Source organism: Chelmon rostratus, chromosome 15 (genome assembly GCF_017976325.1).
Source record: "Chelmon rostratus isolate fCheRos1 chromosome 15, fCheRos1.pri, whole genome shotgun sequence".
NCBI classification, from domain to species: domain Eukaryota; kingdom Metazoa; phylum Chordata; class Actinopteri; order Chaetodontiformes; family Chaetodontidae; genus Chelmon; species Chelmon rostratus.
Window position 1 is genome coordinate 22,538,760 of NC_055672.1, and position 144,179 is coordinate 22,682,938.

Sequence of the window (144,179 nt, forward strand, 5' to 3'; positions counted from 1 at the left end):
TCCGCCTGCTTTAATCCACCTGCAGCTCCTTTGTCTTGCCAGTGTTAAGATGCAGGAGTCCACTCCGCCCTCGTGCTGAGCCTCCTTCCCCCCGCTGATGTTTCACCTGTTATTGCTTCAGGAATCTGTATTTTTTGGCCATTTGGGGGCAGACCTTCACAACAAGCCAACAACCACGCGCGTTTTACGTGTTGTGGCCCTGAGAAGTTGTTACGGCTTGGTACATGAATGGCAACTGGTGGACACAGTATGGTTCTCTGTACTCCCACATATCTCGTGCGTACACAAGAACAACCACAGAACAAAGAAAGGGAATATCACTTTGATGGCTGCTGAGTTGCGAGGCAGAACACGCCCCAGCAGATGTTCAGGCTACATTAGAACTCATGTGGCTACAGATAAAACCATCACACACCGCAGCATTTAAAGTTTTCATCAGTCCATATTCTCCTTCAAACGCCTCCACGTTGTTTAACAGACAGGGTTTGTGAACAGTTCAAAAGCCAAAGTTCCACTCTGTTTCCAGACCTCAACCTGCAGGCTCAGTTCGATTTACTCCCCGTTTTGTCCACAAATCACTTGTACTTTTCTTAAAAAAAAAAAAAATATGTATAAATCCCTGAAAATGACCCTGTTCAAATCTAAAAGAAAAAGCTGAAACTGAGGGAATACAAACAAGACATTATAGTAGAAGTACAGTCAGGGAACAGCTTCAGAGAAACATGGTGCAAAACCTCATGAGCTTAGAGCCCAACCTGGGTTGCCATAGTTAAATGTATGTATCCGCCCGCCCACTGTACACACCACCTTTACGCACTTACTGTTCTCTGTGCCACGCGATACTTCGATGTGCTTAAATAGCGCATATGCAGCTGAAGGCACCACGCTCGACCAGAGGTGGAAGGAAACATCTGTGTGTCAAGTCCTGAACAGGCACTGGCCTGCTGCCCTGCACTGACCACTTCACCCCACTGCCTCCATGAGGATATCATGGATATCATCCCAAGTCAAAAGGCTGAAGTCCAGGTGAAGTCTTGAATCTGTGGTGCTAAAGTTCAATCTCAAGTCTAAAATCACCAGATTTGCCAGTCAAGACTGAGTCAAAGTCATGAACCTCTCCAGTCTCTCCTGTTCTTTAGCATACTTCAAGCATTTAGACACACAACAGCCATCACACAGAGAACATATCTTCCATTAACATGATATCAGCACACGGATGCAACTTTGCACAACTCTCCAGTGCTGGCTTCGTCATCCGTGACTACTCCTCCCTACATCTGAACTTGTTGACCCTGAAACCCGCCTTAGCTGCGCCTCGCATTTCAGTTTGAACACTTTGGATCCCCTCCCGGCCCACTCCGCCAAAATACTGACAATTGTTACAAACACAGGAAAGCCACCGGCCGGGGAAACTGTTATCGAGTTATTGGCGTGTGGGCCGGGGAGGGCTGTCATCCGTATCGTGAGAGCGGTGGTTAGGCTACTGCTGCGAGGCTTTCACGCTCTGCCGGCTCGCCGATCGGAGGCCAACCACAGCAAACGCAGGGGCAACAACTGCCTGCCAGGCCGGCCAGTGGATAACACATCCATGCTAAATGAAAAGGGCTGGCCGGGGTGAAAATGTGCACCTCTCTCTGCAAGACGACAAGATGGTAGTGTTGTGTTTAAGTGCTGTCCCTTTTCACCCTCCATCTCTCCACGCGCCCACCCCCACATCCATTTGCTATCATTATGTACTACTGCCCCCTATTGCGGAACCGTGGCTGTGGCGCCCCCGTGGTCATTTTTTTGGGGGGGGAGAGGGGTGGTGGAGACAGGCAGGGGGCTCTTCACTCCTGAAGAGGCTGGAACAATCGATGGCAAGCCACCAGCAGCACAGGGGCCCCCGGGGGCCCGCACAGCAATGATATTAGAGGAGATGTCTTCCTCAATGGGGAGGAGGGGAGGGGAGCCTGTTGGGAGTTAATGAGGAGGGTGGGGGGAGGGGGGGGTCCATAAACTTGAGGACAGGAGTGGATGAAGGGAAAATGGACAGCTTGTCAGCAGCTTCTCATGTGTGAAATGTTCTCCTGTCCACTCGTTGTCATAGAAATATAACTGATGATTTGACATAAGTTTCACAACTATTTCAAACATATAACTTTTCAGCAGCGGGTGGACAGAAGGACAAAGACTGCACCTGCAAGTGAAGCTCAAGCTCACACCTGAACGTGTCTATTCAGAAAATGTGATGTGTGTCACTGCGGGCACTGAGCTCGGCCCTGTCGCCTCTATCCCTCAAAGTTTTGAGGAAGGGAAACGTGACGTTTACATTCATATTGCTTGAGCGGTGAAAGTTGTTGCGTCTTCAAAAATCCTTCCTTTTGAACACGTGGCTAAGATGAATGTATCACAAGCAGGCTTGGTGCTGATCGGATTTCCTCAATTAAGAAAATGACTAAAATCCTGTCAAATTCACTTGTCTACTCTTAACAGGGCTACTTCATTCAATCAGAACAGCCATTCTAGGACAATCTGGACATGCTGTCCTCCTCTTCAGCTTCCTGCACGGTGAATGATGAAGATGCACCTCCCAGTCACTGGTTGAGCCTCTGATCAGCTGTCTCCATCCACAGGTCAACAGCTGGCTTTGGGTCAGATGTCTCTGTGGTCGTCTTTGACAGGTGAATGAGGAGTGTGTGATGATGTTGAGATGTGAGAATCCCTCTCACGTGCTGCACTGCTCAAACGCAGCACCAGAGACCTTTTAACCACCTTGTTGATGTTGAAGTAACAATCTGGACTGCTTGTATTTATTTGGACCAAATCATTCACAGGGGAAGCTGCCAAATGCTTCCCTGCTGCTTTAAGAGCTTCCATCCTCTCACAGTGGAGTCTCTCTCGGGTTGAAAGGTGGCCTCGCATTTTATAAAAAATGCTGCACATCATTGTGTTGCGAAAATGGTGAAGGCCGTGCATTTCCAGAAGTAGTGAAGGATCCCAAACCTAAAAAATGTCCCCCGTGATTTGAGGATTCCTGTCAGGTTTTAAGCTCTTTAATTAAAACCCTGAATCAATGTGTCTTGTCCCTGTCAGCACCTGTATTACAGACAGTGTGTGTCATCATCACCAAGGAAAAGTGTGAACTGTCCAATGGCCACCATGAGTTCAACTTTCCGTTTACAAATGGTCGACTTTTCCTTCTGAAAACTTTTGATGTGGTCTTCAAAATGTTGCTAACGTCAAGCTTGTTGGTCAGGAAACAGAGGAGGCTCTGTGCAGATGTGCTGCAGGTCAAGGTAACTTGGTCTGTATCACGGAAGAGCTTCAGGACTCTATCAGCTATTAGTCAGCACCCGATTCAATCGATCTTCATCGGTCTGAGGGAAACTCTCTGTTGTTGGACAGATATAACGCAAACCAACAATCTCCTGCTTCTTTTTTGCTCCTACCTGGTATGCAAGGTGTGTTTTAGAAACTGATGTTATGCACTTTTGAGTTTTTAGTTAAGTGCACCCCTGTTTATTAGCTATTCATTGGAACATTTGGATTGCAGGTTTTTATCTCTTACCTTTAAACAGAACACTTGCCTTTTCAGCTCTTTAATTCATCAGAGAGATGCTCAAATGAACCCGATTCTCTGGAAAAACCCTGTCGAGAATCTGGATTAAAATCCATTCATTACCAACATATTAACACTGACTGACAAATCAAAATGTGACCTAAAGGTTCTTGGTAATGTTAAAAAACAGATACAGCTGATCTACGAAGTGTCAGTAAATGACAATAAAGCCATTAGTTACAACTTGTGAACCCTTTATAGGCGATGCCTTATCACAAACTTGTCGTCCGCAATACAATTTAACAGCTTGACAAACAACCTCTATCAAAATGATCAGAAAGTTGAATCAACAGCTCTATAAAACAATTTCAAAACAAACTCAACGTTAGAACCTTCCTGAAGGTCTGCAGAGCTGTTACTGACTGCATCAGCTAAGTACAGCTAAAAAACTGTACAGTGAGTGTGTATTTAAAGGTGACGTGCGATAATGTGAGTGTTGTATTTGCATTATTTCTCTACAGGGATGGAAAGCAAGAGACCGCGTTTGCTGATTCTTGATGTTACGCGAAGTCAGATTTGCTTAAATGGACCAAACCCGACATATGTACTGTATGTTTACTGGACATGTCTGGTAACATTCCTAACCGTCTAATTCTACTGGAAAAACCATTCGCAGATGATTGGTCCTCTCTTCACTTGAGTATACAAACACATGGCTACATCTCTGATCAAACTACTCCAACTCACACTTCAGCCTTGGCTGTGGATGAGAACTTCGGCACCTCACTCCTTTGACTCAGTTTGGGAAGCCTTTCCAGTTGCTGCCAGCATGAGTGTTTGTGGCCCAGTGGATCCACGGACTCACTTGATTTCAGTTTCAGCTTTCAGTTTTAAGGAGGCTGCTTCTGTTAGGCACACACAGAGCTTTACTCGTATGAACGACGTTCAGTTAATAAAGATCGTGGTCTCATTGAGAGAAAACTCAATCAGCTGGGGACTCACTCGCCTGACACTTCCCACACCGAGCTAGGAGTGAGTGCTGCTCCTTATTGAGGAAAGGCCGTGTTTAGCTCTCAGTCCTGCAATAACTGCATTCTTTCTATGACCCCTGACCATGAAACCTTTAATTAAAACACAAAGACGGATAACTTAATTTCCTCTTTATTACAATGGATCCGGCTTCAATCACACCAAATACAATCAAATATAAACACTGATCAGTGCGTAACAGATGGAAAATCCTGTTGTATAAAACTTAAAAAAGCTCTTTTTTTAGGAAGCAGAGGAAAGACAGAAGGGTTGAGGGAGGAGTGGATGCTCAGGTGCTGGTTTTCTTGGTTCTGCCTCTGGATTTCAGAGCAAGTCCAGGTGAAGTCTGGGTGCTCATCTCCACCAGCCTGGTCTTGGGCTGACCCTTTTTTCCACTGCTGGGTACCTTCCTTGTTCTAGGAATCTTTTGGGGACTTTTCCTCACTCCATTCACTTCTGCCAGGGAAAATTCATCATGTTACATCTTAGCATACAACTACTTAACACCGCCTGACTCTTTGACGTCAGTCTAAACTGATTATCTATCTGGGCATGCGCTGCTTCCAGCTACTACAGAACACAAACTTATGCATTCGTGGTCTCATGCTTCGTCTGGTGAGAGCCGCCACAGCTGCTCTGCGAGTCCTCATTGTAGATTTCTACCTTCACTCCAGTGAATGTGGAGTACAGTGAAGGTTTTTTCTTTATGTCCACTGTATTCCACATTCACTGGAGCTCACTGCAGTGAGGGGAGAAATCTTTTTGTTTAGCAAAAAACAGAGGTCATCAAACTCTGACTCTCACTCTGTCTCAGTGTGGACATCAGGGAGGCTGCTGCAGTCCCACTGGAGTCAAACCATACTCCTACTTTACATTTTCATTCATAAATAAATTGAACATGAACAACATGAACTGACCTCTTTTCTTTGCGACTTTCGTTTTCTTGATGGTGCTTCCATCATTGTCACTCTCATCTGATTCAGCTGCTGCTTTCTTTCTCTTGGTGGTCTTCTGGAAGGAGAAAATGAAGAGGATTGTTGAAGACAACTGGACGGCGTGTGAACATGCAGAAGTCATTTTAAGTTTGTTACCCAGCTGAGAGCTCGTGCTTGTTCCTGCTGTTTAGAATACATAAATTCCCTTTTGTCTAATTTCTAAGAGACTGACACAATGTCCTGATATTTTGTTTTCAATTTCTAGTACTGTAGCCGAGCAGGGGATCCTCGATGGACATTAAAATGGCTGCAAGTTAACCATCAAAAAATAGACTAAACTGCCAAAAAGGGGCCCAACTGCAAGCACAACGAGTCCATTTAATGTTGAAAAGTCTTTAAATGAAGACATTTTTGTTTTTAACTAAAATCAAGAAGCGGAGAGTTTGTCAAAGCTCTCAAGGCCTGCAGCGTCGTCTGATGGTGAGTTTGATGAAGAGACGATCACTGAGGCGAAGCCTCGACTTGGCGTCGAGGCGACCCGACATTTCCGAGCCTCCAGCCTTTTGTGTGAGAAGTCTGAGCAAATGCAATTATGCTCTGCCATCTCACCAGCCACCTCACACACATTAATCCATTAAAACATCTGATTATGGGCGCTGCTGCTTTGACCTCAGAGTCCCAAACAGAAACATTCCAGCTTTCCTTTCTTCTGCTGCTGAAGCGTTTAAACAGTGAGGTCAGAAGAAGACGAAGGTTTCTCAGAATCACTGCTAATACAGCAAACACTATTCCATAAACTCTGACTTTATTATCTCTTTCCTCTCGACTGAAATCAAAGAGACTGTGAGCTCTGCTGAGGAAAGAGAATGAAAAGGTGGCCTCTGAGACAGTCGAGCACTTAATGAAGGCAATCAACTGCTCCGTCCGTCCTCTTCCTTCCCGGGCCCCTATAATGAAGCTCCACCCTCAGCCTGAACCATCACTCACCCCCCTGTCCCTCTTCCCATTTTTGCCTCCATTTTGACAATTGCTACCTCATGATCACCATGCGGCGCCCGCTGAGGTGAACAGATTGGCGGGATAATTACATACAATAACTAGCGCCGGGGCCCGGTAACCCTTTGGCTGGCAACGCCACGTCCCCGGTGGCATCTTCCATATGCACAGAGAGCGAGAGACAGAGACAGAGAGAGACTGGAGAATAAGAGATTAAGACACAAATAGGAAAATGGAAAGCAGGAAACAAATATATCAACAGAAGTAAATGTTAGAATGTAGACCTGTTAGAGGACTGAAGACTTGAGCAACTGTACAACAGACGGTATTTCTCACTAATCAAACAGATTTCAGGGACCAATTTGTAGCATCAGTCTTTTAGCATTATATCATGCATATGTAGCAATGAATGCATATTTAAGACCCTTTGGCAGGGTCCTCATTTTATAATTAGTCAGATGGAGACAATTGTGTGTGAGAGTTCACACAACAATTTCCAATTCAAAGACCACATCTAACAGCCCAGATGACAGGGAGTGTCCTTCCCCGCCTGTTTTATCAGGGATACTTACTTTCAGACAAAAGAAATCAGGTCTCATCTTGCTGCCTAACCTATTAAAAAAATGTAATGTGCTTTATGATGCTGACCTGAGTTTCAAAGTGATTCAAAAGTCTTTAGCTCACTTCAAAATATATCGCAGGAATATTGCACAGTGATCCCTCGCTATAACGCGGTTTACTTTTCACAGTTTCGCTACTTCACGGATTTGCATCGTGCATTGTGTTCTGCATTCTGATTGGCTAAAAAGTCACTCCGCTTCTTCTCTACCTGTGCGTCAATAACGTTGCAGTTTAATATGTACCCGTATGTAAAACAGCTTGCCAAATTTACATTACGTACGTGCAAATTCTCTTGCAATTTCGAGTTTCTCTAAAACCCATAATGTCGACAAAACGCTCTGGACCGACAAAAGCGCCTGCGGCAGGGCCCAAAAGGCAGCGGAAGATGCGGAAGAAAAAAGAGCAACAACAACTGCCTATCACTATGTTCTTCTCCCGAACAAACACACCCGCACCGCGGGCTTCAAAAGAAGAAAACACTGCAGAGCGGAGTCAGGATGCAGCGGCTCAGTCTGAAGAGCAGTGAAATACACCTGAGTCACTATTTGTCCGACCGTACTTTGTATTTTTTCATAATCATTTTTAATTTTCTCCCGTTTAATCCAATTACTCGGGTCGCGGTGGGCGGTGCTAATCTCCGCAATTTGAAGCCTTCTGTTCACATTGATGATTAAAATTATTATTTGACAGTACAGTACAGAGGTTATTTGTTAAAAAAAAAACGTTTCTAAAGTACTTTTATTTGTGAAACAAATGCTTGAGGCTGTAAAATGGTTTGTTCTTTCTTTTCAATGTATAATAGAGTATTTAATTGTACAATAATTGTAAAAAAAAAAAAAAAAAAAAATTTCTACTTCACAGATTTTGCCTATCACGAGTTCTTTTTGGAACGTAACCCCCACGAAAAACAAGGGTATACTGTACTGTAAAGGCCTTCCCTCTGGCCTGCCACACAATCCGGCTTCCGAGATGGTTGTCCGGTGATGTCCGGGGGTGATTTACTGCTGCCAAAGCACTTTGATAGATAATTCCATTTAGAAGATAAATGTTGGTGTCAGAAATGAAGTACTGTATTTGTATTTTTGATAGCTGGTGATGTTGTGGTGGGGCACTGTGCTGTCTTATGTCTGTCCTTTGTTGCTATATTTGTCTGACAATTGTCACACAAACAAACAGAATATCCAAAAGGATTCTAAATAAAATTAACTAAAGTTAAGGTTCATGCTTTTTTAATCAAAATCAATAAATATAAATGAATGAAACAGAACAGCGGCAGTGTGTTTGACATTAAATGTAGTTTTTATTATTATTATTTAATAAGTGTATTGACTGTAGCTCATTGTCAGTGAGGTTACAGTTGTGTTGAACTGTAATGCCCAGATCCGAACTGAGCTGGTGGTGTAGCAAGAACACCTCAATAACAAACTGACTGTACTGCATCCTCCCGTTTTTAGAGCTTGGACTCCTGAGTATGCGAGTTAGCATTGGCTAGCTCGATACCTATCACTGACAAACAGCGTGCGACAGTCGACTTTTAAGCCAGCAAAATTGATGGTCAGTGGTTCAAAATGAGAAGCTGCATTTGTCTGCCTCTGGCTGACATGAAAGACCAGGTCTCTGAAATATCATTACAAGATTCAAGTTGTCAATCAGCTCTCATCACAAGGTTTCACATGAATCCATTTATTTGTGGTGGTCCGCCACAATATCAACATTGCCCGACATAGATTTATTTTCTACCTCGATCAAACACATCATGTGTTTCCCCGCATGTACTTTACCTCGGGCCGCAGAGGTATATCAACCACCCCCACAGCATGTTTGGTGACTCATTTTAGCATTTTTTGTTTACATTTTTTTTCTGAGAGAACTACGCCATCCACGATCGATTAACTAGAGAACAATTTCCCCTCACTCTATCCCTCCCATCCAGTGACAATTCCCAGAGCAACACGCCCAGATGACACAGAGGAACATTATCATTCATCTGAAGTCGTGTTTGTGTCCTCTTACAAATATCCAGCTAGTCTCAAACTGTGTCTGTCTGCTGCTCTCTGCTAAAACAGAAGGGAGCTGCAGATTCAGCTGATAACTCTCTGTAGGTTTATCAACACTAGAAATCCCTTTCACGTTGTCACTTCATCCATTATTATTAGAAACTTATGATTATGATTAAAGCTGCTTTAAGTAAGTTTTGCTGATAATACTTCTGTACTGTACTTTTACTGTGACATTTTGAATGCAGGACTTTTACTTGTATCAGTAGCTCCACACTGTGGCTTTGCTACTTTTACATAATTAAAAAATTGGAGTACTTCCACCACCACTGGCCATGTTCAATCACTTCCTATCAGCAGGTGTAGGCACTGGCAGATACTGCTCTCTATATACAGCAGTGATTAATATGGTCAGCACTGTTGCAGTAGCCTAGCTTCAGAGCGTCATAGCTTAATACTAGCCTTAAAGCTACAGCACACGGTCCGCCCACTGTATAATAATTCCACAATGAAATTAAACTGGGAAGATTCAGAGAATTCCTACAGAGAATTTTATTACTTAAGTTACTCAAATTGTTGTTTCAGTGTGTGTGTGTGTGTATGTGTGTGTGTGTGTTTACCTTAGCAGGAGGTGATACAGCTCCACTGACCGGAGTGAACTCTAGCTTGCCGTCATCTTTAGCCTGCATAGCCTTCAGTCCAGCCTGCAGGATGGAGCGCAGCTTCTCGTACGGTGGTTTGTCCTGGTACCCCAGAGATTTAACCTCCTCCATGAACCTCTGGATCTCATCTGCAACGCAACAATGCAACACACCACAAACTGAAACCCTGCAACTCACTGCTTGCCTCTTTGCCCGTATCAGTGTCACAACCTGGCTCTAAGTCGTGACAAAAGAGAGAAAGACGCAGGCGAATAACAGGTCATTTATTTAACTATAGTACATAATAGTAAACAAAGCTAGAATACCACGAGGTGTGACTATCAGTGAAGTAAGTGGTGAGGGTACATGTTTGCATAAGTGCAATGTGTAGCGTGAGGAAAAGATGAGGAAAAAATATTGGATGGCTGAAAACAAAACAACAGTGCGCGGGTGGAGAGAGAGACTCTCCAACAGAAAGGAGGGGTCTTATAGTGTGAGAGCATCAGGCCCAGGTGCTTCTGGGTAAGATGATCAGGAATCTGCCCTCCAGGTCTCTGCTACATGAAGAAGAACATAGAATAAGCAAACAAACCAGACAATGGCCACACAATGGTACTGGAAAGAGCGATCTTCTTATATATATCTTCTGTATATCAGTGTATACATACTTGTATTAATATATCAGTACATATATTTTCCCCTATCCTTTATGTGTATGTACACTGCATATCACTATTTTGTTTTGTGACATTGATTTATTTTAGCTAGCTCTGGGAGGGCTTGTCCTCATGAAGTGCCTTGATCAGGTTTTGTGATGGGTGACTGGAGTATATCAATAACCCAGACTAAACATTTCTGTCCACGTTACACACTATCTTTTTTCCAACACGCTGCCGTCACAATAATGTTGCACTCTGGTCGCAGCGTCCTGGCGAATCCTGTTCGGAGCGACTTTCCTCAGACTAGAGACACAGCCGCAAACACGCACAAAGGTGGAGCTGTAAACATCCGGTTGGTGGTGCTCAGCGGAGCAGAAGGAAGGAGGTGTGAAGTTTAGAGTTCGTCTCCTCTGCTTGAACGGACACGCTGCATGTCAACATTTACATGTCAACTCTTTACGTCGACGAGACAACAAAATGTGAAGGTTGCCATTTACAGTCGCCACTAACAATGTTTGCTGCAGGGTGTTATCGGACTTCCATCCAAATGAGGACCGAGCAAAACTAGGATTAAAGTAGAGGGATTAAAAAGTAGTCAGGGAAAGGATTATAATCAGATGTGGCTGGTGCAAGAAACTATTGTGACAGCAGTATATACTGTGATATGGAAGAAATTCAATACAAAAACAGTTAATAGTTAAATTAACCAGATGGGGGTGTCTGTCGAAGGCAACATAAAGCAGTTCTGCTCACTGATTTGCAACATTGGTAACGATGGTTGTATTAAACACAAAACATCATTGACAAAAACTAGCTAAATAAATAAAAACAATTAACCACAGGAAACTGTTTGAGGTATCTTTTACTTGTAAGTTACGGGCCTTACGATTTTCAATACTGTTAAGGTCAGGTTCAGTAACAACCATTCAACATATTGACAATCTGTAACAGAGCCCACCACTCAAGTGACAGTTTAATTTATCTGATTAATAGTGGCCTCCTTGTTGACTGATCGCTCTCTAAAGTTGTATCAGAGATGTGTGCTAAGTTACAGCCACTGCAAAAGCCAAACATGTCCTGCTTCACACTGAAGGTATGTTACTAGCAAGGTTAGTGAGATAAGCTTTTTGCCTGTGGCTTGGGGTTAGGCATTTAAGTTGCAATGATTAAGGTTAGGGTAAGGAGCAGGGTAAAGCATAATGTCAGTAAAGGTCCTCAAAAGTAGAGAAGTACACCTGTGTTGCTGACACAGGCTACTCTCGAGGACACATTTCACGCTGTGCAGTGAAACCAGTGTGGTAAACGAGCGACAATAATGACATGCTGTATTTGTAGATTATGTGATAGCCTACATCCAAGTAGACTGCATGCCTATACAAATTAGCTGTCTATCACATGGTAGCATGATTCAGCTAGCCAGCTAGCGAAAGCCTGTCATACCACTGCAAAACCTTCAACGGCTGAAGTGATAACGCCGGGCTACACTCTCCTGCCAGTGCCAGCGTCTGTCATTGCACTGATCATATACATGACTTAAACTTAAAAACTTAAATGACGGAAATCCATCACAGCGGCAGTGAACTTTCAACTCTGTGACCCTTTGCAATTAATGCTCATGCTGCTGAGTGGCTGGTTTAATCCTGTTGTCTGAGGAGTTATCAGCTAGATGGAAACCACAAAGGGCCATGCTGGACCATTAAACAGTTGGAAAAACTCAAGGGACAAGAGTAATGCTTGTTGATTTTTACTGGTTTACAGCCCCTACTGGCCATGAGCTCTTCACTCACTCCTGTCTGCCGCCTGTGTGAGAGTGTTTGCGTGTGTGTGTGTGTGTGTGTGTGTGTGTGTGCTTACCTGGCTTATCTTGAGGGGCGAAACACCTGGTCATAAATTCAGAGATGTTTTCTTGACTTCTGTAAGAGCGAAACAAGTAGCATGAGTTTCCACACAAGTCTGAAAATTCTCTGTTTATTATACCTCACTCTACTGGAAAAATAAAACTGCAAAAATGTTTTGTATAATTCCGAGTTTTCCAAATTCCACACTTTTTCTTGGCTGGATGCAGCAGACAACCTCACGCTTTCGTGAAAGCTCTGTCCGAGTTCTGTGATGAATGCAGGTGTGCTTCTCCCACCTGATTTTGGAGTCTCTGACATAGATGGGGTCCTGCAGCTTGTCCTCCCAGGGCAGCCGTCCACATAGCCACTGAACCATGCAGTAGCTCAGGATCTCCAGGTCGCTCCGCCTACATGCAGCTGAACCCCAACAACAACATGAGCCACAGCAAACACTGTCAGCAGCTTCTTTTAAGTACAGGGATTAATAGCAATACCAGCATTTAAGGAGGATGTGTACTGCCTGCCAGTTGTGAATACAACATAGTGTACCTGTACGATCAGATTTATCTTACAACAAATCCATTTAACGACTAGTTCCACAGCCTACAAAATACACTAATTTGCCTTCGTTCCCAGCGTGAGATAAGAAGATTAATATAAATTCCCTTTCTATTCCCTTCCTGTGTTGCATGATGCTGGAGTCTGGACATGGTTAGCCGAGCTTAGCATAAAGACTGGGAAAAGATGCAAACAGCTAGCCAGGTAGTTCAAAAATACCCCTATCATGATGCATGTTGTTAGTTTGATCCATATACAAACAACCTATTATCCAGGCTCCAGCTCTGGACTACATCTAAAGAAAGTGAAAAAAAGCATTTCCCAAAATGTTGTACAATAACTATTATGATAATAATAACACAATTAAAAAGCAAAGAACACAATAAATCATTCTGTTAAAAAGACTTTTAATTCTTCCAATTAATTAGCTGGAAGTCAGTTTCAAGTACTTGTCAATCTTTACCCCTATTTCATTACTACTGATACAATGCATGAATTCATGCTGAAGCTAATCAGCTACCTCAAGTTACAGCTGGTTCTCAGGGTGTTAGGCTGGGTAGGCTGACTTTTTTCACTGAACATAGCAAGCACTGCCAAGACAGTGGCAGCGGCACTGCCGGCACACTAAAACTACGGTGGGGCTAATCCATACAACGGTGGGGCTCAAATCAGTATTTAAATGTGAATACAGATACAACAGAATAGCACCCACTCCCAAGGCAAGGCCAAGGCAAAAATGACATACAGAAGACCCCAAAAACACAGCACGTTACATTCAAATCAGCTGACGCCTTGTTAAAAGCTGTGGATCTGAACTGCTGCGTGTAGAACTGCAGGGGCCCTCTGGCTCAGCAGGACAATGTTTCTACCAGATTGAGCCACCCGCACAAATGCGACCACGTAAGATTTTAACTAGCACACTCTGAAATAATTTTAAAATAATTTTGGTTGCAGTCTAGAGCCCTGAGTAGCTAATACTGTTAATCCGTGGCCTTTGGTTAGTGCCTCAAAAAAATGTCAAATAGACCTTTTCAAAAGTGAACGACAGCAGAGATGTTGTTTTTGTCTCTAGGCTTGTGATGTCCCTGTCACTTTTCCTATTTGTGTTACACTGTGTAATTAGTGTGACCAGAGTCAAAACAATACATTTTTTGGGAACAGATGTTTTCACTACATCACAGAATTAAAGACCTGGCAGCCTGGGTTAAAAAGCTGTATTGAGGCTCGAGCACTTGTAGCAGTATTTGGACCTACTTGCTCCTTTGTGCGCGTCGATGCTGGTGAACTCTATGGTGCCGTCGTGACATCTCTTGGGGTCTTCCTTGTACTCTTTCAGGACACTGTCAGGTGCATACCTGTATGCCAGCCCATAATCTACTAAGTAAACCTACAATTCACAAACACACCAGTTGATACATGCACACAGCCATGCACAGACCAAGAACAAGGTCACATTTAACAATTTATATACGTATACAAACACATTTGCAATGCTTCCCAAAATATAACTATATTTTTAAAATGCAAACTTCATGCAATATAGACAGAGATAGGCGAGGGACATGTTTAGCCTACCTTTGCACAAAGACTGAAAGCATGGGGAGCAGATGATGCCACCCTTTTAGACTTTAAATTGCTATTCCACCTACATAAGCTTCATCATTATTAATTAGTCTGCTTCATGCTTACATACTACAGTTGGTTATTGGCCTTAATAAAGAAACATACAAAAACAATAGAAAACCTACATCTCAGTAACGCCAGAGGAAAATAGCATAGCTTAAAAAACAAAAAAAAAAAAAAAACACCTTACCTAATATTAAAATCCTCAGGGGGCAATTTTATCATTTATAAATAGCTATTTAATAACACCACCAATGATACATTATTAATCTTCAAATTAAATATTTGCTCCTGCCTTGTTTGCTAGAAAAGCTCTTAGCTGCTACCATCTAATCTCCCCCTCTTTGGAAAACACACACACACACACACACACACACACACACACACACACACACACACACACACACACACACACACACACACACACACACACACACACACACACACACCTCCCTCTTTTCCAGACTTAATTGAATCTAATGAAGCAGCACAAGTGTATTATGATCAAAAAATACAATCATCTCCCTGCTTTCAAGAAGCAGTGCTGGGGTCAGAGTACCACTTTAGTTTCCCAACATTAAAGAGGCCATATTATGCTCAATTTCACGCTCATACTTACTGTATATTTTTGAACAGGTTTACATGCTTTAATATAAAAAAAAAAATAAATAAATAAAAACAGTTAGTTTTCTTATTTTGTCCACTGCTGCAACACCACTGTTCTCTGAAACACACTGTTTTAGATCCAGTCCTCCTGAAGGTCCCACTCCCAATTAGCCCAGTCTGCTCTGATTGGTCAGTTCATACAGGGCTGAGCAGGCACCATTCAACTTGTTTCCCAGTAGCTCTGACAGTGTTTTAGCTTCCAGCTAGCTGCACTTCTACCATGATTATCACACAATAAAATAAAATAAAAACTTTACCACCGCAAATGTTCATTCACCGAGCATGAATCTTATCCATTTTCGCCTCGGCCCCACGGCCCAGTGTGCCCCAAACACAGCTTTGCAAAGGTCTTTGTATGGTCTGAGCAAGCTAGCTTGCTAGCTAGTGTCAGCTTCATAACACCAAATTAACCACTCAATAGGGTTATAAAAATGCTAACATTACATTCAAATCAGCTGACGCCTTGCTAAAAGCTGTGGATCTGAACTGCTGCCGGTAGAAATGCAGGGGCGCTGTGGGTCAGCAGGACGGTGTTTCTACCAGACTGTGCCACTCGCACAAATGCGACCACGTAAGATTTTCACTAGCAAACTCTGAAATAACAAAATCTTCACTGCCACATATCTTTGAGTAAGAATTGCCTCTGCCTCACGGCCCAGTGTGCCACACACAGCTTTGTCTTTGTATGGTCTGAGCAAGCCAGCTGCTGGGTACTAACCAAATTAGTGTAAGCATCTCTTTTTCACTTTTTACCCTCAGTGCAAGTAAATTTACATGCAGCAGTAACACACGCACACATACTACTGTAGCAGAGCAGGCTTCATATAACAACAAAGCTAAACCTAGCCAAGCTAGCGCTGCAGTAAAAACACACAAAAAACAACATGAAAAAAAGAACGTAACCGGCATCAAACCAAGTATGTTAATAACTCTGTTATTTAGCTGGCTTCGATTGAGGCTTAACATTCACACAGTTTCTCTTGACTGTCACTCAGTACAACAGGATTGGTCCGACATCGGAGTAGCCAAGGAAGCAGCGCAAAATGCTAGCACCAAGTTAAACAGGCTAACCAACAAAATAAACAGCCAACAACATAAAACGTGGCAAAACTTAAAGCTTCAAAGTCTGATTTCAGGACACAGGCAGCCATTATGGATCCATCCTTGAGCTTGTACAGTTACTGGCCCCTCAAAGTAGATTCCAGTGGTAACGCACACAGTTTTCCAGTTGCTATGCAGACATTTCCACAACATTTCCATCAAAAATAATGTTAACCTACTAGGTCTTGACATCCTCAGATGGTGGGAGTAGATGAAGACCTTTGTGTTGATCTTGCAGCCAGCAACAGAGCACTTCCCGTGCTTGGCTCTTAGATTCATACAAGCCCTAAAAGCAGTCCGAAGTAAAATGTTTAGCACACAAAAGAGTTTTCCAGTCCTCATGGGGACCTTTCCCTCACATTTCCATCAAAAACAAAAGTTAATCCACAGCGTCTATCCTCAAACAGTGGGAGTAGATGAGGATTTTTGTTAGGTCTTGCAGCAACAAGCAGCTGTGTTACATAGTGACGTAGACAAGTAGCGGAAAAAATGGTTGGACTACTGACAAGGCATTTCAAGCAGTTCAGTAGTGTCTTCTGTGGGAGAGAATAACTCCCTTTGGTGTGGATTTTGTAATTTTGAGAAATTTTACGTGGACAAAAATGAAAGGGAAAACCCTTTTAAAAAAAAAAAGCATAATATGGCCTTTTTAAGAAATGCAGTAATAAAACATTGAAGGTTTTGAAGCACATTTCCATTTCTTTTCCCCAAAATAGAATGCGATCTGATCCTGTGATGCCTCTACTGACCTGGTTGGGATCACTGTGGCTCAGCATGAGGTTGGATGCCTTAATGTCAGCATGCACATACTCATGATCATGGATGTACTCCAGGATATCAAGCTAAACAAAGAAAAAACAGGGATCTCCCTTAATATTTGTGCAAAAAAACAAGAAAAACACATTAGACCCAGATTCCACCCAGAATGCATTGGCCTACATTCTCAGATCTCAGCTAAGTGTGAAAGAGGTCTGTACAGTTTGGACACATTCTTATGAAAAATCCCGTCCAACAATTGAAAGGTCACCTGACTCCACCTCTTCCTGCACCCATACAGCAGCATCACTTGAACACTGATCCCTTCCCAGCCCTGCTGACCTAATTTGCATAGTGAGACTTGATGACATTTTAGGAAGAATTGGAGATAATAGAAAATGTATTAATACACGGTGTCAGAGCAATGGCCCAATGATTAGATGTCAATACCCAGACACACTCTAATTGTAGCATGATTCCATGTATGGGAAAGGTTTTGAGGTAGAAAAACAGGACATTGATAGTTCTTCTCCATGCTCTCTGTCGGCAACATAGTCCCTCAAAATGACATGACTTTCCTACAGCGTTTCCCCTAGGTTGCTTGCTTTCTCTACTTTCTGAAATAAAGCACAAAGAAACAAATGCATGCATTTCTGTGGGATGTTACTGACAGCCAGAGTGAACTAAAAGCATTTAAGAACTGTAAAATGGGATCAGCATACTCTCTGCATGACTGTGTGTATAGTTCTGTTGCAGTAACCACTGTTGTTATAATATTGCACTGAAACCACATTAACTGTATATTGACATTAACAAGGCAATCTAGCTACGCTAGCCAGTTAGCCTGACACTACGCAAGGCTAATTTCTGAACAGGCTAACTGAAAAAGGTCTTTACCAACATTACGGTGGTAGAATAAATACACTTAACATTGACTAGACAGTGCAACATCATTTTCATAGAAAGAATTTAGTTATTGTTTTACATGAACCATATGGCATGAATATGCATATATATTTACACTGTGACAAGTGACTTCTGCACCTGTAACTACTGTAAAGGATGGGCAGAATTTCAAAATACAAATTCAAAGTAAAGGCCTCTGAGCATAGATGTCTAGAAGTGAAGAATTCACCACATAACATAAATAAAATATTTTGTTTCTTTCGGGGGGCGCGGGGTCCCATAGGGGGCTCGCTGCCCTCCTAGGCAACAGCAGGGGAAAAACTACTAAAATTCCCTCAACCTGTTGTTTACCACTTGATGGCAATTCAGCGGAAAATATGCAAGTGAACTGAAAACGTTTGATCATGAAATAACCAACCAGTCGAAGACCGAGCTGCAAGACCAGTTTTCTGGGGAACCTCCTTCCACATTCTTCAAACTTCTTCTGCAGGTCTGTACCAAGCCTGTCAATAACCATGAACCTGTACCTGGAAGGCATAGAGAATATTTATTTAGTGCTTCTGCAGTGTCTGAAGTATTACTATTTGTTGTAAAAGCAATAGACACATGACATTGCAAAACAGCAGAACTTTCTGATCGACTGATCTAGCTTTGTGGACATAGCTTCCGGATCTGAAAAATGAAGCCAATAGTGCCTTAATCCTGCATATTTGATAACACCGAACTTGAGGCTTCAAAACAGTGGCTCCATCCACTATGTATTATACAGTCTTTCTTAGGCGAGAGAGAAAAATATTAACTTGTCAATTGCCCAAACCTTAAGAGTCCTTGTAAGATGTTAATGAGAACCTCTGCATGTTCAGGATCAGTTTCAGATTTCTGACAATGATGATTTAAATGACAAGTTGTTATTTTATAGAGAAACCAACTACAATGTGATAGGTACTGTCAGAGTACCTGTAAGTAGTACCTGTAAGTTAGTAGTACTGTATGATACTGTTACATTGATCTAGTTGGCCTTCGTAGGTTCAGAAGATAATCAGATGAAACCTGAGGGCAACCTTTAACTAGCAAAGTGATGCCTCCGGCCACGGGTCTCACCAGCATGGAGGCAGGAAAATTAACAAATTTGTCACAAAAAAACTGAGAGTGAGTGGGGCTGGGTATTGAGTGTGGACCCTTTTACTGGTCCTGGTCAAAGTCTTACCTCTTCCCTCCTCTTTCATGCAGACCTGAGCCCCAGTACATGGGAACTCCCAGACTTTTCAATTTGCGAGACTTCATCCAGCTCTGAACTGCAAGACAAGAGGAAACTTATCAGAAATGTTGCAGTAAGTGCACACCATCGAAATCAGTGCAGTTTGACTAGAACTTCCTGTGAACACACTGCTAACTGGAACGGGTGTGGGTGATGGCTGCGATGCTCTAAGTAATAACAGTATGATTCCGTGGGGGGGAGCTGGGCAGCGGGGCCGCAAGCTAATCTGCTGCTGGGACAAATATTTACCAACAACGTGAGATTCCAGCATGAATAAAATATGAGCCTTTGGTTCCTTAGTAATATAACAGCTAATTGTCAGGGGAGATTGACATTTGGATTGTTATTATATAAAATGCAAAGCTGTGGCCTGGGGGCCAATGGCGCTGCCACCAAAAGCTTCCCTTCCTCTGCAGGGCCCCGCCGTGCCTCAGCTACAAGATTGTCTTTTTAATTAAGAAAGTTGGATTTCTTTTATTTGTTTGCCCTGGTGGTGAGAGACTATGCTGTGCTGTGATCACAAGGCTAACTCTGGCTTAGTGACATACTTCTAGTTGTTTGTGTGTGTGTGTGTGTTTATAAGGAATGATCATGTGGCTTACTCAGATCAGGCTTGGCAGCTCTCATGTAAAACTTGAGCTCAGAGAACAGTGGTCCATTGTCACTGGGCTCCTGTGGACAAAATAAGGGATACATGTATGTTTAGACGAAAACTAGCACTACAAAAACAAAGGACTGTGTCGGTGTGGCCGTGTTGTTACAGCTGCAGGTAAAACAATGAAATGCAAAACTGTGGAAACATATCACTGACCCAACAGCTTGGAAGTAAGCAGTAGAAATACAGCATTCAGGTGTTCCTCCAGGACTGTGCTCTTGCACAAATGTGACTGTCCAGTGAAGCACCTTGCTCCTTCATGATGCTTTATATTAGGGAAAACTTGAGCTAAATTGACATGTTTTTGCCGGATTAAATAAAAAAGGAAGAATTATCTTTTGATGCACTGTTTCTGTTGGTCTGAACACAGCCTGAGGGCTTCACACACCAAGTCCACTTCAAGCAACTACACAAAGATTGACGGGTGTGCTGTCAGACACATTCTGTCAAAAGCTGCACATGAAAACAGGATAGAGGGTGTCATCGTCTGAAGGGGTGATTCAATCATTGATCACAACATATGTGATTATAGATGGTGATATACACCATCATGTAATACAATTCCTTGACAGTTTATTGAGAAACGATTATAAATAAAATAATGAGATTGGAATGTCTTTTTGGCTTACAGTATGTAAGTGCATTACACAGTAAGTCCGATGATGCCATAAGGCAGCGCAAGGACATTTTATTAATTTCGCACATTTCCTCACAAAGAAATTCTATACATCAAAGTGTGTAGTTGAAACGATTAGGCATCTACCTGATTAGTCAGTCAACAAAATATTGATCACTGCCTAAAGCCTGACATCCTGAAACATCCCAAACAGGAAAAGAAATAAACACAGGGAGAGGTCAAGGTCTCTGTAGATGCACACATCACCACACACTTCTAGTGAGTCACAAGTGAGGAATATTTTGAAATCACGAGTCTATACATCCTACTATCCTGCCTTGAAATTTCCGATATGATCTGAGTGAAAGTTTAACAGAGAGAACGTGACTGCCAAACAGACGTGGTGCGATCAGCGTCATTAACTCTTTCGCTCACAAATGCGGTGAAATGCTGCACTGTCAACTCCGTGAATTAACTGATTCGACAGCTTCATTAGAACAAAACAGAAGCAACAGAAAACACATGTAACTGAAAATGAATTTGTACTCAATGGAGTGGGCTGTGCATGTATCTAGGGCATAATACATCACTTTTAAGTGAAGTGCACACGAAATGTATGTTTAAAAAAAAAAAACTGCCCAAGAAAAAGATGTTTTTGGTTTGTTTTGTCTTACCACTTTGATGACATAGCGAGCATCTGCACCCACAGGTCTTGCAGAATTCTCATCAGCTGGCATACAAGAAAGGAAATTTTTTCTCTAATTAGTAGTTATATCTTATGCAGTACAAAGTTGCATTTAAATACATGAAATAGCTAAGCATCAGGCACTAGGCATTAAGTTTTGTTCTGAGAAAAAGAAAGTCTGATGAATGACACACATGCAGTCAAATAACCTATAGATGCCTTTTAGCAGCGCATGTTTGACGTGTGACATGGGTCATCAGCCTTCCATCTGTTCTTACCCAGATATATGAGGCCAAAGCCCCCCTGGCCGACTGGACGCCCCAGCTTCCAGGCCTTCTTCCCGGTGTCTGTCAGGACCTCTCCGGGTGGGAACTCCTCTGCCAGCTTCCTTTTAGCTGGAGCTCTGCTGTTCCCCGCCGCCTTGCCCTTTGGAGGCATCTGAAACGCACAGTCATCTGTGGTTTAACTCCATGCTTTACAATCGAAAGCATTTTGGATGTTGGTTTTCAAAGCGCAGTGAAATAGAAGTAAACTTACCGTACTTACTTAGACTTACCATATGATATCAGTTCAACCTACAAAGTGAGGTTTCACCTTATCTGCTACATACCATGTTGTATTTACAAGCGAAGTAAGGCTACTGCATCCTGAGTTCGCCAATTCACGTTGCCTGTTAGTAACGTCAAGTATCTGCAGCTTTTACGTACAATAACGTAGCTTTAGCTGACAATATAATTACCCCTATCTGTTGTGCAAATACAACAGCTTACTGGTTTAAAACACAAAACGTTTACGGGCAGACTAGGTAAACAAAATGTCACGTTATGTGGTGAACATTACTACTGTTACGCACTTGTAATGATGGTTAACGTTAGCCCTTAGCCAAACAGCGCTGTCTCGTTAGCATCGATAACTCACGTTAGCTGCTAGCTTGTATGACGGCGTTTAATAACAAACGCTCTGGGACATCTGTAACGTTGTCAGTAAAATCGACACTTACATATTTTAGCAAACTGTAGGATGAATACACACCTCGATTCTGTTGTTTATCGTTGACTGTAGGTTATGCTGTATGAGGACCAAACTTCCCGCAAAACTACCGGTCAGGAAGTGGCGTCACGACACTTTGCTATTCTATTGGTCGATTACGCTGCGTAAGTTACGACTGAGATTCTTCGAAAGCGTAAGTGCTAAAACGCTTGAAATACCTGGTGGGAATTTGTGATGTTTCGGTTTACTGAGCAGGTAAGGAAGAAGGCTTTCCTCTAATTTATGGATTCATAAAATTAATTTCCATGTTTGCATCAACACACTGTAAAGGAACAGTAAGTGATAGGCTAAAAAAATCATATGTCAGAGGCGTTTGTGTAGCATTGTTGTTGTTGTTTTTTTTACTAAACCATTTAGTAATGTCTCTTGTGCTCATATCTTTTTTTGCAAGTGACATTTAGTTGCTTCCCAGCTGCTGGTGCATTAGCAATTATTAACAACACACCAAAACTCATCAGGGTTGGTTGTGCACTGACACACAAAGGGGGCAAAAATGAGCTGTGGGCTTGTTTATGTAAGGTGTTGTTTTGTAAAGTGTAAAATATAAGTTTAATACTGAAATAATAATGGCTCTAAAACTAGATTTTAACCCAGGGCCCCTTTACAGGATGTGGTCTCAAAAAATAGACTATGATGTGTGTGCTCTAGTGGTGCATACAATATTGACCTAGAACTCCAGTCAAAGGGCTGATAATCTAGCCTGACCTGCTATAATGTTCATTTGGGGGAGCTGTCATGTATTTTGCTTCCACCAGATAGGGATGTTATTGAATTTGTTTCCCCAACATAACTTCTGCTGTGTTGTCAGTATGGTACAACGCTGATTTCTAAATGAAAGCTATACAGTGAAAACAGCAGTGAGGTAGCAGTTAAACCTGATTTTACCAACACATTCCTTCTATGGGCATGTCTCTAGATGGCAATATCTAGTTTGTCCACCACTTTCATTCAGGAGAAAATATCTCAGTAACTGCTGAATGGATTGCTATGAACTTCTGAACAAACATCCATGTGCCTTCAGGAAGCATTCGGTGAAGTTGATGTTGTCAGTGCTAAACATTTAGTTAAAGCACTGCGATGCCTACATACAACCTCACAGAGCTGCCTGCATGGCTGTAGATTTTAGTTTTGTTTGGTACTTAACTTTTGGTTCAGCAATGACAAACTGTAAATCCTACTTTCTTGTGGCTATAGAGAGATTCAGTCACAGCCAGCAGGATGCACTGAGTAAAGCCCATGATTTATTATAAAAGAAAAAGCTCCTGAAAAGTTTACATGCAGAATCCAAAAATGTAATTCTCAAATGTTTGCTGCCTCTGTGATACCCATCTGTGTTCATTCTCTTTCTTTCATGTCAATAATTTCCACTTTGTGTCGGTTTTGCATGGCTTACATCTCTTGTTTGCCCTTTATGCTTAAATAAATAAATAAAAGATAAATGTGATTGTAGCCACAGGTGTTTTTCTTTGGTGTGTCAACACCTGATAAAAAGTAGGAAAATGGTGGAATTGATCATATAACACTCAGGATGCAGCATTAATTTCATCTGGGACCTCAGCACTTACTCTGTAATTTTGATATATAACTTTCCCAAATCAAAACTCAGGAGAACATTCAACATTATTTATTTATTTATCTATTTTTTCACCAGTATCAGACATCAGGTTGCACCCTGGTTTCATCTGTGATCTCCAAAATATGTACAGTCAGACTGAAATGATAAAATGACCAATTTAAATCAGTGTTTTACCAGTAAGGGTCTCCACACTCTCCACAAATAAACAATGCATATGGTTGAAATACTGATCAACAGGCAAAGGTTATTTGTAGGATTTGGACATATTTGTTAAAGTGGAGACAGGAGAAATTTCCAGTGAAAGCGAGGACTATAGGGTACAAATTTAAATGCTGATGGGGTCATTATGATACAGCCATTACATGGTGCAATCAACATTTACTTCATAATAAGTTAAAGCAAATACTTGTCTATTGCCTGTTTAAATAAAATAAAGGATACTGTTCATTACACATTTCTTTTTATGAATAGCAATGTGTAAAATCCTATAAATAAAACACTTTACATGTAACATGAACATAAAACATTTCTGAGATTTTGTGGGCCAGAGCAATCAAAACAATGAGCCAAAAAAAAAGGCTAAAAAGCTCATTATCGCTGACAGAAGAGATTTTTTGAAGAGGTTCAGATGCATCTTGATCTCAGCGCGAGCTGTCCCAAAATGGGACTCCTTTAAGATGTTTTACTGCATATGAATGAGCATGGTTTTTGCAGGACTCGTCAGTGGCAGAACACGTAGCAGTGCACAGTCCGTGACTGACTGAGTGCACGGTGTATTTCTGCCCTACCACCTACTGATATCTGATTTATTTTTGGAATAGTCAGCAGACTGCCATTTTTAAATTTGTAGAGCCCTGTTGGGTACATAAGGAGTGACTAGAGATGAAAAGTAGGATGGCACAAGGCTGTGTAATATTTTATAAATTAAAAGTAGAACCTTAGTAGAAGTAGAAGTAGATCCAGAAAGTGCAGAGGTAATATGGTAAAAGTTTCGATTGGCTGATATTCTAGCAATAATATTTTGAACAAGTTGTTGATTGGTAACCCAAAGAAAAAGTGTATCACAGTAGTTAAGACTGCATGAGACAGAGAGGCAAATAGTGCAAAGTGTAACAGTGTAAATAGTGAAAGGAATAGGACAGAGCACATATCCCTGTGGCACACCATAACTGACCTTGTAATCTGATGCACAGTTGTTGGGTAAAATGAAGTATGACCTGTCTGATAAACATGATTTATATCATGAGAGAGCAGTGTCACCAGTATAACTTTGTAGGTCATGTAAGAGAATGTGGTGATCAGTCGTATCAAAAGCTGCTCTGAGGTCTAGGAGCACCAACACTGAAACTGAGCCAGAGTCCGAAGCAAGTACTTATTATTTTTACCACTTTTGTCAAAGCGGTTTCTGCGCTGTGGAATTTGCTGAAGCCAGATTAATAAGTTTTTAGTTCAACTAAATGACAATATATTTTAGCAGTATTTAGCTGTACAGATTTTCCAGTATAACATTATCATCTGTGTATTTACCAGCAGTCTGATAAAAGTCATAAAATCTGCAGGAAAGTTTTGTCATGTTTGCAGCTATGCCAGCAGTACAAGGAGCGAAAATCTCTGAGTATATCTTCTTAAATTACTGAGAAAAAGATTAGATTAATAAACAACTTTTTAGGTCATGGTTTTGCTAGTTTATTTAAAAAATTGAAATCTTGATTATATTCTAGCCAAAAACAAGAGTGGAGTTTGTCGTCCAGAAAACCAAAACAATGAGCTAACAGGGAAAAAAAAAACCCTCAGTAGTACAGCAACTGCAGAATTATCTGTGAGATTGTCACCATGAGTGACACATTTGACATTACACAGTCATCTCAACTACTGTCAATATGAAAATGTTGATAAGTGTGATGCTGAAGATGAATTAAGGTCCTCTGAAGATAACAATAAGTCAGGTTAAGTACAGCATGTTTTTTTATACAAGACGTCACATCTCAAAATTCCTGTATGCCATTCTGAGCCCTCGCGTTTCTGCCTCTGACCTGCCTCATTTTGAACCAGTAGAAACCCTGGTCAGATGTACACTTTCCTGCGCCGTACCTGCCCGTCTCATTGGGTACATTTCCCTGAATGCTGCTGTGTAAATGCTGAATTTGAATATGTGTGTAAATGTGCAGAGCCTTACCTGTTTTGAACATGTCATTTGATACAAGCATATTGGGTTTCACTTGCGACCCGGCGCACAACTCATGAATAAGATATTGTTTCTTTCGTGTCTTGTCTTTCCAGGTGATCACAGAGTGGAGGGAGCTGCACTTCACATCTGACAAGGCCAGTGGTCCAACTGTTTGCACATCAGCTGTTGCACACATTTATTCTTCCTCTTCAAACTAGTATATCTTCAGCACCTGTTGCCATGGCTTCTGGAGGCGACAGGCTACAGCAGTTTTGGACACGCTGAGTGTTGACTGATTTAATTGAAGTGAACCTTCTCTCCACGGTGGGGTCCTGAACAGAGGGATGACCCACTGCAGTGACAATGATGAGCGGAGTGATGATGGAGCAGAAAAACCCAACAAGAACCAGAAGAAGAGAAGCAAAGGAGAAAAGCATGTGTCTTTCCCTCCTGACGAACAGATCGTATCTGGATTTGCTGAGCACAGGAACACCGACAGAGAGGGTAAGATGCTGCTTAGCAATGTGTTGAATACAAGTCTGGTTTGAACAAAAAATGACAAATAATTAGTGTATTAAGTGTATATAAATATATAAATACATAAGTGAAGCATTTTTCCATACTTACAGTGGTCAACTACTGCTGAACAAAGTCAAACATTCTGGAAAATCCTTGATTAATCAGGATGCATTTAGCTTACAGACTGTGAGCAGGGGGTGACAGCTAGCCTGGCCGTGCCGAAGGTTCAAAAATACACCTGCACCACTGAATCTTATAATAACACATAACTCATTTGTTTAATCCGTACACGAACAGAAATGTAAAAAACGTCACTCCCTGAAAACCACAAACTGTCATTTTTACATTCTGTTTGTGTCCATGAGATGCTATGTGTTAATTAGTGATATTTTATTATTTTTTAACTTTGAAACCAGCCAGCTAGCTGATTTCCTGCTTCCAGTCTTTATAAGAAGATAAGCTAGTACCCTCCTAAAATGATCCCAGCTCTCGTCAAGATGATTAACAACAGAAAATGAAAAGTAATGTGAAAGTAAAAATCCAAATTCAGTTGCAATCCAATTACACATTGAAGAGTTATGGCCTGTCATGTATATCAGATCACACCTTCAAAGGTTTGGTACCCAACAGACAAATGGTCAGTGATTCCCCAAAACACACTCATATGTTTTATTTTGACTCATCTTCTTATGGTGTGCAGCACATTTGGTGAAGATTAGATGAACAATGTGCCGGAGGAACCCAAAAATGTGTTTACCAAACGATCAAAAATGGCAGAAGAATTATTGGAGCAAATGGGCGTGGCCTATTGCTTTGCTCCACTGCAAGGTTCATGAATTATTTGCCAAAATGCAAAACATGTCATAACTGGCCATGTGGTGGTGCTAGTCGTACCATGTTGGAATATGTTAAGCATTTCCAGATCGGGCACCTGTCCATAAAGAATGATTATTTAACCACTTGTAGTTGTTGAGATTCAATTTTCAAACGTGATCCCCATTGACTTCCATTCTGAATTTAATATTTAAAAAATAAAGAATCGATGAAACATGCCAGCTCTCACACTAATAATAATGATAATGATTAAGACTAAAGGGAAGAGAAGACAATAGTGTAACTAGTTTCAAGTTTTATGAATAGCTGGTCTTTATTTATGTTTTATCGTCTCATTATCATCAATGCTTTAAACTACAAATGTCTGAAATGCAGTCCAGCTTTTAAAGGATACACACACATCAAAATGTTTAACTGCTTCAGTCGTAACATCTTCTGTCCTCTCTCACATCTGGAATTTCCCATCCCATAAGGCTGTGGTTGATGAATCGAAGTGCTTGATTGGTTGATTTATTGTTCAGACATTCATGTCCTTCCAGCTTCTCACTGACTGCCATCTTGCCTGTAGTAGACACACACACACACACACACACACACACTGCGCACAGCACAGTTTACGGTACGGCGTTTCTGAGCTCCTGAAGCACTTTTGAATGGCGGCTGATGGCTCACTGGGACGCAGAGGCATTAAAGCAGTGAATGAGTATATTCTTCTATTTTAGCTGACAGCTGCCTCACCTTGACAGAGGTAATGGTGGCCTACCAGCAGAGCTGCAGCAGACACCAGGTCCAACCCAGAGAGCACATCCTGCAGCAGCTCCAGGTACGCTGCTTCACACATAAGTGTTAGTCTTTGTACGTGTCAATCAAACAGCATGAGGCAAGTCTCTTTGTTGGATTCACTGTTGAAGTTTGAGTTTCTGTGACTGATGCCGTCATCAGTGGCTATCACCGCTCATTCTGCTGCGCACTAACTTACTGTATTTCCCAACACTGTGTCAAAATGTGAATCCAAGAAGAAGTACAGTAACTGCAGGGATGATTCAAATGAAGCAAACTAAAACTAAAAGCAGTCAGATCAAAACTTTCAAATATAAAATCAGAACTTCTGTATTTAAGACATTTTGTTTTATGATTATGAAGATATGGGGGCACACAACTTACAGAGCTGATCTCAGAACTGTCTGTGTGCGTGTCCAGTGCCTCCCTCCTTCCCACCCCAGTTTCCTGTCGCGCTCTTATTGGGTACAGCCCATCTCGTCTCAGGGTCCTCCAGCTGCAGCACTGAGTTCATGGCTACAGTAAAACATGTTCAACTTTGAAGCAAGGCTCTGAAACAAGTCTCAAAAAGTGACTCTACCTATAATGTGCAGATTCTGTGCCGGTATTGAGGATTTTTGCCTAAGATCTTACATTTATGTCTGTATCAGGCAAACTGTAAGACCTTTAGTCTTGAATTCTTACTGGACACTGGTAGTTTGAAATGATACAGTACAAAACAAACACAATCTCTGTTCCATACAAAGCATTTATTAATAGGCTAAGTTTAATAACCAACAAGTTTAGTTCAGTGATTCCCAACACTAAGCGGTCAGGGCCCAACAGGGGGGTACAGTATGATTTCCCAAGTGGGAAACAAGTAAAATATATGACTGAAAACCATGAAAACAGACAGTTAACAAAAAACGATCCCACCCAGGGGTCAGTTCAGTAGCTTTGATCATAATCAGAAGATCAGTGGGTGGTTTGTCGTTTTTTTCTTTTCTTTACAACTTCTCCTATCTTTGTTTCTTGCTTTTAAAATACTGTAGTTTTACCCCTTAGAGAGGGGGCAATCAGGCCCATAACCAGTTGTGCTTGGCCTATGTACTGTTATATAAATCTTTTAAAAAAGTGTCCTAAGAGTTGCCTAGACACCAATAAAAACACTAGAATAGAGATAACTTGCCAAACTTAGTACAAAGCAGCGATCTGGAAAGTTCCTAAGATCCCAATAGATACTGAGGCCAGAGGGATCTCAGTGGAAAATCCCTAAAGGCTACAGTGGAAAATTACCAGCAGAAATTAGGTAAGAGATTATTCATTATGCATTAAAGGGGAAGACCCCCCTCTATGAAAACACCAATAAAATCAGTGTAAAGATGTAACTTGATAAAAAGGATGTGGCCAAACTGTGTGGCCAAGCCCCCTGACAAATGTATAAAAGGTGATGCGCAGAACAGAATTTGGGCATTTTGGGCAGGACTTGCCCGGGCTTTTTGATCTGTAAAGAGAATAAAGCTCCCTGGACTCAACTCTTCTGGACTCCGACTCTTTTTCCAGACTCTGTGCATTTTTTGAAGAAAAGATTGATTAGATTTCTCCTAAAACTTAGAATTTTTTAAGATTATAAGTGATATTATTAAGAGTTAAGAATTAGGCAAAGAATTATAATTTGACCCTGATCCAGTCACTATCTGGTCCTTGGCGAGGCAGTAGGAGATCCCCGTCAGTGGTGACAACAGATCCTCATGCTAGACGTCTAAACTCCAACCTGATGAAGCTTATGAATGCAGTGATATATTGCTTTAAATGAAGTGTGTGTAACCCTGTTCTCATATGCAACATCAGCAACTCTGCTCATAAAATAACTGTACCATGCAGTGATATTACAGCACTCCAGAAAGGATCTTAATATCAACAGTATAACCTGGTGCAAGCCTCACACACTCAAGGTTTTATTAAAACAAAGGCACCTTCATGTAACATTACAAGCTTACAGACAGATTTACTGATTTTGAAGCAACAACACATGCTGTATGTGTAGTACAGTGAGTGTGTACATACACACATTTGAGAACTCCTTGGTTAATTTAAATCATTTGGTTCCATCGGCCCCAATCAGCTTATTGCTGCAGAACGCTAACAGCATCTTCACTGCAAACAAGAGGCTAAGAGCAGGTTAACTGCAAGGCTCAAGCTAGTGCGAATGCAGATAATTCACAGCTGTAGGCTACGCACACACACATGTATATTTATTGCAGCACTGATTTATCTGATGAGGATCTATTTTCTTTCTATAATTCACACTTTTACAGTGTGTGTTTATGATGTATAAAAGAGAAAAGTGTTTTAATAGAAAAGACTTGCAAGAATTTTGTCAGAGTTCTTGTTCTAAATCAAGACATTACGTCGTTATTTTCAGGATTAAAGTGCAGTTTTCCTGTAAGTACACAAAGTTTCTGTTTACGTTCAGCGCTTCTCACCACAATGCATTGTGCATATGTGTCTTTGAGGTCAAACAAATATGGTGAATGCATGTCCTTCCTCATAAAACACTTTTTCTCCAACATTTTAAACACTGTTGTTTTAGCCAGCGGACTCCCCCCTCCCTGCCTTTGTTGGTGCATCGCTGTGGGGGTTTTTTTTGGCACGTTACCTATAGATCAGTGGAATAGTGTGAAGGGGCCGTGTCTTCAGTCCAACAAAATTACTGCGTGAACCAATGCAGTCCCCTCAGTCATTAAGGTCATTAAAGCGTGTGGTGCAGCGGTACCTGAACAAGTACTTTAGTTACAGACGTTCAGTTCACTGACTTTCACTCGTTTGGTACATCATATGAACACATTTACTGTGCTGTTGTATTAGATTGATACAGTCTAATTTTTAGTCTTTATTCTTTTCAATAATATAAGTAAGACATGTGCTTTTATGAGATTATGTCATTCAGTGTTGGTTAACGTTACTTTTAAAAGTTACTTGTTATGTAGCTGAGAAAAGTTACTCGCTACAGTACTTTGGCGTTACCAAAAGTTCCTCATGTTGGTTGTATTGTTGAGAGGGTGCGTAGCTCTGCGTCTGCCTTTGAATCATATAACTGTCTCTTTTTTACCACAAATTCAAAATAACGTGAACCCTTCCTCGATGGAAAGGCTCTTATCGCGCTACACGCGCAGTGACACAGCTGCAGGATTGGACACCTTCCACTTGTACTCAGCTACACCCAAGAAGTAGGAAAGAAACGAGCCGTGGCAACAAAAGGACCAGGGAAATATGGTGAGATGTAAACAGTAATGAATTGCTTAATTTAAAACATAAATAACTGATTACTTGAATTGCAAAACTAATGTTACATTTAACACTGGTGCCAGCAGAGAGACGATTTTCTCTGCAGCACAATGCGACCTCATCGGATTGTGGCCAATCAAATACATGCAAGTGCACATTACTGAATTACTTTGCAATGTGAATGCCATATTTCTACTGCTGTCCTGATAGCAAAATGGGAGATAAAATGATTGGCCCTGTGATAGAGCTGAAACCATTAGTCAATTAATTTATTAGTCAATTAATCGATCAGTCAATTAATAGATGAGTCAATCAGACAGGAAATTTGGAGCAGCTATTTTGATAATCAAATGATCGTTTCAGTCATTTTTTAAGTAACAGTTGTCATACATTGCTGGTACCAGCTTCTCAAATAGACGCCACCTTTGACTGGGGGATATTTTTTATATGAAAAGAATTGTTTGTCGCAGTGCCTCTAATCACCAGGTGCGACAACCTGGTAACAACCAATCATAATAAATTTTATTCCCTCGCGAAACAGAAAATGTATTATTTTTTTAAGCTTATTTTTTCTAGCATTTCTTCTATATTATGTGATAGCGACAGTAAAGGCCGGGACAGAGGGGACAACATGCAGCTCTACCACTGAGGCGCCCCAGAAACAGCTTTCATAATGTTTCCTACTCCACTCAACACGCATAAAAGACCTTAAAACACAAAGGAACAGTTTATTGTGTTAAACAGCTTCCCAGTTCTTACAGTACGACTTCAGCAATCTACTTCGGCTTACATAACATAACATCACATAACATAACTCAGCAGAGCAGAGTATTTAAATGAAGGGCTCAGTGAAAACACACCCACAAGCTCCAGGCTGCTGAGAGACAAGAGACAGCCTGCCACTTTGAGCCTGCATGAGTTCTTTAAAGGTACGTTCAGACAGAAAGCAAAGCAAATTTTCACCTCATCTCACGTCATTTGCGCAAATGTCACTGCTGACAGTGCATCGCGTGTTTATTCGCCACGAGCAGCCAGCGCACTAAATAAGCTTTAAAGTAGCGAGAGAAATGTCCTGTTCCAGTTCTGCTATTTTCCTCTTCTTCCAGTCTCTGTCCTTTTTCTTTTCTTTGTTGTCTCGGCGGGTTTCATAAAGTGTCCTCGCATCAGTTTGGATCATCCCAGGAGAATTTGCATCTAATCGTGCCCACACGTCTTTCCATTGACTGCATGTAACTGTGGCGCCTCTAAAATTTGCCTTGTATTCTGTCTCACCTTCAGAAAAAACGCCTTCTGATTGTCTTTTTTCCCTTTTGAAATAAAATAAATGATATGCAAAGAAAAATCTATCTCATAGTTGCAGAGGTGTTGCTCTCAGAATGTATGATTCTACTTGGGTCATACTAATATGAGAAATCCCTCATTACTCTGTAGTTTAAAGCAACAATATATCACAATCAAGTGCAAGCATGAAAAAAATCTCTCTCTCAGTTTTCTCTGCCTCTCCAATAAAATAAACCCATTTATTTTCTCTTAGCCGCACTTGAAACACACAAGCTGCCATTTATAATTCAGTTTATGTACATACTTACTTTACTTGGACCAGCAGCACCCTCCCACCCCCCACGGCATAAATTTTCCTTGAGATCAAGGGGAATTATTTGTGGAAAATTAGAGACTTAGTGCTTACATTAACCATAGAGCCGCCGTATTATCTCCGAGGTGCTAATGAACCCAGTTGCATTGGAAACGAATGTAGGTGGTCCTGCTCGAAGAGTAAAATATGTATGGTTAAGCATTAGCTAAGAGGGGCAATATTTAGACCAAAAGGGCTGCCTGCGAATGAATCCATAATAAGACGATGCAAAACGAAAAGACAAATGCCTAAAGAGCAAATTTATTAAATTAGGTCTTTTCAGGCGAGGGGTGATTCCCCGAGGACCAGCGTTGAAGACTATTTTAAAGCTTTTTTATTGCACCCTTGGGCCCCTTTGCACTCCTTTGAAATGTTGTAAGTGGATAAAACAGCATCGCTGTTCGTGACATCTTCATAGGTGTGGTAAACAATAATCGGTTGGAGCCATCCAGGGCTCTGAGGCCACCGTGCTGAAACTGTCAGGTTTCACCGTGCAGTCTGCAGCTCCCCTCTCTGTTTCTGTTTGGCTCACTCTGTGATTAGAAAGATAATTGAGACGATCAAGCTCCGTCTCTACATGACTGTTTTGGCACGAGCGACGAGCTTAACTCCAGTGATTTATATTCAAATTGAGGAATAACTGTGGAACACATTAGGAGCTAATGCAGGCGCTGTAAGGTTGGTGTCTCCCCCAGGGAGAGAGGGGCATTTTTTTAATTGATTGATCGATCTTCGTTTTAGTATTCAAGCTCAAACTGAATAAAAACAGAAATACAACAGCTCCAAAATGATGACTCAGATTATAACAATTACACCAACATTAAAAAACAACTTCCAGATTAAATTTTGTATTAAATATACTTAACTTTGTCTGAAAATGACCATTTGGAAAGTCAGTGCTTGAATGAGTATAAGTTAATGATTTTATATGTTTTGCAGGACATAAGGGCACAAACTCAGATTCAGAATTTTTGAGGAAAGTGCTTTTTTCCAACATTGAATCATATTTTGTCACATGAAGGGAGTCGGTGTCTTTGACTCTGCCTCAGCTCAGTGTGGTGAGGAGCGTCAGTGGCTGTAATTTTGTGAGTCTTTTTTTACGGTTATTTTACACTACATTTCACAATTTTACATCATGGCAAATTATTTTTTCGGTGCAGAAATGTCAGGAAGTTCAGTCCACAGGAAAGGCGAGCTAGCTGGCTTTGGTGCCTGGTGCGTGTTGCAGATGAAGAGTTGGGACTTCACAGCCCTCCTGCCTTTAGACACTGTAATTCAACCACGATGGCAGCTGAGAGGCTGCTGTGATGGTGAGGTGTGTTATTTTAACATCTTGTCCTTTAAGCATGTGTGCATCAACCGTCATGGAGTCTCTGACAGAGGATACTGCAGGTCACCAAAAGCTCTACTCTTGTCCACCTGTACACCTGCCCCCCTTTCCTGATCCACCAAGGATGAGGCAGTTGGCCTGTATCTAACACAAGACATTAGAGTCAACCCAGCACAGATGTTTTACTTTCAGGTTGAGATTATTAGAAATCAAGGCAAAGTTACATCAGTCTTACAAGTCATATTAAGTCATTTCACATTATCCTTTGCCAAAGTCATACATTTGTTTTTTGTGAGACATCTCAAAAACCCGTTAAGACGGATACAAATAGGCCACAGGCCAAGGATGGAGTGATTAGGTTTTTAAAAGTTTTCTCAACACTGCATGAGAGCATTTGGAGCATCGTCTCTGTTTATTTCTGCTTATGGTACTCTGTTGAAAAAATGTGTGTATTGTGATGTTGAGCCAGATGCTAATTAAAACAGTTTCTATTAATAAAATATTGAGGATTGTACAGCGTTAGTTGGGAGTACTGTTTGCTCTCTGAGTGCTTTCTACTTTTAAATGGGTCAGTTGGTATTTTTTGACCAGATACTGCACATGTGGTACATCCACAGACACATCTCATGTTCCAATTTTGTGTTCTGCTGCTGGGGTTAACTCAGAGTTTACGTTTGCAACTGCAATTCATAAATATACGATGACATTAAGAGTATGTATTTATATAGGATATGTGTGAGGTATGCAGCTGCAACATGTATATCTCATCTGTTCAACATATAATCTTAACTGCACAAAATGTTATACAGCAGAGGTGGGACCAAGTCATTGTTTTGCAAGTCTTAAGTCTTTACAATCAAGTCCCAAAATTGGAGTTTGGAGTCCTGAACTAGTCATAATGCACTCTTCACCAAATGCAATGCCGTTTTGACTACAAGGCCTCGAACAGAGCTCAGTAATGTAACGTTAGTTCTTCATTGTTCTGTCCTGCAACTGGATTGGATGCAGTTGGATGGCTTCAAACAAAGTGGGTATGGGGAATTAGGTGTGGACTTGCCGGGAGTGATTTGTGTTAACATTAGCTGATTAAGAAAATCAACTGATTCCTGACACACTTTGTCCATAACATACTTTTAATGTTTGGGCTGGGGGGAAGGTGCCAACTATTCTCAAGTCAAACAGCTCAAGTGTAAATGAACTCACAAATCATTGGTGTTAAACTCTAAGTGGAGTTGAAGCCATCAGATTTGTGACTTGAGCCTGACTTGAGTCCCAGTCATGTGACCCCTGTTATGCAGTATGACGCTGTGATTGTGATTAGTTTTATTGACTGTCACCCCAATGAGGCCGTATGTGGACAACCTGCCTGTAAGCTGATTAGTGGCACTGCCTGGAGATAGGGCCTCAAGTTAAAACTGTTAATCTTATCATTAACAGCATCAAACTGTGCGATACAAGTAGTGATCATTTAAATATGGACACAGTGTAACACAGAAATAAAACTACTCTGATTCAGTTTTAATATTCAAAAAAGTCAACTTTACATGTGGGACAGTTTCTGTCTCACTGTCTGTCTGTCTGTCTGTCTGTCTGTCAGTCCTGTGGTAATGTTAGAGCACCATAAAATGCAGTTATGCCATGCAGCATGAGGTACAACACATACAAGCTGATACTTTAGTTTGTGTTGTGGGGAAGGATCATTACTTCTGCCAGTGTTAAATGAGCATTAGACTGATACATGATAGCAAACTTTCCAATGTGGTGATGTGAACACAGCGATAGATGTTATTAGCCAATGCTCATAGATGCTGTATGTACACGCCGGTCACTCATCGAGACACCCGGTTCTCCACTGAGTCTCATCACACCACAACACAAGTATTGTTTTGCTCAGAAGTGCTTAGTTTGTGGTCCATCACGTACATATGAATATACAGTTATGACCTATTCAGTGTCTGAACTAAGATTGAGATCAATTCATTTCTTATTGTTAAACTGGGCTGGTTTCCCTTAAGTTGCATCACTTTCAGTTTGTCTTTTTTGTGGCTGCAGAGGAAAAATTCTCTCACAAAAATGACACCAGAGGACGCTGCATTTATAGTTTCTACACGTTGATTCACTGGAGTCTCCAACCTGCTGGTTGCTCTTCAAAGCTTCTGTCCCGACAATGAATACAAACACACATGATACATGCATATAACCACATACTGTATATACAGCACAGATTCACAAACATGCACACATACACGTGTATGTGTGACAGACAATAAAGATTTCATGTCACTAATTCAGGCCATGCAAAATGTCCCAAGTCTTTTCCAAAGCCAAACGTTCCACATTTGTTTGTGAAGCTTGGAGGTTCTAACAAAACAAAATACATCGTCTAAAATGGATTTACCATGTAAACAGAGCATGATGGGATATCAAACCATCAGTCATTTGACAGAAGTTTTTTTAGAAGTAAATGTGTATTTGTTCTTGCAGTCAGGTCACAAAACTCTGACTCTCTGATGAAATAATAGAGCCAAAACACTGAATATTTTAAAGAGAAATCTCTTTTTTTTTTCTTTTTCCTGAAATCACAACTAAAGTCAGTTATACTATCACAGCGTTTTCCCCTCCATTCCAAATTCAAGGAAATAAACTATCCTCCCAGAATTCAGATTTAAAAAGATTGATTGGCTCAGTTTTCTTTCTAACATATTGTGCCAATGGTGATTTATTGATTGATTTTATTTACTGAGAAAAACAAAACAGAACTATAGTTTCTGGGTTTTAAGTGAAGTATTTCTCAACCCTCCAAACACAAAAGGACTCTAAATCAAGCAAGCTCACACTATGAGTTTGTATTCTTTCCATGATGTTTGGAGAATAAGCCCGGAATTAGCTGCATGTTGGCAAATCTTCTAATGAATAGCTTAGTGGTTGTTTCTCTTGCAGATTATTCAGTTGAGTGGACTGAAGAGAAATCAATTACCGCAACTTAACACAACTTATGCCTCTCCTTAAATTCATGGGGTCAGATTCAGTATCCACAAATGTTGTTTTCCTAAGATAAATCCATAAATCCCTCTGAGGAGGGGGAGGGGAGGGGGGGGGGGGGGGGGGGGGGGGGGGGGCATCCAGGACTGAAAAGACAAGAGAAAATCTGTTTTTACAGACCGCTGCTGCTTTCTCAGCTCTTTTGATTAGCATTAATGTTGCACTGCGGAAGTCTGCCGGCACAACTGTTATGGCTCCTTCCACACACACACACACACACACACACACACACACACACACAGAGAGAGAGAGAGAGAGAGGGAGGGAGAAAGCTATATCTTTCCCTGCCTGCCTAATTCTAAAGGGAACATTTTTTTCTTTTAAATTAAATGCATGCTGATTGTTATTGCACCCCCCCGTGTGGAATAGTCTGCAGCGAGGTAAATGTCACTAAGTAAGTGCCACACTTTTTTCCTCTGCGGTTGTTAGCACGTTTTGCATACAAAATAAAAGCACAGCGAGGAGAAGGAGGAGGTGGAGGAGTGCTCCTGCATGAGTCTGAATGTGAGCGCTTATCAGGAAACAGCAGGGGGACCGGACATATGTCGCTCCTCTCATTACAGGCCGAGACGGCGATAACGGGGCGGTTAGTGGCGCATTTGAAATGCCATACAGTGGCAGCCGCCGCGATCACACGGAAAAAAAAACAAAAAAAGAGAAGCGGGGAGTATGGGTCGGGATGAGGATCACCACGGGACCCGCCGCTAACACACTTCAGTCTGTCATTCAGACACACAGACACACACTGTCAGACACAACATGCTTTATTTAAAACACACTGACTCTACAGCCTTTGTATTGTACTTTTACACAATTTTGCTCTAATGCCGTTTGGGAAACAGCATGAATAACTTAAAAAGGATAAAACCTCGTCTACGTGTAAAAGAGTCTATTTTACATTCTCTGCCTCTAATTGAATTCGGAGCAGTTGCAGTTAAACTGAATGGCATGTGTGACGCACTATTGGTGGTGCACTATTAGGCTGAATTGAATTTGCACGGTTGGGTGGTCGCACAAGTAATATGAGTGCTTTTGTAAGTAGTGTAATATTACAGGGCTGGACTCGTTGAGGGTTCGCACAGGGGGAGATGCTCCGTCACCAAAATGACCAAACGTTTCCCAAAAAGCCAGCACATAAAGAGTCTGCACCTCTGCTCAGCTGGTGCATATAAACAACCATGTCATTCTCCTCACATTTCATCTCTTCACTTTCCAGCTCCCCTAAATGACTGCATGTGTGGCTCTGACGCTACAGGATCCAGTTCATGCACACTGCAAAATGAGTAGTAGAATTTATTCTAGTGGAGTCTATCCATACACATAGTTTTGGTTTTATTTGCTCAGGTTTTCGGATGTGTATTTCTGCCTCCATCCCATTAAACTGGAGAATGCTCACAGTCTCTGTAGTGTTTCTTTGGGATCGAGGAGGAGTTAACATCCTACAACAATAAGCACATGTGAAAAAAGTTCGTTTTGACTCGGGAAGAGTTTGTGTGACCAAATAAGACCACCTACGTGGTGAGTAAGTAGGTCACATGATAACATGTGTCGTCTTTTCATGAGTTTTGTTAGAAGCAGGAAAAATATATAATGTCATTTGACTTCTACCTTTAAGATGTGTTTGTCCCAAATGAGCAGCATTTGAGGATCATCAGAAACACGAGACAGAGAAGGACAAAAAGTGAAGATTCAAGAACAGCATTTCCACTGAGACCTACGTTAAGGTCCACATTCATGAAGAATGTGTTGCGAGAGCTGCCTCTAGTTTTCCTCCTTTTTAGATGCTTCGGCTCAGAGTGCAGAATCCTGCTAACAAAGCTGCTACTTTCATTTTAAGATCGAGCCACCTCTTCCTGTCCTGAAGAGAAAGGCAGGATCTTCCAGCAGAACCACAAACCCATCAGAACTGTTTGCCTTGCAAACAAAAACAGGTCTGTTAAGTTTCCTGATATTTTCTTCACATGTGAAATTACATGCAAATCTGATCCTCTCACATCTTACATTTCACATGTGAAATGTGTTAAATTCACATGTTTTCTGCGTAATATAGGCTGCTATATTTGGTCTAAAAACACAAGAATCAGCCTGTAAACAACACGCCAAGTTTTTGCGTGTACAATGTACCTTCCCCCATATGGTTAAACCCCCCAAATTCCCAGAATAGCACCAAAGACATGACCTCAGTGTGCTGAGTTGTCTTGTATACACACACATGTCTGCATATGTCTGCATATGTCTGCATATACAGAACTTTTTTTCTTGTCTGGATTGTGGAGCTTATATGTTCTGATTCATGCATTCTTAGCAGGGCAGTTATTAGATCATCATTTGGTAGCCGTGTACGCGCTCGGATTTTTGTTTTCCATCTCATTCTAATTTATTTTAGCTTTAAGTCTGAAATAAAGATCGATCGAATCAAATCAAATGTTTGTGCCAATGAGCAGATGCTGCTGATGAAGGACTCCCAGGATCCCTCAGCACAGGCTCCCTCCGTCAGCACACAGTGCAGTTAGACAGGGCGAGACGATGGCCTATTTCACAACACGTTATCCACATTCAGAAATGTTACAAAAGCGTGCATTTATTATAGGCGCCAGCTTCTTATTCTACACCCTCCGTACACTGGTAGAAGCACAAAACTTGCAGAGCTAAATCTGAAATTCAGCAGAGAGTTAAACGTGCAACAAACCCAAACACACGGATCAGAGCGCTGAGGCTGTGCGACGCGCCGCTCACACACTCTGAAACACATTCACACACCAGGCAGTCGCCACTCAGCCTTGAATGTGTACATTATTTTTGACATCAAGCATTTAAGGGGACAGTATATTTTACACAAAGTGGCATTAATTAAGTCGCTAAACGCGTGCTATCATATGTTTCAGAAGCAGTGCGGGTGAACAAAGGCAGTGACAGTGGGATATACTGTGAAAGTCAATTAGAATTTTATGTACGTTTTTAGATCTCTCTTTTTTTTAAATGATAAATGAAGTTACTAATTTTGTCTGTGCTCTTTCTAGACACTGCAGCTTTAATTGCTAATTGTTAACAGCGAATGAATACATTTGCATATTAATTAGCTCCCAATTTACATTTTTAATTTGCTGCCTTCAAAGGGTGTGAGATAAAAGGTCGTGTTATTTTAAATAATTCATCCTTTATTGCAGAAAAGATGCTGAAAGGAAAATGTGTGTGTGTGTATGTGGGGGGGTTCAACCCCTAACAGCTCTGAAAACGCATGTTAAAAATACATCCAAATATATATTTATTTATATTTTTGTCAGTTAATTAAATGGGTTAAGAGAAAAATAGTGCAGTCAAACAGTTTTTAATACAAAGCCAGGCGGAGAGGTAGAGCAGCTCTGGATGGTGACTGAAGCACAGCGAATGCGCCAGAGATGACTTCTGTGGAAGTCAAGTTTGGAAACCAGATCCCCCCCCCTCCCGTTCTCTGTCTTTTCCCGCTGCCTGTGTGTGTGAGGGAGGGAACACTTTTTCTTTTTATCACTCCATTTTGTCCTCTCTCCCTCCTGACACATCAATTGATTTGGCAGCCGACGCCTTCGGTTTCCGTCTTTCACCATGAGGCAGCGGCGAGCGGAGAGGGAATGAACAAGTTCAGAAATTCATTAAGATGAAAAACAGCCGCCGCTGTATTTCTTGTGAGGAGGAGGAAGTGCTGCGTGTGTGTTTCCCTCTCTTTCTCCACGTGTGTGTCGGCGTGTGTGTGTGTGTGTGTGTGTTTGGGAGTGTGATAGGGGTAGCCAGCCAGTTGCTTGCAAATTCTTACCGAGCGTCGTCCGTTGGCTCGGCGCCACAAACAAACCGGTTTCACAAGCAGTGGCCAGCCGGGCGCCAGCGCGCAGGGACACTTTCTGTTGTTGTTGTTGCCGTTGTTGCCGCTGCTGCTGCTGCTGCTGTGACAGAACAAACAGAAATTCAGAGGTGACAGAAATGCACACAAAGTCAGTAAAAGAGATGAATGGAGCAGGATGGACATAACCACCCCAAACAACTTTTCTTTGTGCTCTAAGCCAAAAAGCTTGAGGCGGTTCTGAAAACGCTCCGCCCAGCCCGGTTTCACTAAAGGAAAAAAAAGAAAAAAGACCAACAAAACAAGACTCCTCAAAAAGAGAGTGGTGTTGTTGCAGCCATTTGGATCCCATTTTGAAGTATTTTCAGTTTTACACGTTGATGACATGTTTGTGATGAATCAAATAAGGAGCTGAAGTGGGTGTGAGGTTGCTTTTTGGGACGGGAAGCAGAGCTGTGTGAGGTACAGAGCCAGAGAAGGCCAAGATAAATCTGACTAAAGTTTAAATCAGGATAACTTGCAACTGCATGAATCTGTAAGAAAGAAGCACAAGTGATGGTTTAAAGACGTTTGATTTTCATGCTGTATATATTCCTAAACTGAGTTCTAGTTGCTGATGGTAATACAGTTTAATGTGATGCAAAATGATGACTCTGGTCAGCGTTTCTGCTCACAGGTATAGGAATGAGAACAGGAACATTTTATGGTCTAAAGGGGTTAAAGGAACCTGGTGGAATGATTCACAGAACAGATCTACCAATCAGGCTTAAGAGGCAGAGCTGTAGCTTTCAGTCGTCAGCAGCCGCCACAGAACAGAACTCAGTGTTTCAGAATATTTGCCGTGTGTGTACATATAACGTGAAAGTAGGAGAGAATAATGTGGAGCTACAAATACATTGTGGTTCAGGAATAGAGAGCAGGAAAAAAAAACATGCCTGTGTCTGTTTCACATCCAAAGGCAGCAGCTTCCTAAGGTTCTGCATACGATGAAAAAGACTGACATTCATAAAGTGTGTTTTAAAGATTATTAAACATTTTATTGAATTGTCACAAGGGACAACGTGCATGTTCATTGCAGCGTTTCTAATGCAGAGGTTGCCTGTTGTCACCTAATAATTGTGAATGAATCAGATTTTGTTTCTTGGTGTTTGGAACATTTAAAAAAAACAACTCACAGTGGCAGAAAACCTGCGTTATTTATATACTGTATACAGCCCTGCGTGTTAAAGCACATACACATGCAGTGTATACACACACTGTACATACACACACACATTCCCGAACATGTTTAAGTGTGTTAATGTGCATGTAGACACATTTGTGCTTGCGCGTGTGCGCGTGTGTCTCAGTTAAGATGATTACGGGGGAAATTCAACCACCTCTACCAATTACACACCAGCCTCTTGTATACATAAACAGTGCAATTTATGTCCCATTGATCTGTCTAATTCTTTCAACAGGAGCACATTATGGCCGCCGTCTTTTTGTCTCCCGCCTTGCTCTCCTCTCTGTAGCACGAGAGCCGAGCGAGGAAAGCCTTCCAAGTCCTTTTGTACTCCCCGCGTCCCTTTGAACAATGAATCATATTTAGCAACGAGAGACGAAACAAGGCGCTGCTCGCAAATAAGGCGGCAATTCAGTGAGCCAGCCAAGATGAGTCGGTGCTGGGAAGGCAGTCAGAAAGCCAGGCTTTGACTGACACGGAGGGCTGGCAGGGCTGGGACCAGGTTTTTTTGGGGCCCTGAGCAGAATTGGGCACCTCGCACGCAATTTCGTTTTTGTTAATAAAAAGCAACAAGAAGAGGCTGTAAATTGGTGTCTAATTTCATCTTGTGACATGATACTGAAGGCTGTCAGCCCTTCAAATGTTCCTAAAAAACCTGTTTTTTCTTCATGACATTAAATGTTCATGTCTGAATAAGCATCAAGCAAAGGTCAAGAGTGTAAGAAGCATTTCACCATTATAACTTATTAAAATGTATGTTTATTATTATGGCACAAACTCTGATCTTCTTCATCCTGTGGGCATGGTTTGATCGCAATTGATTGACAGTGGCCCAGCCCGCCTACTTCAAACCAGCAAGAACAAAATCACAACTGCGGAAATTTCTCAGAACCAGAGCTGGAGTGTTCACATAAGAGCCCACCACTCGCAGTGAGAAGCTGGTTGAGAGGACAGTTTTCAGCAAACATATTTTTTCTTACAAAATTGTTTAACATCTTTAGAATTATCATTGTAATGTATAGATGTCTAAAACTACTCCAATTAAAACCATTCAGCTACAAAAAATCTTCTTCTTCTTGAGAAAAATACAAATGAATGGCGAGAACCACAGAGACTATTTTTAATTTGCTCACTTTTGGGGCCCCCTGGTGGTCCCTAATTCACCAATCCACTAACTGACATTTTCAATTAATACTCAGCTTTCATGCTAAACATCCTAACGTCTCCCACTGAGAGCTGTGTTCTTATGGAATAATTCTTTGAACCAGCATTTGATCGTCAGGCAGCAGTCCTCAGCCTGTGCTGATCAATGAAGAGGCACAGTTCAGACACGGTGCTGCCTTTAAATATCCACAAAAAGACCTTTTTGGTCAGTGTCAGAGAGGAGCCTCTGTCCTGTCAGAGGTGAAACATGCTTATATTTAAAAAGAAAAAGCCTTAATGATCCCGTGTCACAGAATCTCATTTTACCATCATATATTAATGGAAGCTTTAAAAAAAAAATCCCTGTTTTGCTCGTCAGTAGAAAACAAAATCTGTGTTTTCCACCAGCCGCACAAATCTGCCACCTCTGGTGATTGATGCAGTCAAATTAGATGTATGTGGAACACTGGCTCTGGCAAATGAACACATCAACTGATGACCAGCTGTTTCTAATTATTATACACTGGTTAATTAGGACGCCGTGTCACCATCAACGGCGGCGGTAAACTGTGTGAAATTCATAATTCATGCTCTGGCGTCCAATAAGCCTCCCTGATGAAACCGGTACAGTGTGGCATGGATGGAGAGGCCGTGCGGAAAGAGACTGGGGAGGGTGGATGGTGCACTGCTGTTGCCAAATATCTGCGTGTGTGTGTGCGTGTGTGTGTTCGCGCCTCTCGCTCACACCTCTTGCTTCTACCCCTCTCTCTGTCTCTCTCTCAGCAGGGTGTGTGTGTAGGTGGCGGTGTGAAATGTCTGGATCTCAAAGGTAAGCTGAACGCTTCACTCCCTCATTATTAAATATGATTGAGGACTTTATGTGACATTCATGATGCACTGAATGATTTTGCAATGTTTTACATGTTCCATCAAAGTGTAAATACGGATAATATGTAATAACGGACTGAAGGAATCTTAAAAAAAGAATTCACGTCATAAACGGTGTCACCATTTTATCCCAAAGGCGAAAAAACTCCTTTATGATCAAACTGACATGACAAACAACTGTGTGTGATATTTTTGATCTCAGCGTCCTTCACGCTCACACTCTCACAATGTCTTCGATTTATTCTTAAAGACAGCTACCGCACCACGTGTGCTGATTTCTTGAAATCACGTTGTTAAATAAAAATGAGTGCATGTTCGCTGCAGTTTATTACACATTTTCACGTGCTTATCAAAACCACGACGGAGAGCCGCCACTGGAAATCCGCCATGAAAACCCTGAATGGAGACAACTGCTGAGCTGGCTCACAAAATGACACCGTCACGCTATGGGATGGTGTCATCCTACTCCTTCCTGATGTAGTTTCAAAATGCTCAAGAACTTTCTAGAAATGTGTCAACGTGTGAAGAATAAAGCAGATCACTAATAAGAAAAGAACACCAACAAAATCCAAAAACAATTCAATTGCATCTAAAAATGAAATGTGACCTTATCACGAATGTAAATCTAACGCTTATTCTAGTGTTGATCCTATTTTAATCTCAGCTATCACTAACTTTCATTATTCATAATCATAACCCAAGCTAAAATCTGATACCAGTTCAAATATGAACCATGAACCCAAATCCTAAACTAAATTTAGTTGCAGCTTTTACATTCAGCTACATCCAATCCCATTTCAAATCTGAGCCCTGAAACTAAATACAAGATTTTAACGTAGCCCTTCCAATAATCTACACCTGATCCTCATTCAAACTTGAACTCAAAGCAGTGAACGCTGGCCAGAATGTCCTCACTTCGAAGGTCTCAAAACTCTTCCAGCTCTCCCAGGTCGAGAAGTGCAGCAGCAGACGCATCTGCACACAGCAGCGGTGTAAAGTTGTGTGCGATGCCATGATGGGCGTCACTGTCGTCACGCGCTGATGACATCTGACTGCGGGTGTCGCTGCCTTATTATCTTCCCGACGCAGGGCGGATTAGAAAAATGGGATTTCAGATGGCTCTCCCTTCCACCCCACACGCCCTCTGCCACCGCTCAGTTAAGTGATTATTGTTAAAACACAGGGAAAAAAAAATCATTTTGGAAATAATTATGATAGTAATTATAATTTCCCCTTCTTGGCTGGGGAGATAAGAATTAACCCAGGAGAGAGAGAGAGAGAGATTGAGTCTTAAAAGTCACATGGATTTGTTTGATCAGTCACAGTTTGATCTGGAGTGTGACTGCTGATCAGGGTTGGGGAGCAACAGTAATCAGATTACCAAATCTCTGCTGTGTATCCTTAGATACATTAACGAGCACGCATCAAATGTGAGATTGCTTTAAAAAAAATCTGGGAATATGAAAGAGAGACACATCACAGTAATCAGATTACAAAGTGGTTCCAGTGATCCCTGATAATCACTCCTAAAATGACAATAATCACTTAGAAATGACAGGATTAGTAGTTGGATTACTAAACTAAAATCAAAAATGTGGCACAGAATAAGGAGAAACAAAAAGCTTTTAAGAAGTAAAGGATGACTTCACATGTACATGTAAAATTAAAATGCAGTTCAGAATTCAATACATACACGAGATGCTAAATCCAAGCTTTGGTTGGTACCTCAGATTTGGTTTCATGAAAGAAAACGTAATATTTTTGTTATTTATTTTAAACAATGTTGGCGTTGGCATGTGGTCAATAAGAAGAAAAAAAAATGTAGTTGGTTCAGTTCAATTCAAGTTCCAGGTATTGCGCAACCTCACCGAAGCCACGGAGGTCCAGCTGCCCGGGTAGTGAATAATTTCTGGAATACAGCAGCTTGTGCAAGTTTATACAGAGACGATAATGACTGAAAGTTCATCACAGCTGGTTCACTATATGTGAGTGTTTGTTTCAAGAAAACATACCCGACTTTAAATCAAGACATCGTTCAGTATTAGTCCGATCCACCTCTCGCTGTTCAGTGCCAGGGCGAGGAACGAAAATGTGGAGTGCACCAATTTTTCCTGATTAAAAGCAACAAGTCAACTTTTCAACAAGTTAAAGTTGTATCAAAAGGAAATATTCAAGTAACTTACAAGTCAGGAAAAACTGCTCTTAAGTAAATGTACTTACATTTCTCCACTCAGCTCTGGGAAATAAGAATAAATTGTCCGTTTATACATATTAAAATATGCTGTGTGTGTGTGTCAAACTAGTTGGGACAGGAGCAACTAAAGACTGGGAAAGTTGTGGAACGCTCCAAAAACACCTGTTTGGATCATTCCACAGGTAAACAGGTTGATTGGTAACAGGTGATAGCATCATGATTGGGTATGAAAGGAGCATCCTGGAAAGGCTCAGTGGTTCACAGCGAGGATGGAGCGAGGTTCACCGCTTTGGGAACACGTGATTGGATAAAGGAGATGACTGCATGGGCTCAGGGACACATTGTGAAACCACCGACAGTAAACACAGTTTGTTTGCAAATGATTGCGTTCTGTTGATTCCCAAAAAAGTTGGGACATTCACATCTTGGAAGTCCAATCATGAAAAAGCGCATCGTGTTTCTTCTAACCGGAGCTGTCATCATTATTTCTTTCTGATTGTCTCCGTCTCAGAACACATGCACTTGGATAAATGTTGCCTATAAAGGAAGTTGTTTTGTCGTGATTCTTTCTGAAATGTTAATTTCAGAAGAAGGATAATGCACGTTCAGAGCCATGCAATCTTGCCTGTTAGCAAACAGCCTCCCAATTATCTTCTGTTTGATTGCTTGCCTGTATCAAGGTGAGCGATTAGACCACCGCTCCTGTGAAGCTCTGGAAGTCGTCCTGAAATCGCTGCACTTTGATTTCATCAATCTGCAGGCAGCCCAACTGGAAGAAAATGTGAGTTTTATGAGCAAAACTTATTTTCCTCATCTTCCGTCTTCCAATTCCAATACAGTTTCATATTCAGGCCTTCCCCTGTATCAGATTAGAGGCTATTTTTTTCCTTCCAAAAGAACTTCATAACATTCCTGTCAAATTTGGGGCCTTGCTTTCTTCATTTTTGCTCCTTCACAATTTTTTTTTTCTCTTCCAGGGAGCGTCGTCCTTGCTGGATATGATTTTGTACTATGAATCCACAACCCATCTTGACATTTCTGACAACAGTGGTATGGGAACATCGTGTTGGAGGGCCCTCGCTCATTTGATAAAGCAGGTTGGCTGACGCAGGGGAAGAGTAATCTTTTCTTGTAGGCTTTCTCCGGGGGATAATGTACATCCTAAAAAGTGAGTTTGCTGCACATTACGTGGATTGAAGACGCAGGGCAGAGCAAACTGGGTGAGAAGTTCTCCCACTGCGAACACACACAGCAGAGACGCCGCATTACGGCAGCGTCGCAGATAGCGTTAGCAGGCATAACTGAGTAGCTGTGAGGTGAGGCTACCGAACCTGGACAGTTAAAACACAGATAGATAAATAAGACAACCAGTAACAGTCAGAGCAGAAGTCGTTTGAGTTGATCGATCGTAGCATAAAAACTGCAACTGCTACAAGCACAGACAACTTTATTTACAATGTTTATCTGGAACGAAGCAAATGTTTACATAGCTCAATATGCTTTGTCAGGTTTTTGGAGGCGGTGATGCAGGTTGTGAACAGCAAACAGAGCAAACATTTTCAACAATATGAATCTTTCTTCGTTTCAAAAACCTCAAACGTGGACTTCAGATACAGCCATGGGTGCTCTGGAAAACAACATGAGGGGGCATACTGCTTGTGTATAAGTGCAGTATATTTATTTCTGTCTTGGAGCGAGATCACATGAATCATTTGTAATCGATATGTTGTTTGATAGCCTATGTTTTCTACAGGTTAGGTGATATTCATACTGGTGGCATCTCCTGACCGAAATCTGAAGTATTTCCAAATGGAGCTTTTCAGAAATGTTCGCCATGCAAATGACTCTGTCTGCACTGGGTCGTGGACTCTCTGTCATTGTTGCCACGAGGTCGTTGTTGTGCTAGTCGCTCGTTTCAGCTTGACCTACATCTCATTTTCAGCCAATGAAGGTAACGTTTTGTGCAGAGTTTCCAACTGGTGCTGGTCCACACGTCCTGGAAGATTTCAGCGTCCCAGACAAATATTATTTGTCTTTGTGGACCTTATTTTCCAACGTTTAGTTTCAAGTGACTGGAGACAACAATTTCTGAAACTGGTCCAGTTCTGAGCGAGAGCGCTGCAGCCAGCAGCTGCTGTTTAATCACTGCATAACGTCAAACTACGTCCACTAAAAGTGTTTGGTTTTGCCACTGGCAGGCTCAGATTGTTACTCTAAGTGTCTGATAACATTATGGAGAGGATCCCTCCAGAGATAGACCTTTTTGTTAGAGATTTAGATAAAGGTAGTTAGACAGTAGAAATAGTTAAAGATCATTTTTGTTTAACCAGAAACAGCCACTGTATCACTCTCACCAAACCCACCAGACTCCATTTACAGAAACAGCATTTTTATCACCGTAAATCACACTTCATTCAAACTTGACAGAAATTCAGGAATTAAATTGTCATACTTCAACTGTCAACTTCAACACTAAGACTTTTTTTTTCAATTTGATAATAAAATTGAATTTGGAATATTCATTGACAGCCCCACTGTGATTGCTTTTACATCCGTTATGAACACAGCGTATGATGTGTTGCATTTGAGGAAAAACCTGAAATTTCATCTGCTGACTTCAAACCTCTGCTTCAAAGTAACAGGTGACAGAAATGTAATGGAGTCATAAGTACAATATTTGTCTTTCAAATGTAATGGAGTAAAAGGCAAGACTTTCCCAAAAAAATAAAGTAAAATACACATACTCAAAAGATGTACTTAAGTATAGGACTCAAGTAAATATACTATACTATTATTATCCACTGTTTTGGCATCTTCACTCTTGTAGCATCGTAATCTGATGCATTTGAAGACATTTGTTTTGTTAAATTGACAAAATTGACACAAGTGTTCTTCTAACAAATCATCTGTAGAGACGATCACTCTCAGGTCTCACAGTCTCATGAAAAACGGTCAACATATGTTTGCCTGTGAAGCCCTGCTTAGACCAGACAGTGGCACAATGAAAGCTCACCCACAGAAGAGGTGCTACTGGAATGGTGGCTTAGAGACTACTTCCCGGGCGATTTGGCGGACTGCTGTAGTTGGCAATGCCAGTCACAATAGCCCTCCAAGCTAGCTGTTCCCCAAAGTTGAGATAATTGTGAAAGGTTAACATGGATTTATTTAGCTTTCTGAACAGAAAAACTGCCTGTTTTTAATTGAGCTGTGACTGGGTCGCTCTCTAGCAGGTATCATCTCTCTTTCACCAAAATCCTACCAGCAGTTTTAGCCTACGCTCCGTAATAAAAAATACATACAAAAACAACTCATTGGTAGAAGCAGAAGCATCTTTTCGTTTGTTAAAGATTAGACTGAACATCTGTAATCTGCAGTAGGCCTATTCATGCTTTTTTCTTTCCTTCTTTCTTTTTTTTTTGGTCATTTAACTTAAATCACTTGCATAATGTCAGGGAAAGATTGTGGCCTTGGCTACAAATCGTTTTTTTAGTCAAAAATCAATGGAATGACCACATGCAAAAGACAAACTCACGTATAATTATTACCCACACTGCAGTTCCCCTCACCTCTGCAGTCTGCTTTAGCCTCTGTCAGTTTGTTGTTTCGGGTACCAGCCCACAAAGTCCTCCAGCAGCAGCAGCAGCAGGAAGCTGTTTCCAGTGGAAAAGCTCTTATAAATCCAGCAGACTCACAGGTGAACATCACCAAGCAGCATAAGTCCTGTTTTTCTCGGGCAATAACTAAACGGAGAGTGAACACTCAGGTAGACATGAAGCAGGCAGCATTTCCTCCAAAATCTGTTTGGCAAAGCAACTTAGTACAACATCAGTGCTTTTTTTGAGTAGTTCTTCATTTATTTGATGTATAGTTAATTTATTCTAATATCTCAACCCCACCAAACCTCCTGCTTATCTCTTGGTGCACCCCCCAGATCTCTACTCGGCTACTTCCTTTATCACTCCACACCTATAAAAATCTCGTACATCTGCCCCAGCACTATCCCAACCCTACCCCTCCACATCATCCTGCAGTACCGGCCTGGCTGTCCCGTGGCTCAGGCTTCTGTTGTTCTTTCCCCATACATCCTTCCCTTCTTTTGTTCTTTCTCTACTTTTGGCCAGATTAGACATTGTGATGCATTTTGATCTGTTTCTTAGTGCGTTTGTCTGTATTCACTGTATTTCTGCACGTCTGTGTGTGTTTCAGAGTGTCCGTCTGTCCAGACTGGATGTGCGCAACGTGCCCGTGGTTGACTACCCGGCCCAGTCTCTATCTAAAGCTCTTCTGACCAGCCAGCTCACAGTGCTGCACCTCCACAATGCTCAGCTCAGCGGCATGCCACTATACACACTGGGTATGACATACACACACACACACAAGCAGATTTTCCTCACTCCTGAGCTTCACCTTCTGAATACTGTCACGATGCACTGAGATCTGTTTCTTTGTTAAATCATTTTCGTGTGCAGGGACGTTGAAAGTAGCAGCATCATGGGCTGCTCTGTGTCCTGTTCTTCAGCTCTATCAGCGTGACACATCTGTGTTTTCTCTAACTCAATCCGTATTGAACGTGCTTGACGACCGGCTTCACAATGTCAGCTCTGGGCACAAACCACACACACACACACACAGTCATTGCTGTAGAGAGCGCATACACTACAAGCTGTCATGTGCTTAGGCTCTCTTGTAACTTATTTGTTATAAGAGCGTAATGATCGTCCCTACGGCTCCTCCATCATAAGTTCACTGTGTGTGTGAGTATGTGTGTACGTACGCCTGCTGTGCACGCCCCCGCATCATGCGACATCCTCCTCTATTCGCACCTTTATGTTTCAGTGAGTTATTCCGCCCTGCCGTTCCTGATCTGCTCACGTTTTGGGACTTTTGCAGTGCGTAATTATCGTCCCCGTCCTCTCGCAGCAGCAGGTATGTCACGCGAGTGGAGGGTAATGCATTCACCCTGACCATTCACACAGGGCTCGGGAGCAGGGGAGAGCCATGGTGCAGCTTATCGTCCCTCCTCTCTACTATCCTCCTTCCCGTTATAAATATTAAATTTAAAAAACGTTTGGTGCAGTATAGGAAGCTGGGGGTGGGGGCTGTCACACCCCCGGCACCCCTAATTCTATGTGTGCAACTGTGGACTGTGAGTGTGAATTCATGTGTGTCTACATGTATTTGTAAATGGGTTTTTGTGTGTGGGTGTGTGTTTGTGTGTGTGTCCTGTGGCCAGCAGGACCAGATTTTGACCTGTGACCCTCTCTGTAGGTCTGGACCCGGATTAGAGGCCTAATCTCTTACCTGTCACTTTACACACTGCTGCACACATCTATAAAGGCTCTGGCAGCCAGGACACACAAAGACACACACACACACACCCACACACACACACACACACACACACACACAGACACACTAATATTTACATTACACTTTGAAGGCACAGTCTATTGAATGAAACTGAATGAAATTGGTATACACACATACAGAATACTGTATGTATACTCACCACATGCACACACACACACACACACACACACAGTTACACACAGCAGGGTAGTTAATAATAGGCTTGAGGTGCAGAGACAGATAGTGGTGTGAGTAGTAATCATTAGTAGGATTATTTTCATAACGTCATTTTCGCAGTTTATATTCATTTTCATTATTGAATAATCAAATACAAATCACACTTAAAATGTGTTCTTTATTCTAGTGCGTGATCAGATGTCGTGGTAAAACAATCACTGTGTCTGACTTTTTGTTGGGACAAAAAAATCAAAACCATGAACACAGCCTCTCATCTCCTCCCAGCAGGGAACAGAGAAAGAACCAAATGGACACAGTATGCTGCCCACTCTTCCTGACAGCAACTTGTTCCTCCAACATTTTCAGCCATTTCCTGGATCTCTTTGATATTTTAGGGTCTCCACAACCTCTCTCATCCCGCCCCATTCTCTCTGCCTTTACCGAGCCCACCGCCACCCTCCCTTCTTCCCTCCCAGCGGGGGGTCCCAGCTGAGGATCATTGTCTTCGATCGGAGGGGCCTCTGATTGCGGGATTGGGCGCTCGCGGTGGAGTCGACCGGATCAATCCCACCGATTCCAACATTTGGTTCCCACTGTGCCTGATGACAATGTTGGCATTCCACATGCAGCCCAACAGGCTTGATCAAATCTGCAGCATCGATCTGAATGCAAGGGCAGGAGGGCTCAGGCAACAGGGACACATGTGTACCACAGTACAGTACACATTACACAAATGCATAGGGAATGCTGTCAACACGGTATACCCCAAAACACCATTAAAGATGTGATGAAGCACCATAATGAAAAGATTGTAGAAGAAGAAGGGGCCTTGAAATTTGACAGGTGTTTTATGAGGGCTGCTGTGCTGAGGAGTCACAACTGTGGCTTCAACAATGGCTCCTTCATGTTGGAATGATGAAGGAGTGCTACTTGATCTTTACCACAGTGACTGCAGGAGGTGGCAGTTCCTGCTGTGCGCTTGTTTTCATGCTCAAGTTCACTCGCCATCAATCAGTCTATCGCAATTACAACCCGGAGACCCCATGTTAGGCGCTCAGAGGACATGCTTGTATGATGGATAATGTCTAATATTAATTGAAAACAATCTATACGTCTTAACTGGCATTGGTGGGGAGGTGGTTCCATCCAAAGTTAAAGGAGCAAATTTCTGTCCACTCATCTGATCATTTCACCTTCCAGCAAGGAGCGTCACCAGTTGTGTGTAACATGCAGGGAGCTTCACATTATCCCTGTGATAGTGACCTGGTCCCCTGCTGGCTTCCTACCGATGACCACGGCACTGGATAACATTCAGAAATCACTGTGCTATTTGATAAGGAAAAGCTTGGTATTTTTGGTAATACTTGAGATTACAGCGCACGATGCACAGCTGACTTACTCTGCAGTCACGGTGTAGCCTCTCGTAAGGTGAGGTGAAAATGTTGTAACTATTACAGAGTGCAGTATGACAATGATGAACAAAAACCTGGATGTTTCAGGGGAGATGGATTGATGACCCCTGCATCACTTAATAAATGTGATTTCATTCAGAATGACCTTAATACCAAGAAACAGCCAAAGTACGTTGTTCCTTTCTAATTTTGTGCTCCTTCCTCAGAACCAAACTTCATTTCTGAATGCTCGTTTTGGCCTTGTGGCCTCACCGGTGGATAGACTTCACTAGGGCTGAACTCACTAAAAGATTTAAGTGATTAAAACCTATGCAAAAACAGTTTGCAAAAAATTTGATCATCAGTGATCTTATCTTATGATGACGTGCTGTGGCAATGTCCCCTAAGGTGGGGGCAGTAAGCCAGCCAATGGTGCACCTAGTGTGGCCCACCTGAAGAGTTATAGGAAATGATGCTTTGCCTCTGGGGTAGGAATTTGAACCTTACACTTACAGCTAACGCTTGATAAAGCTTGATCCGTCACAAAAGATGAAGCAGACGGAAGGTATTTCTGTCTGTTGTGTTTTTAAATCAAGTCTGCCAGAATGGATACAGATCTGCTGGAACTAGCGGATTTAGCTAGCACCAATTAGCTGAGTTTTTGGATTATTTTGTGCTATTATTCAGAGACTGTCTAAAGTGAATCCTCTATTTCTTCACAATATAAAATCAAGCGATATCCGAGCAAATATATATTATATTCCCCTTTTATTCTCAGTACATTGCTGCATCCTCAATATCCATTTATTGAACTTTTTTTTGTCAATTGTAGTAGCCTTGTCTGTACAGTCTTGTATAGCAAGACAAGGAATACAATGGATTAATCAAAGTAATTATCAACAGATTAATCAGTTATCAAGATAGTCATCATTTGCAGCCCTAGAATTCACCCACCTTAGATGTCACTCCAGTATGTTTCAGTGTCACCACATGATGACAATTTTGAAGTTGTCTGCTGAGTCAGCTTCAGTAGAATACAAAGGTATTCACCGAAAAATGACTTGAGTGCCAAGTAACTGAAGTGAAAAGAACAGTGGCACACTACTGTCTTTGTCACCACGTCTTTTATTGAATGTCTATATATACACCATGATAATATTATAATATATATTTTATTATGTTATGTACACCATTAAGTAAAAAGTAAAAAAATGTATAATTAATTCAAAAAAATAATTTTGTGATTTGCATGTTGTCACCTATATTCTATTATGATTTGGCAAATAAATCAGCAAACTGTGTGCATGTGCATAATAGACCATGTCTGTGTCAGCATGTGACAGTGTCTGTCTAAACTTTGATAATTTAACAATAGATGTCCCAAGTCCTAGTTTCCATACAAGCCACAGATCAGGTGTGAGGCCACCACATTCGGTTAGGGGTTGGGGTTTGCTTAGTCTGTTTCCTGTTTTATTCTGGAAGTTTCATCAGCAAGTGCAAAGACAATGATAGTGAAAATCTGGAGGAACTTTAGGCCATATTTCGAGGTAACACAACATATTTCACCCATTAGCTACGGTGATACAACAGTGATGTTAGCATTCAGCCACTTGCTACCTAACATCACTGACTGATAACGATTTGTCAGATTCCCTTCGACTTGCAACGTGGAATGCAGCAGTACCACATTATCCTTTTGACTCTAACATTTGAGCCTCCCAGCCTGAGCGCGATGTCAGAGGGAAACTGTGTGAATGTGGCCCATTCTGGACCTTGTTCCTGATCTTTTGCGCATTTCTTCCCTTTGTTACTGGTTGTAGTTGGTGCACTGAAGTCGAACAAGGCTTTGCAAGAGCTCCACCTCACCAACAACCTGCTGAACAGCTACCAGGACACCCTGCAGCTAGGAGACCTGCTGCGCTATAACACCACTTTACTGACACTGGACCTGAGTAACAATTCCGTAGCAGATGCTGGTAAGATGGCCGTCTTTGTTACAGAACAAAAAATATATATTCACTCACAGATGCTCAGTGCAAAATTGATATGTAGAAAGTCATCATTGAATTTATGAATTTAATGGGGTGGGGTTAATGTGTGAAACGGGTAATCTCATAGTAACCGTCATAGTTACTGGAGCTCAAGTCACATCTGTCAGCATCATTTAGCTTACAAATGCCAACATGGACAAGCAGTTAAATTGAACATGTTCTGCTAATGACCATTATTTCACTTTTTTGTTTTTGTTTTGTTTTTTTGTTTTTTTCACTATTCAGGCTTTGAGGAGCTGTGTGATGGTCTGAGGCGTCAGACGGCAGGTCTGAAGGTCTTACTGCTAAGGAACAACCAGATCACTGCAAGTGGCATGGTCTATTTGGCCAAGGTTCTGGTGAGGAACTTTAAAACCAGCTTTGAGTTTGCAACAAAACCAATGAATGGCCACATTCAAGAACAGACTTATCCTCTAAGCAGAGTTGCTTTTAACCTGTAGGTGCAGAGCATCTGTTGTGTCCAATCATTCTCTACAAGAGACAAACATAGGCATATGTGTAAGACATACTGTATAATACATATAAAATTTCTTACTTTGGTGCCACCTGGTGGTAAACAGCATTGCCCACTATAAGGCTTCTTACAGTCTCACAGAGGAATTACAGTGCAGTCCCCAGTTGGTATCTCCGTAGCTCCGATCTGGAGTTAAAGCTGAGGAGGTGCACGTCAGACACAGTTTATCCTGTCTTGTGAATTCAGGTGATGCACATATCTAATGCTACTCATCAGTGGAAGAGGCGCAGTCTGTCAAAAGAGTGATCATAGATTAACTCGCCAACTCCCGACAATGAGCCAGAAAGTTCATATTTTATAGTTCACCCATTCAGCGGAATCAGATTATTCTCCAACTCCATCCTCTCTACTCCGTGGACCCACCATCAAACTGCCCAGCTCCCCGGCTCGCCATTCCCTCTCCGGACTACGGAGGGTAACTCCCGAGTTGGCAGAGAATAACTAGCTTGTTTGTTAGATGTAAGAGGCGTCACTTGAGTTTGTGTTCTGTGACCTGCTCTTGTATTGAGGCTCGAGCTGAGTATCTGTCATGTTAACATGACTGAAATTTGTGGTCAGTGATTGAAATTCATGATATCCACATCTTTTTCTGACCTTGAAGTGATTGGAGCAGCCCTATCAGCTTTGCGCTAACAGAGCTAAACTGCCTGACTGATACCTGCTTTCCTCTCTCCAGTATTGAGGAAGTGAAGAGTGTTGGGCCTCATCCAGAGAAATCCCCTACCGAAAACGTCCCGCCTGCACACATTTCCTCGTACACTCCTAATAACATGCATTCCTTCCGCCTGATTGGCAGCATAAACTGCACCTTCCTGTCATGTGAGTGGCGATTGTGGAAGTCAAAAGGCTAGAAATTAAAGGCCTGCCTCGTACACTCACACACACACTTCCCCTGTCTCCTCCAGTGCTACCAAAAGAAGGAACAGTTTGATTAAATAATAGATGTGTGTTAAGGAGGGGTGCTCATGCGGCCTGCCAGTCATGGGGATAAGTAGATGTCCTTGCAGGCCATAATGATGATAATTAGACCCGTAGCCAGTTGTGTCGAATATGATGACAAGGAGAGCTGTTATTAACCTTTCTGGTTGGTGTATGTGCTTTTCCTCTCTGTCCTCATGGCTTGTTGTCTTGTCTTTTGAAGGACTAAGACAAGAGGAGCAGATGTGGGAATCCACTTGACTTCCATATCTCCAGTTTCTGCTAATGACATCTAAATTTCCTTTTTGCTCCAAACTAAAATCTAAAAATGATTATTCTGAGGTGAATGCGTGATGCGGGGTTCTCGTCGTTTTCTTCTTTGTGTGCACCCCCTTTTTTTCTTTCTTATTTTTTGTTTAAAGCCAGCATGTCATGTGTGAAAGCATACTGTGTTTTTGGTGCTTTCACACTCCTACCCCCCTCAAACTTCTCACTCCAACCCTCCCGTGGTTTACGTTTGACAGGCTTCAACCACGCTTGACTCTCACACACTCAACCACGCAGTCGCCTCTTTAATTGTCTACTATTATCCCTTGTGCATATCCATTCGAGATGCTCTTCCTCCCTCCCCTCCTCCCCTCTTCACCATGCGTTGGATGTGGTGTTGCCTCTGTGTGCCGCGACTCAGTGAGGAAAAAGGGGGGGGGGGGCCCTCTCAAGTGTGTTTGTTGTCACCGCGGTGCAAATTAACTCAGAAGAAGACGCTCCTCGGGTCTGTCGGTTGCCTTCCTGGCTTCCTTTCCGCCCCCACGCTCCCTCTCTCTTCAGAGCAGTGACCAGAGGAATTTAACAAGGGTGGCGAGGCGATGGGACAACCGAGGAGTGGGTGGCGCGTTCCTCTTCAAGCTGTTGGGCAACACGGGCCTCTTGTGCCCCAGACACCCCCAGCTTATGCGCCAGCTTATCAACCTTCAGCGCTAATGTTGCTCTGCAGAGTGGAAACAGAAGTTCTGAGCATTTAACATGAGAGGAAACATTTTGAAAAGGAATAATAATCATCGCATAATAATAATGATAATTAAAACTTCTCAGGCTCTCCACACACACTTGAAACACTGACACTGAAAGTGGCACACCACACAAAGTCTAAGGCAAAGCTTATTGTCGGGTAAAGTATTTTAAACTTTCAGACATACTTATTTAAAAACAGTCATTAAAATTCTTCAGTTTTTCTTGGTACCAAAAGTTCCTGTTCCAGTTTGAACAGGATTTAGTTGATGGTAAGAGTTGCTAATCAACGTGACCTCAGGATCCCTGTTTTGCAGCCCGCGCTGAAGGTCCTGCAGGTCCTGGATTTGGGTGAGAACCACCTGGGGAACAAGGGGATCCATGTCATCAGAGAGCCTCTGATGGTCAACTGCTCAGTGCTGCAGCTCGGCCTTGCCCAAGCCAGCATCACCTGTGAAGGTACAACAAGACATTTACAGTATGTGCAGCACAATTTTTCTCATTGTGTTTGAATTGAAAGGAGACACAAACTCATTTCATCAAGCTGAGGCCCATTAAATCATTAAATCAACAATGTTATTGTTTTAAATAAAACTCCAACATAATATGTCATTACATTTTATGTTTTTATGATAATTATGTTGTAATGCATTCCTATTTCAGGTCTGTGTTCAAATGAATGTGCATATCAGTGACGCATCTTTGGTTTAATATCAACCATTTGCACATCTCTTTAGTTTTGGATAGAGATGGGGCTGCAACTCATTTCACTTTCAGATATTCTGCTGATATATATATTTTTTTGATTCTATAAAATGTAGAAAAAAATAAAATAAAAAATCCAGCATGTAGGATTTAGTGGCATCTGGCAGTGAGGTCAAGACTGCAACCAGCTGAATGCCCCTCCCCTACGGCTGCCGCTAAAAATGTAGCCACTGTTTGGTTTGTCCAATCTGGGCTACTGTAGAAACATGGTGGTTTATAATAATAATCATAATAATAATGTATTATTTGCTATCAAACCATCAATTAATCAAATAATCATCTTTTCAGATCCAAAAAGACAGTTCTTAACCTTCGATTGGTAACTTTTGCCTTTGTATCAGTGACCTAAAAAACTAGTGTACCTGTAGCCTGTGGATATTTTACCCTGCATTTTTTCGTAAAGCTTATTTAGTTGTAAAGACAATAATGCATAAGCAATTACCTTTTATTTCCACACATGCTTTATCGTGTAATGACTCCCAGATTAATCATTTTAACCATGACCTCCCTGTAATGATCTAATTAGAGACAAGCAGCATGCTTACCTAAGCAGATTCAAATTTCAGCTCTAGAAACAAGTCTAGACGTTAAGCTGCTCTGGATGAAGAGTTAGTGAGCTTTGAACCAAAGCACTGTGAAAGAGTTAGGCAATAAACAAAGTGTTGTGGAAGCCTCCTCTAACATTTCAGCGTCATCTTTTCTTTGCCGAAGGTGCTGTGGCGTTGGCAGAGTTTCTTGCAGAGAGTCGGCAAATTCGGCATCTGGACCTCCGTCAGAATGAGGTGAAGGTTGGAGGCCTGATGGCCTTGTGTCTGGCCCTGAGGATCAACCGCTCTCTCGTTAGCCTGGATTTAGACCACATACCCCCACAGGAGCAGGTAGGTGCTGCTGTCACTGTAACATTACCGGATCTGTGTTCCCTGCTGTTGAGACAATGCCAAATCTCCAACGTCTTTATGTGCTACTTCACTGGACTGTGAAGTTATTCAGTCAGGCAGGTTCTCAGACAGTTGTTGCTCTTATACTTAAGCTTTAACAGGACAGGATTATTTCATTAACAGTGCGAGTTCACTCCTGACCTTTGATGGTCTCACCTTATTGTCCAGTGGTCGCTGCTCGGAAGCTTATGGGCATCCTTCTCTGCCGGTGTTTAAAAATGGCTATTGGTTCTTTCATTTTGAGTTAGAATGAAGGGGTTTGGTGACTTGAGGATTACTTTCCCTTAACATCTTGTCTTTTGTGATGTGTTCAGGCTCGCTGTGGTCACAGATTTGTCACTTGGAGACACAAGTAAGTCATTTGTGTCTCATTTCATCAGTGATACTTGTTTTTCGTTTCTCTCAACCATCCATGGCTGCAGAGGCCTGAGGAAAACGATGCCATAACTTTAATACATGCCCCTGCTGGATTCACAAAATAATTACCCACACTTGCCATCTGTTTGTCATGATTTTATCTCTGCTAACTTATTTGCATATTAAAGCATTAATTAAAATCTCCAAGGAGCGGAATGCTTACTTTAAAATTAACTCTGAAGGCGATCCGTGCACAGCTTCCAAAGTTGTTTTATTTTTGTTTGCAGTGGTTTTCTGTTTGTCTGCGTGTTGTTTACACGATTAAGTCTGATTTTTATGAAATGTCTCCTCTGGCTAAAGTCAAACGGCAAGATGTGCCAGATTTTGGAGAAGCAGCTTTTAGGAGCCATGATGTGTCTGTGAATGTGTGTCATTATAGCTGGGACTTCTTTGTCTTCTTCTTCTTCTTCCTCACTTTTTTTGCACATGCACCAAAGCCTCCATATTGGCGGCTCTGTTTTCATGCTCCTCTAAGCCGTCGAGAGACGTGATTAGCATTTCCACCATTGGTGGGAGTTAGTGTGGCTGGGTATTTTAAGGGAATGGTAATAAGGGAATTTTTAAGCTCTGTCAGGTTTTGGAGTCACACAGCTGGGATTTGTCTTGGCGTGGCATATCCAGGTGGGAGGAGTGACGATTGTATTAAAAAGCAAATCTTTCCATCAGAAAACAGTGGGTGGCCAGATCAAGTGTTCTTGCTCAGTCACATTCCCCGGGTCGCCGAGGAATACGTGAAAATTTCATTCTTCTGAAGGAAAATAAGTGTGGGTATGAATGTGAGTGAGTGACAGAGGGGGTTACGGCGGCACTTTGTGTGTGTTTGACAGACTCGCTGATATAGAGTTTGTGTGTTCATACATGTGCCTTTTGTATGTGTGTGGTTTTACGACGATGCGGGGGGGCAATTTAAGATGCGCATATTTAAAAGGCGAGAAAATAAGGTGGCAAGAGGGGAGGAAATCTGGGTTCTCTTGTCTTTGTTTACAGAGTCTGATTTTTCATGTCTGTTGCCACGCTGCTCCATTTGATCACTGGCCTGTTTGCTGTTAATTATTAATTATTTACCCATCTAAAATATTCATGCACCCTGGCCCTAGTGGAAAACAGCCTTTTCCGAGGGGCAAGTTTTCTCTGTAGCCATTGCAAGGTGGAGCTGTTTATACATCTTTATCAGGGGACTCTGTCAACCCAGCTAATGAACTAAACTTCCCCTTGCCCAGAGCTCTTAATCGCTGATCGAACAAGGGAGTCTCACCCGCCTGTTTACCTGTTTGATGCTTAAATATTTGGCTTTGGATTTGCTGTTCTCCAGCAGAAGAGTTCAGTGATAACGCTGGAGAGTGTCCTCTCCTGAATGTCGCATGTCAGCAAGGTATACCTGTTAGAGAGTGGTTGTCTCACTGAGTGATAATTACAGCAGCGTGAAGTGTGTGTGTGTGTGTGTGTGTGTGTATGTGTGTGTGTGTGTGCGTGTGTGTGTATGTGTGTGTGTGTGTGGGTGTGCGTGTGTGTGCGTGTGGGTGTGGGTGTATGTGTGTGTGTGTGTGTGTGCGCAGGAAGGAGCGGCAACAGGAAGGAGGTTCTGCAGCTTGTTTTAGTGGTCCTGTAGAGGGGGTTGACAGGCGACAGGAGCAGTTGTGGTACTTTAAGAGGAAGCCAATGGGACAACAAAGTGTTTTAATGCTTGAAGGCTCAAGTCACTTTTAGTGGCTTTAATTCTTCTTTGTTAAACAAAACCTTTACATACACACAGTAGCTCCATCATCAGGTACACCTGTGCAGTCTATTGCAATTCAGTGAAGCAGCTCTGCCACAAATTCTCCCTTTATGAAGTTTATAATGCTCAGTTTTTGTTGACATTGTCAGAAATGTGTATATTCAATGTCACGTTTATGACCGAGGTCCCTTCATATTTACATACAGCAGGTGGTCAGAATATTAGAAACACTAAACATACTGCAGTCTGATACAATACCACAAATGCTGACCTCAGTATTAAACCTACAATTGAATTAAGTTCTCTGTGACATATGAAAAAAACTGAAGATTAGAGGCATCGGAAACATAGACTCTATGACAGAACAGTTGTATTCAGTTGTGCCTCATAAAGTGATGTTTGACTTTAATAACTTTAAACGTGTTTCAAACGATTTCACCCAAACATGCAGTCAAATAGTCATATTTACAGAAAACTGAGCCTTTCACTACCTTCTTGCTGTAACATTACAAGAGTGCAACAAGAGAAACTGATTTCTTTTCTTTCCTGAAAGTCTGTCTGCAAAACAGCAGCAGGGCCAGACAGGACCATTACAGGGCCCAGGGGCAAATTTGAGCTGTGGGCCCCTATTGAACCCCGAGTTCCCATTGCCCTGAAGCACCCATCATGTCCAGCGTACATGGAGCCCTAGAAACCTACCAGGACGCCTACCCTGAGATGCTACCTTGTTCCAGTTGTTTCAAGTATCACTGAGCTTATTGTGCTAATTTAATTTAACATAGAGTTATTTAGGATTATGCACCTGTAAGAATAATATCAACAAAAACAACTAAAGACTGGATTTTGGGCCAGGACCCTTCTGCAAGACAGGCGTGACAAAGAGAGACCTGCCATTATGAATGTTTGTTGTATTAGTTGGCACAAAGTCTGAATGAATTTTTAAACTGACACACTGCAGCACTGCTGTTCCTGCAGTAGTTGTACTCAAGGACCGGTTGCTGGGATTAGCTTTGGTTAGTCTGTGGAAGCTCAGACATGCTTTCTATTCTATTTCAGTCAACATGCATTGAATATATCTGCACACTGTTTGCTGCCAATGCAAAATATTAATATCAAATAGGTCTGCAAAACATTTTGCTTTCCTGAAAACGACAGCATGTTTCATGTTGTTTAGCCACACTAGAGTGGAGAGCAAATTTGGTGGGTCTATCAGTTTATGGGTCCATCGGCCTGCTGCTTTGGTCCAGATAAAAATATTCTGAGAAACTGTTGGATGAACCATGAAATTTTTTCACGATATTCAAGGCCCCCCCAGGAAGTGGTGGAAGCAGTCATGGTCATCCCCTGATTTTTATTCTAATGCCATCATCAGGTCAGAATTTTAGTTTGTCCAATTCTTTGTTTGTGACCAAATACTTGCAAGCTTTACCTACTAAATAGTGACTTGTTTACATTGTCAGTTAAATTGCAGATTTTAGCATTTAGCTCAAAGCAACGCCTATGTAGAGCCTCACAGAGCAGCTACCTTGGCTTTAAACTCATGGCCTTGTTTAACTATGACTAATGTCCAGTCAGAAACAGTAGAAAAAACTATAATGTATCAATCATTTGGATCATTTGGATACAAATAATGACAACAACCAATATATCAATATGTATATTGAAACAAACCAAAAAAAAAACAAAAAAAAACAATTGGATGCAGCCCTTTTCTTTAAATATTTATTTATTTTAACTACTTTTCCACATAAGGATTGTTGCAAGCTTTGAGTATTTATCCATAATGTAGCATGGCTCTGAAAATCAGACTGGCTGTTGATATCTGTTTATATCTGTCTTTATTTCATCCAACAACCTTAACTGCTCACACTTCAGTTTGGTTTCCTGGCTTTTATATTTCCGTGCATGTAAGAGGAACAGGAGTGACATCTGAGGAAAGATACATGTGTTTGTATGGGTCCGTGGAGAGATTGCAGTGGGAAATGTACTGCACAGATGGCACCGTCTGAAGGAGCGTGGATTCTTATTTTAAGAACAGCGTGAAACAAAGAGGTCTCTTGGTATGTTTTCAGGCACCCTTCCTGTCATGGTCAGGCCCAGTAGGGTGGCTAGGTGACAGGACGGCCTGACCATGCATGTAGTTGGCACTCAGGTTTCAGTTGCATCATAATGACATTGATGCTCTGGGGATCCGAATACGTAGGCAGACAACGGCAACCAGGCAGAACAAACCTCCGAGCAACGCCTCAGAGGGCAGCAGGGAACAGCTCCGAGTAGTCAGGGGCACCCGGGTTCACACTGCTACCAGATCAGTCAGTCACCCGCTGAAACCACACCACACACCACACAGTACAGCTCGGATAGTTCTGAGAGCAGAAAGGAAAAACTGTTTTTAACAACCATTTAAGCAAGTGAATACCCAGAGAACATTTTATTTCTGATGACCTAACAGAAGAAATTCATCCTTTCTCTCAGTCATTCTCTCAGTATTTTATCTAGAATTAAATTATGTGGTCTTGTAGTAATTAAAACCACTGATCTATGCAACAAATAGAAAATGTTATATTATGTGACGCATCTGAATGGCTCCTAACCTTAAACCAAACTACAACCAAAAGGTATGACCAAGGGACAGACAGACTGGGCGGTACTTGCATACAAACACGATATGTGACATCCTTAATCTACATTAATCACAATTAAAGCAAAACATGTTGCAATCTTAAGTACGGTATCATCATCAAGATAAGATAAAACGGTCGGAGCTGCTGCAACAGGCTGCCACTCATGAAGCCAGGTCTATTCAAATATCTTGCAACGTTAGTGTGTGTTTTTATTGTGTCTATTTCTGATCACATGTTCTGAGTTCACCCTCTGCTGGTGATCTTCTAGACTGGTCATGAGTGACGTTAACCTCTCGATACTTTTGAGTGTTTTGAGTCAGTGCGATGCTTCACTTCAGCCAGCGTCCGACTAGCTTGGTTTAAGTATTAGTAATTGTATTTCCCTGTGGAAACAGACATAAGAAAGTGTTTCACCAACAAGAAGATCTCACCGACTGAGGATGCTCTCTCAGCAGCTGCAGCCACACGGCAACAACCAGTAGCTCTATTGATTCCAGTAACAAGTAGCGTTGACATAAACAGCAAGCTCGCAACCACAGCACAGACAGGTGCAGCCACCGCCGTCTCCATCTCCTCGTCCCTCTCCTCCACCACCACCTCCACCAAGGCCTGGGTCAGTGTTTCTGCCACCAGCAGCTTCCTCAGAACCTGTTGGCAGCTGTGAATGTGTTAGCAGCTCTTCTCCCAACCCTCAACTTGGAGAATCAAGGAGTGTTAAACTGGCTGCAGCTTTTTTAGGCCCAGCCTGAGCCACTGAAGTGCAGTAAGCAGGCCACAATTATGTTAGTCGTACAGTGTTTGTGTAAGTATTATTCCTGAACTGTCTTCCAGCTTTAAGGTGGTTAGAATATAGAATAAACTCTCCCTGAGCTTCATGCTGTTGTAGTCCTGGTTGATGTGTAGTGCCGTCCATGCTGCTGATGCTACTGTCAATGATAATTAATAAACTAATCGCCTTCATGCCAACTAAACCAAGTTTTAAGCATCATCAATAAGACATACAATGAATAAGAATGTAATTTCATGGTCATGGTCTTTTAGCATGTAAAGCTACACAATATTGAACTATTCAATATGAATCTGTTGTTACAATAAAAAGCTTGAAAAATGACTTGAATTTTCAGGGCAAATCCATAGAAACTAAATGGTCAGCCAGGTACTTCCCCCTGGCACTGGGACTGAAATAAAGCAAAGAATCATTTTTCATTATTTATTTATTTTTAATTATATTTATTCAGGTAAGTGTTTGATTCCATTTTCTGTACATTATTTTTCCCAGGAGAGAACTAAATGCTGTTTCAAAGCCTTCTCAGCACAGTCAGTAATATTCCTCTGGTTGGGACATACAGATTGTAAAAGTAGACAATTTTTTTTTTTTAATAAAGACATCTACTCCTTCCTGCCCAGAATACAACCTGAGCCGAAGTTTTCCTTCTGTCAATTAATGAGAAAAAAAACTACTTTGACACAGAACCCCTCTTACTTGATATTTTACTTGTAGATTTGCAGTTAATCAAATTACAACCAACTGACACGAATTAAACCTGGGGGGGGTTCGGGGTCTGGAGCTGGAGGCCTTGCCTGGCTTTGCCAGGTTTGTGATCCAGTGTTTACTCCAGATTTGTAAGACTGCACATTTTCCATGACGTGACCGGAGCGTCCCTGGTTGTATGGCTCTGACTAAGTTATTCTAAAGAACTGGACACTCTGAAAAGTGTTGACGGGGGAAGGCTGTGTATTATCCAGAGTATCCAGGATAAACTGCTATGAATTTTTTTTTAGAAACACATATTTTTCAATATTTGGAGCCCCACAGAGAAAATTCTCTGTCTATCCAATATCTAATTCAATGTTTGTAATCCATTGTGACCCAGCAACCTCATCAGCATTCAAAGGAAGCAGACTGTACCGCCTCCCAAACAAAGACCACATGTTTGAAAACCACATTCAAACAGTTGAATAAGTAAAGGAAATGTGCCAGTTTCCGGTTTGGACTGTTTTCAGTGAGTCTGCCTTCAAACTGAAGCTGGACTCGTTGATATGAGCTCCGTATTACGAGTCCACCGAACCTGTTCGTGTGGCGTGTCCCCCACTAATATGCAACATTACTTGCACAGAGAGTCGACTGTTCCTCCTGATACTTCTGAAAGGGACAAAGCTGGATGAGTCACTCCAGCAGACGAGGGGGCTTTGGTTGCTGAGGGGGAGGTGGTGGTTGTTGTGGGGAGGGGGGGGGCAATCCCCTGTCTCTCTGCAAACACAACAACAACAGCAGTAACACACTCCTCGCTGCACTCCTGATGTATTTTCAGGCAAAAACAGGCATATTTGCCAGCTGTGTAATTTACTACGGCTCTCATTTGCATATTAAAGCCTTAATTAGCCCCTCTGAGCGTGTGTGTGTCTGTGTGTGTGTTTGTGTCTGAGTGTGGGGTTTTGGGGGGGGGGGGTAATCACTTGGACGTGTAGCCAGGGAAAGGCGGGGGTGAGGGGTGATCTGCAGTTCGGGGTCTGGATTGGGGCCGGAGGGGAGCCGAGTGTCCCGCCCCCGGTTCCCCCTGTGGACCGGCTGGTTCTGATACAGTCCAGAGCGAGGCGGGGCTCTTTGATGAATAACACTCGACATGTCTCCTTGTCATTTTTGATCACTCCCGCTCTTCCAAACCAGGAGGTGTGACCTGCACCATCACAGGAAGAACACATGTGGTTTTATTTCATCCGCTCAGTGAGTGGAGGTGATGGAGAGCTGACAGTCAGGAGAGGTGGGGACAAGGAAGCACTACTCAGTCTGAATATTAGTGTTCAGTATTTATATTGTCCTCTTGAAACATGATTGTCCCTCAATTTTAAACTCAAGATTCAAAATTCCAAGTATTTCTACAAAACTGTGGCAAAAAAGTGAAAAAATATTCCTACATAGCACCTCTAGAGCTCTCTTAGTCGTACTTTATACTGGATCTCACTTCACTAAAAACATCAATTTGTGGTTTCAGCTGTGCACATGATCATGGATCATATAAGCTTCAAATAGGTACTGTTCATTCTTTAAATTTAATTCTGTTACGTAATTTTGTTCATGTTATTATGTCTACCCCCATGTATGCCTCCAGGGCAGCTCTTTAGCGCTACACATCCAAAGTGTTGATGAGTACTGATGGGTGTAGACTGAAACATTGTTTTACCGCCGACACTCACAGCTTAATTAGAGGGTCGGTTCACATGAATAAAGGAAAATTTAGAGGAAAAAAAAAAACTTTATTTATGTTAGCCTCTAGTAGTATCAAGCAATGCCGATAGTTGGGATACAGTATCTGTCTGTCAGATTTTTGCCCTCACCTCAGTGCAGTGGAGGTTAACAGAACTCCATTTGTGGTGCTCACAGCATTTAATGACATTTAAAAATTGCATTTACAAATTTAACAGCAGCCCAGTGACTCTGGACGATCCACATGCTTGCTTGTTGTGAGCATTTTCATTCAGACTGCTTTGAACAGAAGCAGCAGTCCCTATGGTAGGGACTAGTACATTATACTCACTTCTGCTGTGCTGGGCTGAGGCAGACACCTCATAGATGTAAGTCTTCAAACCTGGACAAACTATTTGTAGGGTAAGATACCATCAGAGGTAAGAGAGGAAATATGTTGTAATGTGGGTGAACAGATCCTTTACCTGTGCATCAGACCTACTCCAGTTTCAGAGGATTTGGTCATTGCTGTTTATATGATACTGTATAGTATTATTTTTCTGTCATCCATAGAGTGAGCCCACATACCAAATATACATTTTCAGTGGTGAAACTAAGTTGCTTTGTCAAAACTTTATGCAGCTTTGCTGACACACCAGACAGTGCAATTCAACATTTTTGTGGAGCCACAAGGTCATTTTATGCAGAGGAGGCTTTTCTCAGTGGTCATAGCCCAGTAAGTCCACATTCCCCATTCAGACATGCAAGACGCTCGCTCAAACAACTTGGCATAATGACCAAAACACTGGAAGTTCTGCAATTGATATGGGCCTCCTCTGCATAAGGGGGCATATGTATATCAGCCCCACATAAGTGGGGGTATTGGATCGCATCGCCTTTCAGCGGGCATGTCCTGAGGCGCCACGCTCAAACAGTCACCCATCAGCAGCTGGCAGCCTCTCATCTGACTACCATGAAGCCCTATGCGTGTCTATCTCTCTCGCTCCCTTCATCCACAAGCCACATCCCTTTCACTTTTGAATGGCGGGCTGACTGCAGAAATTGCCCCTGTCCACCATGCGCGCTGAATATTTAACTATGAATGTGAAATATCTTGGCAAGACTTCAACCAACTTCAAAAGTGAGAGCCCCTCCAACTCTCTCAGCATACACACACTCCCAGTATCCCCTCTTTTTTACACCCGTGGATCGATCATCCCATCCCCATATGGAGGGATGTCAGGAGAGGAAGTGGTGAATGATCTTCTCCGGTTGGGCACCAGAGTCATTGACTGAAGGCAAAACTCCCGACACTAAAGCTCTGTGGATGATAAGGTGAGACTCCTTCAACACAGTGCACGATTCTGGTGGAAAGAGGAGATTGACAGAGTGAGGGAAAACATAACGGCTCAGGAGTTCTGCTTTGGCAGTTTGGCTCCTCTTGCTTTTCCCTCCATTCAAGGCCCTCCCTCCATCCTCAGTGCCAGACATGTTTCCCCTCTCCTTCACCTTAATCCACACAGGGCACAGCTGTGCCGATTGTCGATCGATACTGGCCCGCGATGATCAGCACTTAACATGTTCCGTCCCAGACCAACGCCAACAACCAATTTGTTTATGGAGATTTAATTGAGTTAATGTTTGAAAGCAGGACAATAGCCGGATTTGAAAACTGGGCCTGTGTCAGCTCATTGGGTTTGTGTTTTGTCAACCTCCACACACCCCCTGCTTGATGTGGAAAGACAAGAAGGACTTAAATGGGGTGAAATCAGTTTGGGCACGTTCAAGGCGACGGTCAAACCCTGCTGTCTGCACTGTGGGCCAGTGATCCTCAGCTGATGGATCTTTAAGACGGGAATGCTTTTATTTCACAGCACTGACTTTTACGATCTTCAAACAGTGATGCATTTGTTTGACACTAGACTATATAAATCAGTTGGCTCAGGCGTTGTGACATGTCATACTGCTCATTTCAGTCATTTTGTACATAACTCTATCTAATGATTGGGTTAATACATGAAATGTGTTGTTGATATTCATGGTCCCCAGAGGATGAACCACACTAAATTAGGTGATCCTGTGGTCTTACACCCAGCCCAGCCATGCATTAAAGTTTTGAAAATACAGCATTAACTGCCAAAGCATACTCAACAGTCCACAAATGCCATGAATTGCTGACCAGATACATGCCCCCCTCGAAGGAAAACTGATGTCTGTCATGAGGTCAAATGTTTCATTCTGGCCCATGTAGCTTAAAGGCTCCAATGCAATACATTTCTTTGACCTTAGGTGTGTTGCAGCCTGGGAAATGCAGCAACCCCGGTGTACGACAAAACTCTACGGTCAATCACAGACAATCAGTCTGTTGCCAGTATAACACCTCTTGTCCTACAGTCCTGTCTTGCAACCCTCTCCAGTTCTGTGATGGGGGGAGGGTGGGGGGTAATTGGATTTGTTGTCCACTGGCTGGCAGGCCTGGCCTGTCTGCTCAGCTTAGTGATGAAGACATCAGTGTGACAGGGACCCAGTGAGAGGATCAGCTGGTGTCCTGGATGCCACTAATAAAGCTGTGGTCATGCCACGGCCATGCCGCCACGGCTGCAGCCAGCTGTTACCTCTGCCACCTCTCCCCCAGTGCCAGTGCCTATTCCACAGCTTGGGGAGTTGGGGGGGTGGTGACATGGTGAATCAAGAGTGGGCAGCCTTATTAAAGCAGATGCCAGTCCCCTATTTGCTCTGTTGGAGAGGTCACTCTCCACTCCCCAAAAACTCCTCTGTGGTTCCGGGCAATGCTGGCACCAGATAAGTGTCCTGGCATTGCCTGTGATGCTCTGTGTCAGTAGGCATCTTATTAAAGCACTGACAGGAGGCTAGCCAAAGTCAAGGTCTGTAGTTTAGGCTTCACTGCAGTTGTCCCCTGGTTCACCCCGTCAGGGATCAATGGTTTCTGTCCTTGATGTCCTGCAAAATATGCCGTCTTTAAACAGTCTACTAGCTAATGCAAGAAGAAAATCTAGTTGATCAGTTTTAAGAATTAGTGTGGCTTAGATATGGGAAGTGAAATGTTTTCCTCTTGCAGCACATTAAGATGTGTGTGGGGGTTGGTGGCTCTCAGTTACAATAGAAAATCAATTTCATGTACAGAATAGAAAACAGCCAGTATGCATGTCAGTGTCTCTGCACAGCAGTTTGCAAGCCTGTACTATCATCACATTGGAGCATGAATGAACATGGTGATATGAAGCTGACCTGGCACCTGTGAAGCATAAGGTGTGCACTAATTATGTGACGGCAGCGATAAGTGAAGTTAAGACAGTGAGCAGTATTTTCAACAAACCATGTTCCAAACATTTAGACTTTTGAAAGTTTTTTTTTTTTGTGAAATCTGAATTTTTCAGGGTAGCACAGCTTCAATATGTACCTTCAGAGGCCTAATGGGTTGTGGCGTGGTTATTTTAGGATCAAATTTTTAAGACTGGGGCAAACTTTCAAGTTATAATTAGGCTGGCCTATTAATCGAATTTCATTTTTAATTTTGGTATCCAGCGATTATGAAAACAAGATAATCCAGAATTGATTATCGTGCATGCTCCACTTCACAATTATGGGGTCGGTTTGTCTTGTGGTAGAAATCCAGCGCACCCCTTTCCTTTGCAGCAGTGCACAATAAAGAACTGGATCCGTTTCTGATCATAGGTAAAAAAAAAAAAAAGTTAAACACTAAGAGCAGATTTTCTGAAAGAGGTTTCTATGACTCCTCCGTGTGACCGGGTTGTTAAATGGAGTTCTTCAGTCCAAAAGCGTTCCGTGTAATCAACCAGTTCATATCTACCACATTTCAGGACTGGTTGTTTAAATCTACCACATTTCAGGACTGGTTGTTTAGTGGTTTACTGCTTTGGAAAAGACAGTGAACTCAAAACGTATGATCTTAGAGCAAAGGTAGCTGATCACATAGGCAGTTAGTTCAACTCAGAATCAGAATCTCGGGTTTATAGCCAGGATGTGAGCTGTGTTGCAAGTCTTTTTCATTCTGTTCACCCCTCCTGTCTCTTCAGTCTGATGTACCTCCAAATGATCAATGTTTCTGTATTCTATATGAAAGTCAGATGACTGCAATGCATGTACCCCGAAGGAAACAATAGTGCAGAGTAGTCTGTCATTATTTCTTTATTTGCTGCATGTATTACTTTTGTGTATATAGTATGAATTTAAATCTGATTAATAAGGAGGAGACATTTTAGTGTGTTTCAGTGTTCATAAAGCAAGGGAAAGGTTGCTTTCCATTTAATGTTACAGCTGGTTTATTAGATGCTCAGCAGTGAGTACACTTTCCAAAGAAGTAAAAAAAAAAAAAACACAGAAAGAAACTTCCCTGTGCAATTGTTGGTTGTTCAATGTACAAGAAAGGTTTAACATCAAACTGTCATCTTTTATTTCACTTATTACTTCGTGATTAATATTATTTTAGTCACTTTATCGTAAGCAAATTAGATCGTTAGCCTCTCCACTGTAGTTTATGTTGTTAGCCATTACTTCAGATTTGCTCCATTTTGCTTTGGCACAAAACAAAGTCTCATTGAGCAATCAAAGGCCAGGCCAGTATCAATCGAGGTTTCCAGTGTGGGAGAAAAGGGAAAGCGATGGGGATTATTGGAACAGTTATCTGTTGTTATCTGGGTGGTGATTCAGTGGTCTGGAAGCAGGCTAATGTTACTCACATCTCTGATTGTTGATAGTTGTGGGGAACTCTTCATCAGATAAGACCATGGACAGGAGCTCCAGAGAACACAAGAGGCAGACAGAACACCAGACCAGAACCACACAGCATCCTCTGGGAAGAGGTCAGAGGTCACATGAGAGCTGTCTCTCTTATAACTCCAGCAATAACTCGCTGATGATGCGAGATGTGTCGTTGCAAAAAACGTTCAAAATGTGTTACCTTAATTGGAGTTATTTCCATGCCCTGTTTCAAAACAACAGCGATTGGCTGCTCTGGAGGTGGGGAGAACAGTCAGGAGGCACGGAGAGTCCCCAGATGGAGACCCAGTCTGTGCTTGGACCCTTCTCGAATTTTCAAAAACACAAAATTAAACACGAAGCTATTTTAAGGCTCGTTCCACCAGTTAGCGGGAAAATAGATCATGACAGGTGGCTTGTTGATTATTAATTGAGATTGAGACGCTCTGACAGATGACCTGGCATGAGGTGAGGTGTAGATGACCCATATTCCATTCACACACACACACACACTCACACACACCTCACCAGCACAGTAACCTCAGAGAACATGTGCGACCTGCCCTGTCACCTGAAACATTTCCGTACATATGGCATCTCAGCTCAGGCTGAAGCTGCTGAAACCACTCCTTCATATGGCCTTTCCTTTCTGTGCCTGTCCCTCTACATCTTAGATACACTTGAGAACGCACACACCCCTACTTACACATGTATGAATAATATTTGCACATATTTGCTAATGATTTGATCAGATTATTTCTGTGTGCTGCTGTCAGCTGATGTCATATGTTCCTCACTTGTCCTCTCCTCTGGCTCTGTCCTAACAGTAGAATGCATAGACAAAAGGCATTCAAAAAGCCAGCCTTTATTTCTCATCTTGCACATTCCAGTTTTTAGGTGGAACTAAACACCACAGTGCAAAAGACTTGGGGGGCGGCACTCTGTTTTGTGTGAGAGGTACGACTTTTAAAACAGTCTGCAAATCAGCCACCCTTATATACAACACAGAGACAAAACTAATGGCAAGGCAGGGTTTGCCCTCAGGGAGTCCGTTTAGGAAATGTCACAGACATGGAGGGTTTTTACCAAGCCCTGGATTGCATATTCACCTGTGTAAAGACCCAATCACAGGTAGCGCCACGGACACTGTCGACTCACTCTAAGTCATTAAACGCCACAGAGAGGTGGCATTGAGGAACGTAAGGAAAGTTGATGTGGAGACGAAAGTCACAGCTAGAGAGTGACGGTGGAGGGGGTGACCAATAGGAGGAGCCTCGAACATTCCTCAGTAAACTTTTTAAAAAAAAAGGACTGAAGAAAAGAAGAAGAAGAAAGGAAGCAAATAAGAAGAGCGCTTTATTCTTATTTGTAATAAACCAGAAATCAAGCATCCTCCTCATCCTCCCCCATGAGATTCTGAGTGTCAGACACTCCATTTCCCTCATTATGCACCAGTTTGTGCTTTTTATGCATCAAATTCCAAGTCTCCTACTCTCAACATGAGTGTAAAGGAAAGCGTCAATAAGAGTACTTGTAGGTATTATAGACTAAATCTCATTTTAACTTTCAGACCAAAACCTCTCGTAAAGGATGGGGTAGCCCAGCCATTGGCAGATTAATGTCTACCAAGTGGATTATTGCTCGAATTTTTTGCTCACACACACACACACACACACACACACGCTTTCCATCTGCTTTCTGAGCAGCTTCAAAGTTTTTGCTTTCCAAATAGTAAAAAGGGTGATGACAGTGATAGACACCTTAGATGTGCAGTAAATGTACAATGCCAAAAACCTGTCAAATTTGTAAAATATATTTTTTAATACAGCAAGTAGATAATGCAATGTAGATAGAAAGGCAATGATTTTCAAGAAAAACAATTCACCTACAATTTCTTTTAAAACATAAAATTAGTGTTTAACAGAGTGTCTACATGTATGAGAAAATTAAATGTAATGCTTCTATGACAATTTAATGACATTTATTTCTTATTTTAGGATGAATAATCTTTTTATTGTTCCAAAAAGGATATGTATAGGGGTCAGTCCAAAATATTTAGTCCAGTGCAGAGGTCAATTTTAAAAGGTTGTTCCGCGGAGCAAAAACCGACTACTCCATTGCTCGCTCAGTAGCACCCCCCAGAGGTCAATTTTAGGTACGACTATGGTTGGTTATTAAACACATTCTTCCAGAAACAATTAGTTTGAGTTTTCTTTGAGCTAGACAGCAAACAGCTGCTGTTGACAGGTCAAGTATCAGTATGGCAGTTAAATCAAATGTGTGATGGTTCATCTACTGTAGGAATAATCCCAGCGAGTAAGTGTAGCAGGTCAGCGTTAAGGCAGCAGTAAGTTTTGTTTATATCAGAAATGTTGACACTGATGCACCAAAATATGTCTTATTTTTTGGAGAAAGATAGATGGAGGAAATTTGTATTTATGTTGCATCATTCAAACCATCAATTCAAATGTATTTAATGACCTTTAAGGCTTCATTTTTGTAGAGTTTTAAAGAAATGCAAGAAAACAGACAAACACTTCAGCAACATGTTTTCATTTTTCACAAAGTTTTAGAAAGTTTGTCATCAGAATTTGTACAAGACAAAGAGGATTTTAATAATGGTCTGAAGGACAGCAGAACAAATGGCAGGCAAGCTCAGTCGTTTTTTTTTTTACTCGTTTTGCATCTTCCAGAGGAGTTTATTTCCATTGTTAGCTGTCATGCTAACCAGCTAAACTGGAGAGCTTCACAACTCCAGCTCAATACAAGTACACTGGGTGGATCAATGCTAAAACAACCTCCATCGTAGAACAGTGTGACTGGAATAAAGGAAATAGACTTCAACAACCTGAACCTTTCTCTTAGTGCTCAATGTTAGCATTAGCAGCCAGACTAGCATTAGGATGCTAATGCTAGCTAGCTAGCACAGTAGCTAACAATGAACATAATCTCCTCAGCAAGACAGAAAACTTTGTAACTTGTAAAAAGATTGAACTTGTCTGTCATTTGTACTGCCTTGTATGACATCTTCTCATCTACTGTCTGTCACTGAGCATGACAAAGACGCAGAACCTGATTGGTCCTCTTGTGTGCATTCGAAGTGCTGATTGGCTGCCAGACCAAACCTTATAGTACCAAGCGAATTGGTGCAGAGTTGATTTCCAGCAGCTCCGGCTAGGACTCTGATACGGGGATGATGATGATGATGATGATGATGATGATGATGATGATGACACGGCAGGCCAGGGCAGGAGAACTGTGAGCCGGGAGAGCAGGGAGGGGAAGGTCTGTCATCACCAGCACCTCTAGAGGCCATATCCTGTCAGACTGTTGCCACTAGAGGTACAAAGTGGTATTCAAGACTGGACGGGCCAGAGCTAGCTTGTTAGCATGCTAACTTCAATAGCTATCTCTGCTAGAACTGTTACTTCCTCACATTCTGTGTATACTGTTCATTTTTTTAACTTTTGAAACTAAAGTTCTGGCCATCTCACACATTGCAGTGCATACTTTAACCAACGACAACTAAATGTGGAAGTTTGGGGCATCATGAATTGAGTGATTTCACTCTGTGTCGTCTGTCGTTGCTTCACGTCCACCATGGAAGACCCAAAATGCTCAACAGCAAACTGTGTACTTCACCTTACTCATTATGGTCTGTCTGTTCGGATCTGTATTTGGACAGTGTCTTTATTTTTACGGGCGGACTTGAACTGGAGGTATTCCAATCTGAGTAACTAGGGTAACGATGACGCTGATTGACAGACAAGTTGCCAGTCATTCTAGGTATCGTTCTGATTTAATACTTCTCCGCTATGTCTTATGAAACTCTTTTGGTTTTATGATTTCTCATGTGATTGGAGTGTGTATGAAATACAGGACAATGATAACAGAGTATTAGCATGTAAGTTGTTTTTTTGGTTTTGCACATTTTTCACAAAATTCTGCTTCTGCGTTCCAAGAGTTGGGTTTAAAGAAAGAAAAAAGAATTTGTTAACATCAACAACATCCAGTTAACAACGAGATGGAGTGCAATCTCCTGCAGCCAGAGCAGCCAAGCAGAGTTTTACCTGTGTTGATTTCGGGAGAAAAAAAGTTCTAAAAGTGTGAAGATCAATTAGGCAGAATTAAAGCGGCGCTGGCTTGGGAGAGCATGGCTGGGGGTCTCTGCGGTGGTCTCTCCAGATAATCACCAGCCCAGGGCCCTCCATAATCACATGGAGGAGTGTTAGCTTTCACACACCGCTGCTAAAGAGAGGGATTAGAAAGCCACACAGCCTGATGAATACAGGGGAGGAAGGTGCGTGTGCTGGTAGATGGGGCATTGTGAGTTCAAGTTCAACTTCTTTATTGTCATTTGAAGAACGATTACAGCGACACAGTGGTTTTTATGTGTCAGGCTCCCTCCAACAGTGCTCTTAAAGATATGGATAACAAATATGGATAAAGAATCACCAAAGTGGGACTAATTAGAATCGAAGACATATAATATCGGGACTGCAGACTAGAGGTGTTCATGGGTTTTTTTTTTTTTTGATTCCGAGGATCCAAGACCAGACCTGGGTCCCAGCAGACCCAAGTTACGTTCAGTCTGTTCTGGTTGGGAACAGTCCCTCTGTGTTGCTGCCGAACTCATATTGACCCACATCAATGTTTATAATATCAAAGTGGAGCAGAGTGCACACGCCTTTAGTTCTGATCATTAAAAAATTATGTTTTCTTTCAGCAAGGTTGGGAGCGTGTGCAGGGGAAATATTCGGTATTGCTACTCTTTTTTTACTTTTGTTGTTGCCTGTGTGTGTGTGGTGACTCTGTTTGGAATGGGTCTAATTGGTCTGTTTGTTCTGGGTCTGATTCTCCTTGGAGCCACATTATGAATGGATTTCTCTTTTGTTTGGTATCATCGTTAACTTATGTATGTCAGGTATGAGTGAGTTTTGCAGAGGCCCATTTCAGTAAGTAAGCTAATTAAATTCAAATTTGTTTGTGACTATTCACGACTAAATTATAATATTAACAACAACAAATCAATAGGGACAAGAAGACTGAACCAGATCCTGCATGACCAGCCATGTAGAAAGGCCAGGTGACATTTAAGTTATGGTCACATGGAGTAAATTCCTACACAAACTATTTTAATTTGTTAAAAGGATAAAGCTGGTTTCCTTCTATATTTTTCTTATTGTCAACAAATCTCTCAGTGCTTTCGGATTTTCATACCCTGTCCCACTGGTTCCTTCTGAAGACATATAGCTTTAAAAACAGCTCACAAATATACACTTTCGTTTTTTAAAAAGGTATTCACACATCAATATTTTCATAAAACAGCTGGTCACTGTAGTGTTTTTCCAAATGTTCCTCATATTGGAGGAAATAGTGCATTTGGGGACTATTTTCAGCGGCGGATTAATCCACATTTAGTTCCCTAATGAGTATTTGAGGTAGCAGGACGATGTATGTGGGATTGAATTAAACTAAACTGGTAAATAAGGAACATGCCAGCCAGTCAACAGTGTGGCTCACTGGTATGTTTTTGGATACGCTGTCACACCGAGAAAGACAGAAGAATGAAAGCATTTCTAATGGAACTGGATTGGCCCTGAGCATGTTTCATTATCAGGTTAATTCATGAAAATAATAATTCAATATTTCTTATCATGATGTTTCAATTAAAGATGAATATTGTTTTGGTCAAGTCTTGATTGAGTCAGTCCTGAACACAACACTATTCTGCACACTGATCACTTATCTAAATTCCCCAGTGGGCTTGTGTCACTGTGGGAACACAACCGTGATCTGTGACCAACAGCTGAATATTTATCTGTAAATCCACGTCGATTAAAATCTCACTGTGTATCAGTATTTTTATTTTCTCTAATTTATCAATTCCTCAATATTTCTGAGCCTTTAAAGTAAGATCAGCACCAGCGAGGCTAGAAGCCAAGCTGCTGAGGATAAATTCAGATGCTGGACTGCTTCAAACTATTCCCTGAACATCTGCAGCTGAAGTCAGGTTTATGTAGAGAGCCATCGACCGAACTGCAGAACAAAATCAGAGCAATTCAACAAAAAATAAAACACACGCAAAGACCTGTCTCTAATGGTGGTAAGAAGCCTGTTGAATCAGTTCCCTCGAATAAGATAGAAAACCTACACAAATACGCTGATGAGAATGAAAGAAGTTTGCTGTAAGTGTGTGTTTTTATGCGTGCAGGGTCAGACGTGTTGAATTCACGCACCATTTTTGGAGCGTCTCATTTTCTGCCTCTTGTTTTCCTCCCTGTGACTTTTATTTTGACTCTTTTTTTAATTGTCTCTCTCGCTGTGAACCTCAATATAATTATCGAATCATAACTTCCCGAATATGTTGCTGTCGTAATTACCAAACCCAACGTGTACAGTAGAAAACTGCAGTGCAGCCGGATAACAATGCATGTGCGTGCTGAAACTGAGCGTGGCACCACCTCCCACCCCTTAAACACCAGCCGTCATTTTCATAAATTTTGTAATGAATACTTCAGCTCTGGAATGATTTTTTTTTTTTTTTTTTTTTTGTATTTTAATAGGCCGTGTTAAATCGGTTTGCACTGCATGTGACACCACAGTGCACTGAAAGTCATTTTTAGCTTTTTTGGATAAGATAAGGTGCAAAATAACAAGAAAACAATAAGAAAAGTAGCAGTTTTCATATCTTAAAATTGCACTTTAACGCAATTTCTCTTAATTTGCTCAACAGTCAAATTCCAGAATGTAATTTAGTTGTATTGAGTTTACATTCATGTGTTTACCTCTTATTTAAAGATCACTCAGCTGGATTAATTCTAATAGATTTCCTTTTTTGTCTGTCGTACCCCCTGCATTGTCAAAACTTCACAGTCAAACGCCTCAAATACAACATAGCTTTGTTTCTCACTGATGAACATGAAAACATATTCTCTCATCTGACACACATGCACAGTGGAAACGTGAGGGAGCAGGTATTTGGTATACAACAGTGACATCTTCAGTCGGAGTGATGGAAGGCTGCAGACAGAGCGGAGGACAGGGACGTGGAGGAGAGGGAACAATGGAGGAGCGTCTCCGAGCAGCTCTGTGTGTCTGTCGATGGAGGAAATGCTGGTAATTACTGCCATTTATAGAAAGAGGAACAGGCTCTGTGAATAAGCTCAAAATGCATTCATTAACATTTACTCAGCATTCTTCCACCTCCACTGAATAACAGAGTGAATCCTCACTTTGTTACGAGCTGTTCAAGTTTCCTGATGGAGGGAAGCAGCTCACTGACTTTATGCAGGATGGGTGGAGGCTTAACAGAATTTCTTTTGTTGTCTTTAATGAGGTATTTCCTGATTTAAATTAGAATTTGGCCCATTTTAGACAATATTTTATTAAGGCAAGGTTTTTGTCCATTTTAGACAACTTATTATACAATTCTTTCTTTATATACATGAATACATGCTGTGAAGCTGTGTACTGTAAATTTAAATTGTTTCTCCTGCCTCAGATCATCCCTCTCAACCCCAACATCCACCCAGGGTTTGACTGGATTATGACTCTGCATTCACACATATGCATTTATTTGTATATACATTTGTATTATTTATTGGTGAAGAAGTTTGACTTCTTTTGTGAAATGAACACAGGTTGGTGTGAGACAAGAAAGCTTTGTTGGGAAAGTATTGGTTTAAAACTGAAACTGAAACAAAAAAAAAAGTCAAACAACACCTTCCACAAAAAGGTCAAAGGTCAAATTCACTGTTTTGACAGATCCCAGCCTCATCTGTTGAGGACGCAGGTCGTCATGGGCGCCGCTTTATTTTAACCTCCTCTGTTTAACATTTATATCAGTATCTCAGCAATGAGATCCAAACACACTATAACGTAGCTGTAAATGATAATTAATGCATTAGTCAACAACTGCGTCTCCCCATTGAAGCATCTTTATCTGGAATATAACATATAATGAATGCAATATGACAGTCATAATTATTTGTAATTTGTAATGATTATACGCTGATATGTCTTCATGCATGTTGAACATATTTATGAAGTTTAAAACTTGCTTGTGAATAATTTGCATGGTGAATAAATGCTTTACACTGTTAGGGTTTGTAAATGGTGTCATCATATATAATGCTCTGCTGTGATATCAAGCATTCATGGACTGTTTATAGACTAATTATGGTTCATAGGAGGATTTATAGTCAATAACAAACACATCAATAAAATCTTAAAAAATGTCTGTTATATTTGCTCTACATTGAATAAACTGTGTGTCACCCTCTGACCTCTGGCCTTCCAAGTTGTGAGCCTTGACACTCTTATGCTAGTATTTGGGCCAGTTCAATTAGGACCAGTATCATCCAGCAGTTTAGTCTCTAAAGACATAACATGTCAGTTAATAAATCATCTTTTTTGTCACTGTATGTCCACTGTATGTGACTTTTTACAATAAAATAAGTTAAACACTGACCCAAACCTTAACTAACCAAAACCTGGAAAGCAGTGTTCAGTGTTATTTAACAAAAGCATGCCATCCGCTTCTCCGATAAAGACTCTGAAAACCTGACAAAACAATCTGTCTTCATTTTTTGCTTTGCCCATTTTCCTTTTTTGTATGTACAAACTGTGCGATTATCTTTTGAGTAAATTAATATTTTATTTAAAGACCCCAACAAGAGACAATTTCAGGGGGAAAAAAAAGCAATGTTAAAAGCTTGGAATTCATTGGAAATGTATGGTGTGTGAGTCTGTAAATGTATTGGATGCAGTGTTTTATGAGGAAACACTGAGCTGGTGAGGAAATTAATAACTTGCACACCTCCAAATTTAAAGCACTCGCATTGTTGATCAGCCTCAACAATATGACTTAAAAAAAAGGACACAATACGCCACTCGCATAACACTTGAAACTGGCATCTGAGATGTCATTTACATATATTAGCATATAAAGTAATTGGCACAGATGCCAAGGAAGCAGCCGCAAACAGATTAATTGTCATCGAGCAGTCGCAGTGACATAGTTAAAAATGAGCTCCTTTTAAGGCACCAATTATCAGAGAATTTCCAAAGTAACCTTTTTTCATCAGCGATTCCCTTTCCCACTGTTGTCGCCTCGAACACACACACTGGCACACACACACGCACGCACAATGGAAGGCAGACATGTAATATGCATAGTATCAGCATCCTAAATGTATAAATATTGTAAATAGCTGTCTGTCGTCTTTCAAGTTGTGCCTTTGAAATCAGGCCGTGCCGCATCCCGCTCTGAAAACGAGCACATGTGCCTTTGTTTAGCCCGAGACGAGAACAAACGGCGAATTCTCACACACAGTCATTGTGAGAATCCGTAATGAATTTTCACAGATAGAAATAAGAATGCCTCTGCTGGGGCGTCCATATGCTGTTTTCTTCTCTTTTTTCTTTTTTTTTTATGAACACATTTTAATGCTCTGTGAGCCCTGGTTTAGGCACAGGTATTGTTATGCTTTGTGCATGTGTGTGTGTGTGTGTGTGTGTGTGTGTGGGTGTGTGTGTGTGATCCGCCTCTGAACCTGCACATGTTCACATTTGACAAAGACCGTCTTCTCCCCTCTCTACAGCTTTGCCTCCGCACTGTTTTCAGGAAAAAGGCTTAATGTCAACATTTCCCATAAAAACACCTCCTCATGCATCAGCTTGAGTCTGACCCCGCCGACCCTTCAGCGAGCGCTTCGCTGTCCTCCCTCAGCTAAGCCAACAGATTGAAGCCGCTGCTTCTTTCCTCCCTGCTAATAATAATTGGATAGCGGCTCCATTTTTAAGGTTGTCTTTGGGAACGCAGGTAACAAATGAGCTAGTTTAAGCTGCCTGCACCTCGGAGAGATTTAAACGCTCGTTCCCGGCAGCCACCGTGCAGCCATCTTAACTAACGCTGAGATGACGGGGGGAGAGAGAGAGAGAGAGAGAGAAAGCGGCTCAGGCAATCCCACATGGAAACATCAGGCAAGGAGAAAGGGGGCAGAGTTTCCAAATCAGACCCTCCCGAACGTGTTGTTGTTGTTGAAATTAGGCTTCAGCATCGACCACAGCTGCAGAAAATACGGCCTGGCATGCCTGACGCGCCCGACGTGCCAGTGTATTTTGGTAAATTTAATTTTTTAACAAGCTGAGAAACACCTAAAAATTTCACTGGAACAGGTTTTGATTTGAGTTTCCAATATCATTTTAATGGCAGAATCCATTATTAGATTACCAAAGAGGAATGAAATTCACTCCCAGTGCACACTAGAAAGCTCAGTTCTTAGCTTTCCTGCACTTTAAGCTGTGGCTCGCTGTTAATATTGGAACATGCAAACATTAGGACACTAGCTGTCTTCTGCTGCCATCTTGTTGTCTGTCTTGATCAGTCCACTGGTTTTCCTCTCCTGTTTTTTTTTTTTTTTTTTTTCTTTTTCCAGTGTGTCCTGGCTCACTGTGGATTGTGGCTCACCATCATGTGTTATGCCGTGGAGTGCAGTGGTGCAATTTTAAGATGCTTGTGCTTATGTGTTACACTGCTTTAAATTTCCACTTTGCTTATTTGACAGCTTAAAAATGTAAATTGTGTATGTGTGTGTGTGTGTGTATGTGTGTGTGTGTGTGTATGATGGTGTAAGATATGTTATGGTGTTTTTTTTAACTTGAAAAATGATTTCCAGTTGATCAGTGGCGGTCCCTGTTTAATTAACTGATAAAATAAAATTAATAATAAAAAAGAAAGAAATTGTTGCCCCCTGTTGCAAAATTAAAGAAATTTGCCAATGATGCAAGGATTAAACCAAGAGTGCGACTATGATTTGCGATTTGTTTTTGGATGTCATTGATAGTTTATATCAATGTATCCTATTCACACAGGATCTTATTCCACTGTGCCACAGAACACTGATGTTGTACTAAACACATCAGTGAGCCACACTGTTTCACTGGGCGTTCCTTCATTACCATGAACACACACACTGTAGTGTAGTTTCACTCAGTCCCACACACACCGTCCTGCTGCCCCAAATACTCACTAGAGCACCAAATGTGGATTAATCTGTCACCTAAAACAGCCCTCAGATTTCCTCCTGTTTGAGTAACAGCCTTTTTTAAAGATTTCCATCTTCAGTAGGAACCAATGGGCTGAGAGCGCTAAGAGCCGGGGCCACGGAGGTCAGAGAGCACTTAGAGACGGACTACGTTAAAGCAGGATCTGTGATCAGCTCAGTTGCACTTAGTTTTATCTTAATTCCTTGTCATTTTGCCACCTCTCACAGGGTCCCAGCTCTTTTACTTTGAAAAGAATTGTTTTCATCGTGGATGCGGTTAACGGTCATCCTGCTTCTGATTGGTTGACTTGACCTCAAATTAATATGCTTCAAAAATTAGGACTTAGACCACATTTGCACACTGACCCCAGCACTTTTGGTATTGGACATTCCATTGGCCACAGGAGCACACACACACACACACACACCAGCCAGTCAAATAGAGCCCTTGACACTTGCGTTGCAATTTTGACATGGCAGAAAATGGAGGAGAATGTGAAGAAAGAAGTAATTGTGTGGTGACAAAAAAGGAGTTCCCCCTGGCACCGAGTCGGGAAACAAGACTTTGTTTGGATTTCTAGCACTGACAGAAGGTGTGGAAATGTGTGTGTGTGATTTTGAGTTTGCATTCTGCACTGATGTTGCAGAAGCTGTATTGTTCACACATACAGACCGCTTTTTTGTGCATGCATGAGTACCTGTGCATCTCTACTTGTGCACGTGTGTGCATGTGCGTGTGTGTGAGCGTGTGTGTGCTCCCATGTGTGTTTATATTCCTTAATGACTTTCTAATTCAGGGCCAGCAGGAACCTGCCTTTATCTCTATTAGTTTAGTAGCAGGGCAAACAAAGAGAATCTGTGGCCGTGGCACCGAGCCAGAGGAAGACTCAGCCGTAAAAGCACTTGTCCATCTGCGTCTCCTCCTCCTCCTCCTCCTCCTCCTCCTCCCACACTCTTATTCCTCCTTTCTGGGTGTGAAACGCTCTCCTCCTCTCTGTCGGTGAAAAAAAAAAAACATCTTGATTCCAGGCTCAGCAGTTCGCTTACTCAATCTTGAGGTATTGATTGTACAAAGTGTGTACTGAGGGAAGGTGTGTGTGTGTGCGTGTGTGTGTTTGTGAAATCAGTAAATTAGTTTTTCTTTGCTGAAAGTCTGGCACCTGTATTCCATGTAGTAAACAAATATATGAAGGCATGACATTCCCATGTGACGTGATTTTACACATCGAAATGCACAAGAAGGAATCAGAAACTAAAATATCAATAATTAGCAAGTCAATTTAAGAAAGTGGCAGCGGGTGGGACATTAGGCACGTAAACAATGACTAGACAGTGTCAAAGATGTTTCTTAATATGAAAACTGAGGTATTTTTTTTATTTTGCAAGCAGCACAACCGGGTAAAAAATGTGAAATGTACAAGAAAAAGGTGTGACAACGAAAGGCCAAATGTATTTGTTGTAACAAGGATCTCAGATGGATCCTTATGGTTGTAATCCTTTTTAAAGGGTTTCTTGGTAAAGACAATCTAATGTTAAGACAACATGTTTAAAATGAAAATCGAACTGAAAAGAGAAAAGGCACGATGAAAATGCACGTATCCCCTAACTCCTCCTGTAGATATATGGCCACACTCGAGTGTGTTTTTAAAAACACATTTAGCATGAACTTAACTCAAGCTCCTCTTACGAGCTTTATCAAAGAAAAAGCCAATTAGAGGACCTTGACTCCCAATTATTTTGTTAGTTAGTATCTGTAAATGCTGAGGTTTAAAGTTTGTTAACTTAAGAAAACAGTCTCAGCACAAGGTCCATTTAGTGGCTGTTGTGGAGCTTTCAATCACATCACATGTTCTACATCAGCAGATGGAGTTCACATAACTGTGCAGTTGTCATGGAATTGTATAGTCACACGCAGATTGTTTTCATTTTTTATTTCAAACCTGCTTGTCATACCTTGCACTGTACACAGAAACATTTTGATTGATGAAGATTATGGAAATGTGACCAAATGAATATTAAAAATAGAATAATAATAATAATTCAAATTCAAAGGATAAAGTTGGTGATATTCTTTTTTATTGTTATTATTGTCAACAAATTCTATGAAAAAAGAAAAAAAAATCATGTGTGAGTCCACAGGTTCCTAACCAGGACATCAGGAGCCTGGTTAGAAAAAAGTCGCATAAAATTACACTTGAGTTTTTTTATATACAGTAGATGTGTTTTTTAGACTTTTGTCTATTTTTACTTATTTCTTGTGAAGCACTGGCTCCTTTTATCTCTGTGGCCTCTAAAACCCTGCAAATGAAACAGTCTGAGGAAGAAAAATCACTGTTTGAATGAATGTTCACACTCAAGTCCATACAAAGGCCATCACGTGCGAGCGAGGGCATCAGGACATGTTACTTGAATTTGAATGGTGACAAACAGAGAAGGCTGAGAACCACTGCATCAGTATGATGTAAAAATCCCCAAAAACAGCACACAGATATCTGGTTTCATTTTTAAAACGAAAATAAATAAAGCTGCTCCGTGTAGCTTTTCACAAAAAGAGGGAAAACAGTGCATTTCTTAGGGACTATTTACAGATTAATTCAAATTTAGTGTTCTAGGGAGTGTTTGGAGCAGCAGGACGGTGTGTGTGGGACTGAGTGAAAACACACTACAGTGTGTGTGTGTTCATGATAATGAAGGAACATGTCGGCCAGTGTAACAGCGTTGCTCCTGATGTGTTTTTAATAGTTTTTGGACAACAATGGAGCTGTACGGCACAGAGGAAGAAGATGTGTCAGTCGTTGATTCGTTCGTTGTTCATCTGGCTCTCCCCGAGTACTATACCACAACTACCCTTAGTGCATGAAATATAACACACAGATGATCATTTTACAAAGCAGCGTAACCTCTGACCTCTCCTGCTTTACTCAGGTCAGCTGTGTTCCTTTAGCTGAAGCGCCCCGGGCTCCTTCCGCAGGGGGGAGGGCAGCTTGTTCCTTTGTGTTCACCTTGTCAGCCTCATTACGTGGCATATGCTCCTCACCGCTACAACAGCCGCTCGCTATATGTTGACTGCGCGGTTGTTTTGTGCCGGAGCGCTGCCAAAAAGATCCCATGTGACTGCGGGGGGCAGGTTGGAGATATACTGACATTCAATACTGATGCATGGAGAAGTGGGGGGGGGGGTCGCTCTCCTCACTTCATGTGCACTTGTACACGTATGTGCAAACGGAGAAGTGCACCAACTTTCCAGGAGGACAGCCCGTCTGGGTTCCAAGACAAAGAGCGGGTGAAGCCACCCCACCCTCCTCCTCCTCCACTCTTTTTCCATTCTCCTTGACACACGCTCCCCTTGAACAATGAATGAGCTACGGAGAGGGGTGGGCAACTCCTGCATACTCTCCACCTCTGCCCCCGCTGCCTCCCCTCTGTGGAAGTGTTCATGGGTTATGGGAGTGTTGGCAGATCTGCTTTGTATGAAGTCTGCTATATAAATAAAGTTGATTTGATTTGATGCCATCGGAGGCCAGGTATAATTCAATTGTTTGTGCATGTGTGTGTGGGGGTGTGTGTGTTAGGGTTTGGTGATATGTTAAGATGTTCCAACCGGCCACCATCAGCCCAACAGCTGGCGGTTGCCGATATATTCGTGCAGGTGTGTGTGTGTGTGTGTGTGTGTGTGGTTCTTTAAGGCAGCCCGGTTCATTCTGTTCATCATGGACGACTCTTTTGGTTCTGTAGTTTTTTAATACCTGACAGAAACAAAATAAAATTCACCAAAACCATTCATCTTTCCACTGTTCCGACGATCAGCGGCTCTGGTTTGGTTCATTTACAGAGTTAGATGTGAAAATATTCTGGCTCTAAGTGCTGTTTTTCCCTCCCTGCCTCTCTCTGTCATTGCTGGCCTCTTTGTGCTGGGTTTTCTCACTGAACGATCGCTGATAGACCGCACGCCCAACCCTGATGTGTATACTTTCGTGTGTTGTGAAGGCAAAATCTGCTCCCACACATTATAGAGACTCGCCCCCGTTTTGTGGTCTCCCATGTTAAGCATTCAGTTGTAGGGTTAAGGCAGGGTCAGGGACAGGTTTGGGTTAAAGTAGCAGCGACACAAAATAAAATGCCAAGTGAACTGTGTTGAGAGAACAAAAATCTACTTACAGAATGAATAGATAAATAGAAAACAGTCAACTGACAGAATGATTCACTGTACCGGCTGAAAAAAATGATTCAAAGAAAGTAGCTGTGAAAATCAGAACAGGATCCTTTCTTCCTTTTTGAACATTTGATATCAAATACAGTCATTAAATACCGTGATGCACTTTCCCCATGTGTTTTAATGGACAGGAAGTAGTGACCTCTGTTAAAGGTTCCCCTCCCGATGATACTGATTTTAATTGTGCAACAAAATCAAGGAAAAAAAGAATCAGGCCAAAAGCTTCAGGTTATGTTGAAAATGACTATGGTCAGGATGAGCACCACTGTGGCATTATGGGAAAATGGGAACTTCCAAAATTGAACAAGTTGAGAGCGATTGACGAGTGATGTCATGAATGAAGAAGAGTCACCAGTTTCACTCTCACCTGTGGACCTCAGATGTATTAAAAGAACTCAGTGTTCAGTACGGCGCTGCACTCAGTCCAGCCGCAGCGGCCCACTGAGGACCCGTGCTGCCACAGTTCTGGGCTTCTTTCATAATGCTTGTGTTTAGGGAAATGTCCTTTTGGGCATCAAATTCAACTTTGCCCACAAAACCAAAGCAGCGACCTCACAGCTCCGAGCTCCACAGACACAAACACAACACGCCAACAGGCTTCATTTGTCAGTGTGATGTGTTGTGGTCACCCACTGGCATTTACCAGTGTAGCTGTGTGTGTGCTGGTAGGATGTCCTGGGTTTGACTTGTATTCTGTGTGTGTCTGTACAGTGTGGTCACAGATAGCCAGCAGTGTGTGTGTGTGTTTGAGAGTGAACGTGTGGTCCTGAGTCTCTGTTGACCCTTTTGGGTCCTGTGTATGGCGTCGCTGGCATCCCTCTTACTCTCTCACCAGAAGGCAGTGGCTGTGAAATCTGACCGCCCCCCTCCCACCACCACCACCAGCACCACAACACACACACACGCACAGAGACAACCTCTTCCACCAGCAGAAGGTTGCATTGCTGTTCTCCACATGCCCGCCTCTCACCCATCCAGCCCCCCACACATCCTCCCTCTCCACCAACTCACCTACCCCCAGTGTTGGCAAAGGCATCTGGTTGTGTGTGTGTGTGTGTGTGTGCATGTGTGTGTGTGTGTGTCAGGCGGGCTGCTGCGTGGTGAGCGTGCCCTCTGTCATTCACGCAGAGCAGCCCTGTCCAACTGTCACTTCCTGACAGGCCGATAATCAATCTCTTTATTAACTGCTCTGCTGCAGACCGCCGCCACGGAGGGGAGGAGGGTGGGAGGAGGGGGAGGAGGAGGTGGAGGTGAACAGAAAGGAGGAAGGGAGGAGAAAAGAGGAGTGCATGCTGCAGCTTTGAAAGTACATTTTTTGGTAAGGAAAAGGTTCATTTTTAAGGCGGCTGGTTTTACTCTTTCCTTTTCTTTTGGAAGTCACACTTAACAACAGAAGAAATCAGCGTCGGTTACGATTAATGACATATGTTCAAGTGTTTCCCAACAGGGGGGTCTGGACAGCCACAGAGGTCGCAGAATAAATCAGGGGGGTGACAGAGTGATTTTTATTTCCTATTCATTCTTTCATATTCTTTTATTTTCAACTGTTTGAGTGAGTCACAAATAGCCATTGCTTCATTTTAAGGCAACATCAAAATCTTGGGAGGCACTGGATGGAATCAGTGCAGCTCCAATGTGCATATACAGTATTTTGTGTTTTTAGCTCTTTACTTTCAGTGTCTTCTTGTTGTCGTGTAGGTTGTATATTTGTGTTGCTGGTTAATGGATTGGGGATAGTTAAATCCAAGCGGCACGCAAAGCCGTGGTCCCGCTAATGACCACTAGATGGTGGCGATGAAACCGGCTGTATTGTTTCTATATTAAAATCGGGCTTTTTACCTGAAATACAATGCAAAATGAACAGTTTAAGATGAGGTTCAGGCTAGTTAATTCACTTATTCTACTGTGTGTTTGAGAATCATTGTTCCATATTATTGCTTAGATATACAGCTGAATCAAAAATACATTTAACAAGTCCTAATGGGTGTTAGTTGTTCATTTATCACATATGTATTTACCAAATATGTCTAAAGAAAAAGAAAACACACTTAAGTATTTTTACATCTCATCTCCAAATGCATGCTAATGTTGCTATGATCTGCTGCTGTTGCTAACACAGGAGCGCCTCGGTAGCCATGGGCCGCGTAACAGCAACATCGGCAGTTCAGTTCCAGCCGGCGCCCTTTGTTGTATGTCGTACCTCCTCTCAGTCCCCTCATCTCCTGTCTGCCATTCATCAGCATTGATATTTCATTCCACTTCATTCATTCAGTCTGACATTGTCTTCATGTTAGTCTTGTTTGGTTTTGCACGAGCCAATGTGACATTTAAGCTATGGGAGCTGTTGCAGGGATTCAAGTGTTCAAGGAATCAAGGAAGGACAACACCAGGTCCAGTTGAATATGAACAAATTTGAGGTATTTGGAACCTGGCTAGATTTGTGTGCAGGAACACCAAAACATGGAGCTGAAAGAGGCTAAAACGCTGAGCTGCAGAGTTGGGTGATGATTCCCTGTGAATTTTTCAACAGTGACCCCTTTCACACTCCATATTTATGTGATCTATTATTAATATAGACACATTTATCAGTACAGCTTTAAATAAAAATATGTTTCAGGGTGTTTTCTTGATTGACAGGTGTTTCAGTGATGGTGCCACTTGTTTATCACACTTCAGGTCCACTCATGCTTCCTTCCCTTTGCATTTTTGACAACCATAAACGGATATTTTCAGAGTTGCTGGTCTCGGTGTCACAATCTATTTCCATGTGTTTAAAAAGACAAAGCTGAGAGTGATGACAGAGAGAAGCTGGCGTGAGCTGCCGTCCAGACCTGCTGCTGCTGTTGGTTTTTGGGATGCTGGGCTTTCCTGACAGCATCACACCCGTCACCACAGCGATAATTTATGAGGCGGGAAAGTGCATCAGTGATTCTGGCGACCAGCAGCTAGCCAGGAGTCAGCACACTGCCCGTCTCCTGCTCTGTCCTCTTATTCTCCAGCCTTTCACTCCTCTCTTCTTCTTGTCTTCTCATCCACTTTTAGTTTGGCAAAATTCTGCATGAACTGTATATTTTTTCTGTTGTTTGGAGGTGCTTTTTTCTTGTCTGAAGAGAATTGGGAATGCACTTACTTAAATTGAGGAAGAGGAGCAAATAAAGCAGGCTGATGGAAAGTGGGTACCATAAAGTATATTACAGCATTTAATCACAAAGGAGAGTTTTGCTCTGATAGCAGTTAAGGATGGTGATGTCGGTCTGTCCAATCTAAACATGCAATACCTTAACAACTACTCTGACCAGATCCCCATGAAATGTGTGGACATTCATGCTCCCCAGAGGATGAACTGAAATCATTTTAGTGATCCTATGACCTTTCATCAAGTGCCGCCAACAGGTGAAACCTTCCACAACAACACATGAAATAACAAAGAAAATGTAACGGGCAGGCTGCCGTGGAATTGATGCCCATTTATTCTCCCCGCAGGATGAGTCCCTTGAATCTTGAACTTTCCCAAAGTACCAAATGTCAGGACAAAATGTCAATATTGATGATGAAATGATGTATAATGTGATGAGCTGATTGCTCTAAAAGTACCTGAGCACATCCCTGCTCCCGGTGGGATGAACCATTTTGATTTTAATGAAGCAATGACCTTTCATGAGGACAGCATTTTGGTCTTTCTGTCATCATTTCATTATTAGTAGTAATAACTCTGTACTTATCATGTAAATTGCTGAGTCCTGGGACAAGATAAAATCACCAAAATGCAAGGAACACATGCAGTCTGATCAGCTCAAGGTAGCTGTCCATACTGAGTACGGGTCCAATGCCAGTATGAAATCTACATCACACTGCATTGCAGAAACAGCAAATCTTATAATGACTTCTTTAATGTGGATCAGGATCCACTTAATAAGGTACCAAGTACAGTAGCAGTGTAAATACAGATTCACCAGGCTGAATCAAATTATCCATAGTTTTAAACGAAGCCCCAGGTCAGTCACACTTAACTTTGTGAGTCCAATGTTATCAGAGCTGATGGAAATATTGAACAAAACTATGAAAATGAGTTGGAATAAACTTTTGCAAGCAAAGTCCTTATTTTCCCATTTTTGCGAGAGTGTTTTCTTGAGACAAGATAAAATGAATTCTGGGATCACACAACACAATATCAAGCTGATAATGGTTCAACCTGACAGACCTGCAGCATCAGTTGCTCATTTTATCCCATTTAATGAGAAGCTCCAGCATCTGCAATACAACGTCCGTCACTGAATTTTACTGAATCCATTACATGTTCCATGATTCGCAGGAATAAGCGTAAACATGGAGACGAGAAGGGGACTTATCTTGTTGGTGCTGTGAAATGGAACAGTGGCGCCTCCTTCCCGATCACCTATGTACGATATGCATGTCATGAAAGATGGGTCGGGGTCCAATGTGCAGTCTGCCATGTCGCACAGCCAAAGCAGGAATTTATGACTCTGCGATCGCCTCGTTCACAGGAAAAATATTCTGATCCTTGAATAACAGGGATAGTTATAAAGTTGTTGTTCCCTTGACAACAGTTGCGTTTTAGAGACAGTAAACCTCCTTGTCAAAAATAATTTCACAAATCAAGGATCAAGGTTTTCTCAGCATTCAATCAAAACAAGCAAAAGAAGATCGTGTTTATTTTCCACCTGTGAGACCTCGTTTCTATGTGTGTATATCAAAGTCCTCTCTTCTTCTGGGGGGGGGGCACTTTGCCAATACTGATGCCTCGGGAAGATTTTAACGACTGCGTTTTTGTGTGTGATCAACAGGACGACTTTCCGATGGAGGCTCAGATGAGGTTTCAGTCAGAGATCACCCAGCGCTGCCTCGCCAACGCCAGCCGCTCTCACCTCGCCGCGGACGCCTCTGAGACGCTACCTGCCGAGGCCGACGGACGAGCTGACAGCACGGCGGCGGCCTGTGCTCGCGCACACGCACGGCACGCGGAGGGGGAAGCTGGCTAACCTTGTACAGATCACCTCAGAAAGCACTCATGGGTTCAGTCACGCAGACGCTCTGTCCCAGTGTCCCAAACCCAAACAGCTGACTAGCAGATATATGTGAATAATAATTCTATCGCAAATAATGATAACCATAAAACTCCAAATCCGGGTAATAAAGGCGGAGTAGAGCTCCCTAATGAAACGCCGGCCTCCCCGCTGCTTCCTGCCTAATGTTCCCGCCGAGCCGCTCGCCACTTTCCATAAAGCAATTTTGCAAGCCCACTTCAAACGTGAATCACCTAGAAATGAAGAGAGCTGCCCTCCCCACCCCGCAGCCTTCTGAACTCCCCCACCATCACCCCCTCCCCTTCCTACAACACTCACTCTAGAGCTCTCTCTCTGTGTGTGTGTGTGTGTGTGTGTGTGTGTGTCTGTGTTGCAAATCCCTGTTTGCTTGTCTTCCATCATCACTTAATGTTCACAGTGATGCATTGTAGGACACTCCTCAGAGGTGTGTGTGTGTGTGTGTGTGTGTGTAGGGATGTAGCGTCATTACTCTGACATTGGTAGCAGCCGTGGACTCAGCCAAGTTCCATCTGCATTAATCAGTTGAGAAGCACAGGCAGGCAGGCAGACGTTCAGCAGCAACACAATGTGAAACAACCGAGCACGGAGCTACAGTAAGCAGGAGCGTGGACGTGTCTGTCAGGACGTCTGCACAAACTGCTGGAAAAGCAGAGGAACGGGCCGGCTTGTCTGCAGCTGGTGGGCTCACACACACAGGCTGCTTTAGTTTTCAGATATTGTTGGTTTGGTGCTTTAAGGATGTCCAGCTAAACTAGGCAGGTAGAATACAGACTACACTCAGTTGAACTGTGGAAACTCCTGCGAACAGTACACAGTACAGTGAATCTGCACTCGATATCACAGCATTTTTGCTCAGGCTCACCAGAATACACTTGTATACCTCTTATTTCCCTTGTACTTTACAATAAAATTGAATCTCATGTCATACACTACGCCGCCTCCATTCATTTTCATTTATATGTCAATCTGTATTCTTTTATTTATACATACATATGCACAGGATGAAGCTTGATTTAAAGCAGGGGTCACCAACCTTTTTGAAACTAAGAGCTACTTCAAGGGCACTGAGTAATGCAAAGGGCTACCACTTTGATAATACACTTCCGAAATAACAAAGTTACACAGTGTACCTTAATTTTATATTATTAGTGTCCCTCCACGTTGTGCCGCTTAGCCGTCGCCCCAGTTGCACCGCAAATGAGACACACACAGTTTTCTTTCACGTTAGTAAAAAAGAACTCTTCCTCCCATTCACTGTGAAAATGATAAGTTTTCTTCCTTTTTTCTGCCATGTTTTTGTGGGTAGAAAACGCGTTCGTCTCCTCATCTTTGCAGCGCTCACAAGCTCATCTCAGCACAGCTGGTTTGTCATGCGCATTAGACTGACCTCCCCCATACTACGTCAGAGTTCGTATATTAAACTTTTTTTATGATATACATTTTTTTTTACATTTTTATGTATTCGTTTTTAAATGTGCATCACTGTAAATGTAATTCAAAAAGAATAGCAGCACAATTAAATAAAATTTTAGACAGAGCTAATTCGTGATTAGTGCTATTTTTAGAACTGGCTTACGGGCGACTGATGTGGATGCTGGGGGCGACCTGGTGCCAGACCTGGCACCGGGTTGGTGACCCCTGATTTAAAGTGTGGCGAGATCTGTACATATAAGGCACCAAAATGACATCATTGTATGTTAATTACCCAACAAAAAAACATCAACTTACACTTTAACATCAGACAAACCAGCAACAAATACTGAAACAAGCGGTGTGAGAACTGTTATTTCCCTGATAGCACTTGTGTTTATTACCTTCAAACATGTTGAAAACAAGAAATCAATGATCATACCCAGAAAAATGATTAAATCATTTGTATGCACATGTCAAGCTCATACGAGGTTCATTACTCGCACATAGCCAGTGCTGCAGCTGATGGAGTAACTTCACAGCCTCCACTGACGGAGTCTGCAATGAGAGAGTTAGTCGCGCTTGCAGCCCCTGCGGATCTGTACTTCCTGCTGTGGTCTGAAGGCTGCAGGGCATCAAACTACAAGGCGAGTTGAGAGCAGATAAAGTAGACCTGTATGTGCTGTGATCTGCTGTGCTGGATGTGACAATATCAGTTTCGTCACTCTCGTGACTAACACATCCCCAGCAGCCGGCGCCGCCGCCCCTCCTCCACACCTGTGAAAGATCCAGTGATTGACAGATGAGATCAGACGAGTGGATTTAGCAGGGGAGATCTCTGCCTTCCCTCCATGGGATCTGAGATACACACCCAGTGCACCCGTACATAACCCCCCTGCCACAACCCACACACACACACACACTCCACTGCCCCCAAGCCAGAGCGGGAGGTGGGTGTGATTTTTCTGTGTGTGTGTGTGTGGAAGCAGACTGACAGCAGCATGTGACTGCCACCCCCCAACCCCCAACTTCACCTGATGTTTCATCACCTTGTCTTCATCCACCTGCACCTCCTCCTCCTCCTCCTCCTCGACCTCCTCCATCATAACCCATGTGGGCATGGCGGCCTCCCAACCTCCCTCTCCTTCAGCCAAAGTGGCCCCAGGAACGGTTTCAAGCCCAAACCCAAGGATCCCCTCCTCCAGCCTTCCCTGATGCCTGGCTGATCTGAACCCGATCCAGTCCTGATGGCAGAGGCAGAGGAGGCAGATGCCTGGGCAGTGGGAGTAGGGCAGCGTCCATGACAGGACCGGGCCCACTTTATCATACTTAAAAGGAGTGAGGGCAAGGCATGAAAATCAGCATGCACACATACACCCGGACATACAAAAGCACTGACACTGCACACTCTATCATTAATGAGGAAAGCAAAATAAAAGCATGCACAAGTAGTGGCTGCAGTGTTCATTACACCCCAAAATATGTCAAGACAAAATGAATAATCCATTGGACTAAAACTGTATGCAAGAAGTTGTTTCACCACTCAGCCAAGAGGCTTCTTCCTCACACAATGTTAACTCGTCGGATGGAGGGAACAACATCATGACAAAGATCTATTCTTAAACCTCTCTCACACATAGTTCCTCGTAAATTGCTGGGATAACCTTTCAGGCGCTGCTGGTGATTTTCACTGTTCACACATGCAGCTACATTCAGGAACACTGTCCTTCGGGGGCAAGGGACAGTCCACCAAATGGCGGTAACGCAACACTTGCGGGTGCCAACCGCCACAACGCTCGGCAGACGAAGAAGCTGGGGCCAAGGCCACCGAGGAAGATGTCTCGTTATTATTTTCAGGATCATGGTGGGACACGGTGCTCTTGAAATGGACTGAGCATTCAACAAGTTTGTAAGACAAGCAATGTTTTTGTATTATCTAGGAAAGTTACAGATTCTTGTGGAGTCTTGTGATTGACCCTTTATGTGCTTGTCCCTGCAGTGTTACTGCTTTTATTCGCACAGCTGTGATGGCATTCTTCCCTGAAATGTTGCTACAAATGTAGCAGAAATGAATGCCATATCATGCTGAAAGGGGACAGTTTGGCCTTGTGATGGCCAAAACCATCAATAATCACCACCGACATAGCGATATCTAACAGGTACCATGCCTTTCTGGCCAGACGTTGCCAACCAAAGGGCAACTTTTTTGCAAAATGCCATCAAATTCAAGGTGTAATGATTCATAGTTTATGAATTAAAAAGTCTTTCTGCAACTTTGCATAAAAATACAGACTTCACTGTTAAAGCACGCACATAGTATATTGTCTCCTGCTTCGTCCCTCGGGGGAGGATGAGGTGAAGTTTTCCCCACCACTGATGGAAGGAATAGGTCAGTGCTGGTTGTAATCATTCATCGCGGTCTGACATTATGGCTGAGCAATTAGGCAGGACAGTTGTGTACTTTACTAATGAACAATGGTTGAACGAAGCCTCCCTCAATGCTCCCATCCATCACCCAGAAACATTCCCGACTTCTCCAAGCTCACACGCACACAAGCACACACACCGCTGGCTCCCTTTAATACGAGTATCCACTCCACACACACACACACACGCACACACACACTCACACACGCATCCTGCTGTTGCTGGGCTGTTGGAGGTGTTTCCATCGGTTTGATGAGTTTCTGGCCGATGCTCTCAGCCTCCCCGCTGAATGTGTGGCTGCCTCTCCTCCTCCTCCTCCTCTTCGTCTTTCCCCCTTGTCAACACAATCCCTCCATCCATCCGTCCTGAGGACCGGGCCCGGCGGGGGCTGTTCCGCCCCTCGCAGCGTCCTCTGGGTGCTCTCTGCTTCTCCTCTGGTCCCCCTCCCACTGCACACACACACACATGTTTGTCTCTGGGCACAAGTGAGGACACTTGATTTATTACATAAGTTCTCTAAACTTACATCTTGTTCCATAGCTCTTGATCCACTTTACCCTTATTAGTATCACACTGTAGCATATTCATCTAAAACTAATTTAATCTTCACCCTAAAGTCCATCATGCTGGGATAATGTTGTGTGGACTTGAAGTTGGTCAAAACTTTCATGTGGTTAAATATATTCTGCAGGAAAGAGGATGCGTGTACATCTATTTGGCTTCGTTTACATGTGATTCATCAGTATTACATTAAATATGTGAAATACAACAAGATTAAAACCGTAAAGCCCCACTAGCAGTCTCTGGAGATGGTTGTTTATACCTACAACAGTGTTGGATTGATGAAACCGACACTGTGACACGTTTGCTATAAACTTGCAAAGTGGTTTCAGGAGTATTTCAGCCACACCGTGAACTCTTCCGGGATCATTGAATGATCCTGCAGCATTATGTTATCACCATTAGTTCTATTATTTCCTCTTTGTCTCTGAGAAGTCATATTTTCTCTGGTGCTTTGGCAATGACAATGTCCATTCATAGCTCACACTCACACTCTGTGATTGGATGTCTCAGACTGAAATGCATTTTGGGAGTTGTGGTTACCTTCTACACAGGCGTGTACCTTTGAATTGTTATCAAAGAGCCAGATATTTTCGGACGCAGCTGTTCATCCTGTGCGCTGATGAGTCTACGTTGAGAGAAGTGTCAGCGGTCTCTGTGTAAAACCATCATGACTGGTACCTCATCCATTGTTATCTGGAAACACTAGTTTGAGCGTGTAACCACATTGATTGTATGTTGGGCTGTGCACACAAATGATGCTTATTGTACCATGGATGAACTGTTGACACTGACGTAGGACTTCAGAAACTGCTGTTGCATTGCTGGTGGTTGCTTTCGTCATACAGCCAGTGTAGACAAGGTAATACAGCTTAACCAGCAGCAGGGCCAAAGATGTCTGTCCTGAGTGTGATGTGAGAGAAAAGGCCAGGTGGGTAAGTGTCCATCCAGAGCAAATCTCATGCAAAGTCGCCAGTAAAACATGACTAATACTCTACAGGTTGTTTACCATGTTTATCGACCTGGTTTAGCTTGTTAGCATGCTAACATTCTCTAATTAGCACTAAACACATAAAACAACTGAGGCTCGTTGGGAATGGGAAATTCCTTTCCAGGAATTTGGTCATAAATGAAAGTATTGCACAAATGAACATGTTGACCTCCTCTCATCCTAAATATGAAAGTAAATGAAACAAATAGTAAATTTAATGGCAATCTGCACATTAGAAATTAATATTCTTTTTGTAGAAGCATAATGGTGATAGTAGATGAAAGTCAGGTTGTCCCATAAAGCTAATCTACAGAAACCTTTATGGATAGTGTTGATGATGGGACAATTTGACCTAAATGTGGCACGTGAAACAACTGGAAACATCATCTGGGGACCATAAATATCCACATTCACTTCCACCTGAATTACTAACTCTTATATGTCAAGAGGATACTGTATATACATCATGTTGTGTAGACAAAGATGAATGTATCCCAGCCTGCACTGACTGGTTCCTGAAGACATTCTCCTTTGATAAAGCCAAGAGGCTGCTGGTACTCATTAGTGGAAAAGAGGAAGCAGACTGCTCCTCTTCCTCTCTCGAGTTGGCCTGCTTGTTGGAATGACACATGCCCATTCATTACTGGGGAAATAGGGAGTGAAGAGGAGGAGGGGATCGCTTCTGCAGGGCTCTTGTGGCTGTGCCAACTTTTGTGAAACAGACGACAGGAGTGGAAGCGGGGAGCGGGCGAGTTAAGGCTCCATGTATACTCCCAGTGAAATCCAAATTTGGCTCGTTCACAAAGACTGTCAAACTGCAGCTGAATGTGGAGATGTGAGCAAATGTCAGTGCACTTATTGAGACTCCAGGTCTGTTTGTTTAATGATGAAGGAGCTCGAGAGTCTTGACAGGAAGTGACGCTGCGGGAGGCCATGATACAACTGGAAATATGACACTGACAAAACAACTGCAAGAGATGATCTACTGGGAGGCTGTGAGGATACGTTTGAAAAAAATATATTTAAATAATGTTAAGAGTTTTAGCTGAAAGATCGATGACAGGATGTGATCTCAAATGTCGGCTGGGCTACAAGGGATGCAAGCTCATCCATTACATAGATATTATTTTACACCCCTCAAACAGTTTAAAATGGGCTTAACCAAATATAGTAAATGTTGGAATTGTAGCTCATTTCCTAGAAAGAAAAACTTGAAGAGTTGCTCAAAAACCTTGACCAAATTTGGAGCTCTTAATATTCAGCATGGTAAAATTTGAAAGTTGAAAGAATTGAGTAAAGTGAACAAAGACACGTGGAAAGACAAAAGCATGCATCCACCATCCCGTCAGACATTGTGAATCCCACCTGAGTGCAACATTCAGTTTGAATGCTTTCCTGGTTTCCCATTGGACGAGACCCACCGGGACTCAGAGGCCACCAAGGACATAACGATTTGTGTCCCTCAAGTTGCAACAGGTGGCGTATCACTCCTAATCAAACATTTGTACTTTAAGTGGCCTCAGCAACAGTCCTTTAACTCACTGGGCGAGAAACGGGCTGTAAAGATCTCTTCTTGCTTCCCCTGAGCTCCTTACTCTCTTTCTCTCTCTCTCCGCTTCACTAACCCACACAGACACCCACACACCTTTACCCCCATTCACACACCTTGAGTGCACAGATAGCGTGGGAAAATACTCCGCTTTGCTCGCCGCCATCTTGCTGTCAGACACTCGTATGCACATCCTGTATTGTGCTTCTCATATCTTTGTCAGGCTTCGTGGTTTTCAACCTCGAGTGACATAGCCACTGATGTGGTCACATCCGCCATCGTACCTTGTACCCTCCCTCTCTCTCTGACACACATGTGTGCAACAGGCCTGCTTGTTACTTACTCTTGGTAGTGTAGTTGGTTGTATAGTTGCTTGTGTTTTAGTTGGACAATAGAGCAGCTGTCTGTGAATATTGTGCATATGTGTTCTGATTGTGTGGGTCAGTGCTCAGATTCAACTCTTCACTGTTCACCTCATTAATGTAAAATAGTATTTTAAGCACTGATATTTCAAATGAACAGCTTCCTTTTTGTGACACTGTATCCATGGTTGGTTATTGGTCCCTGATCTCAGGTTGGTGCCACGTTATTTTTAATTCATATTAATCATTTTATTGATATGAATTCAATTATTGATATGAACAACTACTTGATATGAACTGCTCCTACCAAACCCAAACATCTGTTTATTCAACTTCAACACAGCAGATAATAGTGTAAAATCACACCAAGCAAGATAAATATCTGCAATGAAATTTAATGTTAACACTCAGCGGGCACCTTTTTGACTTTCCAAGGTAATGGGAAACAAATGGAAGCCCAAAGAGAATGTGTCTGTCTGTGGTTACATTTCATGCTGCTGGTTAACCAATATAATGCCGGTGGTCTCACAGCCAGGTTCGAAGTTGATGGTCAAATTTCAGAGTTAAAAATGACCACACTGCCGAAGTTAATCAGCAGAAAGCAACTCTTTTACTGTGTTTATATATGCTAACAAGTTTGATGCACATTAGCTTGTCTGACAGGGGCCTAAAGACAGATGTGCATTATTAACCCATCTTGATGCTTCATCTTGTAGAAGGACCTGCTTTAAGATATTGTTTTAATAGCATCATTAGGTTTATATTATGGTCACATGGTGTGTATGTAAGATAAGATAAGATAAGATAACATAAGATAAGATAAACTTTATTAACCCCCAGCTGGGATAATTTGGGTATTACAGGCAGCAGGTAATAGCAGTTGGAAAAAAAAATAGCGACAGAAATAAAGAAATACAAAAAACAAAATAAAAGCTGACTATATATATATGTACATTTTATAGGAGGACTATATAAGAGAAATAAGAGCTATATGGATATATAAGAGAATATATATATATATATATATATATATCACAGAGGAGACTTAATATACTTAATATCTTATAATACTTAATATGTGACTTACACTTTCTGAGGGAATCATTATGTCCATGGCAAGTAAATTAAACGAACTAACCCAGCAAGAATTCAGAGAAAAAAGGTGCTCATAGTGAGCAGTTTCTCAGAGTTTGTCTAAGAAATCTTTTCTTGGTTTTCTTCAGAATCAAATAATCCAGTGATAGTTGTCTGTGCAGCTAATGCGTTAGTTAATTCAGCATACTTTACTGGAGCCAATTTGACAACATGTAAACAAATACAGGTTTAAAAAACGGTGGGTGCAGTTGTTTTGGTTTTGCCTGTGTGTGTGTGTGTGTGTGTGTGTGTGTGTGTGTGTGTGTGTGTGGTGGGGGGGGGGCAAAAGCAAAGCACTGCTACTCCTAACCTTGACACCTGCCATGGCGCCGTGCAGCCGTTTTGATAAATTTACATTAAAAGAGGTGAGGCGTCTGGCGGCGGAATCTGCCTTCCACCGCCTTTAATCAATGAAAACGTTTTTGTGGGCCTCTGGAGAGCGAGTGGAGCGGTAGATAAATATTGGCAGAAAAGAAAAATGTGTCGTCCTCCCCAATCGAGGGGGACATAATGATATTCAAAAGGAGACCCCCTGCCGAGATGCAAGGCAAACTGTTCCTAAGCAACAAAACACATTTTCCCTCTCCTAGTGCTCAGAACGAGCCTGGTGGTGTGTGTGTGTGTGTGTGTGTGTGTGTGTGTGTCCCCTGATGACTTAAACCAGCAGTTCGATGTGTGTGTCATTCTGTCTGTCTCCTATAAGTGTGTATTTATGTATCTGGGTATGAACTTGTAGTTTGGAGTCTGTAGGTGTGTGTTGTCAGCGTTTGTCCGTCAGTTCTGTATGTGTGAGCATGCATGTGTCTGCTTGATTCTGTGCGTGTGTGTGTGCACGGGAGAGAGATCCCTCCATGGATTAAGGGGTGTTAGGGAACAGTGACCAGCATCAGTGAGGGTGGATTCAGTCCAGATGCTGCCACACACTCACACACATACGGCTTACTGCAGCTGATGGCTCGAGCTACACGTGATGGAGGAACTTGTATCATCTGGAGCTAAAAGTTAAAGGCTGTCACTGCCGTGCGACGTGGTGCTGTGGCAGTAAATGGACAAGAAGTCACTTCATTACAGTAGCAACACCAGACAATCCCACGTTCAACTGAAGTTGTTCTGTAGTAAAGCTGCTGAATTAAATGTTCTCATCATGACCTGATGAAGAACACAGGTTGGATGATTAAAAGCAGCTTGGCAGAAAGTGTCTGGTCTCGTGGTCTAATTTGAGCATTTGCATTCATTTCGATGCCACATCAGTTCATTTTAGTGTCCTGACTGTGCTCATTGTGTGCTGGTCAGGAGTCTCTTCTTCTCTGTCAGCGAGAATAAAGTGAGATTGTGGTAAAATTGTCTTATTAAAACTACACTTTCGTCTTGCGTGCTGATGAAGCCACAGTTAGCGGTGTTTAAGAATGCTGCCGCCTTTGTCTTCGTAATCATATTTGGTCACAGTTTTTGTTAACAAGATTAATCCAACCCACTGCCCTGGGTGGTTACATAGGCAGACATTTTCACGCTTCCAGTCCATAGCATCATAAACTCCAAGCTGCGCGTGGGTGTCCACGTGGACCCTTGCAGACATGGCCCGAACTTTTCCATCACGCAGCAGATGCACAACGTATAATTCCTGCATGTTTAAGGCTAAATATGGTCAAACTGATGCAGCGGTGGCTGAGATATCCTGCCTTTTTACACTCCCAAACATGAATCCTACATTTCCCATAATGCAACACATAAAAGAAAAGAATAATGTTGCAGCATTAACTCTACCTCTAACCCTGTAACACAGGCTTCCTGTTGGAAATATGTCTTCTCCCAGTCTAAGGTGAGGTAAGAGCTTTTGGTGGCATCATCTGGGTTATTTTCTGAGACTTGACGAAGCTTCTCCAGAGCCGCAGAAGACATCATACCCCTTTATGACCCATATGTGGAAAATTAGGGGCGTGCCCCTCAGAGAGTTGGTGCACATAGCTTGTTAATGTCTGTCTGCTAATACATGCAGCCACTCTGTCACCAGTAGCTGTGCACAGCGCTGTCATCGCTCCATGAACGCTGTTACACTTTTTGTTTGTTTCTGTGGAATAATGTGTGGAATAAGCATCAGTCCTGAGCTGCTGTCAGAACGAGCTCTGATGCTCATCATGACGAGAGACGAACAGCAGAAACCTGCAGAGGCTCAAACTCCAACATCTGTGAAAACACTCGCTCAGTTCAGTGTGCATGGCTGCTGCTGTACATCCTAAACTGTACACTTTCTCATAGATCATCTGAAGAGAGAGCACACAGAAACCCTGTAATCATCACCTTTGGAGTGAGAGTGACTCGCTCCTGACAGCCAATAGATGATCTAAGACTGCCACCTATTGGTAGAGCACTGGTAGTAAAACTGCCTGACTGACTGAGGCCTGTCTCAGCTCTGCAGCTGAAGTCAAACCAGGCTGATCCAAACATGCAACCCAGACAGGAGCTCTGCTGGAGTCCAGCCTGAAGGTCAAAGGTCATCTCTGACTTGGAGCATTGTGCCTGCAGAGCTGAAGGCTCCTAAACCTCGAAACATTTTTATTGTGCTGCATTTTTGACTATTTTTTATAACTCACTTTTTGACAGATTTCACATGATTTGCAGCATGTGTTTTTCTGCCTGCTACTTCAAATGTTTAATACATTACACCAATGTATTGTAGTGGTGTTGTCACTGTCTGTTTACAGCCATTAAACATATAGAAAGGTGTGGACTAAGGTGTTCTGCATTTCAAACTTAAGATTTAAAGGAAATGTAGCAATACCACAATGGGACTAATAACTACAGCTGTCATATAAATACAGAGGAGTAAAGACGAGTATTTCCCCCTGACATCAGTACCACTGATGCATTGTGCAGAATAAGTGATGCTGTCACACGCGCCATGATCCATTATGAACGAGGTTAGGAGTATTTTTTGGATTCTGGGTCTTAAAATTGGCCCCGCACTCATCACTGCTTCGCCGGGGTTGATGGTCGAATGGTGCATCCAAGTCCACTGCAGACGTGTTCATCTGGATGTTCTTCAGAGATTCGTGGCTTCTGTCACAAGCACAGCGTAACGGTGTTGAAGCATGATGGATGGGTGTTCCTGCTGCACTGGAGCTGCACTGCAGCTACACTTTTTCCAGTCATCGACAGCACAGTGCTGATGTTTTAGTATCATCCCTGATGAGATCTCAACGTAGTCAACCCCACAATTATTGTGTGCCGTTTGTTGTCATATTGTCAGTTGTCAGGAGCTTCCTGGCATCTCCTGAGTTAATCTATGAAGGACACCCACCACAGGTAACCTGCCCTCTTGGCTCCCCTGATCATACTTGATAATAGGTGCTTTGACAGCTTACCTGTACGTTTGGGTTCAAATGAACACAGGTGCTTTTGCCTGTTTGGTTCAGTTTATTTCAGCCGTACATCACACTCTGGAGCAGACTGCTGGACTGACACCACCTAAAATGAAAGGTCTGCTTCCAAGCTGGTGGCGTTTGTTTGCAGTGAGAAATCAAAGCAGATCAGTTGCAGGATTTTGTTATGTTATTTTAGCACTGACTTTAAGGCTAAGCTGCTATCAAACCCATCAGCCAGTCCTGGGAACTGTCAAGGAAGCAATGCACAAAACACATCTCTACACTCACAGAACATTATTTGGTGATGTGACACCTCCAAATATATGAGAACAGCCTGCTGAGCAAACACAGCTAACTGTAGAAAACAGGTTCGTAATGTGTGTCTGTCGTCTTATGTTGTTTTGACAATGCTTGAGACGGATGGCTGCTTTATTGTCGGTGTTCACATATTCATCATCAGACTGTCACTGTAGCTCCTTGACATGACTACCTTCTTACCTCCATCTCCTCACCTACTTAGCTTGAAAAGGTTTGATATTTGGTAAGGTAATCACTTCTACTGAACAGCACGGTCGTACTATTTAATTCACAAACCGAGGTGTTGTGATGTGTATGATGGATTGTGACACGTGTTGTGAGGGAGAGCATTGTGAACAACAGACAGAGAGACAAATTCTGTTTAATGACGACAGAGAACAGCCTGTTGAGCGAACACATCTCATCTCTGCTTTTCCTCTATAAAACACATCACCTGTTCCCAGGTAGCTCACGCTCGATGTCTGTAACAGCAACCAGGATTATACGTAACTGCGCCCTGACAGCGTGAGGATTTTCTCTGATCAGGAGCAGTTTCTCATTAAAATGTGAATGAAACTCTGTGACAGCACAATAACTTTCCACCCTGTAATATTCAGGCAAGACGTCTCTTTTTCCTTCATCGTGACTGATCCTCAGTCAGTTATTTCTTTATGAGCTCTTTGTAATATGAGCAAAACAATAAATGCATCAGTGGTAGAATGTAACTTTATTTCCTGAGGTGCTGCTCTTAAGTACAGTTTTGAGGTACTTGTATTTATACTTACTTACTTTCCACTTCTATTCCTTTTGTACTTATTGTACTATTGATGTAGCTACCTTAGGGTACCTATTGTACTTGTTACTTTTCACTATCAATATTTTACTTTCTATTATTTTATATATGTTACATTTTTAAGTGAAACTCATCATCAGTAAAATATGCATTGCTATAGTTTAGACTACACAAAAGTATAATAGAAGTTGTTAAAATTTGCTGTACTTTGATATTAAAATGCTGCTGACAGGTACATGTGAATGAATCAGTAATAATGTTCCACAGTATGTATGATAAATATAACATTTTGAACGAGGCCATTTTGCATAATGACAACTTTACTTTTGATACTAGGTATATTTTACTGCTTCCAGTGGCAGCTACTGTGAAGTGCTGCTCCTAGGCTCCCTGGCTGCCAGCGGGCGGGGATCCAGTTTCAGCTCTTATCCCGTACTGGGAGTCCCCCCACCCTCACCTCCTGTTGCCTGACAAGGTGCAACTAGACTCCAGAGTAAACACGCCCAGTGCCATTCATTCAATTGCAGGGTGTCACCATGAGATGGCACTTTACTCACAAAAACACACTGACAGGTAAAGCAGAGTGTGACGGCCCACAGGCTGCTGCACAGTCCAGTGGCTTTGTTTAGATCATGGTTTGTATTTTGTATCTTTCCCAGCTGAAAGTAGGTGCTGGAACTTTGGTAGTGGTTGCGACCTAGTTGTCACTAGTTATTATTCACATATTTGAAACATAATAAACACTGATTTTACCCGATCACCTTGTTCCAGCTCTCATTTAAAGTTAGGCTATACGATGTTAACGCTGAGTGGGGTATTCAAACCAAATACACCATGTTTCTATGGATACACCATGTGACTGATAAGAAATCTTCTTCTGTATCACTTTCAGACAAACTTTCTCAAAGCTCAGGTTGGAACTGTCAGTAGCTCTGTGGCTGCTGAGGGGCTGGAGCGCCACAATATTTTCCACAACAAGTATGAGTAAGATCACACTGTATGTGGCCCAGGAATTAAATAGAACAATAATAAAGCTTTAAAAATTTTGACACTGTATTAACAGTGACAGTGACATGGGTTTGACAGTTCATTCACAAAACACTAATTCAAACCTTTATTTCACGCTGACTCGATTACTGTAACACACTATTTACTGGCCTCCAGAAAAAAAACACTGAGAGACTCATTCAAAACTCTGCAGCTCAGCTGTTACACAGAACCAAGAGAGTCCAGTTTCAGCTGCACTGGCTTCCTGTAACATTCAGAATTGATCGTATACAAAGCTCTTAATGGGCTATAACCAAGCAACATTGCTACTAAATGTTCACTATTTGCCTTCAAGAACACTGTGATCGTCTGCTGCTGGTTTATTGGAGGTTTCCAGCAATGCTGAAAGAAAATCAGGGATGCAGTCTTTGTCCATGATGCCACAAAGCTCTGGAACAAACTCCCTATAGGTATCAGGAAGCAGCTCGCTGAATTCTTCAAAAAGAAAGCTAAAAAACGTATCTCCTCACTTTAGCCTTTAACTAGCTCTGATGTCTTGATACAGGTCTGAAACTTTTGTGCTTATGTACTGCTGCACTTATTTGTTGCATTTTTACTTGATTTAATGCATTCTATGTAATCTATTTTCACTTATATTTTATTATTTTATATATTCTGTGGTTTTATTTTCTATCTCATGTCATGCAATGTCTTGATTTTGATTTTAAAACTTTTTCTGTATTACTTTTTTTTATCATTATCATGTGGGTTTTATTCTGCATCTTGTTTTTTTATCTGTTTTTATTCCATTTTTAGATGCAAATGTGATTTCTTTCTTGTAAAGCCCTGAGCTGCAATTCCTTTATAAAAGGTGCTATACAAACACATTCTATTATTACTACTACTTTACAGAGTATATGTTAAAAAAGGATTAGCCAATTATCACATTCTGTTTTATTTATGTTTTACACAGCGTCCCAACTCTGTCTGCTGTACTCTGCTCACTTCATTCTTTTGCAATAAATAGCCATTGCAAAATCTTCGGACTGTTCATCAAGATGGGAAATAAAAATTTGAATTATTGTATCACCACATTTGCCGTCAAAATCGGTGTGTTTCACTTTCAGCAGAGTCTCCATGTTGTGTTTGTACCTGGTGCTCACAGATGGTGCACTCAAATTGTCTTGCAGCAGCTTGCGTCACAATGTTTCCCAAATAAACTCAACTAATTTCCCCATGTGGTAATTAAGTATGTACAATGAAATAATTTGGTGTTCCGTCGCAACCAATTATGTACACTTTGGAGTTGCGAGTGGCAACATGAGAGAGACACAAATTAGCTACCATTTGTAACATTTATCCTTCCTGGATAACGGAAGCCAAATCAAAGCAATTATGACCCGAGAATGTCTACTTTGGAGTTTACCAAGTTCATTACGCAAATTAACTTCCTAATTAGCGTTTGGTTTCATATGCACTTTCATCCGCTTTTTTAGGGTGCTTTTAAGTAATGGCCGGCACACAAGAGCCCAAACAAAGCTGTGTGTAAACACAACAGGGGCGGAAGAATGGGCCGCTTACAAATCAGACCTAATCAAAATCCCAGCATGAACCAAGGGACATTTGGCATGTGCTGGCTGAAATACTGTGACTACTAATACTAGTCTAAAAGACTCCAGGAGGTTTTCTACTAATAGAAATGCTGCATGTAATTGACATCGGTCTCTAATGTACGAAAGAGCTCAGGAAAATAAGGAGGATTTAGTTTTTTATTTCAGTTTTTTCTGTATTTGCGTCGTGTGTGCAATCACAAAAATGACCTCTTTGTTCAGTAGTTCAAGGGGCTGTTCTTTAACAAGTACTCCGCCTGTAATGACACAAGCCAAAAGAAATAATCATGATCACAATCTAGTCAAAAAAAGTCAAAAGCAAAGAATGTCATACCAAGAAGTCCACGGGGTCCTGCGGTTGGGCTGTGGAGCATTGGATCAGACCCTGGGTCAGTGTGGGCATGACGTGCTCCATCAGGTAGCTCCTCATAGGGCCTGACTGGGCCTCGAGTAGCTCCTCCTCCTGCTGCCTCACCTCCTCCAAACGCTTAGTCTGACACACACAGAATACATCACACTTCATAATATAGAAACATATATAAAAGGATCCAGCGTGGGTGTGGGAAGTTCACTAAAAAGTGTGCACATTGCAGGGCTCCAGTGTCCACTCTATTGGTGGCATTTCAAGCATGACCGCTTTTCATCAATTCATTGCACCCAGGTTATGTTTGACTTGAAACATCACCTGGCTGCAGTAAACAGTAGACAGTGGAGCCCTGTGGTCTGTGAGCTGCTTGTTTACTTCATGTTTTACTCACTTTGTCGGTCAGCACCTGCTCTCTTTGATTCAAATGTACATGCATACTCCTATGGGTTTCTAGTTTTGGCAATCATTTCTATTTACAATATAACATCGTACTCACCAAAGTAATGGCTAAGATCTGCCAACATAGTGGCGTGTTGTGAATGGGACAACAGTGTATCCAGATTATCCAAACTAATTTATTCTTAGTGAATGCACCTGAAATGTCAACAGCAATCCCTCATTATGCAGGAAAACTACAGACATTCTACACTAAGTGCAGAAGGTCAAAGTTCAAGCAGGAAGTTGGTCTGTAAATTAAGATAGATAATTAAAACAGGCAATTCAGATATGAATTTCACAGTTCAGCTTTGTTTCTTGCCTCCTTCTACTTTGATAATTACAACATTATCGTAACCGATGAGAAATGATGGTCAAAACTACAAAATTAAACAGCCATGTTGTAGTTAACCATTATTATTCTTTAACTTTGTCACAGTGGGACTCTAAAGGAGGGGTCTGAGGGCAGTATTAATGTACATTTTTGAAGAACTTGGAACATCATAACCTCCAAGTCAGTTTAAGAATTGTGAATGAGTCAAAATACTACAGTATGCAGAAACCAACATCTCTGTTTCTTCTCATTCCAACCCCTATTGGTATGTATGTCCATCAGTCATTGAGAACTGGGATTGAGCCTGGATACTTTTAGCCCCTTGACATCCTGCACCCGACTGAGATGGAGCCAAATGGCAGCTGTCCTACTTAATGTATTCAGCAGGATAAGTGCTGTTTTGTCCCACTGGTCAGCATGGGTCTGTCTCATGATGGAACAGAGGTCTGTGGTGTATAGGGGGATTTATATGGGACATAATGGCACAACACAATGCTAAGCTGCAGTAAAACAGCTTGTGCTGATGTCATTTCACGCTGATCCTCCCTAGCTGTAGTGCAGCTATGTGTGATATGAAATGTTACATCCAGCTCACACTTCTTTGTCGATTTACTCTGTAGACATACCAGGACATTATTGGCGCACCGTCTTACCTCTAATGATGTGATCAGAGCAGATGTGTTTGCTAATCAGCTGAAGTGGAGGCAGAGCATATCTTTCTCCAAACAACACCCCAACATCCAAACCTCAGCTTTCCTCCCAGTACCTACCCACTCCTCCCAGCGTGCAGCCCTCTGTCGGGCCTCCTCTGCCTCCCTTCTCTCCTCCTCAGCGTTCTCCTGGGCCTCTCTCCTCATCCTCTCCTCAGCCTTCCTCATCTCCTCTTCCTCCACCTCCTGGCTGCTGGGGCCGTAGTTCCTCGGCTGGCCCACCGTGTCAAAGATCTTCTGCATCAGCAGCAGGCAGTCCGGTTCATTGCTACTGGTGACTTCTAACAGGATGAGAGGATGTATGAACACAATAAGGTTTGATGATGAAATATCAGCTGTCAGTGATGGACTCAATATACGGCAGACTGACGTTTTTGGCTGACTTAAATACATTTTATATTTTTGCCTCATCAGCATTTAAGGCATCCAAAAATGACATGAATAATAAAAAGCACAATCTGTGTTGAACACTGAGCATACAGCTCGACCAATGAACCCTTCCGAATATCATTCTCACAGTGATATTCAAAAGGGTTCACAGGAAGTAGTCATGCTACACGGACTACCCAGGTACAGAGGGGTGATGTCCAACTCATCAAAGTAGCTGACAACAGCATCGTCTTCCAGGTTATTCTCTCTGTATATTGCCAGTCGTTGAAGGAAGTGCTCGGGCTCGTAGTTGTGCTCCCGCACAAGCCTCTCAGGCAGGTTCATCACCCGATCCTTCAGGAAGACATCTGACGCATCCAGGCACAACACAAACTCTGTGACACAGAGGAAACCATTACAGACACTACAACACTGAACGCTGAAAGGCTTGGGCATTTGTATTGACGTCTTTATGGATATTTTTGCAGTTATTGAAAACGTGGAAATAGTTGTATTTTGTAGTTCTAACTGCTATAAGGTCTAAAAGCATGCTTAGATCTCACTGCTGTGGGGCAACCATGGAAAATAACAAGACTGAAATGACCTGGCATAATCATCTTGCTGTTTAAAGAAATCAGGGATGTTCCATCTTCTGACTGATGTTCTTCAGCTAAAAAGAAACAAAACATACAGATGGGAGGCATGCATAGTGTCCATGTATGTATGTGATCCTAACACTCGTGCAGTGTGCGATGTGTCAGTGTCTCACCATAGAAGAGCTCTTTAGCTTGTTCATATGTTTTGGGAAAGCCGTCCAGGACAAAGCCCTGGTTTCTGCATGGGTTGGACATGAGCTTATCTTTCACCACCTTTACCAACAGCTGGTCATCCAAAAGACCTAGTGGACAGAAAAGCTGACATTATATTGTGACCAATAATCTTAAAGGGACATTCCAATTATTTAGTACTTCCATAAAGTCCGGGGACTTGTAGAAGACAGGTTAAAAAAAGCGAAAGTCAATATCAAAGGAGTGAGACTGCTTGCAGGCTAGATGACATAATGTAATGTCACTTTTTGGGAATGAAAGATGAGGTTCATTCCACTCCATTCTAACAGCTGTCTTCCTTCTCCATCTGCAAAGCGGATTGGTGCTCTTGGCCAAGGCTTCAGTAAATCTCTAAACCTCTCACTCTTACCCACACATTCACATTTACCAAAGATGAACCAGTGTCAAGGACGGTGGTATCTCTCCATGGACCAATATTTGCCGGCACTAACAGTAGCTCAGAGAGGTGGTTGCTCCCAGATGACTTGAATGGATAAGAGACCCAAGTGTAGCTTTACCGTCTTACACATGGAAACTTTTGGCAACTTGCTGATGTGATGATGTGTTTTGTTGGAGTTCCATTGTGGAACAAAACAGGAAGCTAGAGCAAGCACAGTGCGAGTTTCTGGGGGTGTAAACCCTGGCTATCACAGTTTGTACCTATGTTCTGCTCCATACTGTCCTTCAGGCTGTTCAGCAGCTCCTGGGCTTCTGCTGCAGAGTCCTCACTATCTGCATCTGGATCAGCGTTCTTCACAGCATCTTCCTACAGGGATCAGAATGCAATTGTAAGGATATGTACAAGGAATGTATGTCTACTTTTTCATATAGTGTCTGTGTGTTTGTGTGCCTTTGCAGAAGCTGACCAGTTGTGAGATGGTTTCAGAGATGGTCTCTTTCAGCGTGATGTGATGGAGTTTGTAGTGTTCACAGATCTGTTTGGACACTGTGCTCTTCCCCACCGCAGGAGGACCCAGCACACACAGACGGATGGGCTGGAGAGAACACTCCTACATGGATTATCTAGTACAATTTAATGCTCATCTACATCTTTTAGACATAAGAGAAAATAGCAACACTATGTTGATGAAATTTTAATATATTTCATGATTTAAACAGTTCATTTTCTTGCACTAGTACATTCTTGGAACAAGAACAAGTTTCTACTTTCTGCTTCAGTACCTACCCACAGTCCCCTGTTCTGCCGGTATTCCTCTACCACCAGTTCTATATTCTCCACCAGACCAGACTTACACAACCAGTTGATAGAGAAGAGTTCCTCGAGATGGACACCCTCCATGCGAAGATTGACCTGCATGGAGTCAATTTCCATGACCTGTCAATGGAAAATGTTCACATGTTCACTAATTAGCACACTCATTAATAAAACAGATGTCTTTTGTTGAATCTGCATACAAACAGATGTATAAAAATGACAAATTCAGATTATTGGGTTGGACTGCAGGAAGCTGCACAGTCACTGCACCCAGCTGTTCTTCCTGAAGAAATAGTTCCAGGACTAATAATTGCCATTGTTACATTTCTTTTGTTTTTTAAAAAACAGATATCATTTGTAATTATTAGGTTTACAGTTGTTGGTGGGTGTATTTGTGACCTTTGAACAGAACCAGGTTAGCTGTGTCCCCCCCGCTTCAAGTCTTCATGCTAAGGTAAGCAAACCATGTCCCAATTCCAGACTATAATTAACATGCAGGCATGAGACTGATATCCATCTTCTCATCTTGCTCTCAGAAAGAAACTAAATAAGGGTATTTCTACAAATGTTGCACTTTTTCTTTGGCTTTGTAAAGTTTTGAGCAGGGAACAATTCAGCTTTCATTCCTGGTTTATTTGCAATAATGAACTATGATTGTGAATGATTCAATGTTAGCCATGACATAAATACAAGCTCCCCAGAGCATTGCAGTCAGCAGTGAGTCAACGTACACTCAAGTCCTGTATGAGGAAGGCTTCCTCAAAAGGCTTTTTCTGGATCTTCCCTGGTCCAAGCGCAGAAGCAACTGTCTGGTGGAGAAACAACTCACATATCAAATTATTATCTGTCTGTATGAAAAACATCAAGCATTTATAGAAATATACATGAGTATACTCTATCACTGTGTCACAAATATAATAAAACCTGATCCATGGTTTTGTGAAAAACAAAGGTCTGAATTGGTCAGTAACTCTAACAATCAAAGGTTGATTTTACAAGCAGGCTTTAACAGGCTGCAAACATTTTCAATCCGCTCATCAGGACATGCCTCTGATTTCTGACAAAGGATTTCTTGATCAGTTACACACCTTCACAATGTCCTCCATGGTGTTGTTGGAGAAGTCCACAGCTAGGAGGTAATATGGCTTGGGCTGATGTTCAATCACATTCTGAATCACACTTTGACATAAAGACATATCGTTTATAGCATATAGACATTTACCTAACATCTAATTTGTATGGCACCAGTTGAAGTCAACATAAATCGCATTCCTCGAAGCCTTTTGCAAAGCAGGGCTATGTGCAATCTATATCCTCATATCACTAGTTGTTCAAGAGCGCTGTTGAGGAAAAACATGTATTGTTAGTATGTGTTTACGTGTGTGTGTTCCCAACCTTGCCAGGTCATTGACGTGAATCATGGGAATGATGTTTTTGCCGTCTCCAAAGACAGGTATTTCATGTTCTTGTCCCAGCCATGATGTCTAATAATACAGATCATTTCAATGAGTTACACGTGAAGTCATTTCACTTTTTGCACCATGTTTCATGAGCCTACGGATGGTGATGATGGTTGATCTGAAACTTTGACTAGAGCCAGATGTTTTGACAACTACTATGCAGACTACCATGATGTCTGGTTTTGACATTCATAGTAATAGTAATAATGGTGACCTTCCTATGTCCTATTAACTGGTGCTAGGTCAAAATTTTCACTTGAACATGTGAGTAATGATGCTGCAGATATTCAGTCTTCCACAGCATCAATCATCATGATTTTAATAATGCACCTGACTTTCCTCTCTTGAAAACAAAATAATATTACTAATAACAATAATAACAAACTGAAAATGGATCTGCCCATAAAGGACTTGAGCCTTAAAAATGTATGATGCAAATGAGGCTAATATTTCACTGACGAAAACTAGATTAAAATGCCTTTCATTTTTCTTGAAAAAAAAAAAAAATCAAGCGCCTACCATGTAACTACAATTACATATTTTTATCAAAAGACTAAAGCTAAATCAAAATCAGGTGCAAACTTAACACTCTACTTGGCCAAATTAGTGTAAATAAGTATAATTTGGACCTGGCCAAGCTCTGGTCACCAGCTGAATTTCAGTTACTAAGAACCAACTGAATCTCTAATTCTGACTTTAAGTTTCAGAGATAAATGGAGGATCATGTCTGCATAGTGGCTGATAGCCAAAGCAAATATCAACAGTAGTGTTCACATCCCACCTTGAAAAAGAAGTGGAGGACCTGCTCTCCCATCCCATATTGAAGTCCTGACGCCACCACGTACGTTGAGAACAATGTCCTGTTCTAAAAGCAACAACCATGTGACAGGGTGATCAGTATCAATAGCATGTGTCTCCTACACAAAATATAATAACTCAGGAATTTGAAACTGACAGTTTTGCCCAATTTGACCACCCTCTTCTCCAGGTCAATGTGTTTTTTGAAGTTGGGATGTGCTCTTCTTCTCCAGAACATCTCATCAGTGAAAGGCAGGTCCGGATCCTCCTGTTACATGACACAGAACAGGAATGCTAACTAAGCATCCAACTTAAACCTAAATCAGAATTGGTGATTGAGACATTGTTTGATAAATGATTGTTGTCAACTTCACACCAGGTCATGGACTAAACATGAAAACTAGCCTCTTGGCTGATTCTGGCATATTTCTAGTAATGCTTATTAATATGCACTGTCTCTGAGAAATAAACTGAATAAATAAACAACTAGAATAACCGCCTTGCAGTTGTATAACTCTAACTAGTAAAGCTGCAGTTTAACATCCATGTCTTTCCAGACTCATATAATACTTGCTGTAGGGATGTCGATAGAATATTCAAAATTTGAATATATAATCATTTTTTTTTTTTTTTTAAAGGCAGACATTCAATAATATTCGATTATGAGGAAAAAAGAAGCAGCACAGCTGCACAGGATGCATTGCATTCACTGGATAGTCACAAAACCAGAAGAAAATCTGTTGAAGTCTGACATATTGAAATGTCCAGTGAAAATAATTCCTGAGTTCGATGTGAAGATATTCCATCTCAACACACTGTTTTCTTCGCTGCCCTCTCTCACCCCTGATTCAGTGAATTAAGACTTTATGTCAACACATCCAGCGTTGGTGGCGACTGTTGAAAAGTGAAAGAGTGAACCAAAAAGGCTTTGGTGAGTTTTATTTTGCTTCTGTGTTGCTTGAATGAAATGTATTTTCTGATGATAAAATGACTGTTTCTGTAAATTGAGTCTTGTGGCTTTGGTGAGAGCAATGAGGCGACTGTTTCTAGTTAAACAAAAGGATTTTACTCTTTAATAAAAAGGTCTATTTCAGTAGGGATCCTTTTAATAATGTTATAAGACACTTAGAATAACAATCTGAGCCTGTCAGTGGCAAAACAGTACATTAGTAGTCCTACATTAACAGTGCGCAAATACCCAGAGGGATTACATTGTAAGCTGCTTCGTAGCTGCTGAATGCAACACTGTTGCTAAATATTGGAACAGTTCCAAAAAATGTTGTCTCCATTAGTCACTTAGACACAAAAACATGGGAAAATAGATGCATGCTCATATAATATGTGACTGGAATTTCTCCTGTTTGTCCGTGACACTGAAATCTGGTGAAATGGAAGTTATCACCATACTGACAAGAATGATTCCAGTGAATAACTTGGATCATTCCACAGGTAAACAGGTTCATTGGTAACATCTGATAGTATCATGATTGGGTATGAAAGGAGCATCCTTAAAGTGCTCAGTCGCTCACGAGCAAGGATGGAGCAAGATTCACCACTTTGTGAACACATGATTGGAAAAAGGATATTACTATGTGAGCTCTGGGTATTTTTGGTTGTTGGTCATAAAAAAAGGGAAATTGAAAGAAAAATATTCTATGATATTCTATTCTAGACAGTTTTTTGATACATTATAAACGGCCTACTACATGTTATGACTGGACCAAATTTCACTAAACTGGAATAACGTTAAATAAGTGCATGAACAGATTCCAGCCCTGTGATCTATTTTATAAAACGCAATCAGCAACAGAAGGGATCCATGTTGCACGAAAAAATAACATGCTCAGCTCGCCAAAGGTTCTGTACGTGCCCACTTACAGGATCGAATGGCTTGCTGCATGCCCAGGTCATCACAGTGGAGATGAGGATGAACATCTTTGGTTCGCAAAAATGGCCCATTTCTTTGTGGAGAGCTACAAAGATAAACAAGATACCTGATTAATCAATGACGGTATTGTTAGATCTAATTATTTTCTACCAGTTAAATCACATTCAGGTTTTATTTATGTGTTGGCTGCAGATGATCTGTCTGTCTGTAACACACACTGCTTAAGTTAAAATAACCACATTCATCTATGCACACTTCACAGGGTCAGCCCTTTGTTTTAAGATTATTTTAGCTGTAAAAGGTCATTACTAACTTTAATGAACATACTGTGAAGGAATTTTCCATCACATGCCTTCTCTTTAGTTAAGTACCTTAATGAATCATTACATGATGGTTAATATTAATTTCTGATTGAATATTAAAATGGCCAAACCTATGTTACTAACTGTAGATGGATTTGTAGACCCTCAATAGAACAAACCAACGAAGTGTGAACAGTCATAAAACTTAATGGACAACAAACAGCCTGTCAACCCATCAGCCATCCAACAGAGACTGAGAGCTGCTTACCTGAAACAGCCCAGAGGGCCTCTTCTACCTGATCAGCATGCTGGGTAATGTTGTAGATAACAACATCACAGTCCATCAGCTTTGAAAGTAGCTCATCCCTGTTCAGGTGCTTGCATACAAACAATGAAGAAATGTCAGAAGTCCTTCATTTAAATTTACCCCTAAATAGAAACTAGTTTACATGGGGCTATAAAGAGCTTTGAATGATTCAGGAGACCACTTACTGAATACTCCTCCAGCACATACGGTCTGTCCTCGTCATTTTTTTCCGAAGCTGTGCCAACAACGTGTAAAGCTCCTACCCCACTGCGGTTCAAAGCAACTACGTCCTCCTCTTCTGCTGTTGCCATTTCTCCTTCAGGATCAACAGGTGTTCCGACCACACATTCAGACAAAAACTGCAAAGATGAATATATTCTGTTGATGTCAAAGTTGCCCTCGACCTTGTCACCGGTGTGTACTACCTTAGCTGAATTCCCTACTCTCTGCTATGGCTACAAACCGTATTAACAATCGCATAACGCTAGCTACCAGCTCGACCAGCTCAATTCTGACATTCCACTTTGAAATATATTTACCTTGGCAATACATTTAGAAGCGTATGAGTCTATGTTGTTGACAAAAACTCTTTTAGGTGACTGTTTGAGTTTCTCTCTCCTAGGCTCCGCCATATTTGCCTGCTGTTAGCAAGCGCTGTTGGTGTCCCGTTGCCATAGAGACGGTCGTCTGGGGTCCTCGCGGACGCGGTGCGGAAGTTGCCGGTCGCGGATATCACAGACAAACTCAAAAACTCAAAACTCAAACAAACTCAAAATAAATATAGATGAGCAAATATAATAAGCATTCCCCCTTTCCCCCCCATTTATGAAATTGGAAAAAAAAACTTGATTTGAACATTTGATTTCATTTCATTCAGATGCTTACACTCTAATCCTTTATTGGATTCAGGTGGATCCACAGTGAATGTTTGGCATCTGATCACATAATATCCAAGCAGCACAGTGAGTGGACAAAGGACTACCTTTGCTTTGTTGAGGATTAATGTAATGTGTGAGCAGGTTCATAAAAACCAATGTGATCAAATCTCTTCTCTGACAACCAATAAACCCATGACAAGCTCATCACTAGTCACTAATGTTTCATGACCTGGTCCACAGTCCACACATCTTTATTTTTTCTCCTAATAGGCACAATAACCTACTTGTGGGTTTACAAATGCTTATAATTCATAGGCAGTATTAAGGACAGAAATCAATTGGTCCACTACCTGCAGCAGTGTTCCAAGGACCAAATGAAATTATGGAAAGTCATGAGGAACTCAAAAATATGAAACATTTTAAAAATATTGCAAACATGCCTGGACACTGCTCATCATCTAATTTCATAAAGTCATTTGTCTGACAGCAGTAGTCTTGACCTCTTTTATTTCTTATGTGACTGCAGAAATGACACTTTTCACCTACAGCATCATATATAGAAGTGGTCCCCAAGCCCCGAGCTGCAGACCATTGCCGGTCTCCAACGATGTTGGAGATTTTGTTACATGCAGCTTTAAGGCTGTCAGGGTGGAATGGCTGAACAAGGCTAGGGGACCCAGGAGCAGACCAAAGACAAAAAGTCAATCAAAAATGTAGTTTATTCAGGCAAAGGCGTCGACAGGGATGAGGCAGAGAATCAGAGTCAATGGCAGGCAGAGTCCGAATACAGGCAGGCAATAAATGATCAAGCAAATCTTCACAAAAAACATAAAACATAGGCAAGGCTCACATGGCAGAAAGTTCCAAAAAAGACCAAAACACAAGCAAAGAAAAGAGGCAGAAATGTCCCAAAATTGACCAAAAACAGAAAAAGGCTCACGTGGCAAAAACTCAAAAAACAGCTCCAAAAAGCTTCAAATAACAAAGACAAAACTCACGTGGCAAGAAGGGTGACAACAAGGCAAAAACAGGCAAAGCAAGGCTTGAGCATGAGCAACAGGAGCAGAGTACATTTCAGAATGGCAAACAACAATCTAGCACTGACCATAGTCCTTGTCTTAGAGTGGAAGCAGCTGTAGCCGGGCTGTGGTAGGTGATTGGTCGCAGGTGGTGTGGTGAAGGTTCAGACCATTGTCACCAGAGGGCAGGGCCACAGGGGAAAAGTGGGCCGGAGTATGCAGGACCAACCCTGCATGTTAGATTGCAGGACAGATTAGGGCTGGGCTGTGACAAAGGCTGTTTTTACAAACATGTAATTACCTTTTCATAACAGTGCTTAGATCATGGTTACCTACAGTAGTTAATTTAAACACAAGATACTTGTGCTCAAAAAGAGGATTCATTCTCAGTGAAGAACTTTGGACCCCTAATCTGCCTCTATACATGCCAAAGAGCAGTGATTCCTAGCACGTCTCTGGGGGTCATCAGGTGGATACCTTCCTTCAACGGTGTAGAAACAACTGTAATTACTGTACTGCAGGGATGTTTGATGTAAAACACTATGGGTGGATTTCAAAAGTCTTTAACAGGAAAGGACTCAAACAGATGAAAAAACAACCAATTTATTTTTGGTACATTTTTCATTTCAGCCCTTACACACAATTTTAATTATGATACAGCAGCTTCTTAAAAAACATAAAACTTCTTTAAAAAAATTTATTCCATGGAAAACCCAGTGAAAAATCATTTCAGGGGTGCAGTGCATTGTTACATTATATATCCTCTTCCCTCAATCCTTCTCTAACACCACTGAAATCTTCATAAAGAGAAAAAAACATTAAAGCTATATTTAGCACACTAATGTGTTACATCATTGCACTGATCAAGTCAATAATGAATCATAACATTCACAGCAGATTGTTAATTATTATTTCACAGTTAAGTCATTATTCTGCCACCACTGCAAAGTTATCAAACTGAGCCAGTTCAAATGAGCGTGTTCCTATGGCAGCCCAGCCATTCTTTGGCGTCAGCACCACAGCGTTCTTCCACAATAGGTATCCATTCAGCATCCCTGATGCATACTGGCCCTACAGGAGAGAGGGATCACGGTGACCAGTTGCAGGAAATGCATACACATATTAACTTTATTAGATTCAGTGAGACTCTTTATAGGCTCTGTAAACACTATCTGCTTGCTCATCCTAACAGTCAGTAACGGCGTGAATGAGGTTCAGTTTCCATGTGACACCATTGTAACCAACATTAACAACGAGCCACTTCTGGTCAGTTCAACTCCTACAGAACTGAGCAACCAGCAAAACTTTTAAATCGCTTCTTTTCAATTCAGTCAGTCTGGGTCTGAGGATGAAGCAAGACTTCGCACAAAAACCAGTCTTGCTAATGTTCACGTTTCTTTATCAGTGGGACTTACAGTGTAACCTGGCATATACAAAATGGAAGTTCAATCAATCAAAGCTATTAGCTCCTGATATAAACTATATTAACCACCTATATAAAACTATTTTAAACTAACAATTATTTCAATTAACCTGTTCATTTCCTAATTGTTTTCTCAAGTCAGTGCTTAGTTAAGAAAATGTAAGAAAATACTGAACAATGGCCATCTGAATTTCTCTGAGCCCAAGTTGACTTATTCAAACGTCTTTTGCTCGACCATTCGATTGATGACGTGATGAAGAGAAAAATGCTGCAATTTGGAATTCTAATCTAATCTAAAGCTAGTCTAATGTCAAAGTCCTCATCAGCATGCAGGTCAAGCTGCCAAAAAAAACTCTCCAAACAGTCCGAATCGTCAGTCTCCACTTACCGTCACAGTGAGTGATAAGGTGTGCCAACCATATGCTCGGGTGCCAGACTGTCCCTCTGCTAGTACTGTCTGTCCAGCTGTTGACAGAAGAAGAGAACAAAACAGTCATCACATTGATTAGAGGCACAGCAATGACACCTATCCAAACTTGTACCTGAGTCAGTCGGTCTTTAATAGGGAGAAGTCACAGGATATTCTGTACTTTTTTATTTTAAATAAATTCCATGAAAAGAAACCAACAATGAAAAATGACTGAAGCTCTGCTATCACTCCAACAGTGACTGTCAGGCACTTCAATGAGAGAGCTGACCCTAGACAAACATTTACTTGCAGTCATTCTCCATGCTATTAAAGGGTAATTCTAATGATATTCTATAGTTTTCTTGTTGTCAACAAATGAGTCCGAAAGTAACAACAATCACTGTCAGTGAATCCAACACCTGGGGTCCGTTTCACAAAGCAGGTTCAACAAACTCTGAGTGTAACCCTGAACTCTGAGTTGATCTACTCTGAGATAGGAAACTCTGAGTTTTCGATTCCACAACAGCAGATTTGAGTTAGTTTGATGAACTCAGAGTAGGTTCACCTCGAGTTAAGCGCGTGCACCGCAACTATAAAAAGACAGCATCAATGGAACCCTGATTTGAGGAGTCACCATGGCAACGGGGAAGCGGAAAGGCTGCCTACTTCAGTGGAATTAGACATTTTAATGCGCTCATACAGCTAATATGAACACGTTTTTAGACGGAAGTCCAACACCGCTGCAGCTGCGAAGGAGAGGGAGACGGCGTGGGAGAACATTGCTGCTCGGGTCAATGCGTGAGTATAAATGTAGTCCTTTGAAATCACAATAATATTACAGGGCAAAACTGCTTAAATGGTTGCCTATTAATTTATTTCATTTAGGTGCAATCCCGCGGGGGAGAAGCGCACTTGGGAGCAGCTTAAATTGAAATATAAAAACATGGTTCAAACAGGTAAGACCTCTGCATGATCTCATGGAGGTAGCTACCTCATTTTGATCATGTTTTACATTGTAAAGTAAATATTAAGTGGCTCCCTTTCATTGTAAAATTGTGTATATTGTGTTCATATGTTTTGTTTTTTGTTAACGAATGAAATAAAATTTAAAAATGAAAGAAAAGCAACTGTAAAGTCTGTTTGTTTTTTTTTGTTTTTTTTATAAAATGCAAGTTCCACTGAGACAGATACTAGAGATGCTGGTGTAATGAAGCAGAGGGTGATCTTACTGACCAAGATCATTGGTAACTTTGTATGAGCCATCTGCAAACACCCAGAAGAAGACTCCTTTAGCGCTGCGGATTGATTGGCCTCCTTTATCCACCCTGGCTGCTATGAAAACACCACCTGTCTGAACGCTCTCCATGAAGACATCACATGTGACCGTCAGGTCCTGCCTGCAACAAAACAACATAACAGTGTGCTGTTACGTTGGCCCAATCAGAGTGCTGAAAATGAACACCATCACCATCATCTCACCACTGATAATCTCCTATGACACTGATGGTCTGGTCTGCATCAGTTGCCCACGTGACAGGTCTCTGTGTCAGAACCTGCCGAAAGGTGAAGACGTGAGGTCCAGGGTCAGTCAGGTTGATGTAGTACTCAAACACCCCCGTCTGGTCAGCGAAGCCTGGAGCCTCCGAGAAGAGAGGGTTTCCTACAGGAGGTCGGACACAGAGATGAAGAAGATGTTAAATCCATTTCCTTCAGTGTTTTGAAGATATCAGGTCAGAGTACGCACAGAAAAACAAGAAATACATAAAACTGCTGGAATTTTGAGAAAGCTCATAGTTCAGAGTCAAAATGATTCTTCTTGATAAACAGTGTCGTCTTATGGTTTCCACTATGGCCCTCTCTTAACATTTACTGACTCTAAAGTGACTTTCCACAAACAAATCCTTTTCTAAATTAAGCTGAATTTATTCTTCCTTTGTTCTATTATTGTATTTCATGATCTGGGTTTGTTTGGGCTGGCCATGTGTAATATAAGTTAGGTTGGAGCTCGGTCCTGTTCAGTGCCCATTTGTCAAACTCTATAACTGCCTTGTCTGGGGTACCAGAATTGCATGATTGTTCAAGAATTCATTGAGCAAATAAAAATTATTCGGGCTCTTTGTACGTTGTACTTACGAACATTAAAGTCGTCCTTGTAGACTTTAGGGAAGCGAGCAGAGGGGGGTGGGTCTGGGTAACTGCCTTTCCGTCCTGTTGTAATTGTAGTTAATGTGTAAATCTCATCTTCAGCTAGAGTTAAGGTGAAGGATCCATCTGAAAGCTGAAATCATCATCATAAACATGCATATAAATAAATAAAAATATATTTTGAACTTATATGCTGCCAACATTTTGTGTGGGAAGAATTTTTCCTCATGAATCGTTTTTTACCTTCAGTGAGGACAGTTTCTCAAAGAAGGAGGCTTTTTTTGTTTTGAAGTTGAACTGCGACCGCCATACTTGTAGTTCCTTGATGGAGGCCTAAGAAAAATAAATAACCTTTGTAAAAAGAGAAGCATCACTCGCTAACCTTCAACAGCATGGTGAATACCTCTGAGGAACTTACAAAGGATCCCTTCAGCTGGAAAGTTGCATTCTGGGATGTCACATTGAAGGCAGGGAGTGGAGGTCTTATGCACACCGAGTGATCGTGAGTCTGCAAAGGAAATGTAGAAAAAACGTTCATACATCTGAGGAGCAGTTTTATTGTTTCTGTGTAATTGTAGTGAGTGCTCTGCTGTCATTCTGGTGGTTTAGGCATCAAAAGCAAGCAGGAACTGAAACTTTATAGCCTTAAGAACTTGATAAGATCATTTTTGATTTCGTCAAATTACACAACATGAAGATGGAAACATTAGAAGCGAGAAGTAAAAATCACAATAGGAAAGCCTAACTTGCCATGGTTTCTATGACGACAGTGAGGTTTCCTTTCCCGTCAGTCAGGGCTACGTAACTTCCACCTTGTGTCAGATGTCCAACAGTCTGCAGGTAAGTCCATCCTGGCTGGGTGAACTGTGTGGTATGGGCTGGAAGGAAAACAATAAGGTGGAAAATGGTACCATTTATTTATTAAACGATTCCTCATGAAGAGTTAAAGATGCCATATTATGCTTTTGGGGTTTTTGCCTTTCCTCTAGTGTGTTATACAGCTTTTTGCTTAGTTACAAATCAAACCAATGGGAGCTGATCTCCACTACAGAAAACACTCCTGAACTGCCTGAAACACTTCAGTCCAGTATTTTCTCCCATTATTCGTCTATGTAGCTATGTAACACAGCACCGCCTCCAGCTCTGTGACTGTCCTCTGCCTAGGAAACTGTCCTGCCCACCTCGCTGTCTGCCATTGTTATATCAAGGAGGAGCATGTCAAGACCGAGTGGATTAACTTTTTTTTTGATGGAAACTGGACAGAAATGTCCCCGCAGTGACAATGGAAAACTGTCAGCGAGGGCGGTAACAGTAGCAGCTCATTTATTTATTTGATTTCATTATGATTAGATTTCTGTTAGTATTCTGTTTATTTGTTTAGTATAGGTGTTTTCTTGTTTGTCATTTGTGGTTTTGTGTCATTTGTGCACGTTAGGGGGGCACCAGATGATATAAGTAGGGCTACGGTAAGGGACCAGCATGCACCTGGGTGGGCAAATGTTTTTTTACCGGAGCGGGAGAAGCACTGTGGAATGTCTTTGTTTGCTCGCTGTGTGGTTAAATAAACCACGTTTTTTGTTGAAATTGAACATTTGTTTGGACATTACGGACAAACGGCTACTACACCTTGTATAAGGGGATGGCAAACACTTTATGGCAGTGCAGACCCAGGAGGCAGGAGGAGAGATAATTATTTGTTGTATGATGAAATGTCGTATGAAGATGAATACCACACTGTTGAGCCACCCTAAATCACTGCAGGGGAAATTTCTTCACTGTGACAGCACATGTGTCCAACACAGAAAATACAGGAAGACTTAGAATTTTCTTGTATTCTGACAGAAAGAACCGTATGCCTTTTCTGCCTTAGCTCTTATGAGCCAGACTAAATGATCGTAGAGCCAGAGGTCTCCAAACCCTGGTCAGAGCCACAGTCCTGGCCAAAGAACCAGTGTGCTAAGCACACATTTTTTTTGCCCTGATGATGTGTCTTAGTGCAATTGCTCTTGTACACAAAAGCATTTTGTACAGCTTGTGCTCAGTTCGCCCTCAGAACCATTTAGTCGCATTTTCTAAACATTTTTGGAGACAGAGATCCGTCTTCAGTGGCGACTTAGAATGTGCAAGGTCCTGTTTGACATACTGCTGTGCTATTAAAAGCAACAGAATAACACATTTGCATGGGCCTCTATATTTCTGCGGGATGTAGTGCAGACCTGTGATCCAGATAGGGGACTCCACCACATAGTTGCCACTCCATGGCTCCTCAGCTGTCATGAGCCCGTCTCTGCCGAATGGGAGATCCTCATAGTAGCTGGCCACCAAGTTCCAGGAGATGGTGCTGGAAGAAGAGTCAGTCATCAACCAGACAGCTGCACACAGGGGCTTAAGCCAGGCCTTTCTTGTTCGTTAGAGTCACTCCTAACCTCACTACAGTTTCTGATTCTAGAGCTTTTTGATGATTATTACTCCTTAAACATGGAATATTTTCTCTAGTGTCTTACAACAAGCTAATTTTGTTGAAGTTAAGGTTAGGGTTAGTTTATGAAGTTTGAACTTCTCTTTCGTGAAAGAGCGCAGGTACTAGACTGGCCTGCCTGCAGTGAATAATGTTACGCGCAATATGAAACACAAAGTACCCGGACTCTTGAGCAACTGAAATTGCATATCAAGCAAGAATGGGAAAGAGTTTCACTTTCAAAACTTCAACAATTACTGTTGTCCATTCCCAAACACTAAGTGAGCGCATATTTACAAAACATAATAAAGTTTATGAGTAAATGTCTTGTCTTTATACTATATTCAGTTGAGGATAAGTTGAAGAGGATTTGCAAATCAATCCATTTTTTTTTCAGCTTTTAAATTAACATTTTTCACAGTGTCTCTACTTCTTTCGTATAAAGATTGTAGTTAAGTATCTCGTTAACACATTTAGTCAGAAATGCTCATTAGTTTTCCACACAGTGCTGCTTGAATATTTACTCACGCAGTCATGAGCCCATTGACGTAGTTCTGGTTGAGGATGCGAGCCCAGCAGCCTCCTCCCACCTCATCGTTGAAAGTGCTGTAGTCCTCTGACGACCACAGCTTCTTCTGCGTCTTCAGGGCCTCCGTCACTGTGGTGGTGCCTGGGTAGTGGGCCCTGAACATCATGCAGCGCACAAGTTCAAGGTCAATACAATAATTAAGTTACAGAGGTCTATTAACGTTTTGGTGTCAAGATTTTGCTCATGCAAGATCTGCGCTCGCTCGCTCACACACGCACATCACCAACACAAATCAGATATAAAGAGCTCATTCTAAGGTAATGAAAACACTATGATTCTTCTTTTCAGGTGATGATGAATATTATATTCTATTTCTGCAAGTAGATTCCCCTAAATCAGGGGTGTCCAAACTTCACTGAGGGCCACATAAAGAAAACTATAGGAGGGGCTGGGCCACTTTTTAGAGGTGAGTTATATAGCCTCACCTTTAGTGTATAAAAATTAGAAAAATCAGTTCAAAGTTGGTCAAATATGCTATATTGTTGAATATGATTAGAGAAAAAACTGCCTTCATCACAGCTTTCCACAAATGGATTTTTATTGATTTATTCAGAAAAAGGGTTGACGGCTCATTCTCAGAACAGCAGCCTCAGATTTCTTCTTAGTGAGGATGGTCCCCCACAGTTGTCATGTCTCGTCGTTCTGTTAAGCCGTTTGTTTCACTGGCATCAAGTTTTGTCTCACTTCCTGTTTTATTGTGAAACCCTGACTCTCCTCTCGTTTCAGAACCCTGGCTTCCTGGTGTGCTTCCCGCCTGTCTGATTGTCTACCCCGCCCTGATTGTCTCCACCTGTTCCTTGTTACCTCATGTATATATAGTCCGCGTCTCCCCTTGTCCTGTGCCAGATTGTCTTGTGACCTTGGTGTTTTCATGTCAGTCCAGCGTTTCTTCCTTGTTGTGCCTAAATTTACCTTGAGAGCTTTTTGTGACCTTTCTAGTGATTGAGGATATTTAACCTCAGTGTCTTTTGTTTGGATTTTGAGTCTTGCGCCTTTTGTTCTGCCTTTTTGTATTGAGAGACTTTATGTTTTCATTAAACCGGCCTTGAGCCTTTTTTCCAACCTTGCCTGATTTGAGTCATGCATTTGAGTCCAGTGTCTCGTGCCTGAGCGCTTGTGTCAACAGTACAGAGAAAGAACAATAAAGGGGAAAATGGGATGGGTACATTTCAAGCTTGTCATTTAAGTTTTTAGGCTTACTAACACGCCTATTAACATTCGTCAGAAACTGTTATCAAAATTAACAGACTGAATTGGACTTAGTAACAGGAGTGCATATAATTTTAGTCAGTTATTCTGGCGAGTATCAGCTGTGCTGGGTTTTTAAATCAGTCGAGGCGCTGACCATCCAGCTGCGGTGCTGATCAGATGCCTGGACAAATATCACTTTGATCAAGGAGCGATCGAATCTGCATCAGTTGAGATCAGCTGATTTTGCACAGTGTGTGTGCTGTGCACAGCGATGTGTACTCTGTGTGTTAACAAGAAACACGCATATAAGAAAGTGGTGCACAAAAGCGGAGTAGTGACAGAACTGTTGCGCCATCATTGATATTTGTTGCACGCGTACCTGCATACTATATACTAATAATAATACTGCATACATACTCGTCTTTTCATATATTGCTGCACACATAGACGACATTCAGTCTGCCTTACACTACAGAGATCAGACAGAACATTTATCAGAATCAGCCACAGAACATATGATTTGTGCTTCTCTATTAGCTTAACACAAACACCTGTGAGAACGCAAGAAAATGTCGATGCATACACACAAAACAGAAACACTGTAATTACAGGCTTATTAGAATTGTTAGTACTGTACATATATCATGCAGGTATAGATTACGTACTCAACCCTTTTAAAGATGACCACAGATTCAGCACTTGCAGTATCACCTTGCTTTTTAGGCACAAGCATCAAGTTACAGACAGATTCTTACAACAAGCTGATGTTATGGCAACTGGCGACAGGGGGCCTGCACGCAAACGTCATGCACAGAGGGGAATCCTACCCTATCACGTCTACAGCTGTGCTGAGCTCGGGGTCTAGCAGCAGCGACAGGGCAATGGGCTCCCACAAGTTGTCGCTGGCTATAATCCTGACACTCTCCAGACCACTCTTGTCCAGAGTGTACCTCAGCAGCTGGTACAGCCAGTCACAGCCACACAGGAAGACAGAGAGCAGAGGAAGACACAAATTCACATCTGAGACAATTTTGACTTTGTCTTGGTTTACAGTCTTTGCTGCAACCATGTAAAACTCCTACAAAATGACTTAAGGAAGAAAACTGACTTCAAAGCTGCGTTAAAAGATTTTTGGGCCACATTATCATCTTATTAAGTTGATATGGCTAACATGTAAGCAAACCTCTAACTATTTATTTATTCATTCAGTCATATGTAGTTGTAGTTGTGTAGCCATCATCAGTTGCCCATAAAGACCTGAGAGCTGACAGCTATAGATAACGAGGCTGATTTATGACGACACCCGTTAACTGTGGCGTGTGCTCATATTGTAACTATTCTTAGCATAATTTACATCACTCGAGACCGCTTATTTAGCCAGCTATCACCTATATTACTTTTTGAATGAAAATATCTATGTGCATAGTGCGTAACCACAGCCTGCATGTAACACGAAGCCCAAATGTAGCATGCACCCATGTAATGACAAACAGCAGCGATGCAACGACGGATGTTGTGACTTTCGGCATGAATACTGGATAATTCACGTGAAAAAAAAAGTTATCAGAAAAATGCTTTTTCAGCCCAGCTCTGGTGATTATTGTCTGTGGGTTTGTCACTATGAGAAACACCTCTGACATTACACATACGAATGTGATCCACCGTTTATATGCAAATTCTGATTCTTTAAAACCACGGAGGAAAATTATGCAACACTGTGTTTTGTTTTGACATGATGGCAGCAATGTACTGTACAGTTTAGTACTTCAAATGACCTAATTTTAGTGGCAAAAATGTCATGCACATGGGCGTACTATTTAGGAGCACGGATAAACATGCAGCTAAACAAGTTAGTCCATGATTGAAGTGTGAAAAACAGCCACAAACATTCAGCTTTGATAGAGGAGAGCAGTGAGATGTATAGAAAACAATATATCACCACATGAAGAAGACAAGCCCAACTCAAAGTGTTTTAAGCAAAGACACACCCAAATGCAGTGGACAGTTCACCATCTCTGCATCACATGTTTGGTCAATCAGTTGTCAGGAATAAAAATCTTCAGTGAACTCACAGCAATGGTGAAACCCATCCATTGCAGCGACAATGCGAGTGTCAAAGTGTTTTAACATCGTGCCAGCTGAGCGTGACTTCAAGCCGACTGTACTTACCCAATCACTTCAACTGAATCGTTAAGGTACGTGTCAACGATCATAGATTTAGCGATGCTCCAATTGCCATCTGCTGCAATGATGCCAACGCCAACTAGACCAACTTTATCCAGCATGTTCCGGAGCACCTTGGCAACAAAGATATGCTCTCAGAGGAAACCAGCTAGAACTTAAAGTCATCTCCACCAAGAGTCAAACCGCTTCTCCCATGTGGGACACAACTCAATGTTGGTGGCTGTTTCTCTCCTTTAATCCACAGTTTAGGCTAAACCTACTCACAATCCACATTTGACAGTCAAACAATAGGACATTGAAAGATAAGAGGTTATAAGATTACCTTGATGTACTTGCTGTCAAAGTTTCGCTCATTCCAAATCTAAACAGATGAAAGTGAATTTTAGTTACACAGCAAATTTGTCCAGGTTCACTTGTAATGTCCTAATAAAACAAATCCCTCAATGCAGCATTACATTCTCAACTTTTTCATGCAACTAAACTTTGTTAGAGTTGCTTTGTGTAACAGCCCACACATTCACCTAAACTATCATCACTAAGGTAGTAGAACTAATTCCAGTTTGTAATGGTATCATATTTGCACTGCACTCATCAAAGTTAGCGAATGACATCTGGGCGCACCCACTAGATGCATGAAGTTTTCCATCGAGGTCAAGAAAAAGTGTTTACAAAAACACATAGAACAGATTTTTTTTTATGACTACTGGACCAGACCAAAATAATTCCTTTATTTTGTGTTTTGTCTGAGGTGCTGTTCTATTGGTGATTGTCCCAAGGCTAGGGGTACAGCACCTTGGTTACAATTCCTGACAAAAGTTAAGTAGCTGCTTTTCCTTACTATTAGATTTGAATTTGCATAAATGAATGTCGAGGTTTTTTTTAACCATTCCATTATACATTTAAATTTGGAATAGTATCTAAGTTGTACCTGAACAACATACAGCATTATAATAAATGAGATAAACAAATCAACATGTTTAGAAAGCGTTCCGAAATGAAGTGTTGCTGCATGTAGTTCTGACTGCATTTAAATATCTAAATTCTACTCATGTCATGCAACTCATATCGCAACCCAATCAGCATATTTATTTTTTGCATATATTTGTATATACAGTATGTGCACTGTTGAAGGTTTGAGCTGATCTGATATAAAAGGGCAGTTCTGCAATGTGGAGCATGAAGCTTGAACAGGAATAAGAGTCAAAGTAAATGAATACACACCCCAACATACTGAATGTCCAGGTCATGGTACTGCTTGGCACCAAGGATCCAGCTCACCACATACGTTGCAGTGATGTCCGGGAAGTCATAGGGCCAGTTCTTACCATGCCCCACCCAACCAGGAAATGCCCAGGGTAAGCCTACATGAAGGCACACACCAACACACACATGCAAGGCTGATGACGTGTACCATCAATACTGTGAATATCAAGCAATGCAGTGCTATTATTAGTATGAACGCCTTGAAAGACCACATTTCCCATCAGCCCTGTTTACTGTAGATGAATAAACACTCTAGTTCTTGAGATTGCTAAAGTTGTAAGACTAATACATACATACCAGATGTGTTGAAGCCTTATATAACTAGTGTGTACGGGCTTTCAAAAAAAAAAAAAAAAAACATCCATGGTTCTTGATATCCAGTTACAGAGGAGCCATGTTTTTACCATTGACTGATCTCAGTTTCTTTACATTCTCATGTGATCTTTATTTCCTTTTGGCTTTTATTCTAGCAGCTGATTTATTCTACCGTCTTACCCATGAGTGTGATATTGGGGTTCCTCTTCTTGGCTTCTTTCATCAGCCACCACTCGTAGCCTCGGAAGTAGTTCTCATCATTCTCGTAGTGCATGTGTGATGGTTCTGTTCCATCTAGAAAAAAAGATAAAGGTCCAATGTAATGTCACAACCATGACATAGCATAACAGGAACTGATTTCAAGGTTTATTCAGGGTTGATCCAGGATTTATCCAGGGCCCTGATGCAATACACTTTCTCTACTCTGTCAACCAGAATATCAAAAACAGTCACATTAACAGTCACAGCATCTGGTCTCATGTCTTTCTGTCCATAAGTAGGAGGTGTCGGAAAGAAAATGATTCTGCTTCATGACCATGTATGACCCAGACTAGTCAACAATCAGGACATCGTTACTCTACATTAAACATGGGTTTTTGACTGTTGGTCCAACGGTCCCCCCGGTTCACCTTAGCTCTTGGAACTTATATTGAGCATGAAATATTAATAAAGTCAAAACAAAAGAGTTGCAGTGTTTCTAAGCATGACTCACCAGTAGTTTGAGCATCTCCCCCAATCTCCACCTTTAGTATGTGCAAAGACGCTCCAAAGTTTGGCTGAAGACAGCAAAACAGGCACAACAGTGACTTCACAAGTACTTTAGACCGGACTGTATGAATCACACGCACCATATCATACCTTAAAAAGGTAGTCTAATATCTGGCTGCGGTACGGCTCAGCATAATTGACCAGTAAACGAGACGTCGCCTAAAGGAACCAGAAGAAATAACGTTACATGGTCAAAAAGATGTATTTAGACAGCTGACTACTAGTCCTCCTGTCGACATCATCGTACCAGGAAGTAGTTCAAAACCGACTGAACTCACCCCTCCGCCGCTCAGACCTCCAATTCCGTCAAAAACTCTGCCCAGACCCTCTTTATCGTTGAGGACATACGTCTGAGAAGAGCAGAGATTCAAAAACAAGCCGAGAAATAACACGATAACTTCCGACACTCCGCTGCTCATCCTGACAGACTGCGGCCTCTGGAGCGTGAGGGGCGCGCGGCTGCTTTATGCACGCTCGTGCCTTCTGCTCATCACATGACAGCGCTGCTGGGCGGTCACGTGGTCACAACAGCAATGACCCTATTTTCTTCTATTTTTTGTTTCACCTTTTTTCCAGATATGAAACCAAGTTAGTGGCCTGAGTTTGTTTCATTACAAATAATATATGTTTTTTCAATAATTCGCTATTGACTGAATAGTTAAAATATATCAAATTATAGTTTTTAGATGATATTTAACAATGGTTAAATATTTTTCCTACATTGCTTGTAGCTAAACATCATTAACATGAAGCTTTTCCAGCCACCGACTGAAACTACCCTTTTCCCCTTTTTTAAGAAGGAGAATAATTAAGGACACCAAATCATGAAAATGCATAGTTTGCCAACTAAAAAACAAAATTTCATTTATAGCTTGCACTTTGTCTGCTAGCCCACTACCAAATGTGACAATTTCACCCTAATACCAGTTTAAATGAAAAAGACAAAGTAATTATGATGCCAGAAATCAAATCTGCGCTATGTTATATTGGCTTAACCCATCATATGATAGTGGCCCAAAATGGTTACAGTTCGAGAACTTGTCACATGGACCTGCCTCTTTACATGCTTTGCTTAGCTCCAAGTTCGTAACCCCAAAAAACTATATCCAGTTACTCTATGAACCCAGTGGTTAGGCATTCTGTGACGGTCTGGACACAATTCAGACGAATTCTGTCACTTAATAATTTATCAATCAATGCCCCAATGGCAAGAAACAATATGTTTAAACCCTCTGTTATAGGTAGATCTATTGATACCTAGACTAAGAATGGATTGGTTACATTAAAAGACCTATATGTTCATGATAATTTTGCATCATTTAAGCAGAGATTAAAATTTAAAATCCCTAAAGCAACTTCGCAGCTTTGTATCTTCGCACTCGGCTCACTTTCCGTCACCACCGCCCAGCTCTCTCCTTGAATCTGTTTTATAGCTCAATTTCCACCCTAAAGAAATTATTGGCAAAATCTACACTCTATTCAACTCTTATAATTTAGAACCCCTGACACATTTAAAAAGAGGATGGGAGGAGGGATTAGATATAGAACTTTCTGAGGACATATTTCAATCTACATTAGATAGCATACACGCATCCTCAATTTGCTTAACACTTGTACAAATCTGAAATCAAATCTACATTAAAAAAAATTATCTGTCATTTGTGGTTCCGAACAACTATTGAAACTCATAAGACAATTATACCTTACCTTATTATAATTTACAGTTTTTTGTATATGGAGAATAGATAATTTGTGTATTACTAAAGATGAATGAAGTTAACATTCATTTTCAAGACTCACGCAAACCTTCACTTGGTCACTGTGACCCAGCCTATGCTGTGGCCTAATTTCCATGAGGTGTAATATAGTACAGAGTCACCAGGTGTCACTGTTGTGCACCTACATAAGGTTTGGCTGCATGTCGAGCAGCAGACAGAATCAACTCTGCTTCTGTTTGCTTGGACATGATCCATCATCTCATTTATTATTCCCATGTCATAAAATGAAAGCAGGACAGAACAATAATTACAGCTGCTCAGAGCAATTACTTGTAGTTGCCCATGTTGTTAACTTTGTTGTTAACCGAGCTCTTTGAAGAGGTTTGTAATGTTTTAACTTTATTTTAACGTTTATTCATTTGCATACATACATATATACATCGGGTCCACTTTAACAGATTTAGCACGTTGGTGTCACCTGCTGTCAGTCACAACCCAGTCACACCAACATACAAAACCAAGGCACAACATTTCCACCAGTCAGAGTCCATCAATGACCCGAATCTACACAATTCTGATGGAATTTGTTACCTTTTTCTTCATTAAACATTACAATAGAAACATGTTTGGGCAGCATTTTTGTCCTATGTGTATTCATTCATTATCAGTTACAATGAGATATAATGAACAATTAGGACTCATTATTTTTACATTTTTGTTCCACCAGCGCCACCCCTGGTCCCACATACAATCTGCAAAAATACAATAAAAAATGAATCCTTGGCATGTATGGACAGAGTGTTCATCAACGCCAAGTGCTTCATTTGTCCTGCAGTGTCTTTAACTCTCCTGCTTGCTCATATGCTGGACTGTATTTCATGTTTTGCTGGAAAATTATTGATTCATCCATGCAAACTGTTCTGACAGAACTCTTTTTATGAAATATGAAACAGATGTTACAGACTGACCCAATATGAAAAGACAGGTATCACCTCAACACCTTAATGGTATGTTTTCCTACATGCTAAGTTGTAGGTGGAGGGTGAGGTTAGGGGTATTCAGTTAGTTGCAACCTCACCACTAGATGTCACTAAATCCTACACACTGGTCCTTCAATCACTCTCTCTGCATGTTTTACCTTGTGCTGCTGCAGCCTTTATGTTAATTTGACGGCATTGCCAGGTTCATTCAGGTGAACTTAAAGGGGTGTATGTCTGAAAGGGGCTATAGTGATCCATTCCTGTCCATTTAAGAAGTGTCCATGAGGGACTAACAGCAACTGAAGCTCTGTGCTGCTCCCTCTGTTCAGACAGGAGCTGGTGTCTGAGCTGGAGCAGAATCAAAGATTCCTTCAGGAGCACAGCAAGCTGCTGGAGGACAACAGCAACCTGTCCACCTGCTACCACTATAACAATAAGGGCCAGAAACTGGAATTTAGTTCTCCACTCTGACAGTGGAAGCTAGTTAGCCTCACTTGCTAACATTACCACTGATTACATCCAGTCAGTGACTCTTTTATGGGTCTAGGTGGTGATGATGAACGACCAGACCATCACTCCTGTGACCTCAGTACTCACAGCATTGCTGTGTGATTTAAATAATGTAGTGACGGCCTGAGAGTTGAGCTCACAGATGGAGCTAACTGGTCACAATGTTAGCCAACAACCTGCTTCAGACAGCAGTGTGCTCCAGATTTCCAGCTCAGGCAGCTGGAACTCAAGTATTAGCATACGCCGTAATGACATTTTCAGTCAGTACCAAGCATTCACTCCCACTGGAGAAAACCAGTGTAGAAGGTGTTGTCACTACAGGACAAAGCTAGTAAAATGCATTTTTTTTTTCTTTTTTGAAATTCCAGTTTTCACCATATATGTACAAAACAGCAAAAAATTTGTTGTGCCCATTTTTATTAAAATAAATATAGGCACATTCTGTCGTCTTGAAAAAAATAAGATAATAGTAGCGGTCACCTCCTCTATGGGCGTTTGTACATTTGATGATGCAGTTGACCACAAAATTGATTGAAATGTTCATTTCAGTCTTTTACGACAGTATTGATCGAATGGTACCAAAGAGTTTCCAGTCAGAAGAAACCTGCAGCTTCAGGTGTTGTTTCCGACTTGTCCTTTCACCAGTGACTTCTGTTTTATTGCATTTTCTTTTGTTGAAAAGTAAATATGTGATTTGTAAATTCAAACTAATATATATCGCCTTCAGCACACCCATTTTATTGTGTTTTTTTTATGAAAAGAGGAAAGGCAGTTACAGTGTGGGCAGTTTCATTTTCAACCAATTTTATTGTGAATATAAGAAGTGCCAAAGGAGTTCTGCTTCAGAGACATGCTGCCTCACAGCAAAAGAAAAGCTTTGTTAAAAGGCTGTTTGAAATGGAAATAACTGTAGAATTATTACTTTTTATCTGTTTAATTTCTATTTTCTGTAGTAACTTTCCACAGAGTTATATTTCACAGAATTAACTGTTATTGTGCCCTGCGCTTATTTGGGTCAAAGAAATATTCTGCATGTGTTGTAGTCTCACTTCAGTTCCTGACGTTGGGATACTTTGGGATGAACTGTTGATTAAATGCATTTGTTCAGATGTGATGAAAGGTGATCAAAAAAGCTGTTAACTGCTCAGCCTTCTAGGGACTTCTCAGGTCTTTTATTATCTCTGTTGGGGGAAGGGGGGAACTGCAGGGGGATGAGATGTGGGGTTAGTTGCAAGTAACAAGCAAATATAAACTAGAAATAAAGAGCTGGAAGATTTTCAGTGTCCCAGACAAACAGGAGGATTTCCAGTCACTTATTATAGGATTCTGGACCCTATTTTCCCACGTGAGTGACTAATGGAGACAACTATTTTTCTTTTTAGTTATTCCAGTAATTTTGTCATCATAAAATACACGTCATTCAAGCAACAGGAAAAAAAAAACAACACCCAAACCTTCTTAGTTCAACTTCCACTATTCCAACAATCGCCACCAACACTGGATTTCAGAGTTGAAAACAACTCTGAATTCACTGAATCAGGAGAGGAGTGAGAGAGAGTGATCGGACATCAGAGAGGCAGCAAGAAGATCAAAGTGTGAAATATTTTCACATCTAACTCAGGAATTGTTGTCACTGGACATTACTGGAGAGATTTAATCATGTCAGAGTTCAGCAGATTTTCCCAGTAAAAAAACACTCACACCTAGTAATTGCAGGACAACAAAAATATTCATTTTCACAATCAAATGTGTGGATGTTTTTTGCAAAACGATATAGTCGAATATTCGTTGACAGCATGAAAACATCCTACCAACATGTAGTCTGTCTCAGTCAAGTCACAGCAAGAGGGTTGGCCCAGCATCAGACATGCTTGAAACTGATTTTTATCTCAGCTAATGAGATTAGCTACTGTTCACTAACTTTCATAATTTAGCTGATCACAAAGCTTTATGGTGTGAAGTGTGTTGTAGTCATGACGGCGCACCTGTTTGATGGATCGATGGTGTTGCCTGCAGGTGCTGTGCCATTCTTCTGTCCTGGGATGTCTTGGTACTTTGGGTCACTCTGCTGTAGCTTCCCAAACTGGATCAGTGCCTGGATAGTAATGACTGGGTAAACTACTTTTGCCAATAGGGAAATTTCGGCATTGGTCAGTGAAATGCTACAGTATTTTGGCAAGCAAGAGAAGGAAAGTCTAAAAGCTAAAAGTCTAAAAGTAAATTTCAAATGAAGCTTAACAACTGTGTTTAATAGACAGCATTCACTGTTTTGTGAGTCTGTGTTTGTCTCTCTCTGACTAACAGGAAATTGTGTAAATATTTTTCATCTTTCTACTGTTCAGCTTGTCACTTCAATCACTGAAATTGGCAAACTTCTAAAAGTAAAATGGGTTAGGGTTAGAAGTCCCTGTAATGGATGATGCCATTGTTTACACTGAATGTTTGACACTAACCAACGAAGTATTAACTGTATGTGAAGTCAAGATAAAGATAAGAAAAGATAAAAATAAAATACTTTATTAATCCCACGCCAGGGAAATTAAATACATGCAGCATACAATAAAAGATAGACATAGAAAGACCAAAAGAGTCAATTAAAAAGGTAAACAGAATAACAGAATAATAATAGAATAGACAATCAGCTATGTATATGTACATTATATACAAAGAGTATGACAATACTGCTGCCACAAGAGTAAAAAATGTATGCTGCTTTCATAATAATAATAATAATAATAATAATAATAATAATAATAGTGTTAATAGTATTGCACAGAAGAAGAAAATATACAAAACAGTAAAACATTTGTAATATTGCACAACATGTAAAGGATATGACTGTATGTTGGCATAAATGACAAAAAACAACAAAATATATGGGAAACAACATCAACACAGTCTTATGTTAAGTGATGCTGGAGTTGAATAATCTGACAGGTGTTGGTTTGAAGGACCTGTGGTAGCGTTCCTTCTTACAGGGTGGATGCAGCAGTCTGTTGCTGAAGTAGCTGCTGAGGGCCCCCACTGTGTCATGCAGGGGGTGGGAGGGGTTGTCAATGATCGATGTCGGCTTGGCTAACATCCTCCTCTCACCTTCCTTCATCCTCAGTGGCGTCCAGAGGGCAGTCCAGCACAGAGCCAGCTCTCCTGACAAGTTTATTTAGTCTTTTTCTGTCCCTAAAAACAGCTGCGCTCTTTGTGAACCTCTTCCACCATTGCAAATAGTTGATCACAATACTTCCTGTAAGTGGTAACATGCTGGGGATAATCGACACAGTGAGCCATTTATCTGACTACATGGAGCAGTTCAGCTCTAGCACGGTGAAAGTCCCACGCGTGACCACTTGATGTCAGTGTTGTCTGAGGATTGCAAGAAGGGCACCAGACACCGCCTTTTCAGCACACATCACACATCCACACCGTGGCCGTTCAAATGTCAAGTGTCCAGTATTTACATTTTGTAATTGTCTTTTTGTGACACTGATTGGCTCTCCAGCCAGTCTCTGTTTCAACAAGTTATGCCCACTGGATTCCAAATTAATTTTCAGACTCCCTGAATTATTTACTCTGTGTCTGTGCATACTGTGCACACCCAAGGAATGGCAGCCTCTTGAAACAAATTGAATATAGACAGCACTTACGTCCATTACCTGTGACTCATTTAAAGAGCTGAAGATTTTGTGTAACTTTGAAGGCCTTCCAAACCACGCAGCATATCAGAAACGTTTTTCCCCCCCTTGTTTTACAGGCGGCCTGGTCGAATGTTAAGGGGGATGAAAAGTGTGAGTGCAGTCTGTAAAATTATGAGGCATTTGCATACTGTGACATTTCAGAATTGGCAAAGTCTGTGTAGGGGGGCTGCAGCCTTCCTGGCAACCTGTCACGAACCTGAAGTCTGAACGGTGGCTCTCTGCATTTGAAACCAAAGTCACCCCGTCACTGTGATTTGGTTTAACATTTGTTGTATTTTTAGACATTCATTAAGGCTGTTCCTTTATCTCCGCCGCGTCGCTTTTCACTTTAAAGGATGTTTCTTTCAGCAGGTTGTGATTTTGGCAAATCCTGCATTTAAATTCTTATTCAGAGTCTGTCTTGTCAAATGTTTGATGATGTAAGTGGGTGAGGTTTTATTAATAGATCAACCTGGAGCTGAGCAGCCTGGATTTTAGCTGTCTCTTTTGTTGCTTCTGTCAGTTTTCAAAGAGATCTTAATTATGACTGACACGGTCAGTGACTGGAAGACATGTGAAAGGTTTTAGAAATACTAATGCAGCACACGTCTGTACTGCAAAAAGAACAGATCTTTAAGTAAGTAAGGTAAGGTTGGTTAAGATCTTTTTCTTTCACAAGAAAAAAAAAAAAGAAACTTCTATTGGGCGACATCACTCCACAGACAGGTCCCTTCACAGGAAACTGGGAAATGACACTCAACAACAAGTTTCCTTTCCATTACAACATTGCAGACTAATGTCAATGCATTTATTTCTTGTCATTACAACATATAGGTTTGAAGATTTGTAGTCACACTCCTTTAAATCACTCCCTTCTGAGGCGCTTCAGTACGTACAACAGTAAGTGAACGCATCATTGTTCACTTGACTGCAACATTCACCGTTGATCCTGACTGTCAAAACTAGCTGAAACAAACACTGCAGCTAACAAAGAGCTCGGCAGCCTGCCATTTACAGCAGAGTCAGGTGGTTGTTTCTGAGCTGAGCTAACAACAGCGCTCATAGTCAACAGTGAGGAGCTTCGCTGCTAAACCAGATCTGTTCTGTGACGAGTGTGATTCAGAAGGTTATAGATAAATAGATATAGACAGATAAGACTTTATTAATCTCACAACTGGGGGAATCCACTGTTGGGGCAAACAGCATTGGAAGGTGCAAATAAGAACAATACAACTGTGCAAATAGGCAAAAACAAACAAAAAAAAACCCTCAAAAATCCAAAAAATAAGGTATCCTATGTACAATGAGTTTAAGAAAAAACAGAAAAAGTGTTTTGCCTGGCAATTATATAATAAAACTATGGCAAAGGGTATAAAAATAGTCAGTTCAGTTTAAAGATTCATTGTTACGGATACGTTTGTACACATACTAAACATACAGCATAAAATCTTAGGACTCAATAACTGTAATGATAATAATCTTGATTTCTAGAACACTTTCTAAACCCACATTACAAAGTTAAGAGGTTTTATCGATTCAGATTAGCCAGCAGATGTCAGTGTTCCACGTTTTCTCTGTTATAACTCCAGTACGGATGTAAACATAGACGATGTGTTGGTTTTACAATGGCTGCTGCAGTCTGACCTTTCTGATGACGCCTCATTTGACCGATTAGGATCTACAGCCAAAAATAGCCAATGAGAGGCCAAACTGAAAGGAAGTGCCTCCCTCTCTTCGTTTCGTGTTAAGACTGAGCCAATTGCTGGCGCTTCGTATAGCCAATGAAATATGGTGCTTCAGCAGGTAGTTCACAGCCAAGTAGGAATTCAGTGCAGAGAGTGTAGAGTGTAGAGATATGGCACAGGGCTTGAGTAAATGAGTGAATAACCTCAATATAAATCTATACATATACATAATTGATATAACAATACAAATTTAAGTGTGGATACACTAAATATAAATATCGATTGTCTAATATAGTTGGCCTACATATACATATAAATGTTTATCTAGAGAAGAACAGTTAGACATACTGTCATTTTCTATGGCTTTTGTGTTATAAATATGCTAATAATATAAAATTGTGAACCCATTGTCTGTTACCGATGGAAACCATTACATCATAGCATTTGACCTCTAATTTCAACCATTTCTAGATAGCATCAGTCCTGTTGTGCTGTTGAGCTCCAGATGATTCTCCTGCACATTATTAGCGTGTGATAGGAACGCGTCTTGCAATCCAGTCCTGATGTCAGTGATAAATGAGGGGGCAGCCTGTGACTGACACTGCTGTGTGGGAACGTGTCACTTCACCGGCAAGGTGAGTCCCATATATGATGACTATATTCTTGAAATAGTCTCACCTATAATAAGAGAGAAGTCCTGCGGAGAGGAATGACAGATTAGCTTCTCTGCTATCCTCTGGGGGCTGAGGAGGGACACGGCTCCCCGGGGTCTGCTGGAGACTGATCTACTGCTCAGTCTCCTCCTCTGTGAGGAAGTGAATAACCCCTTTGGAGGCCGGTTTCCTCACTGCACAGCAGGGTGTTGTGCAAATCATGAGATACACTTGAGTCTGAGAGAGTTCTGTCTCAGGTATGGAACCTGATGAGACGCTTACTATCATGATAAGAAAGTCACAGTTACTTAACAACCATTTTTGACTTGCAAATACAGTTCACATCCATACCCAAGCAGTAAATGCAACCAGAGCATGTGGGCTTTTCAATGCATTTAACTTGGCTGTAATACAGAGTAGTCTCAAAAGCATGCAAGCACAGAAGACACATTAAACACAGTCTTAACCTCTATCTTAATGCTGTTTTGATCACACACACTGTTTTTTACTGTCTTGATTTTACTTTGCAGATGACTGGAGCTCGATTCTACTTTACATTTCATCCAGAGTGCATGTTTCATTCATCACTGGATGTACTGGCATTTGCCATATTGATTTTTCAGATTCAATGAACACTTGCTAGTAGGGATTCATATTTTTCACAAAAATGAGACCTTTTCTATCCCGTGAAGAGAAGCGCGCTATCCTGGGAACCCTGGTAACTGTGTTTGCTTTTATGGTCTAATTTCACATACAGTCAAAACACATTCTGCACTAACCTCTGGGTTCCTCACTTGACCACTTTACTGTATTATTTGGTGGTATTAATCAGTTATTATAGCAAAAAGATTCCATTGATGTTAATCAACATTAGAATGAACACAGAAGTGTTTTTTGCCAGTTCTTTGTTGTACAGAAATGGATTTCATACAGAACTTCCACTGGAAAAAATTGGTGTCGTGGACAGGCACCAGGTGTCTTACACAAATGGGAAAAATTTTGGTCAGATATTATCTGGGATTATGGACCCTATTACCCATATTTTTGTCTCCAAGTGTCTAAAGGAGACAACAATTTTTGAAACTGGTCCAGTATTGAGCGAGAGCGCAGCAGCCAGCAGTCGTGAAATGGGCTGCAATGTAATCCCTCCATTTCAGATTGTTATTCCAAGTGTTTGAGAACATTATGGAAAGGATCCCTACAGAGATAGACCTTTTTGTAACAGAGTAATGTCCTTTTTGTCAAACCAGAAACAGCCACTACATTGCTCTCACCAAAGCCACCTCCATTTACTCCATTTACAAAAAAATTAATTAGTGGCACGAGGCAATGCAAGAGCCACTCGCCTCTATAGCTCAAAGAGCTGTAGAGGCTCTTTGAGCTATAGCTCAAAGAGCTATAGAGGCGAGTGGCTCGAGCTATTGTTATTCCGCGCGTTTTTCATCTTCCGCCAGATTTCGGCGTGTAACTAGTCCCGCAGCTTTGAGAAAACCCTCGCAAACTATATATCAAAACGTGCGGCTCGATCGGGAATGGTGTGCTATGTCTTTTATAGCTCTTTCGTCAATAATTCTCAAAGCTATTCGCAAAAAACTGCGAAGAATTTCCCATAAGAAATTAATGGGAAATTCCCTCAAATTTCAGTCTTTTTCAATTTTCCACTGCTTCATTCAAACTTTAAAACGTAGATAAATTTGAACGGGGCAGACGAGCAGTGGGGGAAAAAAATAAAAATAAAATCAGTGATCACTCAGCGATAAAAAGAAGCGCTCTCAGAAAGATCTCACTCACTTGGTGCGAGATTTCAGGTGGATTCTTTGTGAGATTCTGGCTGTCTTTCTTCAGTGCTGCTCTGAAATATGTGCTTTCAGTATGTTCCACTGGCACACGCACACAGCTGATTCATATGTACATATTCTGTAAATTTATTTCAATATGTTCTAAATGTAAAAGAATAAAAACAACCTCTTAGGAAAAAAAAGTGGCCCCTTGTCATGTTTCATATGTCTATGCAGGTCCAACACAAAGAGCTTTCACTTCTAAAACTTCTCACATGGTTCCTTTTTGATAATTGTTTGATGTCTAAAGAGGCAGAATTGAACAATGCTACAGAAATATTTATACAGCCTGGGCATGAGAACCTTTTCTTCTTCCTCCTCTTCCATTAATCTCCTTCTGAATGCAGGACTTGTACCATATCGTATTCTAAAGTTCACGTTGAGACCACCACAATCTGCACACCTTTACCTTTCTCCTCTCCACATAATGGGCACACGTCTTCCTATACTGGCAGAGTGCAACTGGACATTAGGAGGTGAGGTGTCAGCTCGGGCTTAGGCTTTAAATATACTCGGAACACAAGACATTTAAGATGCAGTTTCAAATATAGTTTCCCTGCTTCCTCAACAATAGTTGAACAAAAGCTTCCACTGGAAGTTAGTGTTTCATGTAATTAGAAAAAAAGTAGCTCTGGATACACACACAAATGCAATTTGACAACCTACAATTTGAAAATGATTAAGATCCACTTTGAAGAAAGCAATAGTCCTGTTCTCTCTGTCTCTTGCGCTCACGGTTCACAGGCAGAGGCTCAAGCGCAGATAAAGTTCACAGCACACAATTAAGTTTATACCAGAATTTATTTACAATAAGGTTATATATATATACACAAAGACCCACGAGTGCGATATTAATATGTACAGTGAAGAGCAACAAACTAACCAGATACTCTGAGCAAATATTACACAAAATCAAAGTACTAGGCTCAATAGCAAAGTTACTGGACAGGAACCAAACTAACAGGAAACAAGACTAGCAACAGAACACTAAACGTAGATAGCTACAGGACCAGAACTCAGAACCAAATTAAGCCAGGGACAAACTAAAGCTACAAAACTAATATCACAGGACCAACAAGAGACAAGGGTTACTGACGGAGACTTAGGGGAAGGCTGAGACGGTGCGGCTGGAGGTGAGACAGATGGTAGCGGACAGGTGTGGCAGTGGCTTGGCTGGGGTTGGAGCAGGGGTTTTAGGGCAGCAGAATCTTCTGAGACCAGAGGTGAATCAGGCGAGAGGTGGCAGGGTGGTCCAAAACTGAGGCAGAGCAAAGACACAATTAGTCTCAAGCACCAAAATGACAAAGAGCAGACTTACAG

At 41.6% G+C, this 144,179-nt stretch overlaps 4 protein-coding genes across 6 annotated transcripts; 1 reads left to right on the forward strand and 3 right to left on the reverse strand.

Moving 5' to 3' along the window:
• Positions 1-4,701: 4,701 nt before the first annotated feature.
• On the reverse strand, positions 4,702-22,176 carry vrk1 (VRK serine/threonine kinase 1). The gene is made up of 13 exons (XM_041954168.1): positions 22,114-22,176; positions 21,360-21,519; positions 21,071-21,126; positions 19,728-19,797; positions 19,075-19,162; positions 18,286-18,394; positions 16,955-17,047; positions 14,070-14,202; positions 12,554-12,674; positions 12,274-12,332; positions 9,740-9,909; positions 5,488-5,581; positions 4,702-5,026 (listed from the first exon to the last, which is right to left on the reverse strand). The coding sequence occupies exons 2-13, from the start codon at positions 21,517-21,519 to the stop codon at positions 4,860-4,862; spliced, it is 1,320 nt and encodes a 439-aa protein (XP_041810102.1). The 5' UTR covers positions 22,114-22,176; the 3' UTR covers positions 4,702-4,859.
• Positions 22,177-26,218: 4,042 nt separating this feature from the next.
• si:dkey-288a3.2 (protein phosphatase 1 regulatory subunit 37) lies at positions 26,219-92,600 on the forward strand. Its single transcript, XM_041954100.1, has 11 exons — positions 26,219-26,378; positions 27,950-28,050; positions 44,245-44,290; positions 47,224-47,324; positions 47,521-47,640; positions 50,750-50,897; positions 55,281-55,436; positions 55,737-55,849; positions 58,269-58,410; positions 59,428-59,594; positions 92,406-92,600. The coding sequence occupies exons 1-11, from the start codon at positions 26,219-26,221 to the stop codon at positions 92,598-92,600; spliced, it is 1,449 nt and encodes a 482-aa protein (XP_041810034.1).
• Positions 92,601-108,293: 15,693 nt separating this feature from the next.
• On the reverse strand, positions 108,294-117,794 carry ak7b (adenylate kinase 7b). 2 transcript variants are annotated; one of them, XM_041953827.1, is made up of 18 exons: positions 117,702-117,794; positions 117,348-117,521; positions 117,124-117,232; positions 116,544-116,638; positions 114,823-114,933; positions 114,649-114,732; positions 113,803-113,891; positions 113,496-113,586; positions 113,139-113,216; positions 112,378-112,527; positions 112,058-112,186; positions 111,852-111,957; positions 111,134-111,262; positions 110,969-111,034; positions 110,562-110,759; positions 110,056-110,273; positions 108,484-108,642; positions 108,294-108,406 (listed from the first exon to the last, which is right to left on the reverse strand). In XM_041953827.1, exons 1-18 carry the CDS (start codon positions 117,792-117,794, stop codon positions 108,368-108,370), a joined length of 2,118 nt encoding a protein of 705 aa, XP_041809761.1. In that variant the 3' UTR covers positions 108,294-108,367. The 2 variants fall into 2 exon arrangements, with proteins under 2 accessions (XP_041809761.1, XP_041809760.1); XM_041953826.1 differs by having other exon boundaries at positions 110,056-110,276.
• Positions 117,795-118,741: 947 nt separating this feature from the next.
• Positions 118,742-132,280, reverse strand: galcb (galactosylceramidase b). Of its 2 annotated transcripts, none has more exons than XM_041954401.1 (17): positions 132,083-132,280; positions 131,895-131,963; positions 131,749-131,812; positions 131,217-131,330; positions 130,680-130,819; positions 129,781-129,819; positions 128,102-128,232; positions 126,023-126,178; positions 125,253-125,377; positions 123,787-123,914; positions 123,455-123,544; positions 123,280-123,369; positions 123,025-123,169; positions 122,371-122,551; positions 122,125-122,288; positions 120,871-120,947; positions 118,742-120,130 (listed from the first exon to the last, which is right to left on the reverse strand). In XM_041954401.1, exons 1-17 carry the CDS (start codon positions 132,221-132,223, stop codon positions 119,987-119,989), a joined length of 1,998 nt encoding a protein of 665 aa, XP_041810335.1. In that variant the 5' UTR covers positions 132,224-132,280; the 3' UTR covers positions 118,742-119,986. The 2 variants fall into 2 exon arrangements, with proteins under 2 accessions (XP_041810335.1, XP_041810336.1); XM_041954402.1 differs by lacking the exon at positions 128,102-128,232 and adding an exon at positions 129,444-129,571.
• Positions 132,281-144,179: the final 11,899 nt, after the last annotated feature.

What these genes read in the sequence shown, in the direction of transcription:
- vrk1 (XM_041954168.1), bottom strand. Translation starts at nt 21,519, where the DNA reads ATGCCTCCAAAGGGCAAGGCGGCGGGGAACAGCAGAGCTCCAGCTAAA. An exon ending in CGACGCGCACAAAGGAGCAA is followed by an intron (nt 12,675 to 14,069) that starts GTAGGTCCAAAT and finishes GTTGGGGTTCAG; the next exon opens with CTGCATGTAGGCGGAGCGAC. An exon ending in GTCAGAGACTCCAAAATCAG is followed by an intron (nt 12,333 to 12,553) that starts GTGGGAGAAGCA and finishes TCGCTCTTACAG; the next exon opens with AAGTCAAGAAAACATCTCTG.
- si:dkey-288a3.2 (XM_041954100.1), top strand. Translation starts at nt 26,219, where the DNA reads ATGACCCACTGCAGTGACAATGATGAGCGGAGTGATGATGGAGCAGAA. An exon ending in TCTATTTGGCCAAGGTTCTG is followed by an intron (nt 55,850 to 58,268) that starts GTGAGGAACTTT and finishes CCTGTTTTGCAG; the next exon opens with CCCGCGCTGAAGGTCCTGCA. An exon ending in ACATACCCCCACAGGAGCAG is followed by an intron (nt 59,595 to 92,405) that starts GTAGGTGCTGCT and finishes TGTGATCAACAG; the next exon opens with GACGACTTTCCGATGGAGGC.
- ak7b (XM_041953826.1), bottom strand. Translation starts at nt 117,794, where the DNA reads ATGGCGGAGCCTAGGAGAGAGAAACTCAAACAGTCACCTAAAAGAGTT. An exon ending in CTTCTAAATGTATTGCCAAG is followed by an intron (nt 117,522 to 117,701) that starts GTAAATATATTT and finishes TCATCTTTGCAG; the next exon opens with TTTTTGTCTGAATGTGTGGT. An exon ending in AGGACCCCGTGGACTTCTTG is followed by an intron (nt 108,407 to 108,483) that starts GTATGACATTCT and finishes GTGTCATTACAG; the next exon opens with GCGGAGTACTTGTTAAAGAA.
- galcb (XM_041954401.1), bottom strand. Translation starts at nt 132,223, where the DNA reads ATGAGCAGCGGAGTGTCGGAAGTTATCGTGTTATTTCTCGGCTTGTTT. An exon ending in TTGACAGCAAGTACATCAAG is followed by an intron (nt 128,233 to 129,780) that starts GTAATCTTATAA and finishes TGGCTGTACCAG; the next exon opens with CTGCTGAGGTACACTCTGGA. An exon ending in GTCCCCTATCTGGATCACAG is followed by an intron (nt 123,915 to 125,252) that starts GTCTGCACTACA and finishes TTTTCCTTCCAG; the next exon opens with CCCATACCACACAGTTCACC.